Source organism: Canis lupus, chromosome 2, assembly GCF_048164855.1.
Source record: "Canis lupus baileyi chromosome 2, mCanLup2.hap1, whole genome shotgun sequence".
Classification (NCBI taxonomy): Eukaryota; Metazoa; Chordata; class Mammalia; order Carnivora; family Canidae; genus Canis; species Canis lupus.
In genome coordinates this window covers 54126982-54266836 of record NC_132839.1, presented here as the reverse complement: position 1 = coordinate 54266836, position 139855 = coordinate 54126982, and the positions used below count along the sequence as shown (strand labels likewise).

General features: G+C 49.0%; 6 protein-coding genes and 2 long non-coding RNA genes across 19 annotated transcripts; 5 read left to right on the top strand and 3 right to left on the bottom strand.

The window, feature by feature from the left end:
- The first annotated feature begins 10394 nt into the window (after positions 1-10394).
- ANPEP (alanyl aminopeptidase, membrane) lies at positions 10395-32802 on the top strand. The gene is made up of 21 exons (XM_072799935.1): positions 10395-10534; positions 17512-18361; positions 18914-19056; positions 19170-19309; positions 19729-19855; positions 19938-20092; positions 20315-20428; positions 20535-20678; positions 20833-20898; positions 21044-21109; positions 22616-22791; positions 23058-23137; positions 24348-24481; positions 24612-24667; positions 25489-25636; positions 28725-28816; positions 29558-29668; positions 29792-29959; positions 30776-30916; positions 31333-31414; positions 32187-32802. The coding sequence occupies exons 2-21, from the start codon at positions 17742-17744 to the stop codon at positions 32337-32339; spliced, it is 2916 nt and encodes a 971-aa protein (XP_072656036.1). The 5' UTR covers positions 10395-10534; positions 17512-17741; the 3' UTR covers positions 32340-32802.
- Positions 32803-37653: 4851 nt separating this feature from the next.
- MESP2 (mesoderm posterior bHLH transcription factor 2) lies at positions 37654-39979 on the bottom strand. The gene is made up of 2 exons (XM_072799910.1): positions 39092-39979; positions 37654-38236 (listed from the first exon to the last, which is right to left on the bottom strand). Exons 1-2 carry the CDS (start codon positions 39977-39979, stop codon positions 37967-37969), a joined length of 1158 nt encoding a protein of 385 aa, XP_072656011.1. The 3' UTR covers positions 37654-37966.
- Positions 39920-45153, top strand: LOC140618014 (uncharacterized). The gene is made up of 2 exons (XR_012018170.1): positions 39920-40050; positions 44890-45153. It is a non-coding gene; the product is annotated as an uncharacterized lncRNA (long non-coding RNA).
- A 12137-nt stretch (positions 45154-57290) lies between these two features.
- MESP1 (mesoderm posterior bHLH transcription factor 1) lies at positions 57291-58825 on the top strand. Its single transcript, XM_072786174.1, has 2 exons — positions 57291-58125; positions 58459-58825. Exons 1-2 carry the CDS (start codon positions 57406-57408, stop codon positions 58531-58533), a joined length of 795 nt encoding a protein of 264 aa, XP_072642275.1. The 5' UTR covers positions 57291-57405; the 3' UTR covers positions 58534-58825.
- Positions 58826-64191: 5366 nt separating this feature from the next.
- On the bottom strand, positions 64192-112483 carry WDR93 (WD repeat domain 93). 11 transcript variants are annotated; one of them, XM_072799815.1, is made up of 18 exons: positions 112349-112471; positions 110595-110747; positions 103622-103963; positions 102594-102786; positions 100844-100908; positions 94837-94915; positions 92610-92725; positions 90626-90664; positions 85088-85172; positions 81351-81522; positions 79873-79943; positions 79242-79328; positions 78098-78217; positions 76288-76501; positions 74116-74179; positions 73101-73257; positions 72605-72803; positions 64192-64510 (listed from the first exon to the last, which is right to left on the bottom strand). In XM_072799815.1, exons 3-18 carry the CDS (start codon positions 103919-103921, stop codon positions 64414-64416), a joined length of 2058 nt encoding a protein of 685 aa, XP_072655916.1. In that variant the 5' UTR covers positions 103922-103963; positions 110595-110747; positions 112349-112471; the 3' UTR covers positions 64192-64413. The 11 variants fall into 11 exon arrangements, 8 of the variants coding, with proteins under 8 accessions (XP_072655916.1, XP_072655921.1, XP_072655933.1 ...); XM_072799820.1 differs by lacking the exon at positions 112349-112471 and adding an exon at positions 112000-112322; XM_072799832.1 differs by lacking the exon at positions 110595-110747 and having other exon boundaries at positions 112349-112483.
- Positions 112390-122820, top strand: PEX11A (peroxisomal biogenesis factor 11 alpha). Of its 2 annotated transcripts, XM_072799874.1 has the most exons (3): positions 112390-112602; positions 118424-118539; positions 120768-122820. In XM_072799874.1, the coding sequence occupies exons 1-3, from the start codon at positions 112547-112549 to the stop codon at positions 121337-121339; spliced, it is 744 nt and encodes a 247-aa protein (XP_072655975.1). In that variant the 5' UTR covers positions 112390-112546; the 3' UTR covers positions 121340-122820. The 2 variants fall into 2 exon arrangements, with proteins under 2 accessions (XP_072655975.1, XP_072655985.1); XM_072799884.1 differs by lacking the exon at positions 118424-118539 and having other exon boundaries at positions 112413-112602.
- Positions 113982-115287, bottom strand: LOC140618012 (uncharacterized). The gene is made up of 3 exons (XR_012018169.1): positions 115133-115287; positions 114198-114370; positions 113982-114081 (listed from the first exon to the last, which is right to left on the bottom strand). It is a non-coding gene; the product is annotated as an uncharacterized lncRNA (long non-coding RNA).
- Positions 122821-126605: 3785 nt separating the features above from the next.
- On the top strand, positions 126606-138742 carry PLIN1 (perilipin 1). Its single transcript, XM_072799865.1, has 8 exons — positions 126606-126881; positions 129224-129428; positions 131148-131230; positions 132537-132801; positions 133107-133279; positions 135636-135824; positions 136231-136476; positions 137351-138742. Exons 1-8 carry the CDS (start codon positions 126837-126839, stop codon positions 137684-137686), a joined length of 1542 nt encoding a protein of 513 aa, XP_072655966.1. The 5' UTR covers positions 126606-126836; the 3' UTR covers positions 137687-138742.
- Positions 138743-139855: the final 1113 nt, after the last annotated feature.

Sequence of the window (139855 nt, the reverse complement as noted above, 5' to 3'; positions counted from 1 at the left end):
ACCCACGACACATGCAGCATGGACAAGACACAAGCCTTGTTGTAAGACGTAAAGTGTTGGAGCTGTTTATTACTGCAGTGTAGCATGACCTCAGCTGACTGCCTCAGCAGCTTCTGGGTTTGGGGTGCTTCCTCTGTCCTGGGGACTGTGGGGTTAATCCACACACAACTCTGTGAGAGCAGCAGCCAGATACGTGATTGAATTTATGTACAATTCTAGAAACATAAACTAATCCATAATGACAGAAAGCAGGCTAGTAGCTGGTGATGGGGTGGGGAGAAGGTAGAGTGGGGAGGATGTGGGATGGGGAGGAGGTGGGATGGAGAGGAGGTGGGGTGGGAGGGAGGGATCACAAAGGGGCACGAGGAGACTTTGGGTCAACAGATACCTTTGGTATCTTACTTGTAGAGACAGAGTCATGAATATGTACCTGCCAGGACTTGTATACTTTAAGGAGTTTACCATATGTCAAGTGTACTCCACTCTACCCACCTCTGTTAGATCAGAATTCTAATAAAATCCTTATCTCTATCTCACAGATGAGGAAGATGGGGCTCTTTGGGTTTAGATCACGTGCTGATGGTCACACAGCTACTAAAGGATGGATCCAGAATTTGAACCCAGTGTACCTGAATCCAAAACCTGTGCCTTTCAACCTTGAGGGAATCCAAATGGCTGGCAGGATACGGACATGGGCTACATACAGGAACCCCAGAGACAGCCCCTGCTTAAACATGCTCCCTGAGAGTCAGCCTGGGACAGAGGGGAAGTGGGCAGACCCCAGACCCCAGTTTTCAGACCAACTCTACCTCTCCTGGAAGAGTGCATGGCAGCAGTGGGGGGCTGGAGTCAGTGTGTCCCAGCTTGTGAGAATTACACAGTTTGTGAGTCAGTTGTGAGGCACAGCCATTATTAAAAATTAAATTATAATGCTTACAATTAAATAAAGTATAGCAAAAACAAAGGTAATACTCAAAACTCACGGCTTCCTAATTATGTTCCCACATTTGACCAGTATTTATGCCCTTGAGATTCCACATGCTGATCGTGTCCTATGGTGGAGCATTCTACAATGCTGTGCCCCGCCCCCAGCATCTTTTCCCAACTCTGCCTGGAGCTAAACTTAGATGTAGGGGGGTTAATTATACATGGAGATCAGAAAATGCTAACTCAGGGCTACCTCATGCCCGCCACTGGCTGCTTGTTAAACATTTAACCATCCCCATCACCGAGCCCTAGGGTCTGGCTACCAGCAGGGGTGAGGGTGGCAGGGGCGGTAGGGGCAAGCACAGCTGGGCACTGAGGCCCAGGGCTGCCCAATGTATTTCTTCACTTAAAGCCTGATCACACCCCTGGGAGGCAGAGTGCTGTTTCTCTTGGCAGATGAGGAAACTGAGGCACATAGGAGCTACCTGACCAATCACTCAGCTAATAAGTTGTCACAGCCTGATTCTTAACAGTCACTGTCCACACTCTGTCCCCCACAACTCTGACCACTGTTGGTCACAGGGTCTGGCCTCTTTCCTGAAACCTTCACCTTCAGCCACGTGCAGACCCCAGGCCCCCAGAAACCTGGAGTGGGCTTCAGCGATCACCAGGCCCATGGCCTCATCTCTCCTGTGCACAGCTAGGCCTGGGGACCACAGTGCAGGTCTGAGTGCCAGGGAGAGGGCCAACCCATCTCCAGAGACCTAGGCCAAGGGTGGGTGGGCCTCTTTCCCAAAACAGCTTGGTGCCATTCTTGGGAGCCCTGGAGCACTAGGGGTGAAGCTGGATAGGTGGAGGCCCCAGGACCTCCCAAGGGCTCTGAAAAGCAGAACTTCCAGGAATTGCACAGCCTGACAGCCTCTCAGCTGGTCAGTGGAAGGTGTGAGTGGAGAGCTCCCTGGGTTGTAAAAGGGGTCAGACTGTCCAAGGTCTGGGGTTTCAGAGAAGGGAATTCTAGAAAAGGGTTCAGGCTGCCAGAGCAAGAGGACGAGGTCCCAGAGGTGACAAGTTGGAGCAGGTCTCCCTGGTGTGAGGTGGTTGGGGCCCCAAGAGCAGGGAGGAAGGACCCGTCTGATGCTGAAGCAGGGGAGGCTGGGACAGGGGGTGTGGAGTGAGGGGTTGGTGTGCTCTAGGTGAGCCACATGGGGCGTGGGCAGAGGCTGACCTGGAAGAGGCTAAGGATGGGTGGAATGGTGGCTCTCCAGAAAGTATGTCCACCTCCTAATCCCCAGAACCTGTGAATGTGACCTTATTTGGGAAAAGGATATTTGATATAAGTAAGTGAAAATTCTGGAGATGAGGTCATCTTGGATTATTTAGGTAAGCCCCAACTCCAACGACAACTGCCCTTATAAGAGATGCATAGAGGAGAAGGCCATATGATCATAGATGCAAAGATCGGAGGGACACAGTCACAAGCCAAGGACCTCCTGGAACCACCAGAAGCTGGAAGAGCACTGAAGGATCCTCACCTGGAGCCTTGGAGGGAGCATGGCCCTGGTGACACCTGGATTTCAGACATCTGGTCTCTAAACAGTGAGAGAATACATTTTTATGGTTTTGGGCCACCCAGTTTGTGGTCATTTGTTACTGAAGCCCTAGGAAACCAAAACAGTGGAGGTGAAAACCAGCATATTACAGAGTCCTCCACTGCACAGGGCAATGGGAAAGGAGGTTCACAAACTGGCAGGGGGACGAACAGAGGGAGAGCCAGAGAGCGGGGCTGCCCAGTGACCTCGGGTGGGTTCAGGCAGGGAGGGCACAGGAAGGCCTGCAGAGGGCAAAGGATAGACAAGACGCAGGTGGGAGGTGGGCAGAGGATCTGGAGCTCTTAGAGGGATGGGAGAGCTGGGCTCCAGGAGGGGGGCACAGGAAAGGGCACTTTCAGGAGACAGGGGGGTCTGGGAAAGGAGGTAGGAGGGATGGTCACAGGGGCAGATGGGGAACCCCCCCCCCAGAGCTGACCATTGCTGGGGAAAGAGGCCCAGGAAGGTGCATGGCCAGAGGTGCAAGTTTACACCTTGCAGAGCTGGTCAAAGATGGACACTTCCACGGTGGAGTCATCAGGGAGGGTTTCGAATGCTCTGGACACACTGTTTCTCATATAGTTTTCACAACAGCCCCACAAGGGACTGTGCCCATTTCACAGATGAGGAAGGTGAAGGCTCCGGGGTAAGTAACCACTCAAAGTCAGTTAACTCATTTGTATGCGTCAGACCCTGAAAGGAGGCCATGTGTCTGACTGCAAAGCTGGCCTCCTACTGAGCACCCTGCCCTGCCCTGCCCTCTCCTGCCCTGAGGAGACTCCCTGGACTGGGGGGCTGAGAGAGCACTAAAGTGGGAGTCCACCAAGGGGTTCAGGGCTCACTGCCTTCCTACCCTGCATGCCTGTCCTTCTCACCCGGGCTCGGGACCTCTGTCCCTCCCACTGTGCTCTGGGTCCAATCTGTCCCTTCTGAGGTCCAGGACCCTGCTGGGCCCAGCCTCACATCAAAATCCTTTCCTGCTTCCTGCCTGAGCCAAGGCAGTTTGCTCTCAAAGCTGCTCTTTGTCCTCCTTTATTTCCAACAATGTGTTTTTAATCAATTTTATAATAAAACCCAAACTGAATTCTTGAAAACAACAGCAAGGAGGAATAATAATACAAGAATCCCAGCTCCAGCAGCCAACGGGTTCACCTTCCTTCCTTCTTGGAAAATCTACCTCTTCAAGCCTGCAGCTCCTGGTTACCAAGCCTCCTCAATATCCTCAGACTGCCCCCTTGGTGAAGGCAAAGCCCTCCCTCCTCCCTCGTCCACTGAGTTCCTCCACCTCTGGAAAGCCTGGCCCCCTCCCATCAGGTTCCCTGCCTCCCACCTGACTCCCCTCCAAAGGGGACCCAAACTGTCTCCAGGAGCGTGCTCTAAAAGGCAAATCTATCTCCAGTAGGGTCTTTCTCTCAAAATTCATCAGAGACTCAGCATCCCCTAGGAGCAGAGTCTAAAATCCTCAGCATGGCATCCAAGGCTCTAATGTCCCATCCTCACCTGCCCCAGCCTGATGCCCCAGCCTGATGCCCCATCATGCACTTGACCCCCTGCCTTTGCAGATGCTGGTCCCTCTGCTCCAGACAAGCTTCCTCCACCTGTCCACTAGGCTAATTCAACTCCATCCTCAAGACTCAATTCAAATAGCTCCCCCTGTTCACTGACCCTCTCCTGCCCTTCCCAGGCACAGAGCAGACCTCTTGCTGTCGTCACAACAATGACGTGGATCTTGGTTCCTTCATTCATCTGATAAATGTGCCAAGTCTCACGCTAGGCACTGGGGCCCCGTGGAAAACAGTACCGACTGGCCCCTGCACCCTTGGAGTTTATGATCTCTGCTACTGTTGCCTCAGTAGACCATGAGTCCCCCAGGACAGGTGCCACCTGTGTCCACAGAGCCACGCTTGGTGTCCACACGCACGCAGTGTGTGCTCCTTAAATGTCTGTTGATTGACCAACCAAACGAGTGAATGAATAACTGTAACCCTTTCTCTCTTCACTGTTTGAGGCTCCTGGGCAGGAACTGTGTTGGCCTCAGAGTTAAATCACTTGCTCACAATAGGTGTTCAGTTCTAGGCTACATTGTTCCCCCAGGAGAGGGAGGAGTGTGGAGGGAAGGGACCCTGAGAGATGAGGAAACTGAATGCTGCTGGTGTTCGAGGCTGAGGACCCCAGGAGTCCCCACCCCTCTCCTGCCTACTCCCACTCTCTTTATGAACTCATGGGGAGATGGAGACCTTGAAGGGACTCCTTGGTCCTCAAGGGACTCCAGCTTGGAGGAGGGGGCTTGAGAGGGAACCTTCACTGAGCTGCCTTGGGCTGGTCCCTACCCCACCCTGACATTAGGCACTCCCTGCCAGGGCTCTGCACAGCTGCTCCAGAGCTTGCAGCGGGATCAGGAGCACCCAGGTGCCCCACGCAGGGCAGGGGGGGGTGGCTGACTCCCCCCATCTCCCCCTTCCCCAGGGCTTTTTTGTATCCTTTTCTTTTTTAAATAGTATTTTACTGTTTGGGGTGGTGGTTGCTACAAAGATAGTAGGTTTGTTCTATAATTTAAAGAGTACACAGATGTATAAGAAAATAGGGGCAGTCTCTTTGCCCTCCCCCCAGCCCCCTGCAGCAGCAAACTGACCTCACTGAGAACACAGGTTAATCAATGGGCACGTGACTTTCCACTCATCCCAACACTCATGACACCACCCCCAGGAGAGTGCTTACGAAGATAAGAGCTCTTACGAAGAACAATAGTACGCATGTTCCTTTAGCACATGCTTTTTCTTTTTCTTTTTTTTACTTAAAAATATCCATGGACATCTTTCCAAGGTAAATATACAGAATTAACTCATTCTGTCTAACTGCTGTGCTTCCTGGGATGTTTATAATCATTTGTTTAAATGGCATGCTGCGGACCCTTTGGCCTTTTAATTTTTCCTATGACAAGGAATGCTTCAATAAGCCTCCTCCTACACATCCTTGCATTTTTCAAAAGATTTATTAATTTATTTTCAGAGGAGGGGAAGGGTCAGAGGGAGAGAATCTTCAGCAAACTCCCCACTGAGCGTGGAGCCCAACGCAGGGCTCCTTCTCATGACTTTGAGATCATGATCTGAGCTGAAACCAAGAGTCAGATGCTGAATTGACTGAGCCACCCAGGCACCATGTCCTTACATGTTTAACAGTAAAATTGCCATTTTACTTTCTCCAGCACTCAGAACAATTCACAAGTGTTCCAGGAATGCGACCCTCACACCCTGGCCAACTCTAGGTGTGGTCAATTGTCTAAACCTTTGCCAGTATCCTGGGGAAAATCTGACATCTCCTTGCTTTGAAATGGTTTCCTGAATAGGACTAAGATTGAACATTTTTTCATATATCAATTGGCCGTTTTAGTTTCTTCTTCCACAAGTCTTTGAATCTAACCCTTCCACCAGTTTTGAATTGTGAGATCCTTATTTTTAAAAATCACCTTGTAGCAACTTTTTGAATGTTATTGATATTCTTTGTTATATGTGTTGCAAATATTATAGTCCAGGGCAGTTGTCTTTTGCCACGTAGAAGTGCATATATACTTAAATCATTTTTAAATTATCACAGAAATTTGAAAACATACTCAACATAATAAGAACAGTATAATAAGCTCCCAGTGTACCCACCTTTGAGCTCCCAGACAGTGATCAAGATAAGGCTGATGTTCCCCCCAGTATAAAGTTTCCCTTTTGATGTTGCTTGCAGTGGTTTTTGTAATGCAGAGATTTTTGCTTACACGTCAAATTACTTACTTTCCTTTTGTGACTTTTGGGCTTGGCATAATTCTTAGAAAGGTCCTTCCAGTCCATGTTTATTAACAAAACAAAAACAGATTCTTTTACTACTTCCAAAACATGATTTGTTATTTTTAAAATGATGACATAGTATTTTTTTTTTTGTCCACACGGAGGACCTTAATTTATTTAATCAATCCCCAATTACTGAATATTAAGGTTGCTTGTGATTTTCCCCTACTTTAAATCATGCTATATTGAGCAGCCAGCCCTGACATACCCCTGTGCCTGGATTATTTCCAAGCAAACCCCAGACATCAAGTCATTTCATCTGCAAATATAGAAAAGTTAAACAATTTTTATATTGCAAAATCTGTTAATCCTCTGGTCTTTTTGCCTTGCACTTTTATTTATATTTTGAATACACAGCATATTCACGTGGCTCAATGTGCCAAAAAATGAAAGGATACATGGAAAAATCTGCTTTCTGCCTTGTTTGCTAGCTCCCCCATTCCCTTCCTGGAAAACAACCAGTGTTATCAGTGTCTTGTGTAGCTTTAGAATCATTATTTACATATGTGAAAGTGAATTATGTGCTTTCTCCTGCTTAAAATACAATTGATAATCTACTTGGACATTGATCTGTTTATTTCCTTTTTTAAAAAATGTATTTATTGGGGCACCTGGGTGGCTCAGTGGTTGAGCATCTGCCTTGGGCTCAGGTTGTGATCCTGGGGTCCTGCGATCGAGTCCTACATCAGGCTCCCCACAGGGAGCCTGCTTCTTCCTCTGCCTGTGTCTCTGCCTCTCTCTGTGTGTCTCTCATGAATACATAAATAAAATCTTCTTTTTTTAAAAAAGATTTTATTTATTTATTAGAAACAGAGAGAGAGAGAGGCAGAGAGAGAGAGAGAGAGAGGCGCTAAACCACTAAGCCATTGGGGCTTCCCCAAAATAAAATCTTTTTTAAAATTTTATTTATTAGTTTTATTGCTTAACAGCGTGTCTTAGAGATTGTTATAGGTAGCACACTAGTTCTTTTTTTTTCATAGCTACCCACATTCCTTGTTGCACAGACACACAAGAACGTTATCCTGAATGTTTAGGTTCATTCCAACTACAGATGATTTTGCAGTGAAAAGCCTGATGCATTCACCATTTCACTTCTATGTGAGGATATCTGTAGGATAAATCTCCAGAAGTGGAAGTGCTGAGTCAAAGGGGACGTGTGTTTATATGTTTGATAAATATTGCCAAATTCCTTCTGTCAAGGTTAAATCAGTTTACACACCAACCAGCCAGGTGGGAGGGTGTCTGTTCTCTCCCACACTTGCAAACCCAGTATGTTACCAAACCTTGTTGTCTTTGCTGATCTGGTAAGTGAACAACAGTATCATTGGAGATAAAGTTTTCATTTATCCTTTATAAGGGAGTTTTGAGCATCTTTTCACATATTTAAGAAATTGAATTTCCCCTTTTCCTATGAACTGTTTCTTCATATCCTTTGGCTATTTCTACTTCAGTCATTGCTGATTCACTTAAAAATAATTTGTGGAGGGACGCCTGGGTGGCTCAGCAGTTAAGCGTCTGCCTTTGGCTCAGGGCGTGATCCCAGGGTCCCAGGATTGAGTCCCACATCAGGCTTCCTGCATGGAGCCTGCTTGTCTCTCTGCCTCTCTCTCTCTCTCTCTCATGAATAAATAAGTAAAATCTTTTTAAAAAATAATAATTTGTGGATACTCTTCATATACTAGAGAAGTCATCCCTCTGCCTGTGTCATGAGTTGCACAACCATCCCCCCAGCCCCGGCCCTCTACACACTGCTCCTAGTTTAAAGTTTTTCTTTTGACTTTGCTTGCTGTAGTTTTTGTGATGCCGAAATTTTTAGTTGTTTTTGTAATCAAATTTATGAATCTTTTGAGACTTTAGGTTTTGTGTAATACTTAGAAAGGACTTCCCCACTCTGGGATTTGTGCTTTCTGGCTTTTTATTTTGTTTTTGTTTTGTTTTTTTAATTCTCCCATGGGTCCATTTAGTAGTTAGAAAACATGATTTGTTTTTCATGACGGGATATACTTCATCATATGAGAAAACCATAATTTATTTAACCAATCATCTGTAGCTGAACATTTAGGCTATTTCTGATTTTCCTGAATTATAAGTCATACTTCAGTAAAGAGCCTTGTCCATAAATATTCTTTTAAAATTTTTGTTTGTTTGTTTGTTTATTTATTTATTTGAGAGAGAGACAGAGCACAAGCAGGGGGAGGGGCGCAGGGAGAGGGATGAGGAACAAGCAGGCTCCCCACATAGTGAGGAGTCCGACATGGGGCTCGATCCCAATATCATGACCCGAGCTGAAGTCAGAAGCTTAAGCAACTGAGCTGTCCAGGTTCCCCAAATAATCTATTTCATTGGGCTAGATTCCTGAAAGCAGCCTTCATTCCTGTCCCCAAACTGCCCTCCTGAAAGTTGGGCTGCACTTCTGCCACAGAGGCATGTTTACTCCTCTCAAAATGTCCTCAGAGCCTAAGGCAGAGTGGCAGGGACCTAGGGTGGAAGATTCTCTCCTGGCCTGAGTGAACCTTTCCTTGGCTTTATAGCCATAGAGCAGATAATGTGAAATATGCTGGAGGAGGGGGTGAGACAGGATGAGACCTGAGAAAGAGAAGGAAAACCTACAGTAGCTGCTAGGGTCTCACTCAGAGCCTACCTACTCTTACTTTACACACATGTCTATATGCCAATAAACTTTGTGATCTGGCTTTTAAGAGCACGGCAACAAATTAGGAAGCAGAAACAAGACTGCTGCTTAGAGGCACCCTGGTCCACAGTACGGTTTCCAAAGGAAGAGCAAGTGAAAGTATCATAAAATGGAGTTAGAAAGTGAGTCTGGACCATGCAGCACAGTGCTAACTGTCCCACAGACCCCAGCAATGGATAAGGAGGCGTGTATTAGATCAGGTGATCTCTAGATGTGCTCCTCAACCTGAGGTTCTGGCAGACATCCTGAATACTGTGGTAGGCAGAATAATGCCCCTGTCCCCAAAGATGTCCTCCTAGTCCCCAGAATCTGTGACCACGTTACAGCTACGTGACAGAGGAATGAAAGTTGCAGATGGAATTAAAATAGCTAACCAGGTGATGTTAAAATAGGGAGATTATCTTGGCGGACACTGTAATCACAAGGATCTTAAAAGTAGAAGCAGGAGGCCGAAGAAGAGTTAGTGTTGGATTGATACAATGTCAGAAAGATGGGACCATTGCCAGCTTTGAAAAACTGGTGGCAGCCACAAACCAAGGAATGTGGGTGGCCTCTGCAACCTGGAAAAGGCAGAGAAGTAGATGCTCCATAGAACCTCCAGGAGGAGGCCCTGCGGACACCTCTGAGTTTAGCCTAGTTTAACCCATTTTGGATTTGACTAATGGAACTGTAAGGTAATAAATGGACATTGTGAAGTTTGTGCTAATTTGTTACAGCAGCCAGAGGGAAGGAAGAGAGTGTGATCTGGTACTGCCCAGCAGAACAACGCCCCTGGAAGAAGAGTGCCCTGCCCTTGGTTGCACAACGCCTGGAAGCAGAATCTGAAGGAGAAGCACATGCATAGTTCTGGCTCTGGTCTTTTTTTTTTTTTTTTTTAATTTATGTACGTATGTATTTATTTATTTAGCTAAGTCCTGCTGCGTCTCTGCCTTCTTGATGATGAAGGTGTTACCGAAGTTCAATTCTGTGGTGGCATGAATGATTCCGTTATCTGGAACACTCATGTTCAGGGGACGCCAGTCGGCTTTCTGGAGTGGTGCTCTGCCCCCACCCCCACCCTCAACTCCCAGGGCGAAGCGCTGCGCCCCTCCCTCAGGGGCACGTGCTGTCCAGATGTGGAGGGGCGGGGCGCTGGGGCTTTGGGCCCCAGCTGGGCTCGCTGGGCAGCGCGGTGGGGGGTGCGCAAGGGATCGGGGACCCAAGCGCGCTTCCAGGCGGCGCGGCCGGGCCCGGCGGAGCGGCTCCCCACCCGCGGGGGGCTCCGGGGAATGGGAGGGCTGGGGGGGCACGGGTCCCGGCGGAGCTGCGGGCGCGCGGCCTGAAAGGGGTTAACCCTGAGGAGTAGTGGTCGGGTCAGGTTACTTCCCTTTAAAAAGCCGGGGAAAGGAGGAGTCAGGCCCTGGAGGGGCAGTGTCGGTGGCCGCCGGGCGCGCGGCGCGCGGCGTAGTCGGGGAGAAGCTCCCAGCGGCCTGGGTCGGGCGCCTCTGCGGCTGCAGGCAAGTGGGGCGTGGAGGGGCTGCGGGGCGGCTGCGGGGCGGCTGCGGGGCGGCTGCGGGGCCGCGGGGGCGGCAGCCCGAGCGAGCGGGGGACAAGGACGCAAGCGCAAGCAGAGCACCCCACGTCTGCTGCCGGCGCCCCCTTCTCAGACGTGTACACTGAGGCCCAGGGAGAGCGAAAACTTCTCTCTTCTCCTCTCCCGCCTCTCCTCCTCCTCTTCTTTTTACAAAAGTTTATTCCTAAGTGTACAAGGTTCCAAGGCAACACTTCGTTCTAGATGTAGGTGGCAACAGATGTTGTGGTAGGGAACCCAGATGTTTCCCCAGGAATGGAATGAAGCATCGCCCACTGCCCCAGGCACGGGAAGGGCTTCTGATGCCAGAGTTCTTCATTGCACCTATGGGGGGGGGGGGGGCTTCCCCTTCCCCTGGGGGAGCCCGGGGCGGGGCGGGGTGGGGGTGGTAGGAGTTTCTCCTGCTCCTGTTTCTGTTCCTGCCTGAGTGCTTTATCTTGACCCCCCTCCTTGGCCAGCTTCTCGGGCTGCTTCAGGGGCTTCTTTTTGCCGTCTTTGCCGCGGGACCAGGTGCCTGCTGCTCCTTCCGAGGCGTCACCACCAGAAGTGTGAGGAATTCTTTTGGCAGACAGCCCACGGTGATCTTGTGGCCTACTAGCCCACTTTCCTATGGAGTCTTGGAGTCTAAGACTAGACCATCGTGGAAGAAGGTTGAGCTGCTTCCATTTCGCACATGGGGAACAGGCCCAACTGTGTGAGGCCACCCAGCTCCACTCTGGATTCCCACCACCCACCCCAGCCGCTGGGGGCCAGGGGCCCAGCTCCTTACCACTCCCACACCCCTAGTCAGGTCTTCCAGCCCTTCTGCTTGAAGTTTTATTGCTAAGCATTCTGAGGCGATAGCAGGGGTCCCCACATTGGAAGGGGCCAGGGGAGTGGAATTGGGCATAGTTCCTCAGCTTGTGGCTCTGGTGGAAGGTCCAGGACCCCTTGCTGGGTGCTCTTGGACAGTCTGAGAGGGATGGCAGGGACAGTGGGCCAGCTGCTCACACCGAGGCCCCTTGGTGCTGTCATCCATACTGACAGCCATCACCACCTGCCTGGGCCCCACTGCAGGTATCATCAAAGACCCCACAGTGGCCCCAGCTGCAGCCATGGAAGTATAGCTGGGGTCTTCCACAGGCCTGTGCCTGGTAGCAGCCCCCAGCACTGCCCTGCTGCCAAGAAGTTCCACTTCTTGTTCCTAGAGCCACCCCTGGCTTCCAGTCCTGGTCTGGAGGCATGGGGCTCATAGCACACTTGCAGAGCCCCCAAGCTGGCTTGCATCAGATTTTCAGCATCTTGGTCATTCACTACAACAGCTGCTTCAGCTCCATGACCCTTAATGTACCTATAACATTCAGAAAGAGGGGGCACCTGGGTGGCTCAGTCAGTTCAGCGTCTGACTCTTGATTTCAGCTCAGATCATGATCTCATGTGAGATCTCTTAATGTGTGATTAAGCCCCGTGAGCTTTATGCTGAGCTTGAGGCCTGCTTGGGATTCTCTCTCTTTCCCTCTGCCTCTACTTCACCCCTGTAAGGGGTGTGTGTAAGGGCCCCTGTAAGCATGTGCATGCGTGCTCACTCTCACTCTCTCAAAAATAAAATAAAATAAAATAAAATAAAAATTCACAAGGGACATACAGTTCCCCTAAAAGGTGATCAGACCTTTCATCCTGCCCAGATCTGCCTTTGTGACTTACTCTTCTTCTGTTGTGCTAAAAGGTGTTTGTCTCCTCCAACCAGGAGAAGATGCAGGATGGGTTGGGAGAGTGTTTTATGATTTTGGGAAGGTGCATGTATAGTTAAGCCTACAGAAGCTGCCACTAACTAGCTGTGTGACCTTGAGCAAGTCACTTAATCTCCTTTTGCTTTGGTTTCCTCAGCAGCCCATTGGTGGTGATTATCCTGGTGGGGCCCATAATAGATGCTCACTTACACAGATGGGAGCTGTCAGGCAAGATCCACAGCCCAGAATGGTCCCTCCTCAGCTGGTGTACTCCCCACCCTCCACCCCCATCCCACCAGGGCCTCTCTGCTCTTTCCCTCCTGAGTGCTCTTCGTTGGGTTAGAAAATCCACTGCAGGAGCTAACTTCCCATCAGGGCCTTCTGAGTTCTCACAGGACAGACAGTATCTGATGCTCCCAGAGGAAGCACCCTGGGGGCTGGCCCACACCCAGCCTCATGCAGCTGCAGATGGAGGCCTCAGAAGCTTGGGAGTAGGCCAGGGGCTGGAGGGGCCAGGGTGTGCCCTATGCTGGGGCCCTAGCCTCGTCCCTGCCTCCCCCACATGATTCCTTCGGGACAGACATTTGGGCTTCAGACTTTAGGACCCAGCCTGCCTGACCCTACAGGTGACAAGGGGAAACTGAGTGTTAAGTAGCAGCTTACCCAGGGGAGGTAAGCTGGGAGGGAGCCTGGATCACACCCGACTGCTATTCCTGGGCTCTCCCCACCACACTCCCTCCCAGGCTCCTGGTCTTCCCATGTTAGAATAAAAAGTAGTTTGTACCCCCTACCTCTGAGACTTTTCTTGTTCAGCTGATGTCTCCTACATGTGTGGCTATCTATGCCTTTAATATTCTCCAAGTTGTCAACCTTAATTTTTTTTTTTTAATTTAGAAGAACTTTTGTTCTCTAAACCAAAACATAGACAGAAACATATAAACCCATAGAAAGGCTGCTTTGGTTGCAATGAGGCTGGAGATCCGCAGCTTCTCCCTCATCAAGAGATGAACAGTAAAAGGACACACATTTTGCTCACCTGCAGAAGGGTCCCATTCCAAAGACAGCCCATGGGGGGCGCCACCCCCAGAACCAGACAGGGTGGAGCAGTGATTTCCAAAGTGAGTGCAAGATGATTTGAGAGGCCACCTAGATGAATAGTTTTTAAATCAATAATCATTAATTAAGTTGTACCCAGGAAAAAAACGATAGCTTCACACAACTAATCATGAGTTCCTGGTAATTATGGGTCAAGAGAATAAGAAGCGATTGATTTGAAGAAAAATATTGGGGTGCCTGGGGGACTCAGTTGAGAATCTGACTCTTGATTTCGGCTCAGGTCATGATCTCAGGGTTGTGAGATGGAGCCCCATGTTGGGCTCCATGCTCAGTGTGGAGTCTGCTTGAGAATCTCCCTCCCTCTCCTTCCACCTTTGCTTCTCTCTTCTTCCCTTGCTCCTATACATGTGTGCGCTCTCTTTTTCAAACAAACAAATAAATAAAATCTTTAAAAACACAAGAAAAATATTAAGTGAATAATATACAAGAGTATCACAGGTATGGCAAAACTCATGAAGGTGATCCAAGAGCCCAAGGAGTATGAGGTATGTGGGTGGGGTGGGGGGTGGAATCTTCCCCGAGAATCAAGTGTCTGAACTATGGGTGAGTTCCATCTTTCAACCACTGGCTCATTTTCTTTTTGATGCATCCATTTCACAAGCATGTGGTACCTGCCTGCTGTGTACTAGGTGCTTCCCTCGTGTAGGGGATACTATCCCCATGATGCTCAGAGTCTTGGGAGTGCTGGGAGGACTGTCCTGGGACAGCATCACTGCAGTGGGCCTCCAGGGGGATAGGTGAGGGAAACACAGAAGCCTCCCAGAGCTGTTGCAGGTGGGGAGGGGATTGCGATATGCGGCTGGAAGGGGGAGAATGTGGTGAGCTTGAGGAACAGAAAGAGGCCAGTGGGCAGAGCCCAGAGGGTGATAGGGGGAAAAAGCTTGAGATGAGACCAGAGAATCTTGGAGAGCTGTACCATGTCAGACCTAGAAGCCATGGCAAGGATTGTATGCTCATTCATTTAGCCAGTATTTGCTAGACTCCTGCCCTGTGTTGGAAATGGAGGAGGCCTACAAAATTAGGGTCTTCCTTTAAGGTGCTTGGGTCCAGTGTCAGGCTTTTGAACACATAGATGGTCTATCCGTGAATGCTGTGATAGAGATGTGGACCAGAGGCCAGGGAAGCACAGAAAGGCGAGAGGTCCCGGTCCCCATGCACAAGAAGGCAGTGACATTTGAGCTGGGTTTTGAAGGATGAGTAGGAGTTTGACAGGAGGGAGAGGAAAGGCATTCCTAGTAGCAGAAACAGGGTGAGTGAAAAGGCCCAGCAAGTGTAGGGAAATGACTGCAGTTGGAGCCACAATAGGCATTGGAAAGAGGAGAGGCCAGACGGTCAAGTTCACAGAAGGTCTTCAGACTCAAGACTGAGATTTCATTCTACAGGCAGTGAGGAGCCAGAGATTGAGTTTGATCAGGAAAGGAAAATTCTTCAACTGAGGTATGTGGTGAGCTTGGGGACAGCCATCACTGCTCGGGGGGTGTGAAGATGGCCAGGCTTGGGCCATAGCTCCATGGGCTATGGAGCATGCCTCTCCCTGTGCCCCCAGCCTGAGCTGGCATGGTGCCTGGAGCAGGGACCCCTCATTACAAGGCAATAAGCCGCCTGCTGTACCAACTTTGAAAACCAGAGGCTCTTTCCAAAATAGTGAAGATTGTAGCCAGCTGGGCGTGTGGTCCATGTCCAAAACAAACAGGAAGAGATCATAGTGGGCCAGGCAGGGCCTCTTTCTTTGTTTGGAGAAGGGATTAGGCCAAGTGGGCTTGTGGGTCTTTCTGCCTCAGAGGTGGGGGGCTGCAGGCCCAGTCAGGGTCAGATTTAAACTTGGTTTAGGGGGACGTGTAGCACTCGGTGCCAGCCTACAGGGTTACTAGAAAGATGTCCTCCTTAGGCAAATCCTGGCCTCGATAGTAGGAGCCTGGGAGCACATGCCACATCACCCATGGGAGCCACTGTTCCCTCTGTCACCGCGCCCTAGCTGAAGCCTTTTCTTGGGCACTTGGCTTCCTATTAGTGGGTCTTGGCCATCAGCCCAGGCCTGAGGAGGGTGGCTTTTGGCCCCCACAGTGGGAAGTACACACTGTCCAGACCAGGGCTCCAAAGGTAGGTCTCTAGAGAGAAGTAAAGAAATACATGTCAAGGGCTCAGAACACCCCCAATCTGAAAGATGGGCACGAAGGATTCCCCTGAAGATCCCGCACTCAGACCCTCACCTCCGCTGGCTAGATGACAGGTGGCAGTCCTTCATTCTTGTAGTTATGCATGAATAAATCAATGTAGGTGTCCATTCAATTCATGTGAGCTTTCATCTACGAAGCATTCTCTCAGGCTCAGGGGAAGGCTGACCCAAGCCAAGGCAGGGAGTGGTAGATGAATGAGGTTCTTAAGGAGCTTACAAGCTGATGGAACAGGCATATGTGAGCCCTGAGATACATTTGGCCTGAATAAGAGCACTGCTTGTCTGCATGTTTGGAGGAAGGTTCAGAGAAGGGGCAGGAAGGTTCAGGCAGGCATTTCTCTCAGGGCCAGAGTGGGGACAGGGACAGGGATGGAAATGGACTAGAAAGACTTCAAATAAGCAGTGACTCCTGAATCAATTCATGCATGTGTGCGTTCAACAAATATGTATTGAGCACCTGCTATGTGCCAGGCATACCAGGAAGTAGCCAAAGGCCAGCTTTCATGAGGACAGCAGTTGCTGAGAGAGAGACAGGACTCAAGTCTTTACCACACAGACCAAACGGAAAACTAACAACTGAGTTATAGAGCTTTGATGAAGAGGTTTGTGGGACTACTGGAACCAATAGGGACTTGACCTGGTCAGGAAGGTTGAGGTGGCTTCTCTGAGAAAGACTTAAAGGATGAATAGGAAATAACTAGAAAAAGAAGGAGGAGAAGATGATCCAGGCATTGGGCCAGCATGTGCAAAGGGCCTGTAGCAGAAGGGCTGAAGACCAGAGTGGCTGGACCACTGTGAAGGGAATGTGGTGAAGATGAGGCTGGGAAGGGAGCAGGCTGATGTCACCTGAATTTGTGGGACCTTTAGAAGATTTAATCTGGATTTTGTGAGCAAAATGGGAAGTTTTGGAGTTTTTTAAAGATTTTATTTTTAAGTCCTCTCTACCCACAACATGGGGCTTGAACTCATGACCCTGAGATCAAGGGCAGCATGTTCCACTGACTGAGCCAGCCAGGTGCCCCAGCAAGCAAGCTATGATGAAAAGTGATCCAGTTCTTGTGACAAACAGGTTTGAGGGGGCCTGAGTGGAAGTGGCGAGTCCATGAGGGGATAGTATCTGCATAAACAAGGAGAGTGGTTTTGACCAAGGACATGGTGAGATGAGGGGATGGGGGCAGAATTGGACATAGAAGTCAATGTCTGAGACACTGGGCTGCTAGATAAGAAGAGTGATATTGAACATTATTTTATTACGTATGATAAGTAGTAACTTCATTGCTACTAAGGATAGGAAAAGAGGCCGTGCCATGCTCTGAGTAAGGAAGAAGGGAATGGTGTTTGGGTTCTGCTCTGTAGTGTTTAATATATTTTCTTGTTAAATCTGTGCAACAAAGCTGAAAGGTGAGTCCTATTTTCTATTTATGAGGAGAGAGCTCTCAGCAAGGTAAAATTACCTGCCTAAGCTCACAGCTGGGAAGAGGGTAAACCTCCACCAGCCTCCTCTCTTAAAAAAAAAAAAAAAAGGCAAAACATCTTCTTCCTCCTCAATATGCTGGAGAGTTGGGATAGAAGTTTTTGGCAAGAAGCGATGAGAAGGAGAGACCTCCTGCCCTGGAAGATCGCAAGGGAGGCTAGGACCGTGCCACTGAGGAGCCCTGGGTGTCCTGCCAGGATCCAAACCATAGGGGTGACCCGAGACACACCTGACTCAAACCAGAAACTGACTCTCCTCTGCATCTCCCACCTCCCACTCCTGGGAAGTCCTTCCTTGACTCTGACCTCATCTGATCTGCTTCTGTCCCCACTGTCACAGCATGCAGGCTCACTGCTACCCGGCCCCGCTGCTCCTTCTCCCTGCACCCTCTTCCTGCAGCCTATGACCGGACGCCGTTTGCTCCCCAGCAGGCACCCCGGCGCGCTGTGTCTGGATCTCCTCCCTCTCCGGAACCTGAGCACAGGGTGCCCCTGCCCCATCCACTGACCTTTGCCTGTGTGAGCCCTGGTTAATTTTTTGCCCAGTCTGTGGGCTGTGGGGCTCCTCCTTCTCCCTCCCAGGGATATAAGTCTGGCCGAGGCTCGCTTGCTTCTCGCCGTCCTGAACCTCCCCCAGCTTCCCCGCCCCTGCCCTCACCATGGCCAAGGGCTTCTACATTTCCAAGGCTCTGGGCATCCTGGCCATCGTCCTGGGCATTGCGGCCGTGTCCACCATCATCGCTCTGTCTGTGGTGTATGCCCAGGAGAAAAACAAGAACGCTGAGAGCTCCCCAGTGAGCTCCCCGGTGAGCTCCCCGGTGAGCCCCACAAACCCCAGCACCACCGCGGCTACCACCTTGGACCAAAGCAAACCTTGGAACCATTACCGCCTGCCCAAGACTCTGATTCCGAGCTCCTACAACGTGACGCTGAGGCCATACCTCACCCCTAACAGTAATGGCCTGTACACCTTCAAAGGCTCCAGCACAGTTCGCTTCACGTGCAAGGAGTCCACCAGCATGATCATCATCCACAGCAAGAAGCTGAACTACACCAACATCCAGGGGCAGCGGGTGGCCCTGCGGGGCGTGGGGGGTTCCCAGGCTCCTGCCATTGACAGGACCGAGCTGGTGGAGGTCACCGAGTACCTGGTGGTGCACCTGCGGGAGCCACTGCAGGTCAACAGCCAATATGAGATGGACAGTAAGTTTGAGGGGGAGCTGGCCGACGACCTGGCGGGCTTCTACCGCAGCGAGTATACAGAGAATGGTGTCAAAAAGTGAGTTGTGGCTGGGTCTGCACCTGGGGGTAGGGAGGTGGGGGGTGGGCAGGTCCTAGATGCTGAGGCAGAGCTGGATCCTGGGGGCCGAGGGAGGGAGGGCTTGGACTGGCAGGCCTTTGAACTTCCTGGAGGCTTTTGCTGGTTCATGACTGCGTCCACAGGTACTGGTGGAGCGGCTACCTAGAAAGCAGCCCTCTCCTGGGGGCCCCCATTCCCCGCAATAGGGAGTCAGGGGAAAGTGGTAAAAGAGCCTCTGAACAGATAGGAAAACTGGGGCTCACAGGAGAAAAACTTGCCCAAGGTCTCCCGGCTAATACAGGGAGACCTGTATTACCCTGCCAGGACTTTGACTCTGATCTCTCAAAGGAGCGGCCTGTCGGGATCCAGAAGTTGGAAGTTGGGAGGGCAGGGATGAGGCCAGACCGGACTTTCATGCACCCCTTCTCCCACATGCCCAGCAACACACCCTAAATCCCCCACCCCACCTTGCTCACCCTCACGGGTGCAGGCGTTCCACCGGCACCCGCTCTAATATCCTGGTTTGGACAGGGTGCTGGCCACAACACAGATGCAGGCTGCAGATGCCCGGAAATCCTTCCCGTGCTTTGACGAGCCAGCCATGAAGGCCACGTTCAACATCACCCTCATCCACCCCAGCAACCTTGTGGCCCTGTCTAACATGCTGCCCAGAGGTGAGTGGGTCTGTCCCGGAGCCACACACCCTTAGGAAGGAGGCACCTCCAGGGCTAGGAGGCAGGGCAAGGGAGAGGAGGCATCTCTATGTGCTCAAATGCTCCATGCCTAGGTCCCAGTGTCCCTTTTACCGAAGAACCCAACTGGAATGTCACTGAGTTTGAAACCACGCCTATCATGTCTACTTACCTGCTGGCCTACATCGTTAGCGAGTTTAAGAATGTGCAGGAGAACACGCCCAGTAATGTCCTGGTAAGAAGCTGGGCCCACCTGTCCTTCCCCTGGGATTGGTCCTGGCCGGAGAGATAGTCTTGTTTTAATTCATTTTCATCTAAGCCCCAGATTTGTTTGAATCCCAGCTCTGAGTGATCTTGGACAAGTGTCTTAAATGCTAACCCTCAGTCTTTGCATCTGAAAAATGGGTCTCTCCTCATGAGGGGTGTTCCTAACATGTGGGTGCCAGACATATGGTGGCCATGACTGCTATTATTCCCAAAGCCTCCTCCCTAAGACTCAAAGCCCCTCAGAGACCACCAGCCTTTTCCTCTGCTGCCCACAGCTCTCAGTTTAACTCAGTTGATGCCCTCACTAGCCTACTGGGCCCCTGGGGCTCAGCCCATCTGCACCAGAACCCAGGAGGGACCTCTGACCTACCTTCCTTGTCTTTGCAGATCCGGATCTGGGCTCGGCCAAGTGCGATGGACCAAGGCCATGGAAATTATGCCCTGAGGGTGACAGGCCCCATCCTAGACTTCTTTTCCAGACATTATGACACACCCTACCCCCTCAATAAATCTGGTGAGTGAGGGGCCTTGGGGTGGGGGCAGAGGATGGGGCTTCCTCCCCAGAGGCCATCCTGCCAATGGCCTTGCCCTCCCAGACCAGATTGCCTTACCTGACTTCAATGCTGGTGCCATGGAGAACTGGGGGCTGGTGACCTACCGGGAGAGTGCGCTGTTGTATGACCCGCAGTCTTCCTCCATCGGCAACAAGGAGCGCGTGGTCACTGTGATTGCTCATGAGCTGGCCCACCAGGTAGCACCCCCCCATCCCAGAGAGTGCTGGGAAGTGAGCAGGGGGGCTCTGGGAGGAGAGGGCACAAGTCCTCACTCTGTCCTGGGTATCTGGACCCCACCCTGGACTAACAGCAGAGGGGAGTCCTGCCCAGCACCTGGCACATGGGGGACGCTCACTGAAGGGGAGTTCTGGGTCACAGAGCCAGAGTGGCTAACTGGGTTGACCTTCCCTCCCCAACAGTGGTTTGGGAATCTGGTGACCTTGGAATGGTGGAATGACCTGTGGCTGAATGAGGGCTTTGCCTCCTACGTGGAGTACCTGGGCGCTGACTATGCAGAGCCTACCTGGAATCTGGTGAGCCAGCTGCCTAGTGGAGGGGGAAGGGGGGGCCCCTGTGTGCAGGGTCGGTGGTCACCCCCCACCAGGTTGGTCCCTCCTCATGGCCACTGGGGATTTGCAGAAAGACCTCATAGTGCTGAATGAAGTATACCGTGTGATGGCGGTAGATGCGCTGGCCTCTTCCCACCCTCTGTCCTCGCCTGCCAGCGAGGTCAACACCCCGGCCCAGATCAGTGAGGTGTTCGACTCCATCTCCTACAGCAAGGTACTGAGACAATGGGGAGGCAGGCAGAGGGAGCAGGGACTCAGCCCACAGAAGCCACCCCAACCAGGGCTCTGGGAGCACCCGCCCTGGCCAAGGGGGGACACGGGGTCCTGCTGGCACAGCACTGCTTTCTGAGATCCCTGCCCTTCCCCAGGGAGCTTCTGTTCTCAGGATGCTCTCCAGCTTCCTGACTGAGGACCTGTTCAAGAAGGGTGTGGCAGTGAGTACCCTTGGCCAGCCATGGGGGTGTGGGTTGCCCCCGGCCCCTGCCCTGTGTCCCCGAGCCCCGCCCCCCACCACAGGGGCTCAGTGGGAAAGGCTGGGGAGCACCGGTTCTGTGCTCACTGTGGCCTGTCTTTCCACAGTCCTACCTTCATACCTTTGCCTACCAAAACACCATCTACCTGGACCTGTGGAACCACCTGCAGTGGGTCAGTAAAGCCAGCCCCCTAGAGCTGTTTTATTGGGGTCCTGAGATGCTGTAAGTCCCCAGGGGCAGCACATGTGGGAGAGAATGTGTCCAGCTCCACTGGTTACCAGCCCAGACAGGTCATTTGAAGCCTCGGTTGCTCATCTGTAAAATGGGTGCAATGATACAGCTCCATGAAGGAGGTGTTAGGAGACCAAGGGTCAGGATCCCTGGCAGGCAACTCGCCCCCCACTGTAGTGAGCTCCATGATGCGAGCCAAGGATTGCCCTCATCAACCAGCCTGCAAAGTTCCTAAGCCTCTTCTGCCTCGAACTTTGGAGTTAGTCATTCTACTTACTCAGCACTCCTGGCTGCCCTGTGCCCCGATGGGTCCCTCCCAGGCATGACTGTGCACACTCCGGCACCCCCAGCACCAACTTTGACCTTGCCACCCAGCCCTGCTTTGTATTCTTGTCCACTCAGACCCCACGCAGCCCTGTCTGGGCAGACCCTCTGACCTTCCCCACCTCCACTCTCCCCTCCCTGCCTTTCTTAGGGCTGGAGTCTGCATCCTCCCATCTTCCCATCACTTCCCCTTCCTTCCAACAGCCTGATGGACCCCTCCAGAATCCCGAGCCCAGTCCCAGCAGGGAGGGGAGACCCAGGGCCTTGTCATGGGATCACAGATGGCCTCTAGTGCCCCCCACTGGCTGGTCTGCAGCCCAACTTCTATCTGCCAGGAGGCTGGTCCACCCCCACCCCTACATCCCCCCTCCCGGAACCTCCCACAACTTGCTGACAGGGGCACCTACCTCACTGCCTTTGTCCCTTCCCTCCACATCCTGGCTCCACTGTCTTCCTGGCCTGCCTCAGTCTCCCTCTCCTTCCTTCCTGCAAAGCTGAGCCCTCCTCCAAACCACGTGCCCCTCTAGCTCCACCCCTCCCTTCTACCTGCTCTGTCCCTGAGCCCCCTCTCTCTGCAGCAGCCCCCAGCTCCCCTCCCTGCTCAGCTTCTGCCCTTCTGACACTCTTCTTCCTCTTTCCTGTCTTTATTTTCTCAGTTATTAACAGATGTTGTTGGCTTTTTGCTGTTATTATAAAAGCAACGTATGTACATGGGAAAAGATGAAAAAAAGACCTGAGAAGACTATAGCAACCACACTAAGCCTATGCCCAGACCACCCACACTCTCATCCTCTCCCTCACTCTGCACCCTGCCTGTTCCTCTCCCCTCTCCTCCTCCGGGGTTGTTCATGCTGGACGCCCCCCTCCCATACCCACCTCCCGTTAGGCCACAGAAGCAGGGAGTGGGGGGGCTTAGATTTGCTTAACCGAAGTGCAACGCACCAAACACCTGGAAGTTCTCAGCCTACCCAACCATTGGCAGCCAAGGAGAGGCAGAGCCTGGCTGAGGACCACCTCCCTCTTGCCTCCCTGCAGGGTGGTGCCAGGTGTACGGAGGCTGCTGAGGATGGGCGAGGTAGGAGGGGTGGTCCGCTGATGGCCGCTATATCTTGCTCTGCCCCAGGCTTTAGGCAATCAGACAGCCATCAACCTGCCTTACACAGTGAACGCCATCATGGACCGCTGGATCCTGCAGATGGGCTTCCCCGTCGTCACTGTGGACACCACCACAGGCACCCTCTCCCAGAAGCACTTCCTTCTTGACCCTCAGTCCAACGTCACCCGCCCCTCAAAGTTCAAGTGAGCAGACAGGGTCGCTGACCCAGGCGTCCCAGTGAGGGCTCTGAGGGGCAGTTGCCATGGCACCCCTTAACCATTGCAGGTCCTGGCCTGCGGTGGCCCCAGCCCCAGGGGCTGGAGCCAGGCTCTCCCTCTCTGGCTGGGAAGATGGGAGTGTTTTGTGCTGGAGCTGGGCAGAAATGGGGAGCGGGACCTGGGCTGCTCATCACTGACCATGTCCAGGAGCTGCTATCTCTCACCACTTGGTTTGGGGGCTCTTGTTGCAGCTACCTGTGGATTATACCCATCTCTTCTGTCAAAAGTGGCACACAGCAGGCACACTACTGGATGCCAGACAATGCAAAAGGTAATCCAGCCCTGCCCTAGGGGACAGAAGTTCCACCCCATATTCCTGGGCCCACATCTCCTGGCCCACATTCTGAGGGTCAAGACAGGTCTCAGTGATGGCTTCCTTCATCATTTCATTCAATTAATGGAGCCAACTGCTTTGGTCCTAAGTTTTAATCTGCTGTGTGACTCTTGGCAAGTTATTATCCCTCTCTGGTCTCCATTTCCTCATCTATAAAATGGGGCTGAGAACAATATCTAGTTGTGTGAGTTGTGTGAGGACTAAAGAAGAGAATCTACATGAAATGTTTAAAACAGTACCTGGCACAAAGTATGAACAGCCCTGCTCTGCCAGTTACTGAGGACGCCAAGCTCAAGGTAATTCATCCTTGGCCTAGGCCAGAACTGCAGGTGAAGAGAAGGAAGATAAGCAGTTAGAACTTTCCAGAGCCATGTTGAATGCTTTAACCGAGGCATGTACAGCTTCCGGGGCATGGGGCAGGAAGCCAGGAATAAGAAAGATTTGGCTTCATGGAGAGGTGAGAGAAGGCTTCCTGGAGGAGGTGAGCAGAGTCTTAGAGGAAGAGAAGGAGTTGGCCAGGCCCATGGTGGCAGAGATAATAGTAAGTGCAAGGCATAGAGGCAGGAGAGAAGTAAGGCCTGTGACTTGGGCAGAGGTGTGCCCTCAAGGTAAGGCTGGTTCCTGAGGTCCCTGCAGGCTGCAGGACACAGTGGCTGTGTCTTCAGGCCAGGAGAAGCCAGGGAAGGTGGGAAGTGGGCAAGGACCACCTCTATGGAAGGACTTCCTCTGGCTGCCCGGAGAAAGGCTGGAAGGGAGGGAAGAGAGGGGCAACACTGAGGGGTTGACTGGCTGGGAGGCATTGCCTGAGCCTCCTCCTCAGTGACTGGGGGATGATGTTGCTGTTATGAGCTGGGGAGGAGGAGCAGTAGCCTGGGGAGTGCGGATGGAGATATCTGGGTGGCTGTCACTGACCCAGCCATGTGGATCCTATGGGAGGCAGGGTGGGCAGTGAGGGGCAGAGATGGCACTAGGTCCATCTGAAGTCACCGGCAGTCCTGTGCTTCTTCTCCTCCCCACTCCTCGGCATCACCCAGGGCTTCAGGGCCAGACAGTGCCAGAGGCTACATGGGAGGCTGCTCTCACCAAGGCCAAGGGTCAGCCTGTGGCCTTCTGAGCAGCACCATCCAGTGCTGGTCTCTCCCCACAGTCCAGAATGACCTGTTCAAAACCACCGGTGATGAGTGGGTCCTGCTGAACCTCAATGTGACGGGCTACTACCTGGTGAACTATGACCAGAACAACTGGAAGAAGATCCATACTCAGCTGCAGACAGACCTGTCGGTGGGTGTCTGCCCCCCCCCGCCCCCACCCAGTTGTCCTCCTACCAGGCCCGGGCCAAGGATGGTGCACCAGACAGCCGGGCCTGCCCCCACCGCCAACCTGAGGTCACATCCTCTGTTGCCCCTTCTAGGTCATCCCTGTCATCAACCGGGCTCAGGTCATCCATGACACCTTCGACCTGGCCAGGTGAGTACCCTTTCCCTCTTGGGCACAGCCCAACTCAGGCCTGGTGACATTAGCAAGAGGTGCCCCATAACAAGAGCAGCACTCTTCCTGTTGGCCTTACCATCCGGGGCACAGGGCAGCAGGCTCCCTGAGCTGCTGCACACCCCCAGATAAGGCATCTGAGACTTAGTTTGAGTGCTTTACCTAAGGTCACACAGAAGTAGCCCCTGAGGGCCAGACGCAGGCCTGTCTACCTCTAGCACCATGCTGTGCTGCACAGCACCAGGCTTTTTCTGAAGCTTCACAGGGTGCCAGGCAGCCATGCTAAGTGCTAAAAAAAAAAAAAAAATCTGAGCAGGCCAGGACAGGAGATGCTGTACCTACTGCATCCCCAGCAGGTGCTCAGCCCTCTGATTTAAGTGATGTCCCCAGAGACGTGGACATTTATGAACCAAATGTGCACACACAGCCTGAGAAGGAGGGGGAAGGAAGGGACGGAGAGCCAAGAAAATCAGAGAAGAGGTGGGCCGAATAAGGAGCATAGACTTTTTGTACTTAGGAATCTCAGCTCTGTGGCCTTAGGCAAATCACATGACCTCTCTGAGCCTCAGTTTCCTGTTTGTAAAATGGGGATAATACGCAAGGGAACGTGATTGGCAGCGGCTGAGGGCAGGGCCTGAGCTGGCCTTGTTTGTGGTAGTGGCCAGCGTCCATGTCCCCCAGCTCATCCACAGTGAACCCCAGAGCTGGCGCAGCTGGGGCTCCACGACCTCAGGTTCCACGAACGGGTCAGGGTTCCGTTAGTGTGGCTGACTTACTTGAGCCTCTCTGTTTGTCCCCAGTGCCCAAATCGTCCCTGTCACTCTGGCGCTGAACAGCACCCTCTTCCTGAACCAAGAGACAGAGTACATGCCCTGGGAGGCCGCCCTGAGCAGCCTGAGCTACTTCAAGCTCATGTTCGACCGCTCTGAGGTCTACGGCCCCATGAAGGTACAGGAGGTCATGGCAGGATCCAAGGACCACTTGACTCATTGCCTGGAATTGCATCATTAGGGGGTTAACAGAAACATGGTCTGGGGTGGTGGGACCCTTCAGAGAGGCGAGAGGGCTGTGGGATGAAGGGAGCAGGGATTGACAAACTGAACAGGTTGGGGAGGACAAAGAAAGGACCCAGACTTCTAGCGGGGTTTGTTGTTTTGGAAATTAGCACTGTCAGGAGCACAGAAAAAGCCACTGAGCTGGGAGTTGGAGGGCCCCACTTTTACCAGCTGTATGGCTTTGGCCAACTCTCATCAGCCCCAGTGAACCCCTCTGTGAAATGAGGGAGGTGCAGGTGGGAGGTGCAGGTATTAACAGCTGTGAGCTTGGGGTGGCAGCAGGGAGCACATATGTTGAGGCTCCCATGGGGGAGACCAGAGGGAAACTCGGCAGGTTCACCGAAAAAAAAAAAAAAAAAAAAAAAAAAAAAGGCACCTAAGACCTTAAATGTCCAACAGCTGGGGATTGGTTAAGTAAACTACAAGATCCATTTCATGGAATAGTACACAGCCCTTAGATGATACTTGAAGAGATCTTTTTGTTTGTTTTTTGAGAGAGAGAGAGAAAGTGACCTAATGGGTGAGATTGGGTGGGGGGCAGAGGGAGAGGGAGAATCTTAACCAAATCTGGACTCTGCGCCCAGAATGGAGCCTAACGTGGGGCTCAATCTCACCACCCTGAAATCATGACCTGAGCTGAAATCAAACAAGTATCCAAAAAAAAAAAAAAAAAAAAAGAAAGAAAGAAAAGAAAAGAAATAAATAATGAGGCACTTAACAGTCTGAGCCACCCAGGTGCCCCTTGAAGAGATCATTTTTACTTAAAAAATTTTTATTTTCCTTTAAGATTTTATTTATTTATTCATGAGAGACACAGAAAGAGAGGCAGAGACATAGGGAGAGGGAGAAGCAGGCTCCTTGCTGGGAGCCCCATGTGGGACTCGATCCCAGAACCTCGGGATCATGACTTGAGCTGAAGGCGAATGCTCAACTACTGAGCCACTCAGGTGCCCCTGGACCCAGAATTTACCTGGGTTTGGAAGGTTCTAGGTTGGAAATTGTTCCTCAGAGATTTTCAGGCCTTGCTCTACGGACTCCCAGCCTCTTGTGTTGCTATTGAGAAGCTCAGAGTCTTGCTCATTCCTGGTTATTTGAATGTGGCTGTTCTCTCCCTTCTAGAATCCTGTGGGCTCTTTTCTCAATCCTAGTGGGCCTTTGCATGAGTCTTTCTCCTCCTCCTCCCCTTTCCATCTGGACCTTTTAGCATTGCTTCCTAAGACATCCCTCCCCTCCTTGCTGTTGGGTTCTCTCCTTCCCAGGCCCCTGTTAATCCAACTTACTGTTCTTGTGTTGGCCCTCTGATTGTCCTCTGACTTCCAGCTTCCAGCTCGCTGACTTTCTGTTCTGCCCTCTGTGATGCACCACCTCTCCGCCTGGCAGGCCACCTCTCTGCTACAGACTGCTGGCATTTCTTCTGTCACGCGTTTAAACTTCCAAGTCCTGGTCCTGGTTCTAGCATCTTATGCAAATCTTCTCTGGACATTCAGAAGGTATTCGTCTCAGGCTTTTACAAAGCTTTCTTTTTTTTCCATTGACTTGTTTCCTGAGTCTTCTGGTGTTTTTGGTCTTTGGAGAGACCACATCAGAGGCTATGCTGCCCCCTTCGGATTTGAAGGTGAGGCAATAAAAAGCCATTGGAAGTTCCGTGCAAAGGTCACATGTGTCACCTGCAGGTCTCGTTGGGGAGGTGGGATGACTGGGTAGCCAAGTGATTCCTCATGGGGACCCTCAAATATTAGTAGCCACTGGGCACCTGGCTGGCTCAGTTAGAAAACCACACAACTCTTGATCTTGGGGTTGTGAGTTCGAGCCTCACATTGAATATAGAGATTACTAAAAAAAGAAAAAGAAAAAAATTTAGTATCTATGAGTGTATTTCTCTGAGACCAGAGAGTCATCTTCTATCTTATATAACAAAGCTGGTGATGCTCATTCTTTGGGATTGAGGGTCAGGGAAGAAACTGGAGATCTCTGCATTCGGGATATAAACTTTCACCTCTGGGCCTCTCTGCAGTCTGCCAACCCTTCCCCTGTGTCTGGTGACTGCCAGTTCTGAGTCCCCACACATTGGGCCTCACCCATGGTGAGGGTGGGGAGGGCAGGGTGCTGCCTGCTGCCAGAAGAGAAGTGGGAGCTTGGGGGGTTTAATTGCTCCTGCTACAGACTTTGACTCCTTAGCTCTGTGTCCACCCCTGCCTCACCCCTGCCCACTGCAGCCCTGTCCCTCTGACCCTGAGCCCTGTCTTGGCCAATCTCACTTCCAGTTCCATGTACCCCTTGGCAGGTGCTGTGCTGCAGGCCATGCCACTCTGCTCTTCCATCCCTCTCTCTCCACCTTCCAGCTCCTTGTCTGCGCAGGGCCCTCATCCACTCCGGTTTTCCTTCCTATTTCCTTTGTTCTTGGAAGTTTATTCCTTTAACATTTGGACGTGGATGCCGATTGGCACACGTGGCGATCTACACCGTTGCACCAGAGTCTGCAAGGGGTTTTGATCATGTGAAGCAAGGCTTACATTCCAGTGTCAGGGACAAAGAGCAGTGTGCAGACTTATAGAAACACTAGGTAGAAGAAGAAAAATAAGGGGTGAACTCACCAACTTGAAAATCATAGTTTAGGGAAGCTCCTGGGTGGATTTTATTTTCTGCAGAGGCTGCTCCCACAATACACATGTGATATTTAGCATCGGGCAGCAGGGATGGTGGGACCCAACACTGTATGAAAAAGTGGTAACATGAGCACATGGAGTGTTAGACTGGCAGAGGGAGGGAGGGAGAACCTGAGACCGGTCAGCTGACAGCTGGCCCAGCCCCGGACCCTTTGCGCACTGGCCGGTCCCGGGCAATACCCAAGCCTCCAGCCTCTTCACTTCTGTGCCGTTAGCCCTTCTACACCTACCCACCCACGTCAGAGGGTGCATGGGGCTCAGAGCGGTCAGGCATGAGTCTCACCCTTAAAGCTCTTTGTGTTTTCTTCTCCCCAGAACTACCTGAGGAAGCAGGTCACACCTCTCTTTAATCATTTTGAAAAAATCACCCAAAACTGGACCGATCACCCACAGACCCTCACAGAACAGTGAGTATGCAGTTGAGAAGCTCAGGGCCTTGCTCGTTTCCTCATTCCCAGAGGTCATGGGCGGCCCAGCCACCCTGACTGAGGAGTCCAGAGCACAGCCCTGCAGTATCCTCCTTTGGAAGACATCTCTGGACCTGGGCAACCAGCAGGGAAAGAACCCCTCCTAGGAGTAGGAGGTGGCCTGCCCTAAGGCTCTTTGTGGCCTGTGGGGCCATCTGGCCCTTTGTATAAGAGACCAAACTGAAACTCTGAGGTCCCTCACTGGCTTGGTCATTTATTTTATTTTAAAGATTTATTTATATATTTGAGAGCAAGAGAGCAAGAGCACATGAGCTGGGGAGGGACAGAGGGGGAGAGAGAGAGAGAGAGAGAGAGAACCCCCAGCAGATTCCCCACTGAGCACAGAGCCCAATGTGGGGCTCGATCCCAGGACCCCCTGAAATCAGGACCTGAGCTGAAATCAAGAGCTGGCTGTTTAACAGAGCCACCCATGCGCCCCTTGGTCATTTAGATTCTAAATGTTCAAATTGGGGCTGGAGCCTGTGCTGACCCCTCTAGGTCCCTGGGCTGTCCAAGGCACAGAGCAAACAGAGGAACCCAGTGGGTGGGATGGACTGCAGCCTCAGACAGAGCCTGGGCCGTGCCATCCTCTCCAGAGCTGTGCATCAGCAGGGGAATCTTTGCCAGAGTCTAGGCCAGGTGACCCATGGGCCTGCTGACCAAGTGTCACCCCTGGGACAGGTACAACGAGATTAATGCCGTCAGCACCGCCTGCACTTATGGGGTTCCTAAGTGTAAGGACCTGGTCTCAACTCTTTTCGCAGAGTGGAGGAAGAACCCCCAAAATAACCCGTGAGTGTACCCCTTCTCCTCCCCCAACCTCCATCTGTCCCACAAACCCATAGCCACATCCTCATCAGACCTTCGTCCTACCCTCCCTGCTCTTGCTCTCCCCGACACCCCCACCCTCGCCAGGATCTACCCCAACCTGCGGTCTACCGTGTACTGCAACGCCATTGCCCAGGGTGGCGAGGAGGAGTGGAACTTTGTGTGGGAGCAGTTTAGGAACACTTCGCTGGTAAACGAGGCTGACAAACTCCGCTCAGCCCTGGCATGCAGCACCCAGGTCTGGATCCTGAACAGGTGAGGACTGGGCCCGGACGGGGCTGAGCACGTTTCCCTCCCCACTGGGAACCAGGATCTCCACATGGGAGACAATGAACCAGCCGGGCCTCCACACTCTCATTTACGGGGGATCCCCATAAACTTGTACAATGGGGGCAGTATGTTCCCCATTTTACAGATGAGAACACTGAAGCTCAGAGAAGCCAAACAACTTGCCCAAAATCCAGAAGTTTTAGTAAGTGGTGAAGTCAAGATCTGAACCCAGATCTGCATCCATGTCTCATGTTTTTAACTGCTGTGGCTTCTTGGCCTGTAGTTGATAGCAGCTCAGTTTAACTTCACCAGGGACTCTGGTGCAGCTGGACCTGAGTACTTTGGAGGTGCAGCCGGGCATGCCTCACAGTCTGGGATGAGGGCTCCTGGCTCCCGCCGTGTGCCACATATACCATCTCCCAGACTCCAGTGAAGAGCCTCCCTCAATGTCAAGGACAAGAGTAGCCACTCTACCTGGTACAGGGCTCTGGGCTCTGGGAGTCCTTCCTTTACTCAGTCATTCATGGTCAGTCATCAGATATTTATCAGGCACCTGGTCCATGTCAGGCATGACCCTTGGCATTAGCCAATGACCCCACCGAGGAGACTCAGTGTCCCATTAGGCAGAGGGAGGTAGCACTAAGGGGTCTTCAGCCCGTAGTAGGGTAAAGAGATACTAAGAGGCTACAGGAGAGGTGTGGGCGAGGTGAGCATGGGACCCTTTGCTGTCCTGGATCCTCTCTCGAATCATATGACTCTAGCCCTTGGAAGTGTCACTAACACAACATCCTGCCCTCACAGGTACCTGAGTTACACCCTGAACCCTGAATTCATCCGGAAGCAAGATGTCATCTCCACTCTTAGCAGCATCGCCAGCAATGTCATCGGGCAAAGTCTGGCCTGGGACTTCATTCAGAGCAACTGGAAAAAGCTCTTTGAGGAGTGAGTCTGCGAGAGCATGTTAGAAGTGCCCACTGAGGCTGGAGTGTCCTTGGAGGGAGACACGTGTGTCTGTGTGTCTGTGTGCATGGGACACTGCAGGGCTGGAAGTTAGGAGTGCTGACAAATTAACCGAGCTTGAGGTCAGGTGAGGGGCAAATAATGCAAGACAAGACAGGGTCTGGGCTGTCCCTTTTCACCCTCAGGTGGGGGCGGGGGTGAAGAAAATCTAGTTCTCTGCAGAGATAGGAGCAGGGACAGTGCCATCAGACCTGTATTCGCATCCCTAGGGCATGTCATTTCCTCTCATCTATAAGATGAGAACAGTCACAGGGTGGTTGTAAGGATATAGTGTCCCCTGCCAGTCACTGAGCTTAGTTCTCAGTTTCTCATGGCTCTTCTCTCTCCCCGCCTTGTAGCTATGGCACCGGCTCCTTCTCCTTCTCCAACCTCATCCAGGCAGTGACCCGACGATTTTCCACTGAGTTTGAGCTGCAGCAGGTAAGCTGCCCTGGACTCTGGGGCAGCCCGCAGAGGTCCATCCCCTATCTAAAGGGGCAGCTCAACCACTGAGCCACCAGGGTGTCCCTAGTTTTTGTATTTTTCATTGCTAGTGTGTAGAAATGTACTATGATCTTTGTACTATGCTCTTGCATCTTGCAACCTTGCTGAATTAGTTAGTTTTAATAGTTTCTTGGGTAGATTCCTAGGATTTTCTGTATGCAAAATCATGTCATCTGCTAATAGAGTTTTATTTCTTCCTTTCTGGATGCCTTTTATTTCATTTTCTTGCCTAATTATCCTGGCTACACTAGTACTAATATATCTTTTAATCTATGATATTTAAAAAAATAATACCATTTATTTGTTGAAACAACTAGGTAATTTTTAGTATAGAAATGGCCACATTTTGAATTTGCTGATTGCTTCCTTGTGGTATCTTGCTTAATTTGTCCCTCTCCCCTCCCTTGATTGGGCTGAGATTATAATTCAATTAAAAACTGAGGGCCAACTCAATAAAGAACCATGCAATGAAGGTCAGATATATCCAGGAGCCAGATTTAAGCATGAGGCTGTTCGTTTTCACCTCTGCCCTAGATGAAGACTTTCTCCTACAGAGAAAGAAGGACAGCCCTTCCTCTCCTGGAGAACAGGCTGTGGCTCTGTTGCCAAGGGCCCTAATGTGGGTGGGAGGACAGAAGACTGGACAGCCCTCTCCTCAAGGCTGTGTTAGAGACCAGTCTGGGGCTGAGAATTTTCATTTTCCCGGCAGCTGGAGCAATTCAAGGCAAACAACATGGACACGGGCTTCGGCTCAGGCACCCGGGCTCTGGAGCAAGCCCTGGAGAAGACCAAAGCAAACATCAAGTGGGTGAAAGAAAACAAGGAGGCAGTACTCCAGTGGTTCAGAGAAAACAGCCAATAGTCCTTGGTCCTTACCATCACCTGGCCCCCACGGGAGATGCCTGTATGTGCCTGTCCCTGTGGCCCACAGCAGGACCCCATGTCGGACCCTGAGGCAATGGTGTCCTCCCCTCAGGGACAAAGTCTCTGGCCCATGTTTTCTCCACTCTGCCCATGGGGGCCAGTCCAGTTCCCAATGGCCAGACTGTCCAAGCACCTCCCAAGCCGCTGCCCCTCATGCCAACCCCTACCCCAGGACTGGCCTGGTGTCTGTCACCCAGGGCCCTGGGGCTGATCTCAGGGAAGCCCAGCTCTAGGGCCAGATGAGCAGAAGCCCTTGATGGACGATGGATGGCCTTAGGGGAGCAGCCCTGTGCCCTCTCTCACCTTTCCATAGAGATCCTGAACCTGAAGAATCAACAGGGGACAAGATCTATATATTTTTTTTTCTAAGAGAAAATGTAAATAAAGGATTTCTAGATCAATGTCTAGACTCATTGCTAAACTAGAGCAGGAGTGGGTTTGCCCAGCAGCCAGGAAGACTGAGAGGGGAGGTACCTGGGGTGTATGGGACCCCCAGCGGGCAGAGGGCGAGAAGCATCAGCCTGCTGGTCCCTCCTACATAATGCCTGTGTGTCCCTGTGGGGTCTGCCGGCAGTCTTCATTTCATCCATAATCAATGGCAGGCTGGAGACCTGGGTGCTTGGGAACTATGGGGGGAGGGGCCCTAGGCCACTGGACACGATGGTTCTGATGGTGGTGTGGGGAGAGCTGGGGCTTGGTGCCAGGCCCAGAGCAGGTCCTGACAGTGAAGGGAGTGTTTTTTCAGAAAGCAGAAGTTTCCATAGTTCCAGACACTGGGGTCAGCACCTGTCCTAACATGAGGGAAGGGAGCAGGGTGCTGACTGGGCTCCTCTTCTTGTGTCGCAGCCAGCACATGTGGGACAGTGAGAGGGGGCCTTGGAGTGAGGACAGAAAGCTCTGGGACCCAGGTCTGGTCTGACCATTCACTGGCCAAAGGCATGTCCCATCTCCTCTCCAGGATCCATGGTAGCAGGTGGGATATCAGTCTGTAAAGTGGTTGTTTTCACGAGTAGCATGCAGGAAAAGGCAGATGCCCCCCAGATCACTTGGGGCAGCTGGTGGTCAGTGCCTATTCTGAGGAGGAGGTCTGGGACCCCATGGCTCCATGGCCCCCATTAGCCTTGGTGGAAGTTTCGAGGCAATTGGAGCCAGGTTGTTGGAAGCTCACCTTGCCCTCAGCCCCACAGGGCCCAGCTGAGCACCCCAGGCCGGTGGAGAGAACATGGGAGGTAACAGATCACAGTGCTCCTTGGGGGTCTCCTCCAAGTGAGTCACTGGGGCTGGAGTCATAGAGAGCAGGGGGCCTGGTTTCAGATCACAGCTTGGCCAGTTTGTTGGGCAAGTGACGCAAACCTGTGGGCTTTGGTTTCTGCATCTGTACAATAAAAATAATGGATCAGAGGGTTGGGGTGTGGATCTAAGGAGAGTCACATATCGGGCTATCTGGTGCACTGCCCTGCAGGAGGAGGAAATCTGGGTGTTGTTACCCCTAGTCCTGCCTCCTGGCCTCCCCTCTCTCCTCACAGCCTCTGTTCCTTCTTGGGTGAAGTGGGGGTGGGGCTGGGCCAGGAAGGCTCCTCAGCGGCAACTGCAGTCCCTACATCAAAGGCGGGGCGGGCCAAAGAGTGAGACCAGCCCAGGTTATGGGGTGGGATCTCTTCACCAATCAGGAGGCTTCCCTCAGCCTAGCCCCTGTGAGCCAGCCCTTCCTGTCGCCAGTGCCCAGCAGCCATGGCTGGCACTTAACCTTCTGGGGATCAGAGGGCAGGCCCCCTCAGGAGGTCCCGCTGGGGGAGGGGCCGGCGCCCCCAGGGTCCCTGGGAGAGAGCTGACCTCCAAGGAGAAGTGTCTGCAGGGATCCTCGTCTTGGTGCCTGGCACTGGGCCAAGTGTTTATGCGCATTATCTCATTTGGGTCTCAACACACCCGGGAGATAAGGATTGTTTTTATCTCAGGTTTGCAGATAAGGAAACTGAGGCGCAGGGAGTTTAACTCAGTAGAGCTAGAATGAGAAGCAGGCTCTTGAGCTGGGGCAGAGTGGCGGAAGCCCTCCTCCATTTGGAGCTGGGGCGAGGTCTGTGGCATCCACATGTTGTGTGCTCCCCACCACCTGACAGCTTCCGAGGCTGGCATCCCGAATGCCCTGTGTGTCTGGAGGAAATCGGGTCCTGAGAATACAGTGAGGGTGCACAGAGCCAGAGACCCGCCTGCAGAACCATGGTCAAGGTCGCACACAGAGCAGAGGCCTGTGGACTAGAATTCAGGCTGCTTGTCCCTGCCCAGCACTCTGCAGGGGGTTGACCACTCAGGGCCAGCAGGGAAGGAAGACCCTGGGGATGGGCAAGAAGCCGCTGGTGTGGGAATGTCTCCTCCCTCCTCTTCCCCAGGAGGCTCCTCAGGAGGCATGTTCTCTATGACAGGGTCGTGAAAGGATGTCCAATGTCTTACAGATGATGATGGAGGCAGGGGTAGAGGGTGTCCCCAGGAAGGATTGGAAAGATCAGTCACCAGGCAGGGCTCAGGCATCAGCCCCTCTCCCTCTCCTGCCAGGCACTTAGCAGCAGGCAAGCACAGCAGGGGTGAGGCCACGGATGGAGGTGAGGGGCTACTGCTCCTGAGAGGTGGGCCTGAGTCTTCCCTTGCAGAGGCTGAGGACAGGGCTGGGAGATCGGCCCAAGCCCCCTGGGCTCTGTACCCCCATTCCAGCAGCACCTCAGGTGTCTCCCAGGCAACTCTAGCTGGTGGCCTCTCACCTCTGCCTCTTGAGGGGAGCTAGGGGAGCTGGGAAAAGACGGCTGCTGGCTGCCGAATTGCAGACGCTCCAAATGCTGCTGGAGGAGGCCAGTGCTCTGTGGGGCTCCACTCCAGCCCTCACAGGAGGGAGGACCTGGCCTTGGAGCTGGAAGGGCATGGCCATCCGTGCCTGGACCAGGGAGTATCCCCCTCTGTCCCTATGAGGACTAACTCCAGATCTGTGCGAACCAAAGGAAGAGATGGGCAGTTGTTTAATTCTGCCTTTGGTGTAGCTGCTATGAGACCATGGAGCCAAGACCTTGGGTCTTCTAGGGAAGGAGGGAGCACTGGACAGGGAGTCAGGGGCCTGACATCCCTACCTAGCTGGGGGGCTGGGGAAAGTTGCTCCTCTCCCTGGGCTTGTTTCATCAGCTATAAAATGAAGGAGTGAAGACTATCCATTGAAACCAAATCTGGGAAGGATTTTCTTAAAGCCCCAGGTTCCTAAGTCCCAGCTGAATGCACTGAATCATGCTCTCAGGGTGGGCCCCTAGAACCAGGTGTCTCGGCATGCAGTCAGGTTAGGCACCCACCAGACCACACCATCTCCCTCCATTCAGCAATTACTATGTGCCAAGCCCAAGAACCCTGAGATATAGGGCCTGTTACTGTCCCCATTTCATAGCTGAGAAAACTGAGGCTTGGGCAGGTTTCATAGTTTTCCCAGTTATACGGAGAGTTAGAGCTGAGTGGAACGCACACCCAGGTCAGGCCCCTGTAACCATCTCCTCACTGTGTGAGGTCTTCTCATCCTCCCACCTGTGGCTGGCAGGCCCCAGGGACAGGAGCCCCTTTGGTAAGAACCAGAACCCTAGAAGGCTAGGGGAAGAAGCTACCTCAGTGGGCACCTAAACTAGTTCCTCTTTTAGGAGATGGAGTAACTGAGGCACAGAGGAGTGACTTGCTTGATGTCAGCGGGCACATCATCGGGTCGGATGGCTGGCCTGCGTGCAGCTGAGAGCTCAAGCAGCTTGTGCTCTGGTCTTCCTCCCTCCGCTTCTGTCGCCCTGCACTGTGGCCTCCCCACCCAGCTCCATTTCTGCCAAGCAGCCCAAGGGACCACCCGTGCCTCTGACCCAATTCCTTCCACTTTCCCCGCCTTCACTGCCTTCCCAGCACCCAAGAAAGAGGCCAGACAGGATCCCCATAACCTATGAGCTCCTTTTTCGACTCTATTCATCACCTCTGTCAACTCTGGACATGCGGTTTCTTCTGCCGGGGTCACTCCCCACTCGCCCGCTTGGCAAACATCCCTCACTGCCCATCCCCTATATCCTGCGATTCTCCCCTACTTGGGTCAGTATATACAGAACGAGGTTGTTACCACTTTTGGCGCCCAAGCCCACGGTGGCCTTGACTTATGGATCTTGGGTGGCATTCTTTCAAGATTCTGGAGATGCCTCTTATTTTTACTTAAAGCAGCATACATCAGAACAGCAGCAGTAACATGGATCAGGTAACTCAAGAAAGAGGTGTCAACCCTGTCTCCCACCACGCTGTCGCATTCTCTCTGTACTGTATGTAAACTCACATCCTCAACTTGGGCCTTGACCGCTCACTTTCCTCTAATCTGCCCTGCTAGCTGGGGAATGTTGTCTCTCCAGGACCTCACATCAGGTATTATGGGTTGTGTTCCCCCAACATCCATGGTGAAAGTCTAAGCCCCAGGACCTCATAATGTGAATGTATTCAGAGATAGTGCCTGCGAAGAGGTAATTAAGGTAAAATAAAGTCGTATGTGTAGGCCCTAACCCAGTATGACTGGTGGCCTTAACCAGAAGTGATTAAGCCAAGTGCAAAGACCACAGGGTAATTATGTGAGGGCACAGAGAGAAGAAGGTGGCCATCTGCAAGCCAAAGAGAGAGGCTTCAGAGGAAACCAACACTGCTGACACTGACCTTGGGCTTTTAGCCTCCTGAACTGTGAGAAAATTATACTTCTGTTCTTCAAGCCACCTGATGTACGCTCTTCTCTTATGGCAACCCTAGAAATAAATACACTGGCCCTAGCTTATGCAAGCTAACCACCTCATTTCTTTTTTTTTTATTATTTTTTTAAAATCACTTTTATATAACTGTGAAAGAGCCCTCCGGGTCAGCGGGAATGTACTCAAAAGAATGGACAACAGAGTGGTGATGGGTCGGAGGCAAGTGAACAGGCCCAAACGTTAACCCCCTGTGTGACCCTGCCCAGCAGGCCAGGTGGAGCCCCTGGAGATAAAGACTCGTCAAAGTGGCAAGTGAGGGCACACACCGACCTCAGGAGGCCTAGTCCCAGGGTGAGGAAGAGCAGCATGACTGTTCCCTGTGGGCTGGGAACATTCTTCCTTCTCCAGGGCAATAAAAACCCAGGTTGATAGAAGAAAAACAGACCAAATAAAAATTTTTGTTGTTGTTTAAGAAGTACAAAATCTAAGCATACAGGCTTCTCTCCCCGCTCACCCACCCCCTCACCCACTCCCCCCACAATCCCAGCCTGGCCAACTCTGTGGTCAAGCAGCCACCACCTTCCTGAGGCTCAGGCAGTGCCCTGCAGAGCACTGGTCATTCTGGGGGATGTCCAGGATGTGGAGGACACTACCCCAGTCCTGATTCCAGCCAGGGAGGCCACCCACTATGTTTCAAACACTGCCTCTGTGAGAGACATCACTTGGAAAAGAGATCATTGGCTCAAAAAAAAAAAAAGCTTGAAGATCACAGCAAGTAGCAAATGAGGAGGGCACTTCACACCAAAGGCCCGATTCCTGGCTGACAAGGCAACAGGCAAGACCATTAGTAGAAGATGCCCAGGTGGGCCCCTTCCAAATCTTCTTGCCAAAGTTCAGGGCAGCCACTGAGCTGCAGGCCTGAGCTCTGGGAAGGGCTTTCATCACCGAGCTGGAAGGCAGAGCCTGGTCCCTGGTTCTCTGAGCTGGGGAGCACCTCTACGCTGTGGCTCCAGCATCCCCATTGGGTCTGAGGCTGGAGTCTCTGGCATGCTGGGCGGGACAGGAGGGGTGGGGTTTCTGGCAACAGACAGGACTCTGGAGACACTGAGATACCCTGCAAGAGAGACAAAAGGAGCTGATTAGTAGGCCACTGCCTGATGCCCTGAGACCTTGACCCTGGATGCTCCCTGGAACGTGGCTGGCAGCTTCTGGACAGCCCTGGTGCCGTGGATGCAGTGAAGCAAAGTGGTGAAGAACACTGGCTCTGGAGATACACTCCAGGGGTTCAAATCTCACCTCTGCTACTAATTAGGTTTAAGAATTCAATCTCTTTTATTCAGTTTTCTCATCTGTAAAATGGGGGTGATGATAACAATACCTATTCCACAGTTGTAGGGCTGGCTGAGTTAATACATGTACAGCGTCAAGAAGGTGTTGGGCAAACAGCAAGCAGTAAATTTTGGTTATTAATATGCTCTTTTATGGACCATGATTCATTCACTCATGGGCCTCATGAACAAATGAAGCTTGAAGGAAAGAGGAAGGTCAGTCACCAGCTCCAAACCAGTCTACCCTGGAAGTCCCCACCCCTGGGGCCGGCCGGGCTCCCTCTCCCCAAACCTTAATGGAGCACTTGGGAGCGAATCCCCAATGGCTCTTATTACTTTTCATTTTGCCTCTGGAGCAAGTCCAAGGATTCCCTCTTTAACTTGGCTGTCAAGTTTTCTAGGTCCAGGTGGTGGTGGCCTTAACGACCTGGGGCCCGCCACACCTCTTTCCCCATGGAGGTAAGGGTCCTCTCCATACTCTCTTCAGCTTCTCTCTACCTCTCATAGGGTTGTCGGATTAGATAAACTGGGATAGAAAAAGCCTGTGATTCCCTGCAGACTAGAGCCTACCCACCCCTGCCATTTCCAAAGGAACCTGGGGACCACCCCGAGGGAAGTAGCACCCTAACATGCGCGCGTACCTGGTATACTACAGCCAGCTCGGGGGCCGCGGGGGGCGGCGTCCAGGGCGTGGCCTGGTTCCTCGGTTCTGGGGACGTCTGAGTTCCGGAACAGGCCTGGGGCGGTGTCCAAAGGGCAGCGTCGGGGGCTCTCCCTTGGGAGAGTTGCGGGGGCGACTGCATCGCAGGGCAGTAAGGGGGTGTAACCCAGGGATCCACGTCCGGCACCCCGTTCCCCAGGCGCTCGGGCGCCACTAGCGCTCCGGGACGGGCCGGCGGGGACCCCCAGGGCGCCGCGGAGCCCAGGCCCCCCGGGGCGCGCGCCTGCACCTGCACCTGCACCGGCGTCTGCGTCTGCGCCTGCGCGGGGCCGCCGCCGCCGCCGCCGCCGCCGCCGCCGCCGCCGCCGTCGGGGCAGAGCTGGCAGCACGGAGGCGCCGCCGCGTCGCCACGCCGCCGCCGCCGGCGCTGCAGGCTCTCCTCGCTGAGGCCCAGCACGGCCGACAGGTGGCCGATGTAGCGGATGGCCAGGCGCAGCGTCTCGATCTTGGTGAGGCTCTGGCCGGCGGGCGCCACGGACGGCGGCAGAAAGCGGCGCAGCTCGTGCAGGGCGCGGGCGAGCGTGCGCATGCGCAGCTTCTCGCGCTCGCTGGCGCTCTGCCGCGGGCCGCCGGCCGCTGCGCTGCGGGTTCGTGCGGGCGCCGTCGGGGCGGCCTCTGCGGCGCGGCCGCTGCGGGCCGGGGGCGCGGGCTGCGAGGGGCCGCGGGCGCCGTCGCAGGGGCACGAGCCCGACGAATCCGAGGAGGAGGCCGGGGACGTGGAGTCGGGGTGGCCGGCCCAGCCCCAGCCCCGGGGTGAGGCCCAGTGGTCGTGGCCCAGAAGGCCGCGCAGAGGAGGGGACTGGGCCATGGCCGGGCCGCCGAGGGCTCTGGGAGGCTGAGCCGGCCACCTCCAGGCCTGAGCTTTTATCTGGCCCGAAGGTGAGAGGTGGCCCCCTGCCAGGTTACAGAGAGGTGTCAAAACCCACAGAGCCCAGGGAAGGCCTGGGCAGGGGGGCCTTGGGAAAGCGGGCCCATTTGCGGAGGTGTGGATTCTGACTCCTCGGGGGCTCTAATGGAGGCCCCTGCAGCCCGGGAGGTGCGGGAGGGACAATTCGCATCTGGCTGGAGCTGCGAAGCTTCTCACCGAGTTCCCACCCGCCCGGGCTCGTGGCGCGGTGAGTGCCCAGGAGCCCGACAGTGGTGGGCAGTGCCATGGTCTGGGGACGGCCGGGCTGGCCCTCGTGTGACATGTGGACCCGCGCAAAGAGAAGCTGCCCTCTCCCAGGGCTGGGGGTGGTCTCGCCCAGTGACTTCCCCTCACTGTCGGCAGGTGTGCTGGGTAAGAGGTCAAGACAAGCCCCGAGGGATTTGCCCACAATGATTCGGGGTGGGGTGGAAGTAGGGGGACCTACAGGTGGATCCTTCCTGGGTTGCAGCTGGAACCCACACTTGCCGGTTTGCTGAATGGTACAGAGAAAGTCATCTCACTACCCACAGATAGTTTCTGTCCCTGAGAAATAGAACAGGCAGGAGAAGAGGGATAGGGAGCAGTGGGTGATGAAGATGGGAGAAGGTGAGCCCCCAAGCAGGCCTGAATCTGTTTGCTGTGTGACCTTGGGCAAGTCACTTAACTCCTCTGACACTCAAGGTTCCCTCAATCTCTTAGCAGTAATACAAAAACGCACCACCTAGGATGGCTGCTGGTACTGGGTGGAACCATTCAGTATGGGCCTGGCAGGTGAGCTAAATGTTTGCTGTTCCCATTCATGAAGAAGGTTACTTACATTTCAGGATGCTATAGGCATCACATTTCATTCATATTTATTTAGCAACTGGCAAAAGCCAGGCATAGCAGTGTGAGCTAGTTGTGGTTTCTACTCATGACATTTCAGGCTTGTGCTGAGAGACAGGTGAAAAGGCCATTATGCACTTAGTAGCTCCACCACCAACTAGCTGTGTGCTCTTGGGCAGAGCTTGAGTCTGAGCTTGAGCTTCTGCTCTATAAAACAGGAATAATGATTATAGTATCTACTTGTAGGACTGTTGTTACAGTCTCGTATTATAAACTTGGAAGTAGGGATGCTTGGGTGGCTCAGCAGTTGGACATCTGCCTTTGGCTCAGGGCATGATCCTGGAGTTCCAGGATCGGGTCCTGCATCAGGTTCCCGGCATGGAGCCTGTTTCTTTTCCTTCTGCCTGTGTCTCAGCCTCTCTCTGTGTCTCTCATGAATAAATAAATAAAATATTTAAAAATAAAATAAACTTGGAAGTAGTAAAGCTCTCCTCAGCAATGATTACAGTTTAAGGGAGGCATCACTGTCCTTTGTGATCTTCAGAGAAAGTGCTATACTCTGAAGCTGAGGCCCAAATGAGGGTCAGGTTATAGAGCTCTGACCACAGAGCTAGAGAGGTCACCACTGGGCCCTGGGCCATGAGTAGGACTTGGTTAAGGAGAGAGGCGAGTAGAACATTCTGGCTGTGGGAACTGCTTAAACAAAGGGCTGGCAGTGGGACTTGGCAAGGTGCTTCCAGAACATTGTGCAAAGGTGCTGCTGTAGAGAGCTGGAGGACAGCTTGGCTGGGGCCACCCTAAGAAGTTGGATTGCCAGATGGACCTTGGAGCAGAAGTGTGATGTGAAAAAAAAGGGGGGGTGGCGGTCAGTAACTAAAGGTCAACATTATGATGTTTCCAGAATAGGTTGGCCTATATCAACTCGAAGTAATAAATAATGACCTTGGAGTATTTGTGGCTGCTCCTCAAATATTTAACTAATTCTCTTTGTAAGTAGTGGGAACATTCCAGGTAAAGCTGGGATCCCTGTAACCCCTCAGCTATCAGGTTGTCATGTGCCCCTCCAGACCTGGCCCACATGTTCACATGGATGTATGTAAATGAGGCAACATTGCAGCCTGTTGTCTGTAAGTTGCAGTTGTTTTTTAAGATTTTAGTTATTTGAGAGAGAGAATGAGTAAGTGCATGAGTCAGGGGTAGGGGCAGAGGCAGAGGGAGAAGCAGCCTCCCCATTGAGCAAAGAGCCCGACGTGGGGCTCGATCCCAGGATCGTGACCTGAGCCAAAGGCAGACACCTAACCGACTGAGCCTTGTGACTTGTAACTTGCTTTCTTTCATTCAACATTGTGCCTTAGAGCATCCCACATCAGGATATATTTAGCTGACTTGTAGAGGGTAATAGATGATTTCAGTGAACATTTAAACATTGTGTGAACATTAGAGCAGATCATTTTAACTGGAAAAAAAATGGCAGGAGGCTCTGACAAACCTTCAATGACCAGGTGACATCACTTCTGCTCAGGACTTATTTTTTAAAATACCAGAGAAAATATGCCCAAATTACCACTCTGATGTGATGATGAAGTAATGATTGTCATTGAACAATGTTGGTCAGGGCAACACCTGTTTAGTTTATTCTAGCTGCCGTGATTGAAGAGAAGGAATTTCTAATTTGTCCATGGCACAGAGAGAAGATGACTCACTTAACAGTGCTCTGGACTCCAAATAGGCTTTCTCTGGAGAGAAGCTGGCATAATAAATAAATAATTTATGATAGTCACACACAGAGAGAGGCAGAGACACAGGCAGAGGGAGAAGCAGGCTCCATGCACCGGGAGCCCGACGTGGGATTCGATCCCGGGTCTCCAGGATCGCGCCCGGGGCCAAAGGCAGGCGCCAAACCGCTGCGCCACCCAGGGATCCCTTATGTGTTTTTTTTTAATATTTTACTTATTTATTCATGAGTGACACAGAGAGAGGCAGAGACATAGGCAGAGGGAGAAGCAGGTTCTCCGCAGGGATCCCAATGTGGGACCCAATCCCACAGGGAGAAGCAGGTTCTCCGTAGGGATCCCGATGTGGGACCCAACCTTGATCATGCCCTGAGCCAAAGGCAGAAGCTCAATTGCTGAGCCACTCAGGCATCCCTCTTGTGTGTTTCTTAATCTAGATTCTGAAGTTTCAACCTGCTGTTGGTACTAAGTTTTCTGACTCACCCCTTTTAAACTGTTCTATGATATTCTGTAGCATATGTGCACCAGTCAGGCCCTTACTGAGGCATCTTTAGTGTGTGTTTAGTTTTTGCCAAATAGCACTGCCTCATGCATAGGCAGGTAGATCTGCTTGCAATCTCCAGGAAGTTCTGAAAATCCAGAATTATCCCCACCCTTAGAGCCAGCCTGGGAGGATTTCATATGAAAGAATTTGGTGAATAATGGGAATCCACTGTCAGCATAGAGCCCTTCTTACTCTCCTGTCTCTAGGGTAGCCTGGCCTCCTCTCTTGGGCTAGCACCAGCGCCCCGGCTACAGACTGGGCTGTAAGATGTCAGAGTGTAAGTTCTAGAAAGTGGGGCCCTGGCTCTTAGCCAGGCTCTGGAAGCACAGGGACAAACTGTCTTCCAGCCCCATTTACTGGGAGAGTATGCCAAGATGCCAAAGTAGGTCCCCTCATATTGGGCCTGCTTAGCACAGGGAAGCAGTGTCACTTGACAGGAGGCTGGGCTATGGAATCGGACTGACTTAGGTTTAGAGTCCCAGCTCTACCCCTTATAAGCTGTGAGAACTTGGGCAACTTACTGAGCATCTGTTTTCTAATCTGTAAAGTGGGGATTCTGACTGCCAGGGTGATTGTTGGGGTAAATAAAGATAATGCATGTCACAGTGCTTAGCACAGAGCCTACACTTACAAGTCTTGCTTATAGAAAGTTCAAGGGCAGAAGAATGAAGTAGGTAAAGGATGAGGTTGGGTGTAGGTAAGGGGGGTGGTATCTCTTAGTCTTGGCCCTAGAAGAAGCCAATCCTTTCCATCCCTGAGACTCCAGCAGCAGGCCCAGCACATCCTGCTCTATCTCCCTCCTCCATCTGCAGCTCTTTGCCTCTATGGACCTAGCATGGGGGGTCATCTTCAGCAGGGCACTCCAGCTTCTGGCCTGTGGCAGGCGTCACCCCAGCTACAGCGTAGAGGGAACAGGAGAGTTCAGATACCTGGAGCCAAAGCTGGAGCCCACCAGCCCAGCCAAGGCTAGGAAATAGAGGATCTGAGCCTGCTTTTCCTGGTGGGCTGGGTCCTGACCCAGCTGCTTGTCCAGCTTGCCTCTGGGACCCTCAGGCATTCCTCCCTCTATGCAGAAACCTGCCCCAGGTGCTTGGCAAATAAGCTGGGTCTGGGTCCTGCCCCACGGAGGCTTCTAGTTGGGCCAGCTCTGCTTCTCTCTTCCCCATCGACTCTCCTGGTGGAAGGAGGGACATCTAAGGCTGTATGCTCTTAGATAAGGTGATTAATGTCTGGGCCTCAGCGGGCTACTGGCACCGGACCGGGTGCACCCCCTGCTTCCTGTGATAGCAGAAGGTGGTGGTTAGTTCAGAGAAACATGGTCAGTAGAATGTTCACGAGTATGGCAGACACTTCTAGTTGCACACAGCATCCATTACAGCCTCTATTCTTAAACCTTTTTACATAGCAGGACTTGGTGTTATGTGGGTAGCAGTATGCCCAGCTGAAAGACTGCATCTCTCAGCATCTCTTGCTCATGTAACAGCCAACAAGATGTTAACAGAAGTATTGGTTGGGGCTTCTAGGAAAGCTGTTTGTTTATAAAGATTTTGTTTATTAATGAGAGACATGGAGAGAGAGGCAGAGACATAGGGAGAGGGAGAAGCAGGCTCCCTATGGGGAGGCTGATGCAGGACTTGATCCCAGGACCCCAGATCATGACCTGAGCCAAAAGGCAGACACTCAACCACTGAGCCACCCAGTGCCACTAGGAAAGCTCTTTAAAGCAGAGATGTACCCATGTTTCTATCCTCTTATATTTTCTTCCTGGAAAATGTGATGACTGGAGCTTCAGCAACCATTTTGTGACAGTGAAGCAATCCCAAGGACAGAAGTCATACATTAAGGATGACGGAGCAAACAGAATCTTGAGGGCTTGATGACAACATAGAAGCACCATACTGTCCCAGGACTATCTATCCCTGAATTTCTTTAATGTGAGAGAAAATAAATCACCACTTTATCCAAGTCATTGACATTTGGGTATGAGCAGCCATGTACAATTCCTGTCTACATACTAAGTAAGTACCTAGGGTATCCTTGTCAACAAATCCTTGTGAGTTGGATGACAGTTAAGGGAATTCATGACAGATTCAGTGTTCCCACAGATGATGAATGGATGGGTGTTCACCTAGAGGAAGATCTACGGTGATAGGCCACTAGCTCTGTTCCCAGCCTCATCAAAGGCCTCATCATGATCTTGAATAAAGATACAAATTGGTCGAATTTTCGGTAAGCACACAGCGAGGGAGTTGGGTAACAGCCAAAATCTCAACAGATGCTGACAGGCTAGAACAACCTACCAGATCTAATAAGGGGAAGGGAGCAACAGAGCTCCAGGTATCCTCTGCATATCTTAGTTCAAGGTCAGGTGGCATCATGTAACCAGAAGCACGCTTGGAAAGGGCATGGTAGCCCTTGCCTCCTGGGCATCACAGGCATATAAAACAAATGTGATCCCAGTTGCAAGAAACGGGATAATGAGTCTCTTATTCCCTATACAGGATGGGCCATTGCCAGAGTAAGCATTCAAAATGTGGGGGCCACCGTTTATAATGGAAGGAAACAGGCCCTAGCCAAGGAGAGCAAGGTTAGTGACAGGGCTTTAAGCCTGGTCACCAGGGAAATAGTTGAAGGACTCAGGGATGTTTTGTGCCCCAAGAAAAAAACTTAAGGGTATGATGGGTGTCTCTGTGTACCTAGAAGGGAATACCCTAGAGAGACTGAAGAGCTGCTTAAGATTGGAAGTGCTGGGGCAGCCCTGGTGGCTCAGCAGTTTAGCGCCGCCTTCAGTCCAGGGTGTGATCCCGGAGACCCGGGATCGAGTCCCACATCAGGCTCCCTGCATGGAGCCTGCTTCTCCCTCTGCCTGTGTCTCTGCCTGCCTCTCTCTCTCTCTCTCTCTCTCTCTGTCTGTCTGTCTCTATGAATTAAAAAAAAAAAAAAGATTGGAAGTGCTGTTTTGTGAGGGAGTGAGTGGCCTGTTTGTGGAGGTGATCAAGAAGAGACTACAAGTACACAGTAGACACATGCAGAAGCTGGAACGGATGGCTGTTACTGCCTCTGCCAATACTCACAAGCCCCATAAAACAAGGAGGTTGGACCTGAAAACCCCTGAGGTACAAGAATCAGGGAGAGGTTGGGGCTACCTCAGGACTCTGGGCTGTGTGAGGGTGAAGAACCACAGGGGGCCCTTCAGGCTGTCGTGGGCTGGGCTGGGGGGCGCAGAAGGAGGCCTCCCAGGTGCCCCATCACCCTGCCACTCTCACCCCTGTGCTCTGTGCCTGAAGCCCAGGCTCGGCTGGGCCTGCTAGTGCGTGGGCTGGAGCCATAAAGCCCCCGTGACCCTAAGCTATGTCTGCCAGTGTGGCACCAGTCAGGTCGACGCCCCGAAGCAGGGGGTGTCCAAGATCCTTTCACACGGGCGAGGAAACACATCATCCCCTGTGGACTTCCTCGGACTTTGCCCCAGGGCAGCAGTCAGAGCGGAAGGCCAGAGGCCCGGGTGGGGCCCTGAAGGGGCTTCTTCAGCTCTGGGCCTGCTGAGGCTGTGGGAGGGTGGGGACTGTGGCCCAGCCTGCTCTTGGTGGCAGCACGGCCCCCACCTTCTGTTCATGCCCAGCCCTGCTCCTGGAAGCTCTCCACCTGCCCTTTCTCCCCAGGCAGGCAGTGCAGGGCGCCCCAGAGCAGGCCCAAGGACCTGGAGCCGGGTGAAGGCCTGGCCTCTGCCCTGTATGTTGTCTTTGCCTGCCTTCCCCGGGGTTCCCTTCCAGGCCCTGGGGGTGGTCAGCCTGTGGGAACATGGAAGGGAAGGAGAGGCAGGGCACATGGGGGCTGCAGCAGCCGTGTGGTATTCTCATTACCAGGGAGCAGTAAGGCCCAGCCCAGCCTCCCCCTTGGCCACTGGGGCTGCCTTCACACCTCCTCTCTGCCTGTTGACACAAGGCCACCTCCCCCAGGGCAGAAGGTGTCAACTTGGGAACGAGGGTGTTCTGGGGCCTCCAAAACAGTCCGGCAGCAGGTCTTCTCAGAAACCCCAGAAAGCCCTTCTGGGGGTGGGGGCGGGAGGCTGCAGGTCCCCACCCTGGGAGGCCCAGGGAAGGAGTAGGGCCTGTGCCCCTGGGATGGGGAGGGAGAAAGAGGGTGAGTGGGGGAGGACAGGAGCCCCAAGTCTGCCTGCCCAGAGAATGTCCCCTCTCCTGGCTCTGGGGGCTGGTGTGTGCAAGGCCCTGCCAGGTCGAGTGCCATCAGTGTCTCTGGGAGGCCCAGCGATGCAGCTACCAGGGCAAGGTCACCCTGACTGGGCCTCACAACCACCTGGTCTTCTGAGCACTGCCACGCTGCAGAGTGCCCGACACTGCGTCTGCAGTAACCTGCTCACTGCTCAGACCCCGTGACTTTCGGCCTGCGGTTCTCCCCGGACTTAGGTGTGCCAGGCCCAGAGAAAGTGCCTTGACCTTCATTTCCCAGTCAGGATTCTTTTTTTAATTTAAATTCAATTTATCAACACCCAGTGCTCATCTTACCATATTCCCTCCTTAATGCCTGTCACCCAGTTACCCTGTCTCCCCACTCACCTCTCCTTCTGAAACCCTTTGTTTCCCAAAGTTCGGTGTGGAAGACAAACCATCAGAGTCAGGATTCAGACCCACAAAGGCCATGCACCCACCACTGGGAAAGGCTGCCCCAGGCCAAGGGGAGGCTCAAGGGACAGAGGAGCTCTCAAGGGAATCAGAACTTGGGGGAGAGGAAAGATCCCCTCTCAGTCTGCAGTGACCTGGTGTGGGGGTTGTGGAGGGTCAGGGCCACAGAGAGGCCCTACTGGCTAGGTCGAATGAGAGTGATCGAGTGATCAGTGATCAGGGCAGCTCACAGGGGAAGGCAGGAAGCAGTGAGGAGACCACAGTCTCCAGGTGTGGACTGGCCGGAGCCGAAGCCAGGGCAGGGCCTGGGAGTGAGCCGAGGAGTCTATGGGCGGGCAGAGGATGTGGACTATGGCAAGAAGGACATGGCCCCTGTTGGCTGGGAGAAGCACAGGAGTGGCCAGGGCCATGGAGGTGGACCCACAGCTCTTCCTCCAGCAGGAGGCTGGGGCAGGTGGCTGGCAGGGGAGGGCCTCCAGAGGCCCCAGGACTGCCTGGTCCCACTCCCCGGGCAATAAGAGCCAGTGGAGGTGGCTCCGGCCTAGTGCCAGCCATGGCTTGGCTCCATCCCTTGAGCCTTAGTCTTCTCATCTATGAAATGGGTGTCCTTGCTGGAAGGATTAGCTGGAGCAGAATGTGTTCAGCATGTGGGATTCCAGAAGTCTTGCCTGCCTGCCTGCCTACCCTTGCCAGAGAGAAGTGACCACCTGTGGTCCTGCAGCTCTTGGGAAGTACAAAGTGGGAGAGCGAGTGGGAAAGCGAGTGACAGGCACTCCTGTGGCCCAGGCTCTGGGAGGGAAGCCCCAGCCTCCCGGCCCAGGAAGCCAAAAGGGCACTTGGGTCCACCTGTTGGAAGGCAAACAAGTTTGGGTGGTTCTGCAAAGTTTTTTTCCTCAAACCCCCCATCCCTCCCCTTCCTTTTCTTCCTCTTATTTTAATTATCAAAGCAATGCATGCTCATTACAAGGAAGTGAGAAAATGTAGACAGTCAAAAGGAATTTTAAATGCCCCTGGTTCCATCCACCCAGAGAAAACCAGGTTAACACCGGGTTGGCACTGGGTTAGCACATATCCCGGTGTCCTAAGCTTTTCTAGGCATCCCTGCAAATACACAAACATAGAGCTAGAGGCCTTAGGAGAGAGCATGCTGAGGTTTTTTGTTTTTGTTTTTCCATTTTTTGAAGTTTCTGGTATATATGTTGGTTTTTTTTTTTTTTTTTAATGATTTCTTTATTTATTTTAGACAGAGCCCTCAAGAGAGCACATGGTGGGGAGGGGCAGAAGGAGAGGGAATCTCAAGCAGATTCCCCACTGAGCCGGGACACAGGGCTTGATCTCACGACCCTAAAATCACGAACTGAGCTGAAATCAAGAGCCAGACGCTTAACTGAGCCACCTAGGCGTCTCTATGTTTTCTTTTTTATATCAGCTTTATTGAGATATAATTCACACATCATGCATTCACCTATGTAAAGTGTACAATTCAGTAGTTTTGTATATTACATTAAAATAGTTTTAAATGGTGGTAAAATATATATAACATAAAAATTTGCCATCTTAACTGTTTTTAAATGGTGTTAATTACATCCACAGTTTTATGCAGCTGTCACCACTTCTTTCCACATCCTTCCATCACCTTGAGTAGAAGCATGTATCCATTAAACAATCACTCCCTTTACCACCAGCCCCTGGTAGCACCTCAGCCTCGTCCTGTCTCTACATACTGCTCTAGGCACCTCATGGAAGTGGAATCATAGTACATGCTCTTTGTATATGGCTTACTTTATCATGCCCTCAAGGTTTGTCCATGGTGTAGTATGTGCCCGAACTTCGTTCCTTCCTGTGGTTGAAAAATACTCCATCATACATATAGACCACATTCTCTTTATCCACTCATCTGTTGCTGGACATTTGGTTTTTTCCACCTTTTGGCCACTGTGCCTAATGCTTCTACTAAAGTTGGTGTGCAAATCTCTGTTCCAGTCCCTGCTTTCAAGTTCTTTGGATATGAAAAGAGCATGTTGTTTTGTGACCGACTTTTCTCACTAATGTATTAACATTCTCCATATCATAGATGTAATTTTTTTTAGATTATATTTATTGAGGAGAGAGAGCGTGTGTGCATGAGTGGGGTGGGGGGCAGGGCTGGGGAGGGACAGAGAGAAGGAGAAAATCTCAAGCAGACTCCCCACTGGGTGCAGAGCCTGATGCAGGGGCTTAGTCTCATGACCCTGAGATCATGACCTGAGTTGAAATCAAGAGTCAGCTGTTCAATAGACTGAGCCACCCAGACGCCCCATCAGTAGATGTATTTGTGCAATGAGATGTTTAGGGTGCGCCTGGTTCTCCAGGCTGTGGTAGCAGTTTTGGTAACAAGTTCTCTAGTACACACTGAGGTGCCTTATGGATTTCCGCATAGCAACATCCTTGTACCTAGATTTTTAAAATTATTTTTAAGTTGCATGTGTAATAATCAAATGCAAACTTCTTGTAAAAAATTTAAGCGTTTCAGATGAGATTAAAGTCTCCCCTAACTGCCTCCCAGAACCCAGACCTGCACCCAACCCCACCCCTCCACCCCAACACACACACCAAGTAAGTCCTGGGATGTTGTTTTAGGTTGGGTGAGTGTCCTGAGACCGCTTCTGGGTCTACATGCATGCATACAGTCGACCCTCATAACCTGCATGGCATCACTGGATGACTTTCTGGTTAGAGGCAGTTTTTTTTAGATCTGTGTTCTCTCGTTATTGCGTATATCGGGGGTGTCCTACTGAACGGATTTTTCTGCAACTTGGTTCTGCCCCGCAGCAGTACGTCTGCACGCGTGCCTGTAATCTTTTATCTTTTTTCTTTTCTTTTTTTTTTTTTCTGTAATCTTTTTTCAACCAGAATGAATACCCATCAGGGAAACTGCTGGGCAGAAGGCACACTGAGGCTGTTCTGCAGTTGCAGGCCGGCCCTGGGGAGCCCTGGAAGTGGGCTGTTGAGGGAGGCTAACCTGGTTTGGGGCTGTCAGCAGCCGGCACACCTGGGGCGCCCCAGCTATCCTGGCCGCCTGCACCGTGTGTACTCCCAGAGCCTGGGCTTGGGTATGATCTCTAAGGGTAAGGAAACTCGCTCGGTTCAGGCCAGGGGCTGGATCTTGGATTCCTCTAGGCAGGGGCCCCTCCAGAACTGAGGGTGGCATTCATCCTTTCCTTTCACAAACAACCAGTGCTGACCACGTAAGACCCTTCCCCTGAGTGATTTAGCATCTAGTCAGTTTAAGCTGTGTCCCCTCTCCCGAGATGTTTTCCACTCTGTCCAGGGACACCCCTGTCCTCCAGCCCCTGGCAAAGAATTCTCTGCCCGAAGGGTCCTCACTCCCCCAGGTCCCAGTCAAGTGTCCAGTTCAGGCCTTAGAGTCCCCAGCCCGCTTTTTATTGGGCCTGAAGTCAGATACCTCTGGGGGTGCCCTCCCTCCCCTGCTTCCTCTGCCCTTGGAGCCGGCTGAGGGCCTGAGCCACCCACTGACCTGGCAGGGGCCTCATCACTGTCCTGGTGCCTCACCATGTTGTTGTGAGTGGTCAGCAGAGGTAGGGGTGGCGTTACGAGAAGTCCGAAAGCTGTACATCCTGCCTGGCAGCAGCGCCATCGTGTGTTTTCTGGAGGGGCTGTGTTGGACATGTCCTAGGTTGGCGGCTTAGCTGGACCTGCAGATCCTTACCGGGAACTTGGCAAGGGCACAGAGCCCAAGGTGTCCCCTGTCCAGAGCTTCCATCAACTTGTGGTCCTTTTTCAACCTTTGCTCCCAGGAATGTACAGGGCAGGTCTGTAGACCAGGGAGCCCTGCTTGGGCCCTACCCTCCCAAGCCCATTACCCTTCTCCTCATTCCTCTTGGCTCTACCTTGTGCTGCTTCTCAGCACACAGATGGATGTTTTTCCCAGTGGACAGAGGAGCAGACAGGGCTCCAGAGAGGGCGAAGTAGCCCGTCTGGGAGTCACACAGCCCATCACACTGGCCCTGAGCTGGCTTCACCCTCTTTTTCTTCTTCTCCCTCTTCTCTCTCTTCTTCCTCCACTTCCTCCTCCTCCTTTCTCCTTTTTCTTCTTCTTCCCCTTCTTTCTCTTCTTCCTCTTCCTTCTTCTTTCTTCCTGTTTTCTCCTTCTTCTTCTTCTCCTTCCTCTTTTAAAGAAAGGACACTCATTTCACATTTTTTTAGGAGTCAGTGGAGTTCAGTAATGGGCCCCAGGGGCAAATGTCAGCCCAGGGTAAGGCAAGTCCAGGTGGAGGCCCAGCCTGCCCGACAACACCACTGGGGCTCAGAACAGGTGGTGAGCTTAGCATTGTTTGCTGCTGGGCAGCAGGCCAGGCTAATGTGGGAATGTGGAAGAGTGAGTCTGGGCCCCCTCAGCTGTCCCCAGGTTTATGCAGGGAAAGCAGCCCTACAGGGCCAACCCTCTGTGAGTCAGGAATCCTGCCTGCCCAGGGGGAGGGGATGGCCAGGACCTCCCAAGCTAGTAAGCCCTTTGCAGTGGGATAAAGCATGGTGAGGTAGGCCCGGCAAGCTTCCTCCCTCCCCTCCCTAAATGCAAGCCTCTGTGCCACAACCGCACCTGGCTGAGTGGAAGGGAGAGAGGCCAGAACTAATGTTTCCCGCAACCCTCCAACAGGCCAGAATGGGGTGGCTGGGAGCAAGGGCTGGCATTGCGTGGCTTCAGCCACTTCTTAAGCTGGCCCCAGCATCTCTGGTTCCTAGTGCCCACCACCCCACCCCACCCCACCCCACCCTGGCCCCAGAACAAAGGCCCCTGACTCAGATCACCAAATCCCAGGTGGCTGGGCAGTGCCCTCTGCTGGTGGTGGCTGGGAATTTGAGGACACTGGTCCATGCTGCTGGTTGACCCAGGGGTCAACTCTCTGTCCTGAGACTGGAGCCTTCCATCCAAGGCATACAATCTCCCAGAACATCTCAGCAGGCAGTTGGGAGTACTGGGCTCCATTTTACCGTTAGAGAAACCAAGGTGCTATGTGACAGGTTCCCCCCATTCCCAGGTCGGCCTCGTGGCTTTGGGCTGGTTTGGCTCCTTATTCCCTTTATGCCTTGGTTTCCCCACGCTCACTGTAAAGCTTAGATCTTCCTCCACTTACCCAGATGAAGCAAGGCAGCGTACATGTGACTTCCCTAAGAGAGAGGCACTATCACTATCTGCTTCCCCTGCGTTCTCAGCCTGGCTCCCAGCACGGCAGAGACTCTGGCACTTCCTCTCACTGGAGCCTTTCCTGGAATCCGCCAAATCTCTCTCCTTTCTTCCCACCCCCTCCCTCCTCATCACCCCTCTGCCTCCTGTGACTTCCACTGGCTGTGCATCCAGCTGATCCATGACCAAGATAATCAGATTACCTTGGGTCCAGAATAATCTATTCCATATGGCTTGCCAGCTCAGAGGCTCCGGCAGCTAAAGGTGTGAGGAAGGGGGGTGATCTTAGTTGGAAGGGGCTCCCTGGGAGCCTTAGGGGCCTTAGCTGGGAAATCTGCTGGGGAAGGAAGAAGGTGGAGGAGAAGCCTAGGGGGCCTGCCTGCTGAGCCCCCTGACTGCTCTGGGGCTCCAGGTGACTGCAGCCTTATCCATCTGGGACCCATGGGGGCTTAGGATCCATGCTGGGGGAGGCGGGTACTGGGCACTCCCAGTGCTTTCTCCATCTCTGCACTGGGGGCAGGTGGCTGCTATAGGACACCGAGCTTCATCATTCTGGGGCACTTGTACTTTCCATACGAGAATTCTCCACCTCCATTCACCAGGGCTCTAGTGCTGCTGGTCCAGGGTGGGTGTGGAAACCTTCCTCTTTTACATGTCCACTGATCCCTGTGACTTGCGACAAGATGTTGTGGGTGCTTGAGGACTGGGGGAGTCTCGAGGAGGAAAGGAACCCCTCTCGTCTTCCAGAGGAGATAGGAGAAGGTGGTGGGGAGGACAGAACACAGGCTTTGACCCTGACAGAGGCAAACAGGCTGCAGCCCTGCCCCTGTTTGCCATGTGACACAGGACAACCTCTCTACACTCCATTTCCTCATCTGCAAAGGGAGCAGTGACACTCACCTCACCACAGGGTGGTGAGCTGTGACCCAGCCAGGCCCCAGCACAGTAGCAAACATGCACGTGAGTGTTGCCCAATTATCCTGTGGCACAAAAGCAGAAGCTGGGGCTGAGATGGAGAGTGAACTCCCCACCTGATGCAGGTGGTACAGGGCAGGACAGGGATTCTATTCTAACCCACACTGGCCACACTCCAGAAGGGTGTCCTAGGCCGTGTAAAGGTGACAGCTTCCCTCCCCTGAAAGGGGCTGGTGCCAGGGTGTGATGGGAAGATCCTGGCCGCAGGGGACACCTAAATGAGGAGCTTCCCAGGGGATGCGCCTGCTGATGCTAAGCAGGCTGGCAGCAGAAGAGCTGCTTCCTTCTCCTGGGGCCTCTGGCTCCGGCGGGGACCGGGATTAGGGGCTACGAGGGGAGTATTGACATAGCACCTTTGATTAGCACTCCTGTGTCAGGGGGCTGGCCGGGAAATGAGAGCACGGAGGCTGGGGGTGGGAGGGGGGCCGAGTCCAGGACCTCAGGCTTGGCCCGAGGAGCTGGCTGGTTCCTAGCGGGCAGGCTGAGACCCAGGCCCCAGCCCAAGAGGATGCTGCCCTGTGCCTGCCCCCCGACACCCCGGCCAAGGACCCCAACTGAACTTTCACCTCTGCTCAGTGGGGCTACCCCAAGGCCTCATTTCCCAGCCTTACACGTTGGCAGGCGAAGGCAGGCTCGGGCCAGGGGAGCAGGAGCCACTGGCTCCGGCACTTGTCAAAACACAGGCCCCAGAGGTGTGAAGGCCTCACCCCAGCGGGAGGGCATGTGGGCCATGCTGCCCGGAGAACTCATTAACTTGGGCAACTCCCAAACGAGCCCCCAGGAGAGGCTGGCGATAAGGTGATCAAAGGTGAGAGAGGCCCGAAGGGTGGGGTGGGGGGAAGCAGCGACTGGCAGGAGGTGGTAAAGCCCAGGCTCTGGGTTGGGAGTCCCTCCTCTGCCCCAACTTGGCTCCATCGGGCCCACTGGCCATGACTCTTGCACGAACTGAGCCCGGACACCCCAGGGGCAGCAGGAGAGGGAGGGATCCCCAGGTGGCAGCCTTGAGGGCTGAGGTCCCCAAGGTGGGGGGGGGGGGAGCCTGCCATCTACCCTGCCTCTCTGCACTTTCCCTGGGCTCTTTTTTTTAGCTTCCAAGCCTGACACCAGAGATCCTCAGGTCACACTCTGCTCAGGGCACAAGTGCACAAGGGACTTTTTTTTTTTTTTTAGGGACTTTAAATCTTAGGGCCCAGATGTGAGAATCCTCAGGAGCCTGAGCTGTGTTTTTCGGATGAACAGCCTGCCTCCCACACATGCCTGTTGTCCAAAACATGTCTAGTTGATTTTGTACTTAATAAAATAAAAAGTCATTTCTGCAAAAAACCAGTGCTGGCGCTTTCCTCTGGACGGGAAGTGCAGGCCTCAGAGACAGGATGGCAATGGACTTTGTTATACCCTTGGGACTTGTTGAGCTTTGGACTTTTTTTGTGAATAAGGTGCATGTGTTGTATTTTCAAAGAGATGACAATGAAACCAAAGGGCAGCTGACTGCCAAGGTGTTTTGGGGGTCCTTCTGAGTTTCCTCAATTATTAGCTGCAAAGTGGAAATCCGAATCATGTGGGAACTGGAGGGATTTTTTGACATTCAGAAGGTTGGCAGCAGAGTGCCCAGAGCCCTCTCAGATCCCACCCTCCTACCTGATCGTCTTTACTCTGCACCTCCTCCCCTGAGTGCACAATATGCTCTACCAATAATAGTCCTTTTGGGTCCTATGAGATTGAAGGGGCCCAGCCACTGGTTTAGATCTGGAGCCCCAGGAAGGCATCCCTTGACCAGGGTCCAAAAGGAGCAGACCCATTGACAGCCTCAGGCTGAGGAGCACCCTCCTGGAGCAGGCTCTTCTTGGGAATAGGTGGGTCTACAGCACATGCCCAGGGAATGAGCTCCTCCCCTTCTTCCCAAGGGTGGGTTGGCACTGCCTCTCCTGGATGTGACCATAGGCATAAGAATTCTGGGGCTGCTGGGACAGGCTGCAGGGGAAGAGGGTACAGAAGGTGCCAGAAGAGGCCAAGGGCAGTAGAAGATAAAAGAGAGACGGGGAGGGGGTGGTGGTGGGCAGAGATACCAGGGAGAAGGTACTAAGCCACTTGGCCCCCCTTTGCTACAGACCAGCTCACCCAATGGTCTCACTAGGCTGGAAGCCATGGGCGATGTGAAACATTACACCCCTTGCCCTGAGAAAGATGGTATATACCACTTCTCTTGAAGACCTGATGCTAGACATCAGGTACTTCACAGTCTAGTGGAGAATAGATATCTGTGCACAAAGTAGCTATTATGACAAGGTGCAAACTCAAACTCCGAGGGGGTCAGGCAGGCAGCATAGGTTCTCTGAGATTTCCTACACAGTCATATTGTCTATAAATGGAGATAATTTTATTTCTTCCTTTCCAATATGTATGCCTTTTATTTCTCTTCTGCGACTACACAAGCTAGGCCCTCTAGGACAATGTGGAGTAGGCCTGGGTAGGCACAGATATCCTTGCCTTGTTCTCAGTATTAGGGATAAGCATTCAGTGTTTCACTGTTTAGTATGATATTAACTGTGGGTTCTTTGTAGATGCCTCTTATCAGGCTGAGAAAGTTCCCCTCAATTGCTAGTTGGCTGAGAATTTTTATTATGAAGGGGTATGAATTTTGTCAAATGCTTTCTCTGTGTCACATCCACTCACATTTCAACTGCAAAGCCTCTGTACCTGCCCCAAAGTGGCAGGATACCAGCTAGAGGCCAGTGGTGGCAGCTTGTGGCAGCAGGTCAGGCCCTTGGTGCCGCCAGGCTGAGGGTGTCCTGGAGGGCATCAGGCTTCCCCTCTCTCAGCTCAGCTGGTCCAGCAACTTGACCAGATTTGGCCAGCTTGTTGGACTTGCCTCGGATAGTTTCCCTTCCTCCCATGACCACCACCACCAGGTAAGGCCACGTCCAGGACAGCCTGCCTCAGAGGAGACACGGATTACTGTTCCTCTCACCTCTAGGGGGGGATCAGGGCCCCACTTGGAGTCCCCATCCTACAGGTTCTACAGACCTGGATGCAGCATGCCCCACGCACGGCTCCCATTATACCAAGTGGGAACGACTTTGCAAGAAAACGTTAAGGTCCCAACAGGTGAAGGTGGCCCCCAATCCGGGTGCTATCCTTCAGGTCCCTGACCTGGCCACTGGGCGACAGCAAGAGGCCCGAGCGGCCGAGTCAGGTGCCCAGGCGAGGGCCCAGGTGGGGCCGACCCGAGCAGCCGAGCAGCCGAGGGGCCCCGCACCTTCAGCGCCCCCCGTTGGTTCAAAGGGTCGAGCCCCGCCCCCTCCAGGCCCCGAGCCCGCTTTGAAGTGCAGATGCTGCGGCCTGGAAGGGGCCACTTCACACCTCGGGCTCGGGATAAAGGATAAAGCGGCCGCCGGGACGGGGCCCCCAGACGCGCCGCCGCCGCCATGGCCCAGTCCCTGTGTCCGCCGCTCCCCGAGCCCTGGCTCCTCTCCGCCGGCTGGGGCCCGGCTCGGCATCCGGACGGCGGCTGCTCCCCCGCCTCGTCCCCCGACTCCTGGGGCAGCGTCCCGGCCGGCAGCCCCGAGCCGAGCCCCGGGCGGCCCGGCGGCCCCGCGGCCCCGCGAGCCCGCAGCGCGGGGAGGCGCGGAGCCCGCGGCAGCCGCCTGGGGTCCGGACAGCGGCAGAGCGCCAGCGAGCGCGAGAAGCTGCGCATGCGCACGCTCGCCCGCGCCCTGCACGAGCTGCGCCGCTTTCTGCCGCCGTCCGTGGCGCCCGCCGGCCAGAGCCTCACCAAGATCGAGACGCTGCGCCTGGCCATCCGCTACATCGGCCACCTGTCGGCCGTGCTGGGCCTCAGCGAGGAGAGCCTGCAGCGCCGGCGGCGGCGGCGTGGCGACGCGGCGGCGCCTCCGTGCTGCCAGCTCTGCCCCGACGGCGGCGGCGGCGGCGGCGGCCCCGCGCAGGCGCAGACGCAGACGCAGACGCCGGTGCAGGTGCAGGTGCAGGCGCGCGCCCCGGGGGGCCTGGGCTCCGCGGCGCCCTGGGGGTCCCCGCCGGCCCGTCCCGGAGCGCTAGCAGCGCCCGAGCCGCCAGACCCACCGGTGCTTTATGAGGAGGCGGCGTTTTCGGAATCGCAGGCCGTGGAGCCGGGCCCGTCGTCTCCGGTTAGTACTTCTTCCCGCACGGGACGCCCTCCCGGAGCCCTGGGGCGGGGGTGGGGGTGCTACGTGCTGGCCGCGTCCCCGGCGCGCAGCTTACCCTGGGAGGGGGGGCTCGCCCTGCGGCACCCCCACCGGCAGCCTGGGCCGGCCTGCTTGCCGTCCGGAGCAGCGTAGCTGGTGTGCCCGGGGCGCTCAAGCGGCGAGGGGAGGGAGAGGACACGCAAGGGACAGAGTCCTGTGTCCCGCCAAAGGTGCCCTGGGAGTGGAACCCACGAGCGCGACACCCACACCCCGCGGCCAGTGCTGATGGTAACTCCGTTCCCTCTCCCTCCGCAGCTCTTTCCCGGCGACGTGCTGGCCCTGTTGGAGACCTGGATGCCCCTTTCGCCCCTGGAGTGGCCGCCGGCCTGAACAGATGAAGTGACAACATACAACTGGAGCCCTGTCTGTGAGCATCGAGGCATTTTTGTCCTGAGCACCTTCAAAACGCCCCCCACCCCCCCGACAGACTCCCTTTCCTAGGAGGGGGCACTTGTGATACTGGCATGGACATTCCTGAGAGTGAGAACCTGTCCCCACCCAGGACGCCTCTCCCCAGCCCCTCCCGCAATGGACGGACCCATAGGTAGACTCTTGGACCCCGGCAGGGGGTGCCTGCCTCATATGTATTTATTTATTTGTGAATAAACTGTGCTGGTGTCAATTGGCAGTTTCTTCTTCCTCTACATGGACACAAAGCTCCCTCCCCTTCTTCAAAGAACCTAGGAGAATCATGAGAGTTTCTTGCAGTCTTCAGTCCTCAAAATACACAGGCTCAGACCCTTTCCCCCTCGCCCCCAGCCCTGGCTTAGCATCTCCTATTCTAGGAAGGTCAGCCTGGAAAGGGGAGGTGCTGCATATGCGGAGGTGGTAGCAGGTGGAGTCTGTCCATGTTTTCTTTGAACCCGGTGGGAGCTGGGTAAAACCAAAACATCTCTGTAGAAAATACATTTCCGTTAGTACTTACTGTGCACCAGGGCCTTTACACATTTTATACCTGAATAACCATTTTACGGAAGAATCAACTAGGGATCAGCACTCAAGCCCAGATATGAATTCAGAATCTGAGTTTCTTATCCCTGGTAGGATTTTGCCAGGGGACAGGAGCTCCAAGGGGTCATTTCATGCGTCCCAAGCCCCTTCTCCCCTTGTGCTGGAGCATCATGACCTGAACCTTGGGATTTTCTCATCCACCTCCACTCTGGTTTCTCTCCCAGGTGGTTTAGGGACATAAAATAACATCAGTGAGTCAGTCCGGAGAGTTTATGTAACTGTGCCCTCCTAGCGGCCTTGCTAGGATGGAGAGGCTCATGGGGTTGCATCCAAATCCACACACCTGACCTGGAACCACACTCCTGTCTACATTGCTAGGTTCAGGTCAGGGACACACTATAAGGGGAAGAAGAAAGCCTCGACCCAGAAGGAGCCTGGCCTCACTCAAGGGGTCTGGTAAGCAGTCAAGCCTTAATGGGGAGGTGTGGTGGGTCCAGGTCAGCCTCTGCCCAAGGATCCCTCGGCCCTCTGCGGATGGATACCGAGTTTTCCCCTCTCCTTCAAGCATCTTTGAAATACAGGTGTTGGTGTTTGTTTTTTATGAGAGTTTTATTGAGATATAGTGTATGTACCATAAAATTCAACCTTTTAATTCAGTGGTTTTAATGTATTTATAGTTATGCAACTGCCATCACTGTCTTAATGTAGAACATTTTCATCACCCCCAAAAGAAACCCTGTGCCCATTAGCAGTCACTCTGATTATCCCACCCCTCACCCCTCACCCCCAACCCCAGCACACTCATCTACTTTCCATCTCCATAGATTTGCCTGTTAGGGACATTTTGTATGAATGGAATCACACAATATGAGGCCTTTTGTGTCTGGGTTTTTTCATCTGTCATAACATTTTCAGGGTTCATCCGTGTGGTCTCGTGCATCAGTACTTCTTTTACTGCCTGGTGATATTACATTGCATAGATACAACCTGGTTTATCTGTTTGGCCGTTGATACTGATAGGGTTGTTTTGAAACCACCTCAGAGATCATTTCCAGGACTCGCCAGGCCGGGAGGGGCAGTAATTCAGAATAGGCCTGCGGCACTGCTGTGTCATTCAGGCGTTCAGGCGCACCCTGGCCAGCATTTGGCCGCAGAGTGGGATCCAAAAGCAGAGTCCCTGCAGGAGGGCAGACCTCACACCTCCGATGACTACCTCCTTTCCCACACCTCCCCTCCCACCTTGCCTTCCCCTCCCAGGACCCTAACTGGAGCCGAGTGGGAAGGCTTTTCCAGGGGCCTAGCCAATTTAGAAAATCTGTTTGCATGGCAAAGGCCCTGTGGTTTAGGATGGGGAATTAAAGTTATTAGCAAGTCTTTTCACAGATAAGTGGGTCTCATCAGCCAGCGCCCTCCCCTGGGGAGAGCCTCACCCTCCCTCTCGGAGCCCGGGAGCGGCCCAGTGTTTATTAGCACCTGGGTGTGAATTTTCATTAACAGGTCTCTGCTAATAAGATAGGGGATCGGGGATGGAGGGGGGGTCTCCTCGCACTGCTCCTGCGCCCCCTTGCTGGGCCAGCGCCACCCGCCCCAGGAGGAAGGCCGGTGTTCCCGCTCCGAGGCCCTGGGACCGTCCGCGGCATCTAGGTAGGTGAGAGCGTGTGCTCTCTCAGGTCTCAGCCAACCAACCCGTGAAAGCGGTCAGCTGGTGGGGCCGTGTTAAGGATGGAGAAGTTGAGTAGGGAGAGGCGCCCTAATGCGCCCCACGTTTGGTCAGTGGCAGTGTTGGATTGGGACACGGAGGTGAGTGCGTATGTGTGCTTCCCCAGGTCACATGGTGTTTGTCAGAGCTAAACGCCAGCCTGTGTTGGGGACTGGGTGGCGCCCCACCTCACCCGGGTCCCCGCCTGGAGGGAGTGGGCGCGGACCTGCTGCAAGACGGGAGCCAGGGAATGGCATCAGCAGGGGGTGCCCCACCAGGCCGCTGGCCAGCGGTGCTGCCTCCTCCGGGGGAGCTGCTTTCACAGGGGCCCGGGCAGAGCCCATGGGGTACAGGCACACACGGAGCAGCTCCCATCAGCCAGGCTCTGTGTTAAGGGCTTTATTTTTATTATTTTTTTAAAGATTTTATTTTTTGACAGAGAAAGAAAGCACAAGCAGGGGGAGACTCAGAGGGAGAGAGAGAAGCAGACTCCCCGCTGAGCAGGGCGCCTGGCATGGGGCTCCAACCCTGGACCGAGATCAAGACCCCAACCAAAGGCAGATCACTCACCTACTAACCTACTCAGGTGCCCTGTATCAAGGGCTTTAAATTCAACATCTAACCTCAAGCCTGTTTAGCCTCCCAGGCACAGGTGAAGTGGGCAGGTGTGTGTGCTTCTACCCGTTGGACAGATCAGGACGCTGAAGCATGGACAGTGGGGATTTTTTTACAGAGCTAGTACTGAGCGGTTGAGGCAGATGGGCAGATGGTGGGCAGTCGTCGACAAATCAGGTCCTCGGAATAGTGGCGGCAGGCAAGCGTGTGTGTTGGGGGGTGTAGAGTAAAGCTCTTGATGCACCTTGACCACCAGTGCCACCGATCGCCAGCAGGGAAGCTGCTTCTGCTCGCCGAGGAGGCCGGGCTGTGGGTGCTGATGCTGGCTGGGCCGCGTCCTAAGGAGGCAGCTAAGCTGATGGTTCTGTACTCAAGACATTGATTCAAGGACATGTTACGTGGGTCACCATATGAACCTCGAGGACAAGAAGGGGGTGGTGGTCATGGGCTGGCTGTCTTCCCTCTAGCCACTTGTAGCTACATAAACGAGGCCATCTGAGGGGCATACTGAGACACCCTGTATCTGGAGAACTGGGGCTGGTCCTGACTGCAAAGCCCCTGCTTATCCCAGGGCCAGGCCACTTTGGCCACCCCAGCTCCCCTGCCCCCAGATGTTGTCCCTGCATTTGCACAACCCTGAGCCTGATGCCTTCTAAGTTTGGCACCGTGGGCACTCCTCTGACTCACATTAATTCCAACAGTCTCCTGAGGAAGACCCAAGGTTCTCCTTTTTTTTTTTTTTGAGAGAGCGAGCGAGCACACTTGGCATGAGCAGGGTGGGGGAGGGGGAGCATCTCAGGCAGACTCCCCACTGAGCGTGGAGGAGATAGGGTTCCATCTCAGGACCCTGAGATCATGACCAGAGCTGAAATCAAGAGTTGGACATTTAACTGACTGAGTGCCCCCAGGTGCCCCAAGAACACCCTAAGTTCTTGGTGCTTTGGAGGCATTCTCCCCAATGGGCCAGGACCTCCTTGGGGCCCCCTGGCACAGCCCACTCAGCCCCCCGGTGCACCAGTCCTGAGTGGGGCTAGAGCTGTGGGGCCCCTGCTCAGCGCTGCTAAGGCCTCTTCTGCCCATATCCCTGCACATGGCCAGGCCCTGGGTCCTCCGGTCTCCCCCTCTCCCCTCTCCTCCCTCCTGTGGACCAGGCATAGGAGGTGCCTTGTGAATGCCCCAACTCCCCTCCTGCTCCCCATTCTCCCCATACTAGGAAACGAGGTAGCAGCGGGGTGTGGGCAGCACATGACTCTGGAGAAGGCAGACAGGGCACCTCTGGGGTCTTGGCCAGCTCAGCACCCCTCCTGCCTTCTCCCCTTGTGCCTGGCACTTTCCTTGCTTCACATGGCTGCCCCTCCTTAGCTGGGGCGGGCATGACCTCCATGTCCCTCCAGGGCTGGCACAGGCCACAGGCCCACCCAGTCAGCACACGAGTGGTTCGAGGATGTGACCAGGCTCAGGGCGGGGAGAAGCAGGCTTCAGATGTTCCCAGAACTATCAAGAAAGAGACACTTGCTGTGGGTGCTATTGGTAGCCGTGTTGCCACCCACGCAGAGGGCCTCCCTGCAAAGGGAATCAGAATAGAGGTGGAGAGAGGTTCCTGAAATTATCTAACACCTGGACCCAGCTACACGGGGAGCATGATGCTCCTGGGTGTTCACTTGACATGAGCCAGTCCAAAAGCTAATTTGAGTCGAGTCTCTGCCACTTGATGTTGAAAAAGTCCTTTAGGGCTTGATAGAGGCTGTTCTAGGCCGTGTAACTGAGCCTCAACTTCCTGTCTGTAAAATGTGGGTAATGATGATATGGACATTTCACAAGATCACTTGAGGCACACACGGCAAGCACACATCATAGTAGGTGCCCCATAAATGTTAGTGTCCCGTCCCATTCAGGTGGTGGGTAAGGCCAAGGCCATCATCCAAGTTCTCCCCCCTCATCTTGAGAGAGAGTGGCCTCAGGGCAAGCTGCATGGAGGAAGAGGGTGGTTGTGGGAGTCGTTGCTGCTCCAGGTGGGAAGGCAAGGGGCAGGCACCTCAGGGGGGGGACCTCTCCATCCAGGGACCTTCTGCGGTCTGCACTAGCACCGTGGAGGAGGTGTCGTGGCAGTGGGGAGCATGTGTGACCCAAAGGAGGAGATAGGTGGGAAAGGTCACTGCGGGTCACAGCCCCCACCTGCAGTTGGTGGGGGAGGCTGATGAGCCACCTGCCTGCAGTTCTCAGAGGCACCACACGATGTCCTCAGAGAGGCAGGCACAGGGCTGGAGCTGGGGGACCCCCTGCGGGGTGGAGGGGGTGCTCTGCATCCCGTATTCTGGGTCCAGGGGCTGCTCCTTCCAGTCCTCCAGCCCCGCCCCCGGGGATCCTCCAGGGTCCAGGCCAGCAGGCAAGGGGCAGTAGTGCCACAGTCCCTGCCTGCCACCCTGCCTCTCAGGCCCCTGTGACCTCAGGTAGGTGCCCAGCCACTCAGAACCTCATCCTCTCCAAGTGATTCCAGAAAGGTCATGAGCCAGCACAGGGAAGGAAAGGAAATGGGTGGGGAGAAAGAGGTGGCCTGAGGTCTTGCTCATTTGAGCGAAGTGACTCTCCTTCTCTTTCTCTAGAAGATGAATGGGCCTCACAAGGACCGGGACTCTGCCTGAAATCGCTGCCTGGGCCCTGCTGGGGTCTGCACTGGGTGGGAAGAGAGGGTTACACAGCACAGCAACTTTGGAGTCTGGAAACGGTATCATTGTTTATTGAGGTGGCACCTCTGCCCACCAAGGGCTCTGACAAGTGGCTTAGGGGCATAGGTTCCCAGGGCCTACCTCCCCCTTGCTGAGGTCCCAGCCTGCCAGTCCAGGTCCCTGGGGCCTACTGAGCTGCTGTCCTCTGTCATTGTGTCTCTGGACCTCAGGGCATCCTGGGGTGAAGGCTGTGCACTGCAAAGCTTTTTGGCAGCCCAGTCACTTCCTGAAGTTCTCTCTTTGGAGCATCAAGGAATACCTGTGAAGCCGGGTCCAGTGCTCCTCCTCTTTCACCTTCTTCTCCAGCTTCTGGAAACTGTGGGCCGCATAGGTGGAGATGAGAGGAAACTGCTTCACTCCGTGTGCCCCCACTCCTCCTCCTCCTAGGTCCCCAGGCAGACCCTGCCTGCCCTGTGCTAATCTAAGAAACTCTCCAAATGGATAAAGAAGGTGTGGTGTCTATAAACAATGGAATATTACTCAGCCATCAAAAAATATTAAATCTTGCCATTTGCAATGATGTGGATGGAACTAGAAGGTATTATGCTAAATGAAATAAGTAAAAAAACATTAAAAAAAAAAGAAATAAGTCAATCGGAGAAAGATAATTATTATAGGATTTCACTCATATATGGAATTTAAGAAACAAAACAGGATCATAGGAGAAGAGAGGGAGAAATAAAACAAGATAAAATCAGAGAGGGAGACAAACCATAAGAGACTCTTAACCATAGGAAACAAACTGGGGATCACTGAAGGGGAGGAAATTGGGGGAACAGGGTAACTGGGTGATGGACATGAAGGAGGGCATGTGATGTAATGAGCACTGGGTGTTATATGCAACCGATGAATCACTGAACTCTACCTCTGAAACTAATAAAAAAAAAAGACAAAAAAAGAGAAGAATTCTCCAAATGGCACATCTGCTGCACGTCTGTGTCCTCAGGACTCAGCCTGGTGCACAGCCCACCCTCAGAACACCCTTACTGCCTGACAACAGGGTGGGCATCTTAAACCAGGAGATGCCCCCCACCCCTGATAGAAAGCACGGTGTGCTGGGGGAGTCATGGTCTGTGTGCGTGGACCCCCATTAGCCACATCAGAATGCCAGCATGTCCGGTGAGTAAACACTTCCTGAACATCTATCAGTGTCACCAGCTGGACCCCAAGACCTGACCTTGACTGATCACCTGTTTGTACCCGCTGACTTTTGTTTCACATTTTTCTTTAAGCTCTTCTTTCCAGCGTATCTCTTAACTCAAGCAAAAGAACTGAGGGACACAGCATCCTGTGATTAAACCCGAACCTACCCCTCAAGTAATAACAACTGCCCAGATAGACTTTCAGAGGCTCAGACAACCCAGACCAGTTTGAACTTAACACCCAACTCACACCTGCACACATGGACCATGGAGTGACCCACGGAGGGACCGACAGATTCTTTTACCTCATTATAATACTAGAATTTTGGGGTGCCTGGGTGGCTCGGTGGATGAGCATCTGCCTTCAGCTCAGGGTGTGATCCCAGGATCAAGTCCCACATCGGGGTCCCTTCATGGAGCCTGCTTCTCCCTCTGCCTGTGTCTCTGCTTCTCTCTCTCTGTCTCTCATGAACAAATAAAATCTTTAAAAAATATATACAATACTAGAATCTCTGCCAAGGAGGAGCATAAGCCTCACTGGCATAACATACACTATGTATGGGCAGCCCTGGGGGCCCAGCGGTTTGGCGCCGCCTTCTGCCCAGGGTGTGATCCTGGAGACCTGGGATCGAGTCTCACATTGGGCTCCCTGCATGGAGCCTGCTTCTCCCTCTGCCTGTGTCTCTGTGTCTCTGCCTCTCTCTCTCTCTCTCTCTCTCTCTGTCTCTCTGTCTCATGAATAAATAAATAAAATCTTAAAAAATAAATACACTATGTATGCACAGGCATGTGTCCTTACAGCACAGCATGACCCTATGGACAACGACAAGCCTTCCTATCTAAATATTCATCCTAACCCTACAATAAAAGGAACCCATTCACCCTGACTCAGGCCATCTCTTCATTTGCTGCAAATCAAGTTTACTTGTGCGACAGTTCATCTGGTGTCATTTCTCTGTGAGCTCACGCTCTTCTGGTTACACTGGTGACAGGCATGGGTGCGAGTGTGGGAAGGACCAGAGTCACTATAACAGCCCCGGATCCCCCAGTGTACTAAGAGGGACAGGAGAGAAAGAACATTTGTAATACAAGGCATTTAAATGTCATTTGATGAGTTCAAATGTCAGAAGGGGGAAGGGTCTACCCTTCCCTGGGGTGGGAGTGGAGGTTGCTCCTGGAAGAGAAGGCCTTTGAGTTGGGTCTTTTACAAAATAAGAGGTTTTTTTGTTTTTTTAAATAACAAATACACATGAAAGGGTACAGGAGAGTCAGAGAAGCTCAAGGTTCATCCCTCATTCTGCACGCAGATGGGGCTGCTGTAAGCAGGGCAGAGGAAGCCTTAGTTCTGGGGAAGGGGTGCGGGCTGCGGGCCAGGTTTCTGCTGGGGGGTGCTTGAGCGCACAGAGGCTGTTACAATGCTTCAGGCAAGCAGGAGGAGGGCCACTTCTGGGCAGCTCTGGATCTGTTTTAAGGCTTTGCCTGCTAAGGAATATCCTCACGGAGACCTATTTGGTTCTCAATGCACTAGAATTTTTTTTAACTTGAAAAAGTAATGTACACTTTGCTTAAAAAAAACAAAAACAAAAACAAAGAATCCAAGTGTGTATACAACTACAAGCAATCTCTCCCTCTCACCTCAGATCCTGGTTTTCTGTTCCCAAAGCAACTGTAATTAACAGCGCACTGTAAATCCTTGGAAATTGTTTTCATGCGTACAAGCATAGACATGCATAAAATCTGCCACCCTCCCCCCACTTGGGCTCCCTGGTGTTTGTCCTGGAAATGTATCCTAGAAACTGCCTCCAGGTGGCACTCACACACCTGCCACCTTCTTTTCCCAAATGCGTACACTTGGGGTTGGCAATCTTGACACTCAGGCAATCTTTTGTGAACGCTCCATCCAGGCTGCAATGAACCAACCGTGCCTGCATGTGGGAGCGAAGGGCAGGGAGGAGGCAGTGTGTGTGCACGTTACACACTCAGGCTTTTTTTGTTTTTTTAAAGATTTTATTTATTTATTCAAGAGAGACAGAGAGAGGCAGAGACATAGGCAGAAGGAGAAGCGGGCTCCTCGCAGGGGGCCTGATGTGGGACTCAATCCCAGGACCCCAGGATCACGACCTGAGCCAAAGGCATATGCTCAACCACTGAACCACCCAGGGGTCTCCACCCTCAGACTTTGAACTCAGAGTGCTTGAGTTCACCCACAAGCTGGTAACCCTGGGTGGGCAGTTTGACCTCTGTCAGCCTCAGCTTTCTCATTGTGCAGTGGGGGTAGTGATAACAGTAAGAAAAATAAGATTATGCCTACAGAGCACTTAGCATATAGTACCTGGCACACAGTACATGCTCAGTAAAGGTTAATTATAATCATACTTCTGCCAATGATAAATTAGTGGAAGTGAAATTTCTGGGTCAGGAGGTCATAACAACATGGATTCAATAAGCGACCATCCAAGGGCGCCCAGCCAGTTCAGTCACTGGAGCACATGACTCTTAATCTCGGGGTTGAAAGTTTGAGCCTCATAGGAGGTATAGTGATTACTTAAAAATAAAATCTTAAAAAAAAAAAAAAAGCAACCATCCACAAGGCTGTTGAATAGACAAAACTAGGGCAAGTTTTAAAAGGAAGCCCAACATTAAGGAGGGCACGTGATGTGATGAACACTGGGTGTTACACTATATGTTGACAAATTGAATTTAAATTTAAAAAATAAGATAAAAGGAAGCCTGAAAATAAAGCCATTCATGTGTTCAAGACAACATGGATGATTTTCAAAACATAATGTTGGTGCGGAGAAGGACTTTCTCTATGATCTAATGATAAGTCATGGCTAGCCTTTACTGCAAACGCCATAATGTTCTATGCGGAGATACAGCTGTCACTGGTTTTATGCACAAAGACACTGCCGCCTGTCCCATCACACAGCTAGAGGCCCCTAGTCTGTGACCCAGTTATACTGCAGAGCTTGCACCCCAAATTTGAGGCTCTTTACACCCGCCTCTCAGTGAAGCCTAAGGGAGAAGAAGATGGAAGACTCCAGCCATCTGACACTTGAAACTTCTCTTTGGCTAGATGAGCAACCAAATTTTCTCCTACCTCAAAACAAACCAGGACAAAATGATTCACAACACATTGATGAAGAATTCTTAAAATCAAAAGAAAATGAACTCATGCTTGGGGAGAAAATCCAAAGCAAGTCAAGGAAGGAGAGAGAAAAACATAGGGGCGCCTGGGTGGCTAAGTCAGTTAAGCATCTGCCTTTGGCTCAGGTCATGATCCCAGGGACCTGGGCTCGGTGGGGGAGTCTGCTTCTCCCTCTGCCCGTCCCCCTGCTTGTGCTCTGTCTCAATCAATCAATCAATCAATCAATCAATAAAAAATGTAATGAGCCATCAATTCTTGCCTGCCCTGGCCAAGGAAGCCAGGGGCCTGTGGACCTGGCCTGTTGGGCTACCCCAGAAGCCCACCTTCTGGCAGAAAGCTGGCTATGTAGAACCTGAATCTTGCTGGGCTTTGTATTTCAAAGGGAATAGAGAGAGCAGGGGGGGGGGGAGGGGCACTCTGTTTCTGTTTCCTGGAGTCCAGAAATTTCTGTCTTGTGATCCAGTTAGACCCAGGCAGAGATGGCAGACCAGGAAATGGTGCCTGGGGACTGGGGCTGGATGGGAACAGAAGCCAGGCCTTGGGGAAGGGGTGGCGGGGTGGGAGGTGGAGACACATATTTGATGCTAACCGGCCTCCTTTTAAAGCCCCAAAGGCAGGCTCCCTTTCACACTGGCTGTTTATAAAAGTCCCAAGTGCGGTTTTGTGAAAACAATTTGGACAGATTATTGCAAGTCTGAAACTTTGAGTCAATTGCCACATAAACCCATTGCCTTGAAATTTCACCTAGTTTTAGAGCCAACAGAAGCTGTTTCAGACATGAGGAATAAAAAGATGGAAAAAAGAGATGAAAACCTTTGGGACATATAATGGATATGCGTGATAAACAGTAGGAAAACATTAAGGACAGAGTCTAAGTTATGGGTTTGTGGATGGTCAGTGACTTTTTCTTCCAAAGCTGCTGTAGGTGTGAAAATTCTGAAAATAACAGGTGCCTGGATGGCTCGGTCGGTTGAGTCCAACTCTTAATTTTGGCTCAGGTCATGACCTCAGGGTCATGAGATTGAGCCTCACGGAGCCTGCTTAAGATTATCTCTCCCTCTCCCTCTGTCTCCCCCCTTCACCCCACGTACACACACGCTCTCTCTCTCTCTAATACAAAACAAAACAAAAAAATTCAAACTAAAATATTGGGGCAGAGGCTCCTCATTGGGAAAGCCCTAGATATCAGATCTCCAAGCAGCAGAACAGGAAAAGCCTTCTTTAAATCAACATTTCCCAGTTTATTGCTGGCATCCAATCTGGAAAATAGGTTGCCACAAGGGATATAATTCGAACACTGCCATCAGGCCCAAACTGCTGTGGCTCAAGCTGGCACCAACCACAGTGTGACCCCTCCTAGCTCCTGCTGGGGCCCCGAGCCCAGTGAGCACTTCCGTAAGCTTTTCTGTTCCCAAGCTCCCAAGCCCTGCCCCTGGCCCCCTGATGCCCACCTGGTCAGCCCCTGCAGCCCTCTCCTCTGCAGAAGTCTCCTGGGAGGCAGTCCTTTCCACCCTCTCAGCGGCCGTGGGGCCTTCCCAGGGAGGGATTGGGGTATGGGACCTAAGGGCTAAGCTGTGTTGACAGAGAGGAAAGATATTTGGACAAAGGGAATGCAGAAGAGTCCCGTTCCCACAGGAACACAGACTGAAGGAGGGCAGGGCAGAAGGGCCTTGTCATTACGAGAGCAGCCCAACCGTAGGGGAGTGGAGAGACAGATTGTAGACACAACTCTTTCATGGAAATTCCAGAGGCATTAAAAACCGTATTTACAAGGAAGTTTTTCTTCTTTTTTTTTACAAGGAAGTTTTTCTTAAAAAATAATTAACTTATATTCTGGAGTGACACCAAACCAGACTGAAAAACTCAACATGAAACAGAATCTCAGCTTAATAAAAACACTGAAGGAAATGCACTAACATATTAACAGCAGTGTTAGGGGGTTTGTGATGTTATTTAAAAAAATTTTTTTTTGCATTGTCCTGTTTTCCAAATTTCTACAAGTGCACATATAACTTCCATTAGAAATAACGAATAATTTTTTTCTCCCCAGTGGGGAAGTGCTCCGTTAGAAGTAGTTCTGCTTGAAGCAAATTTCAGGGGCTAAGTAGGGCTCCTTTGATGGGCGTCCAAGTCCTAATCTCCACTTATACCGTGGCTGAGGATGGGACTTGTCAACCAGGGACTTGAGCAGCCTGAGTTGGCAGGACCCTCTGCTGCCAGGCAGGAGGTGAGCCTCCCAAGGGTTGGAAATGTGGGCCTGGGATCCGTTCCCCCCATTGGCTTCTGGATCAAGTGGGAAGGCTCACCCTTTTTAGGCCAACAAAAGTGAGGCCAGACTGAAATGCAGAAACAGAGATCACTCCTTAAACAAAGAGTTCTCTGGGCCTCATCAAAAAAGAGCTCTAGAACGTTCCATGCTGGGACCTCCTGTGAGAACAGTCTCACTACAGCCATGACCTAAATTCAATCCAGAGAAAAGTTCCTTCTTCGCTGTCCTCCTCAAGATCCACAGGCTATCCCCCTCTCCTGATGAATGGGCCTACTTCCCTCCAGGAGATACCGAAAGCCATCAGGCAGTCCACCACAGCCAGGAAGGAACCAAAGGCCACAGGTAAATGCTGCTGTGGGGGCCATGGCGCCACTTGGCGGTGGTGTATAGAGTTTCCCTGGGGGAACCAACTGGGATTAACCCATCATCATTCTTGGACCTACCATTTATTGAGTGACCACCCTGTGCCCAGCACTTGACATGTATCCTCTTTCGAATTCCTACAACACCTGGCGGCCAGCCATTGTTGAAGAGTCCACAGCACAGCCTGGTGCACTGTGGGTGTTCGGCAAATCTTTTTTTGGATTAACAAAGAAATTGAAGCTCTTGGAGTTTATGGGACTCAACAAAATCTTAAGGTAAGTGGTGGCATCTGATTTCAGACCTGAGTATCCTAGCTGGCCCACTTGGTTCCTCTAGAGCCAAAAAGGGAAGTGATCATAAAGCGATGTTATGTGGACTGGAGAGATCACAGAGTCCCAGAGTGGACACTATAGAAGGCCCTGGAAGGGAAGGGGCCAGGAGAGTCAGCTCTGTAGTGGCAGGCTCAGGATGAGAATCCAGGACTCCACTGGTGACCCCTTCCCGCCCAAAGTGTATGGTCAATTACAACACAAATCATCAACATGAATTTTCAAGCTGCTGAAAATTTGAGGTGGATGGACTAGAGGAGGCACCTGCTTCTCCAGAGCTGAGAGAGCACAGCTCTTTATGCTTCTGCAGCAGAAGGGGCTGTGAGCAGAGTCCTAACAGGACTAGGTTAGCAGAAAGGAGAGAGATGCATGGCCTAACCATTTGTCCAGCTGCTGGATACAGCAGAGGGGGCTTGGACCAGGGGCTGGCAAACAGTTTCTATAAAGGGCCAGATGGCCAATGAGGCAGCTTTATGAGTCATATGGTGTCTGCTGGCACTGTTCAGCTCTGCTGTTGTAGCCCACGAGCAGCCTTGGTAAGACGTAACAAACAGGTGTGACTGTTCCAGTAACACCTTAGTCACAAAAGTGGGCATGGGCCACACTTGCCCTCAGCATGATGTTGGCTGGCCTCTGCCTTAGATGACTGTGTCTGAAAATCCAAATATGATTTTAAAAAAAGCAAAGGACTGAGAAAGCAGACAGAAAAGACAGTCTGGACATGGGGAAAACAGCAACTGCCAGTCCTCCTTTATCAGTCTGAACCCACTGCTCCTTTTCTACCAAGCTGAATGGGAATGAGTGTGGCTCCTGGACTCTGATATAGTGGGGTCCCCGCTGACGGGGGGATCGAAATGCTAGATGGATCTTACCACCAAACAAACTCCACTAGTCCTCCATCCAGAGACAAACCCAAGGCAGCCTGGGTGGCTCAGCGGTTTAGTGCTGCCTTCGGCCCAGGGTGTGATCCTGGAGACCCGGGATCGAGGCCCACATTGGACTCCCTGCATGGAGCCTGCTTCTCCCTCTGTCTGTGTCTCTGTCTCTCTCTCTGTGTGTGTCTCTCATGAATAAATAAATAAAATCTTAAAAAAAAAAAAAAAAAAGAAAACAGAGACAAACCCAGGTGCAGGGGTGGGAAGCAGACCCAAGACTCTACCTTCTCTCGAGGAAATCCTCACATCTTTTCTCCAAGGGCAACACCTGAGTGAAAGCCATGTTCTCGGTTATGTCCGTTTTAGGAATGGTGTGATTTCTTGAGATGTTTTCCAGGAGTGGGTAGGCCTCGAGATTAAAGTAGAAGATGGAGTTCTGGATGTCCTTGGTGTCGTCAGATTCAATTTCATCTGGATGGTCTCCTGAGATGAAACAAGAGTGCACGTTCTGTGGAGTGATGACCTTCTCTGTGGGCTGGGAGGGTACAGGGTGGCTGCCGTCTGCTTGTAAAGGCCTGGTCACTGGGGCTAAGCTGTGAGGGGCTCACTTGATCTGGAGCAGCAGGATTCCAGAGAGAAGACCTTGCCTGTTAGCTATGTGTCTAAAGAAGGGGTAAGAGATTGGGGGCATCCCTCTGTGCTTTGGGAGGGGACAGAAGGTGTCAGGGAACTAGCAGGCCACAGATCTGGGCAGCAGCCCCCAGGGTCCCCCTCCTGTACCTCGGAGCAGGAAACATGGATGTTGCAAAGACACGACAAATACAGGCTTCCAGGGGACCGCCAGATTGTAAGTTCTGGGTGGAGCAAAGGCACAGATGATCTGAGGCTTGGCCACATCCATGAGCTGTACAGAGCCATTCCTGCAAAAGATCAGCACCTGGGAAGCAAAGAGATGGTGATGGGGATTTCTTGGTCACCTCCATTTGGATTAAGAGAAGCAGCTGGACATAAAAACTGGCAATAGAACTGCTTTGCTTTCAGGCACCAAGAGCTGCCCAGGGAGCAGAGGTGTGTGTGTGTGTGTGTGTGTGTGTGTGTGTATGTGTGTGTACACATATTTGGGTGTGTACACATGTGTGTACTTCTCTGGTGACCCCAGCAACAACAGGCCCTCCAGGTGCTGCGTCTGATCCTGAGCAGTGCTTCCTCCTTCTGCCCTGGCTTCTCTTCGAGTGCACTAGCAGCCCCCTGCTGAGGAGCTGGCTCTTCTCCTGCCTGTCCTTGGGACCCCTGCTCAATCCAACATCCCCTCTTGGCCTGAGATCCAAGATAGGTCTCTCTCCTGCCTGGGCCCCTTCCTCCCTGCAGATGAGCATGCTAGGTGTGCCTCAATCTCATCCTCTCCCAGCCACCACACCATTTCCCTTCCCTTGCACTCAAATATGGGGGAGTCTGTCCTTGACCTCTCCACCTCATCTGTCCTGTCACCACCTCCCGAAAGCAGCCACCCCCACCAAATTCCACAGGCTGTCAGTGACCCCTCTCTCTGCTCTGTGGCATCCAGTGTGGGATGCCAGGATGCTGCATGGCCTCTCTCATCTCCCAGGGCAGCTGCTTGGTGATTCGTCTGTCTTTCCAGCTGAACCATGTGCCCCACCAGGGCAGTGGCTTACTCTTATCCTGCATACCCCAGGGGTAGTGTGGTGCCTAGCACTTGACAGACCTTCGACAGATAATTTTTGAAGGAAAAGTGAACAGATTTACTGAAGAGGAGTGAGGGCCATGAGGAACCTACTGTGCCGGGGAAGGCTTGAACCGGGGCCACTGCACAGATGGCCTCCTCTGGATGTTTCACGGGCCTGCAAGAAACGAGACACATAGACATTCATGCTGGAAAAGTCCAGGCTGTGCTAGCCTCTCCTGGGCATACATCCCAGAGACACTCTGGTACACTGTTCTGAGTAGCAGACACTGGGGACAATCTGATCATCCACTGTTAGGAGAGTGCCTTTTGTGGTCTGTTATATGGCAGGCTGCGGTACAGCAGGGAAAATAAACGTAGCTGCATTCGCCAACATGTGCAACTCTTGTGAACAAGGTCGCAGAGCAAGTTCTAGAAGCAACAGCGCTGAGAAATAATCTGGAGAATACACAGAGCATGATTCCATTTACAAATCCCCCAAATATGCACTGCTAAAGGACATGTTACTTGGAGATACATGTGATTAATTCTTGCAGAAAAGCGAATGATGAATTTTGGAAGATGACGTGTAGGTTGAAAAAGAAACTGGCCATGGTATTTGGCAGCAACTCCCATCAAAAAGTGGAGTCAAGGGGCGGGCGCTGCCTCTCGGTTTCAGCTCAGGTCATGATCAGGTCCTGGGATCCAGCCCGCATTGGGCTCCCTGCTCAGCAGAGAGTCTGCTTGAAAGATTCTCTCCTTCTGCCCCTCCCCCTGCTCATGCTCTCTCTCAAAAATAAATAAATCTTTAAAATAAATAAAAAGGTGGAGTCAGTTTTCCTACTGCTTGACTGCAGGTGTGGCCACATAATGTGCTCTGTCCAGGATGACTGGAGCAGAGGCCTGGAAAGCGTTTGTGCATCGTGGCTGCCCCTGCTTGCTGGGAGGACCCTGTAGGCTGCCAGGTGATGGAGGCTGAGACAGCCCACAGGACTAGCCATAAGGAGGAGAACCAAGGGTCCCAGCCACCTGCTGTCTATGTGAGCAAGGTCATCTCAGACCATCCAGGCCCCAGCTGAGCTGCCAGATGCTGCTTAAGGCACACGTGAGAGCCTGAGCAAGACTCGTGGAAGGGCAGCCCATCGGAGCCTGGCCCAAGTTGCTGACCTACAGTATTAGGGGCTAACCAATGACTGTCTTCTTTTCTTTCTTTTTTTTTTTAAAACCCACCTCAGATTCTAGGCTTTTTTTTTTCTTTTTTTTTTTAATTTTTTTTTAATTTTTTATTTATTTATGATAGTCACAGAGAGAGAGAGAGAGAGAGAGAGAGAGAGAGAGAGGCAGAGACACAGGCAGAGGGAGAAGCAGGCTCCATGCACCGGGAGCCCGACGTGGGATTCGATCCCGGGTCTCCAGGATCGTGCCCTGGGCCAAAGGCAGGCGCCAAACCGCTGCGCCACCCAGGGATCCCTTTTTTTTTCTTTTTTTAAAAGATTTTATTTATTTATTCATGAGAGACACAAAGAGAGAGAGAGAGGCAGAGACACAGACAGAGGGAGAAGCAGGCTCCATGCAGGGAGCCCGACGTGGGACTTGATCCTGGGCCTCCAGGATCACACCCTGGGCTCAAGCTGGTGCTTCACCCAGGCGTCCCAACAATGACTGTTTTCTCAAGTCATTAAGTTGTAGAGTGGTTTGTTATACACAGCAGTAGATAAGGGGTGTGACCGGGGACAAAGCACACAGAGAGCCTTAACTGAATCAAAGATTATCTATTTCTTACATGGGAGTTTCTCTCTCTCTTGCTCTGTGTCTCTCTCTCTCTCTCTCTCTCTCTACACACACACACACACACACACAAACTATAGAGAATATGTATATAGTGTGTATATATGTGTGTATATAATGTGTACTCCTAGGTGGTATAGATACACCCTAAATATACACACATATATATTATATACATCATTTGCATACATAAAGTGTTTCACAATTTAAAAAAGAAAGACGCTTGAGGAAATTGATAAAAGGTTATTTTGGTAGACACAACACTGTTCTTGGTCACGTGGGACACAAAGGTGTCATTTACACCATCATACAAGTTTGTGACACATGTTTTGCATAGATACCCACACATGAAAGAGAGCGGGGATCCTGAGGTTCTCAGGGAGTGTGGTGACTACAGAGCAAGTGGACTCCTGCTGGGGAGGGGGTTGGTTTCTCCTTATTGAATGGCGTCATCTGTCTGGCAGATCATCTACCCTGTCCTGCACTCAAATTACCAACCTCTCAACAAGCTCGCTGATGGTGGGCACTTGGGTCCCCTTGGCTGTCAGAAGATGGAGGGAAGAATCTGTGCATAGTACCACACATTGCATTTGGGATTTCAAGGGACCCTCAGGATACACGTTCTGTCCTTTGTAGACTAAGAAGTATTTTAGGAAGTGAATGCTCTGGCAGAAACATCCCTCGGGAAGAGCAACGACCCCAAGTGGGAAACCTGGAGAAAAAAATGTTACAGGCAGGTCAGATAAGTAGGTAGAGGATGATGCAGCCATGCGCGCAGGGTCTGTGATCAGCAGGTATATGAGGGAGAGCCCTCTGAGAGTGAAACCAGAGAACCCCAATGCCCAGTGGGAGAGAAGAGCCTTCCTCCTAAGGATGGAGAGGCACAGGGAATGAAGAGGACCAGCCTCATGGAGGAGGAGTGGTAGGGCAAGGTAGATCCGAGGGGTTAGGTGATGGGGTGGTTCTCGGAGAATGAGAGGGAAGTGTGTCTGTAGCCAAGCAATATCCAGAATGTATCAATACCCAGAAAAATGAAAGCAAGCTATTGGGCAAGTGAATGTGAAATTAGGATCATTCTTCTGCCCATGATGTATCTTCAGCTATTTTAAGACCACTGTCGGGGGCAGCCTAGGTGGCTCAGGGGTTTAGCACCGCCTTTGGCCCAGGGGCTGATCCTGGAGACCCAGGATCGAGTCCCACGTCGGGCTCCCTGCAGGGAGACTGCTTCTCCCTCTGCCTGTGTCTCTGCCTCTCTCTCTGTGTCTCTCATGAATAAATAAATAAAATCTTAAAAAAAAAATAAAAAGAACACTGTGGGTGCTGTAACTCTTGCTCAAGTTCAAGAGGGCCTATAGCCATGTTTATCTTTCTACCATGTGGGCGGAGTGCCCGCTATTGGAAACAACCATGGAATTTTTCAGGTGGAAGTAGCTCAGGTGAGGAAGGCACTTAACTGATCTGACATAAGCCTCCCTGAGGCCACCAATAAACAGGGCACTGTCCCGGACTCTCACCAATGTGCTGCCTTAGGAAGGCCGCCAGGGAAGACAACCCCCCTCTACTTTCAAAAATGACAAACCAGGGATTCAGTCATTACTTCTAAAAACATTTGGTAAGAAGGAGACACTCCCAGGGTACCTGGGTGGCTCAGGCAGTTAAGCATCTGCCTCTTGGTTTCGACTCAGGTCATGATCTCAGGGTCCTAGGATCTAGGTCCTGTTGGGCTCTTCATTCAATGAGGAGTCTGCTTCTCCATCTCCCTCTGCCCCTTCATCTACTCTCTCCCTGGGGACCCTGGGACCCCAGGACTCCAGCAAGGTGCCACCCACCCAGAATAGCTGCTGATCTTGCCCTGCCCACGCTGTAGGTCTCTTAGCTTGCACACCAGTGAGGTTCCCGCTGACCAGGCTCAGGGTAGAATAGCAGCAAGGAAGACATGTTTATTTTGAGAGCCTGGGGTATAGAGGGAGGAGGGCTGAGACTGCCAGGATCTCACACCCTGAGCTGGAAGACACCTCCTCACTGGAGTGTGATAATGAGGTAATGGACAGACTTCCAGGCCTTGGTCTGGTGCCAGGTATGGAGCAAGCGCTCAATAAATACACAGAGAATGGAAACCATCAGAACATATTAAGTTCAGGAAGTGTCTATTGAATGGCTGAATGAAGGGAAAGCAAGACCACCTCCCCAAGCTGACAAAAGAAGGCAGTAACTAACAGAAGGCCCAGCGCCTGCAGACATCCCTGCGCTCCCGGACTCTCATTACCCAGAGACCCATCCAGGGCTTAGGCAGAGGTGGGGGGCTCACCTTCGGCCAGGTCCCACAGTGTGAGCACACCATCCTCGCAGGCAATCAACAGGTAGGAGCAGGTATAGCTGAGCTGAGAGACAGCAATGGGCGCAGCACAGGGCCACACACCCTCTGGGTCTGCAGGGAGGACACTATGCACGAGGCTGCCCCCCCAGCCCCTGCACCTACACATCACCTCTACGTGTGCAGCCCAAGACCCACACTAGTCTGCCTGTCCAGGCTCACCATCCCTCTCACCTCTCTGCAATGCTGTCTCCTTCCTCAGGATAAAACAATGGGTCATGCTGCTATTCGACTGCAGCTAACATGGAATGAGTGCTTACTAGGTGCTAAGCACTGTGCTAAGCACTTTACATGCCTCCTTCCGGTGAATTCTCACAAGGGTCCCCTGAGGGGGGCCCATTATACCCCCATGTCATTGATTAGGAGACTGAGGCAGGATGTAAGGGACCTGCCCAGGGTCCCAGCCAGTCAGTACAGAGGTTGAGGTTGGAAGCTATGCTGCCTGGGAGACAGAGGGATGATAGGAGAGAGAGTCTTCCTTTCCCTATTTTTAAATGTTACTTTTAAAGGACAATTCTAAAGTTTGACCTACGTGTACAACTCACGGAATTACCACAGGGTGAGTGTGCTCATGCAACTGCTTCCATGAGCCTGTATAAACCAAACAACCACCATATTTCCAAAGTGCCTTTCAATTTCCAAGAGTTGCCTATGTTGAGAACCTCGGGATTCTCCTATTTATGACAAGTGTGAGCAAGGGGCAGGGGTGGTGTCCTGAATTAGCTCTGTTTCAGATGAGAAGACAGGACTAGGGCAGGGGTGACTGGCCTGACAGCACGCAGCTTGCAGGCTGTTGGGCCAGGGCTGGATCTGGCCTCTGATGCCACGTCTTTTTTTACCTCGCTGCCACAGGAGCTCTGTGGACCTGACTGGGCTTTGTCCCTATTGACCTGTTCTCTTTAAGAAACGGGACTGTTCAGAGACAGAGCCTCACAGTGACACCACAGCCACTGAGCCACCTGCTTCTGCTGGCATGTCTCTGGTCCTCTGAAGTGACATGTCAGTCACATGCCCTCAACTAAGCTGGAGGAGGACATGTTCTGAGAGCCCCGCTTAGGCAACTCCCATCCCAAAGTACCGACTTTATCCTTCAGAGTTCGGTTAAGCGAATAGAGGAAGAAGTTGTGACTTCCAGTCCAATGTATGCCAAGGGCACAGGCTACTCCTGGGAAAGAAAAAGAGGAAAGGGGTGTCATGTAAAGAATCTGAGTCCCCTCTGGTTTGTACAGAAAGTGTTGACTCAAGAGGAATTCAGTTTGAAATCAAAAGTAGCCTGTTCTAATGGGCAGCACCCAACAGAAGGGGTGGACACCCCTGGAAGGGTGGTTCCTAGGGACAATTCGCCTTCTCGGGTGGGGAGGACAGTCACACTGCCCCTCAGCTGCTCTCACATCTTCTAGATAATTAGCGTCCTTTTGGCTGTCAGTGCTTTAAATAACATTTTCCACAAAATGAATTCCTGTCCAGAAGCAGCCTGGCAGGATATGTGCTCATACCCTCCTCTGTGGCAAGTCTCTCCCTGAAAACAATGCCCAACTCCATTATCAAGGAATCTGGATGCCTAATGTCCAACCAGAAACTGTTAAGCTCCAACTGCAAAGCAGGTGACGCACATTTTGCCTCATTCCCTCCCACCATGCATGGTTTGCTGAGGCATTCCCTTGAGTGGATCATTGCCCAGGATAACCACCTGCTTCGTGCTCATTTACCTGAGGGGCTCTTGACTTCTGCTGGCATTGCAATTATGCTGCTAGGAAGGAGGAAATGGAATGAGGCCATGCTGAGAAAAAAAGAGACACTAGTCAGAGCCACGGCAGACTCCTTGGCCAGGAGAGATGCTGGCAGAGGCTTGGCACTAAAATCAGAAATGGGTTTATGAAGGGAATGTTAGGATGGACCTTTCCAGGAGCATAGGGCCATAAGGTAAATCAGATTCTATGTGCTGGGTCTGGTGGCTGCAGACTTTGGAATTTGGTGAGGGCAGGGCAGGCAGGGCTGCAGGAGTCACTCCCAGACTGGCAACAGTACCCAGCACTGAGTAGAACTTTCTCTGTAGTGACCAGATTTGGCTGACATGAATAATAGTCACTTATGCTGGGGACAATCCAAAGAGTGGTGTGCTAAGTTTGCTCTAAAAAAACCCAAAAAAACGAAAAAAAAAAAAAAAAAGATTTCCTGATTTATAGTTTCTTGTGGTTTAAAGACTCTCACTACAGACACTACCAGCAGTTTAACAGCTAGCCTGCAAAACTCCCAACTACCCTGCAAGGCAGTGCACCCCTGAACCTCACTGGGTCCTAGTTCAGGTATCAAGCAGCTGCGATGAGGGTGCAGCCCTAGGAGTCTGTGTTCTGAAGTGAGAATATTGGAGGTGCACTTCACAGCAAGATGAGAGGCTCCGCTTCCTGTGTGAAGCAAGAACATCCCTGAGGTCCAGCTTAGCTGTGGGGAGAGCTAGTTCCTAAAACCAGCTCCACTGCACTCTTTAAAACTTGGGCTCGGTTTTTTACAATCACAGCAGGGGGTTCATGAGCCATACCTGCTGCTAGAAGGTATTTCAGGAATTATACATGAATATATTATGTTTAAAAAGCTTGGATAGGGAATCCCTGGGTGGTTCAGCGGTTTAGCGCCTGCCTTCAGCCCAGGGTGTGATCCTGGAGACCCGGGATCGAGTCCCATGTCAGGCTCCCTACATGGAGCCTGTTACTCCCTCTGCCTGTGTCTCTGTCTCTGTCTTTCTCTCTCTCTCTCTCTCTGTGTGTCTTTCACGAATAAATAAATAAAATCTTTTATAAGTAAATAAATAAATAAATAGCCTGGATAGAAATGGAGAAAATCTGAATAGTAGTGACTTTCATTTCTGTCTTTAGGGTCTTCTGTGTTGTCTAGATAATCAGGGGAAAAAAATTTAAGAGATGAGGGCTGGGCATAAAATACTAAAATAAACTCTACTCCTTATCTCCATACATGCCTACCCCCTCTTTGAAATCCACAATGTGATCCACCTTTGTTCTAACTATATTTGAACAATCTCCACACACCTTTTCAAAAGATCTGCTGAAACTCTTGGAAAAATTTCCCAAATCAAGAGGAGCCTTTACACCTCAGACGAGTTCAAGGGCTTGGGTTGATTCCTGCACGTGCCCCAGGGCTCCCTGGGAGCAGAGTGCTCCTTCCCACTCACCTGAGTGGCTCCTCCTCCCCTTTCTCATCCAGGTACTTCTTGTAGGAGGCGTGGAAGATGGCTGCTTGCTGCTCCCACTGACTTTCCTTGATGAAGTGGTTCTGCCCCGAGCCCAACCCATAGCAGTCCTCTATCTTTGCAAAGACTTCCAGGGGGCTTTTAAATGTGGTCCCTAAGGTGAAAAGATGCCAAAATTAGTCAAACCATGGGACTTCCCTCTGTCTAATTTTCCCCCCTTCCTCCATGCTCCCCAGTTTCCTGCAGAATCCCTCATCCTCAGAAGTCCATGTGGGAGCCCAGGGTTTCTCTCCACCTCTTTCCTACCCACTCGCTCAGGGAGCACAGGCAAAGGACAGCTGCCTCCTCCTCTAGCTCCTCCAGCTCCATCCCCCTATCACTTTCTGTTTCCGAATTACTAGATCCCCAGAGAAAGCCAAGGAAACGTCCACGAGGGCATTAGAGGCCTCAGACCCCTGTTGGTGTCTCCTCAGGTTGGTAAGGCCCCAAACCTGCCAGCTGGTCACTACTGAGCCACTGCTGAAGGCTAACATAAGCATACACTCCCACCCCTACCTGTGTTTACATCTATCCAACTAACTTCCTTCAAAAACCTCCTGTCTGCCAATCACTTTTCTTACCACTCTACTCCCTCCTCCCACCCTGAAACCTTTCATTTCCTTCTTTTTCAACTGTTCCTAAATCCACAGTAAAACTGGGTGATCGATTTTCTGGGTTCCCATCCCAGCTTTCAGGGTACCCTGAAAGGCCCGATGGTGCCCCAGCTCCCCTTCCCCAGTGGCCACCATTGTTGCTGGTTCCTTGCATACGTTGCTACAAAGAGACCCCTTTTGTTTAAACAAATGGTAGCTAGCATATAAGATACTAGTAGTTTCCCAAGTGTGGTCCCAGATCAGCAGGGATCTGACAGGCTCTACGGGAACTTGTTAGAAATGCAGATTCTCGGGCTCAACCCCAGGCTGAAACAGAAACTCTGTAGGTGGGGCCCAGCAAATTGGGTTCTAACAAGTTCTCCAGGTGAGTCTGATCCAGCTAAAGTTTGAGAATTGCTCTTATACACTAGCACCCTTGCATTTTTTCACTCATAATAGCTTGGAGATCTCTTTATATCAGTACTATAGACCTTCCTCATTGTTGCTTATTTTCATTCATTAAAACTTTGTCTTCTTGGGAAATAGAACACATCCAGCAAAGAGCATAAAATATATATATCTTAATAAATTACCATAAGGCAAACATCTGTCTCTACTCAGATCCAAGGACAGGACATTGCCTGTTCCCTAGAAGCTTTGCAAGGGCCCGTCTCCAGTCACAGCCTTCTGGGAAGGGCAGCAATTGTTCCCTTGGCTATTATGTAAGCACTGCATTACATTTATTTTACTTTTGCTGTCTAAATGTGCATCTAAACATGACAGCTTTGTTTTGCCTGATTTTGAACTATATACACAAATGGAATTACATATAGTGTTAACTCTATGTCTGCCCTCTTTGGCTTAATACTGTTTGTGAGCCACTTTGTTGTGATAGCTGTAGTTTGTTCCTTTTTATTGATAGTATTCCACCGAGTGAAGACATTATAGTTGATCTGTTTGTTGTTGATGGACATTTTGGTTATTCCATGTTTGGGGCTATTGAATATCACATCACTGTTACGATTCTTGTACATGACTCCAGGTACGCATTTACTTTTAAACCTATCAGATGTATACCTAGAAGGAGAGAGGCCACTTCACCCTGGTTTGTTTTGCACTGAAAGCCCCACATCCCTGGAAACCCTCAGTCCCAGGCAAACTAGTATAGTTGGTCACACTGCCTAGGAGTGTAAATGTATAAATGCTGGCTCTCAGGGTATAAATTATCATCAACATTACTAGATCATTCCAAAGTGATTGTTATCAATTTTCATTCCTAACTACAGTGTATGAGAAGTCTAGTTATGGTTATTCCATATCCTTACCAACTTGGTACAGTCAGTGTCTTTTCATTGTTGCCATCCTGGTGGGTATAGAGTGGTAAGCTCATTATGGTCTTAATCTGCATTTCCCTGATAAACTAATGATGTTGAATATATATACTCATATGTTTATTGGCCATTTGAATAATTTCTTGCTGTTTTATACTAGATTATCTCTTTTCCTTAATAAGTTGTGGGAATTCTTTATATACTCTTGATATGAAATTCATAAGTTTTATGTGTTTTGCAAATGTCTTCTCTATGTGGCTTGCTCTTTCATGCTTTTAATGATGTCTTAGGGTGACTCGAAGTCCTTAATTTTAGTAGCCAAATTTATAAATTTTTTCTTTTATTATAAGTGCTTTTTGTATTTGTTTTGTGTGTCTTGTTTACAAAGTCTTTCCCTACCCAGAAATCAAGATATTGTCTTATACATTTTCTAAAAGCGTTATTGTTTTCTCTTATTTATTTCTATGGTTCATCTAGAATTAATTTTTGTGGATGGTGTGAGGCAGGAGTCAAGTCTCACTTTTGTTTCCATATGGACAACCAGTACCATTTATTGAAATGACTATCCTTTCTCCACTGCTCTGGAGTGCCACCCCTCAGGTATCCAGTGGCCATTAATGCCTGGCTCTGTTCTGGCCTCTGATATTTCATTCATTGATTTTTCTATCTATCTATATTTCTATATCTTATATATATTGCAATCTACTATACACTCCTTTGTTTTTCTATCTGTCTTAATCACCGTAGCTTTACAATAAATGTTGATGGAGCATGTTGTATCATCATGTTCATTTATAAGAGTGAATTGGATATTCTTGGCCTTTTGAATTTCCTTCTTTGTTTTTTTTTTTTTTTATTTTTAAAGATTTTATTTAGTTATTCATGAGAGACACACACACACACAGAGAGGCAGAGATACAGGCAGAGGGAAAAGCAGGCTCCATGCAAGGAGCCCAATGTGGGACTCAATCCTGGGACTCCAGGATCATGCCCTGGGCTGAAGGCAGGCACTAAAACTGCTAAGCCACCCAGGGATCCCTTCCTTTGTTTTTTTATGGTTGCGAAGTATTCCTCTGGAGAAGTGTATGAGATTTTGCTTCTATAAATACTGCAGCAGTGAACATTCTTATAGATATATCTTTGATGCCATATGCAGGTATTGAAAGGATATACTCTGTCCTCTGCCTACAATTGACTTCTCTTTTCCTCATGACATATTCCCACTTATCCTTCAAAACCTTCCCAAGTGCCCCTTCCTTTGATAAAGCCTTTGCCTGCTCTGTGGACAGAGTTAGTCACTCTTTTTTCTATGTTTTCATGGATCCAGGTGTTCCCCAGTGCTGCACTTATCATATCCTATAATGCCGGATTCCTCTTCTTCTCCCTTGGTGGAACAGCAGCTTTTAGGGCACAAGATGATGTGTCTTACTCACCTGTGTGCTTACTGCATTACTGGCACTTAGCAAACACTGATGAATGAACTAACACAGGAATATCAAAATGGATGAACTCCAGCTAGATGTGTCTTGCCTGATTTCCCAATTCTGTTAGCTGTATTCTTGTAACATTTATATGTTTTGTCTTTTGATCCCAGAGCTTATGACTTTTAAAAAATTTTCCTCTTCAGAACTATACTTATAATTTACATATTGCCCCTAATAAATAGAAAAGACAGGACATGTGGAGAAAGACAAAGAAAGAAAAAAACAGAAATTAAAGGCAGAAGAGAAGAAAGTGTTAGTTGAATTTTACTAACCTGTAACTGGTTTGGGTGGTTTGATCTTCATTATGTGAACTGGATGACTCAACTTAATGTCTCCTCTAAAACAAATGTTTGTATCCTACGATAAGGAAAAGGCACAGCTAATAAGCCAAACAAAGAAGATATAACAGAATCATTAAAAACACATCCCAAAAGAAGACAGAAAAAGAGGGAAAAGAAAAAAAAACTGGTGGGACAAAAGACAGTAATTAGCAAAGTGACAGATTTAAATCCAAACACATCATCAATCATATTAAATATAAGTGGTCTAACTGCCCCAATTAAAAGGTAGAGATTGTTAGATTATATAAAAGGTAAGACCCAACTATTCATTGTCAAAAAGAAACTTATTTTAAATACAAAAACACCAAAATATTAGAAGTATAGAAAAAGATACATCTTGTAAAACTAATATAAAGAAACCTGGGGTGGTTATATTAATATCTGACATAACAGATTTCATAGCAAAGAATATTACCAGGGATCAAAGATTCACCAAATAATGATAAAATGGTCAATTCATTAAGGAGATATAACATTCCAAATGTTTATGCACATAATAACAGTGCTTCAAAATACAAGAAGCAAAGACTCAGAGAAGTGAAAGCAGAAATAGATAAATCTGTAATCTTAGAGATTTGAACACTCTTCTCCCAATAACTGATAGAATAGACAGAAAATCAGTAAGGATATAGTACAGATACAGAAGGAAAAGCAGTAAATATGTAGGAGATTTAAATAACTTGACCAACAATAGATAAATACACATTCTTTTCAAGTGCACTTAGAACACTTATCAAGATAAGCCATATTCTGAGCACAAAAGAAATCTTAATAAATTTAAAAGGCTTCAAATTATATGAAGTATGTTCTCTGATCACAATGGAATTAAATTAGAAACCACAAAAAGAAAGATATCTGGAACATCTCCAGTATTTAGATCCTACAAATGTTGCCAAGTTAAAATTGGTGAGTCGGATCTACAAACAGTTTCTTTAAAAAATAAAAAGGAGGCACACATAAATAACATTAAAAACAAGAAAAAGGAATAACTTAAAAGATAGATTTTCACTTTTATACTATAGGAGAAATTTATTTACATGTATCTATAGTTCTATATCTATACTGATAAATTATATGAATTGTGACTTAAATTGCCTCAAAATTTTTTACAATGGACTAATAATCATAGAAGAAATTGAAAAGATAATATAGGATTTACTTAGACCTAGAGGGTTAAAAAAAGACATCCAACTTTCTTTACAAATCTTGCATAACACTCATACCAAAGGCTGATAAGAAAACCACAAGAAAAAGGAAATAAAACCACAATAGGCCAATCTCATATTTGAACATAGATACTATCCATGAACACAAAGCTATCGGTTTGCTTTGCTAATATCTTGTTTAGGACTTTAATGTTAGCAAAGCAAACTGACATTATAATTAAATGAATTATTACCAAGTATGGATTACCTAAGAATGGAAGGAAGAATGTTTTAACTTTAGAAAATGTTTTCACTGCCTACCCTCCCTTGTTTCCTTCCAATTTTCTGAAACTTGATATCCTTCCAATTTCTTTGCTGCAACTAAGGCCCTGATGAATACTGATAAAACCACAGACCAGCAATAACTAGCTGGAAAATACAGACGTTGGTGTGAACATTTAACATGTAACACCTTTCCTTCCTGAAACCCCATTAAAATGACAGAAAGTTGCTTTTTAAAAAAGGAATAAACTTATAAGGAACAAGATAATGAAAAGGGAACAAAAGCAAGAACATTTTGAGGTTGGAAAGCAGGTGGCTAATGATTTAGCAGACCCAAGAAAGTCAGATCTGAACCAGTAGGGGAGAAAGCCTAGCAGCCATCTGATTTATAAATATACCACAATACCACAAATGCCCTATGACTCAAGAAAATGCCAGCACTGGGTATGTCTGGAGTGGAAGCGCCAGTGAGGCAGCAACAGGATTGACTGGAAATCTTTTTAAGAAGCATTTAAACTCTGGGGTGCCTGAGTGGCTCAGTGGTTGAGCATCTGCATCAGGGCATGTTCCTGGGGTCCTTAAATCGAGTCCCACATTAGGCTCCCAGCAGAGTCTGCTTCTCCCTCTGCCTATGTCTCTGCCTCTCCCTCTGTGTATCTCATGAATGAATAAATAAAATATTTTTTTAAAAAAGCATTTAAACTCAGACTCTTAAGCTCCCAGCAGCCAACATAATGAAGTTAAAGTTTACATACTGAATGTTGAAGTTACCCTTGACCCCCAAGGTGTCTTCCCCACAAGCCTCTGCAACTCAGGTGAGAGCTGTGATTAGAGCTGAGCACTGAGCACCCACTTAGAGGCCCCGCCCATATCCTTCCTGAGGAGCTACACCTAGCCTGTCAGCATCATGTGCCATGTGCCAGAGCTTTACTGTGTCAGTGAGCATCTGTGCTTCATATTGGTTTATTTTGTATATACATTAGCAAGATGTGTTCTAAGGTATCAGAAAAGCCTCAGAGAGGTTGTATTTTGGGTCTAGGAACCTAAAAAATTTTCCATATAAATTAATGGTAATTGCTTTTTATACCATTTTGACTTAGGAAAGGTTTTATAGGAACGGTCTCCTTTTGGATAGCAGGAGAAATTTGTATTCTCCAAGACACTGACATGCGTGTTTTCCAACACAAAAGCCCAGTTGGGGCACTCTTTAGCAAAACCACAATCAACAAGACCCACCTATGCCCACAGGCCTGGCGTCCTGTTTATTTCCCCATGACCCCTATTCTAGTTTATGGCAGAGATCCAAGTACCACCAGACAAGTGAAGACAGCATCTCTTTGGAAAGACAGAGACCAAAACAATTAGAAAGAAAAAAGCAACTTGGGGGAAAATAGGCCATATATGGAGAAGAAATATCAGTAATTATTATAAATGTTTTTAGGGAAGGCATAGTATTTATCAAGTAAACAAACAATCAGAGAAAAAAGAAGGGCCCTTGTAAATGAAAAGATGATAGCAAAAATGAAAAACTCAGTGAGAGGGTAGAGACTGAGCCACTGAGCTCTCTCAAATGTAGAACAACAAAAATACAGAAAATAGAACAGAAAATAAACAGGGGCATTGACGAGATTAGAACCCTGGTAGTTTTTGCTCCAAAGTTCATTAAGGTCTTGGTGTAGGCAGATGAATATTTTAATGGCACAGGATAAAGAGCATAGAAGTATATATATATAGGAATGATAAAAGATCACATTTCAAAACAAATGGGAAAGGATGAATTACTCAAAGATATTTGTGTGATGGTTGGCTATTTGAAAAAAAAAAAAAAAGATAAAAGTTTGATCCCTTCCTCACTTCATTTACAAAAGACACTCACTTCCCTATGAATTAGAGTGAAATGTTAGAAGCAAAACTCTTGAAATTATTAGAAGAAACCACAGGAGAAGTTACTTATAACCTTGAGGTTGGGAAAGCCTTCTTCAGGCTGCAATGAATATTAAAAAAGAGAGAGAGAGAGAGAGAAAATTCTGACTATATCCAAACCAAAAACTTCTTTTCTCTCTCTCTCTCTCTTTTCAGAGAGAGAGAATGAGAGAGCACATGCAAACATGTAGGCAGCTGGAAGGGACAGGAGGGGAGAGACAGAATCCAAAGCAGTTTCCACGCTCAGCACAGAGCCCCAGGTGGGGCTTGATCTCACGACCCTAAGATCATGACCTGAGCTGAAATCAAGAGTTGAACACCCCACTGACTGAGCCACCCAGGCATTGCAAACCTAAAACTTCTTTACAACAGAAAAGCACATAAACAGAGGAAAAAGGGAAACAACAAATTGGAAGCAAATATATAACAAGCAAAAGATATAGGCAGGCATTTCAAAGAAAATCTCGTCGCCAACAGAAGATATAGAGATCAGTAAAAATTACATGGGATGCTATTTTGTTCCATCAGTTTGGGAAAAAAAGGATAATATCAAGGTCAGGGAGGCTGTGGAGAAATATTAATTAAATGTAAATTGTCATGCTACTTTGGCGGGGGCAATTTAACAGTATCTGTATTAACACTAAAAATGCATGCACCCAAATGCTCAGAAGCACTCAGATATACTAAGAATTTACAAAAATTTTCACTGTGTTATAAAAGCCATAAACTGGGGATATCATCAGTATCATCAGTAGACTCACAATCAAAAAAACTGTGGTATGTGCATAACATGGAACAGAATTCAAGAGGTCAAAAGAACAAGGTAGGCTTATCGGACACTGAAAAATGTTGCCAATAAGTTGATGAGTAAGAAAAACACAAGTTTGTAGGAAAATATAAATAGTATAGGAAATTCTCATAAAACAAAATAGAAAAAAATTTCCACAGAAAAAGCATTTCCATAAAACAAAACTATATTTTTCAAAATAAACATATCAGAATTTAAATGTACACTGAAGATCGAGAAAACATACATCGAGCTAATAATGGTGAGGACCTGTGGAGATGGCTGCTCTCTCTGAATTACCTGGCTTTTCCCAGAGTGATATGTTCACATATTGTTTGTATAATTTAAAATATAACTTAAAAATATATATATAACTTTATTTATTTATTCATTCATTCATTCATTCATGAGAGATACAGAGAGAGGCAGAAACATAGGCAGAGGGAGAAACAGACTCCCTGCAAGAAGCCTGATGAGGGACTCCATCCCAGGATCCCAGGATCATGACCTGAACCAAAGGCAGACATTCAAACACTGAGCCACCCAGGCACCCCAAAATATAACGTAATTTAAAAGGAGGAAAAAGAGAGGGCTCTAGAGAGACTTTTATTTGGAGGTCACCGCTACGCTACTGGTAAGCCTGAGTCCTCCCTAAGCTGAGCTTCTCAAAAGCCTGGTGTGCTCTACGCCTCAAAGGGAGAGCTAGGAAGCTCCAGAGAAGCTCTCCATTCTCTAAGGTATCCCAATATAAAGATGAAATCCCTCAAGACACTTGGCTTGGCAGATTTGGCTATTACTTTGGAAGGGTGACCTGGGTTTCATAGGGCCTGAGTATGTATAATTTGGGGGCCACTGTAAAAAAGGGAACAAAAAAGTTTGAACACAAAATGCCCATGACCATCCTAATACCATCCGATATGGGGTAAGTTATGACAGGAGAAGTTTGAGTGAAAAGAGACAATGGTCTTAAGTGACTGTGGTTAACATGTTACTTTTGCTAATTTTACAAAACCATGTGGCCCTGTGAAAACATGGCGAGGGCCCCTCACGGGCAGGCTTGGAAGAGGCCCTACAAGTGACAGGTCCTGAAATTTGACCTCACTTATCTTCATGGAAACCCATCTCTGGACAAACGACTCAATTATCCTCAAGGATAGGGGGCCATCTTCTGTGGATGTGGGGCTCGAGATTAAGTCACAGAGAGTCTGAAAATAGTGCCCTGGTGGAACATTTTACTAGTATACTTGATATTTAAAGTAAATTTCAAGTCAAAATAAAAAACTGTTGCATGCAACTTAAATCTCTTTAAAGAATTTCTTTAAAGGTCCTTACCATTTCTAAAGTCTCTGAAGTCACGGGTTCAAGAGTGCTCTGAGGAGAAAAGTGAGAAATTAATTCACAATAGGGTTGATGTATGTTCCCCCTCCCCTTTCATCTCTTTCTCCCCGTTACTGTTGTCAGGAATCAACTCATCCTGGAGACATGGAGGACTGATATTTGTGTAATCCTCTGGCCTGCAGGATTTTAACATATGATCCCTACTGTCCAGAATCTTAAAATGTAGGAGGGGAAACTGGAAATAGTGATAGGAAGAAATATTAATGAACAGAGAGGTAAGATCAGTTAGGAGCTCATTCCAGAAAAATCTAAGTTGAAGCAAATATTTCTGATTGGCAAAATATATTGGCAATGTTGACAATTTTATTTAACCAACTCTAAATGTAATTCACAGCTACCAGGACTACCCCTGTAACTGGTGTTAATTGACTACTTCTTAGTGTATGGACACTGAGTGAATTATGGTGAGAAACATCCCCATTCCAAGGTGGTTTTCCCAGTTGGATAATGAATTAAGCCCTCAAAAATGTATCTGTTGGGTACTGAGTATGATACCATGAGGTTGGTTAATGAGAAGAAGAAGGTATGTTCTTAACAATCCAGAAATATCTAGTTAATAAAAAAAAAAGTTCATGCACAAAAGGATAACTAAAATCAAGGTAGTATATGGGAAGTACCCAAAAAGAGGTATAAGAAATAAATTCCAGGGATGCCTGGGTGGCTCAGTGGTTGAGTGCCTGCCTTTGGCTCAGGGCGTGATCCCAGTTCGGGGATCGAGTCCCACATCAGGCTCCCTGTGAGAAGCCTGCTTCTCCCTCTGCCTATATCTCTTCCTCTGTGTGTGTGTGTGTCTTTCATGAATAATAAATAAAATCTTAAAAAAAAAAGAAAGAAATTCCGTAAGAGTTTAGAGGAGGAAGATCTCTGGGCTGGTGACTCTTCCAGTAATCAGGACTACACTTTGATTTGAAGACATAGACTGGGGAGAAAAGGCATTTGTTTAAAGCCACTCAATGAGCTCAGTAGTGAATGTGAGTTTCATAGCTTTTTAGCACCTGATACAGTGTGTTTTAAGAGCACACTCAATAATTCTTGGCTAAAAAAGTAAGTGCACATTGGATAGATAAGCAAATTAAGTTTCCTTTTTTAAAAGATTTTATTTATTCATTCACGAGGGACACAGAGAGAGAGAGAGAAAGAGAGAGAGAGAGAGAGAGAGAGGCAGAGACACAGGCAGAGGGAGAAGCAGGCTCCATACTGGGAGCCTGACGTGGGACTCGATCCTGGGTCTCCAGGAACTCACCCTGGGCTGAAGGCGGCGCTAAACCGCTGAGCCACCCAGGCTGCCCAGCAAATTAAGTTTCAAAATAATATTTACCGAGGAACTATTCTAAAGACACAGTTCAAGGCCCAGGGATCACATATAACTAAACTGAAACAGCAGTGCCTGGCTGTTCAGTTGGTGGAATGTGCAACCCTTGATCTTGGGAGTCATGAATTTGAGCCTTATGTTGGCCATAGAGATTACTTTAAAAAATTAAAAATAAATTAAAAAAAAAAAACGGAAATTGTAGAGCTCCTACTTTCCTACTTCCTAAGAATGATATGAAGCATATATGTTTTCCTATATATTGAGAACTGGTTTATACCATAATCTGGGAAATTCAGTGGAATGTGAGGCATGAGTCAGGATGAAAGACCCTCCTCCCAGAGAAATGCCTGGGAGTGGTTTTGGTGCAGAGGCAACCCTCAGACAAGAAAAAGAGTGAGACTCCCACTACTGAGGACACCTCTACTTTTTAATATCTTATTTTAACCAAAGCAAATTGATTTTAGAGTCATGGGCCAGTATGCCTGCTGTCCTCTCTGACAGCCTCCATAAGGCCTCGTTCGTGTTGACACTGCAAGGAGGATTTAGGCTAGATGTGGGTCAAGGGTAGGGAGAAACAGATCAGTGGAAAAGAGGGATGTTTCCTACCAGTTGTGGCTGTCTGCCTTTTTTCTTAGGATTTATAGCAAGTTGGGGGTGCTCCACTTCCTTGAGCCAAGACTCCTTGGGCAATTTATACACATCCAGCCAAACATCTCCGGCTCCTGCATTGGGAAACCAGGGAGCCATTGAGCAACAGCAAGCAGGCAACAAGTGTCCCATGAGGAATGGCCTGTCTTCTCAGAACCCCTGGCGCAGGGACCAGCAGGCACGATTGGAGCAGTGACTTGGGCAAAGGGATGTTGTCCTGCTATGGGTCTCTTCGGGTCCTCACTCATGAACAGCTGTACAGCCTGTCCCTCTCAGGCCACTACCATCTCAAGGCAACAGGCCTCCTCACTGACATTACAGCCTTTGACCATGCTGTCTTCTTGCCCCAGTCCCCATGCTTTCTAGGTTCCACATAGGAGATTCCACTGACATTTTGTCGTATAACTTTTCTTGTCTGGGGAGGAAGGTGGTATTACACAGAATCCATAACTGAGAGGGGTATGGCTAGAATTGGGAGAGATCCCTCAAGAGCATTCTTCTGATATTTGAGGAAATGACAACTGATGGAAGTGGTTGTGGGGCTTTAATTTGTCACAGAAACACACACAGCTTCTATACCGAATACCTGTCAACCTGGGAGGGGTCACTTTCCCTTAGTATGGGGGTTCTGGCTAAGTATTTCCTTGAAAAAGTCATCATCTGGACACCTAGATTTCAGGCTTCTGGCCTCCAGTCCTGGGAAAGAATAAATATCTTTTGTTTTAAGCCACCCAGTTTGCAGTGTTTTGTTGGGGCAGCCCTAGGAACCACCACAGAGATAAAAGCTTCCTTTGATGCATAAAGCATAATAAAGTGTATGCTTTCTTCAAGCCCTTAACATTTGAGGGGCCTGGGGGATCCCTGGGTGGCTCAGCGGTTTGGTGCCTGCCGTTGGCCCGGGGCACCATCCTGGAGTCCTGGGATCGACTCCCACGTTGGGCTCCCAGCGTGGAGCCTGCTTCTCCCTCTGCCTGTGTCTCTGCCTCTCTCTCTCTCTATGTCTATCAGGAATAAATAAATAAAATCTAAAAAAAAAATTTGAGGGGCGTGGGGTAAGAATATAGAGGCCCATATACCATGTGTCTAAATATTTAAAAGTTAAAAATCAAGCGAACAGTCACTTGAATAAAATATGTTCTATCACCAGTAATAATTACAGCACATAAGATCCAAGGATGAATGCTAGAATTGGTAGGCTATCCTTTAAGGGGAAACAGGATATCTGCAGTCTCAAAGTATCTCCCCACAAATGTTTATCCACTACTGTGGTGGTTTCAGCATATGCCCCCAAATTCTTTGATTCTCCTACCTCCAGGAAGAGATGCTAAAATCCTCTGCCCTTGAATGTGGCCTGGACATACTGACTTGTTTCTAACAGAGTATGGGGAGGGAAAAGCAGTACCTTAACCATGGAGGAACCTGGCAAATGCCAGTTAATTAGGTGATGTTGCTAGCACATACCCCCTGATATATAATGACAAGAGCACTTCACCTCTGTGGCATCTCCCCCAAATCCTTAACCCTGGTTGAATCATGAGAAGCATATCAGGCAAATTAAAATTGGGGGACATTGAACCAAATATCTGACTGGTATTCTTCAAAAGTGTCAAGGTCATGAAAAACACAGAAAGACTGAGAAATTGTCACAGATTGGGGTGTCTAGGTGGCTCAGTTAGTTAAGCAGCTGCCTTCAGTTTAGGTCATAATCTCAGAGTTCTGGGATGGAGCCCCACATTAGGCTCCCTGCTCAGTGTCCCCACTTCTCCCTCTCCCTCTGCTGCTTCCCTGCTTGTGCTCTCTCTCTCTCTAACAAATAAATAAGATCTTAAAAAAAAAAAAAAGAAAGAAATTGTCACAGATTGGAGTAGGCTAAGAAGATACGATAACTAAATATAATATCCTGGAATGAGCCTTAGAACAAAAATATTAGTGGAAAATGGGCAAAACCTGAAAAAAAAAAACCCACCTTAACAGTATTATACCTGTGTCATTGCTTAATTTTGACAAATGTACAGTGATCATGTTATTTGTTGGTATTGGAAAATCTGGGTGAAGAGTTCCAGGGGAACTCTGTACCCATCTTTACAATTCTTCTGTAAATTATTTCTAATTAAAAAGGTTTGAAAAAAGGGGGTTATCTGAAAGCTCTATCTGAACTTTCTTATCAGCCTGCGGGTAATCTTGCCTTGTAGGAGGAAGGCTGCAAAGTCCCCTCCTTGACAGATCTCCATCTTTATACAGGTGGTTTGCTTGCTGGCATCATCCTGAAAAGAAGAGAGGGGCTGATGGAGTAAGCTCAGCCTGATGATAGAGAAGAATGTGTTTCAGGGTCTTTTGTGGTTCACAAAATCCTCTTAAACTAGAGACATGAAAAGTTGCCTCAAACTGCTTCATACTCCCCATTTTTGTACAGCAGTTGGACAAGATCATATACAAAGAAGTGGAACTTTAGTGGAACTAAAGATTTTGAACTTACTTCCTGGTTTCTTAAGTACTCCTGATGATTGTGGTGACTGCATATTATCTGTTCTCCTGGTCATATCTGCAAACTACCTACGTTAGAACTCAGTTATTCAAAATGAGTTGAAATAAGTTCTTTTTTTTTATAAATCTTTTTTTAATGTTTATTTATTTATGATAGTCAGAGAGAGAGAGAGAGAGAGAGAGAGAGAGAGAGAGAGAGGAGAAGCAGGCTCCATGCACCAGGAGCCCGACGTGGGATTCGATCCCAGGTCTCCAGGATCGTGCCCTGGGCCAAAGGCAGGCACTAAACCACTGCGCCACCCAGGGGTCCCTGAAATAAGTTCTATATGACACTGAAAACTCTGGTCAGGTGCTTGAAGAAAGGCTCTATCTGGACCACAGCAGTGCCTTCATCTGTTCAGGCTGCTATAACAAAATACCATAGACTGCATGGCTCATAAACAATAAACCTTTATCGCTCACAATCCTGGAGGCAGGAAAGCCAATTTCCAAAGACTTCAAGAATCTGGCAGATTCAGTGTCTAGTGAGTCCCAAGCAGCCCATTTGCTGCTTCCTAGACTTCCTGCCTGCCACCTTCTCAGTATGCCCTCACGTGGTGGAGGGGTTGAGGGCGTTCTCTTGGGCCTCATATAAGGGCACTAATCCCATTTATGAAGGTTCTGTCTTCATGACCCAATAAACACCTCTCAAAGACCCCACCTCCTAATACTATCACACTGGGAATTAGGATTTCAACCTGAATTTTGTGGGGACACAAATATTCAGTCCATAGCAAGTAGAGACTGACTGTAACCCTAGTATGAAATCTGCTCAAATTTCAGGCCAGGTGAGAGACTCCATACTTATGGTTGTCTGTGGCTTGCTTTTACACTTTCTTAATTGTACCTTTATAATAATGAATAATTGTTCTCATTAAGACCTTTATTAATAGGTGCTTGCATTTTGTTGAGCTTTTTTGAAAAAAGTCAAGTTGCAATGTTTTATTACAAATTTAAAATGAGGTACTTAAAAACCTCAACTTGGCAAGGGGTTCCTGGGTGGCTCAGTTGGTTGAGTGTCCAACTCTTGATTTTGGCTCAGGTCATGAGATCAAGCCCTGTGTCCAGCTCCGGACTGGGCATGGAGCCTGCTTGGGATTCTCTCCCTCTCCCTTTGCCTCTCTCCTACCACCCCTGGCTCACTTTCTCTCTCTTTTTCCAAAAAATAAAAATAAACTTGGCTAGATACAAAACACTTTAAAAACCTTTAAAGGTGTATTTTAAAAACCCATACTTTAAAAAAAAACCATTTGGTATTACCAAAGAGACATCCTTAAGAAAAAATAAAAGCCAGATGCTGCATAGATAATGCCACTAGTTCTAGTTGTGTGGTCAACATAGAAAAACAAGGACTTAAGGTCTTCAGCTCCACTCTTTCATTTGCCTCTTACTGCTGAAATGTCATAATTTCACCCATCTTCCCATGTCCACATCCTACCTTGCCCCTCTGACAACCACCAATTTGTTCTCTGTGTTTAAGAATCTATTTGTCTCTTTTTTTCTCTGCCCATTTGTTTTATTTCTTAAATTCCACATAAAAGTAAAATCATGGTATTTGTCTTTATCTATTTCATTTAGAATTATACCCTCTAGGTCCATCCATGTTGCAAATGGCAAGATCTCATTCTCTTTTATGGCTAATATTCATTGTGACTGTATATACCACATCTTCTGTATCCATTCTATCAGTGGACACTTGGGTCCTTCCATAATTTGGCTATTGTAAGTTATGCTGCAGTAAACACAGAGGTGCACATATCCTTTCAAATTAGTTTTTCATTTTCTTTGGGTAAATTCCCATTAGTACAATTATTGGATCATGTGGTATTTCTATTTTTAATTTTTTGAACAATTTCCAGACTATTTTTCACAATGACTGCACCGATTTACATTCCCACCAACGGTTCCTTTTCTCTACACCTTCACCAACTCTTGTTATTTCTTGTCTTTTTCATTCTAGTCATTCTGACAGGTGTGAGGTGATATCCCACTGTGGTTTTGATTTGCATTTCCCCGATGATGAGTGATGCTGAGCATCTCTTCATGTGTCTGTTGGCCATCTGCATGTCTTCTTCTCTGTCTTCTGTCCATTTTTAAATTGGATTGTTTAGGTTTTGGGTGTTGAGTTGTAGAAGTTCTTGCCCTTTATCTGATGTGTCATTTGCAAACATCTTCTCCCATTTGGTAGGTTGCTTTGTCATTTTGGTGATGGTTTCCTTTACTGTGCAAATACATTTTGGTGTAGTCCGGAGAGTTTTTTGTGATCACTCCTAGTTGGCTGACTGAAGTGCATGATGGTACAGGTGATGAGCCTGCATTTACTCAGCTCTGTCCTATTTAGCCTCAGAAGCCACAAAGTCTCACTTGGATTCTCAGCTACTTTTGTCCCTTTGCCATCTCATGGCTTAGGTGGTCCAGGCATTTGCATCAGTAATAGAAGTGGTGGGGTTGAGATGGCTGCTGACCTTGGTCTCATCTGCTTGATTTTCCTTCTCCTCTTTATTGCTGTCCTCTCTAGGCTATCTGTTGAGGCGGGCCACCCCGATACAGATTCTCTCACTGGTCTATATGCTTCTGTGCCCTGCTTGACAACCCCCTCCATCCCCTCTGCACAGGAAGTTGGCATGGTGTGATGAGCTCCTTCAGGGTGTCTGCCCATATGCAGGTGGAGAGTGTTGCTGGCACCAGGGCCAATGCTGTGGGGCCTGACCTTCAGGGGCACTCTGACCCCTTATTCCTTTTACTGCTCCCACAAGTCTGTAATTCTGCTGGTAATTGCATGGAGGCCTAGCCCTAGACATGGCAGCGTTCACAGTGATTCTGTTTGGCTGCAGATTTACTGCCTTGCACTGAACTCCACCAGGGCCTTTAATGTCTGCTACCTCTGCACACTTTCTCCTCCGACAATGTCAAACTCCTCCATCTCTCCATATCCTATACCAAAAAGTCCCTTCCTGGGGTTACTCTTTATGGCAGTCTGCTGTCCAAATACATCTTCCTTGGTGTCCTTGCGGCTGATGAAACCATGTCTGTTCTGCACATAGAACCATCTGACTGTTCGCTAAACCTCTGTTGCCGTGACCTTCTTGTCCCCACCAGCAGGTGCCACTGCTCCTTGCAAGGCGGCAAGTGGTGTGGGCAGGGGCATTGTGGAGGTCCCCGCTGGGTCTCCACCTCACTGCTCAGGACTGTGGTTACTCTAATGGGGGCCAGGTGTGATAGCTGTGGCTCCTCCTGAGGTGTGCGGGTCACTGGGCCGGCACTGGTGGGGCCACTCAAGGCTCTCAGGGTTCCAGTCAGCTCCTGCTAGAGTGAACTCTAATAACATCTTTTGATGAGTTTTATTAAACAGCGTTAGAGGGATAACATATACCAATTACACGTTTAAAGTGTACAATTTGATGTCTTGATATATGTATATTCCTTGAAACTATCACTCCAAGACTGTGAACATATCTATTACCCCCCCAAAATTTCCTCCTGCCCTTGGTAATCATCCCCTTCATCCTCCTCCCACCTTACCCAGGTAAAAACTGATATTCTCCATCACTACATTAGTTTGTATTCTCTAGAATTTTCTTTAAATGGAATCATATAATTTGCCTCTGACTTCACTCAGCATATTTTAAGATGCATCCATGTTGTTATGTGCATTACTAGTTCTGGTATATCCAGAACTATTGTGTGGGTATATCACAATTTTCTTATCTATTCACCTGCTGATGGACATTTGGGTGGTTTCCAGCTTTTGGCTATTACACATCTAGCAGCTTATAAACACTCACATGTGTTTGGATGGAGATATGCTCTCTTTTCTCCTGTGTAAATATCAAGAAGTGGAATGCCTGGTAGATGTATGTTTAACTTTCTTAAAAACTGCCTGGATGGCTCGGTTGGATGAGCATGCAACTCTTGATCTCAGGGTTGTGAGTTTGAGCCCCACTTTGGGTATAGACATTACTTAAATAAATAAAAAACTTAAAAAAAAAAACACTGCAAAAATGATTGTACCATTGTACTTTACCATCAGCGTGTATGACAGTTCCAGCTGTTCTGTAACTCTGCCAACACTTGGTATGGTCACTCTTTAATTTTAGGCATTCTAAGACATGTGTAATGGTAGCTCGCTGTGATTTTGACTTGCATTTCCCCAGTGACTAAGGATGCTGAGCATCTAATTTACTTTCCACATATCTTCTTTGGTGAAGACTATCTTTTCAAATCCTTGCCCATTTTGAAAACTGGGTTACTTAATGCCTAATTTTTTAGTTTGCATTTTGAGAGTTCATCCTATGTTCTGGATACAAGTCATTTATCAGATAGGTGATTTACAATTATTTTCTGCCAGTCTACTGCTTGTCTTTTTATTCGTTTACCAGTGTCACCTATAGAAGTTTTTAATTTTGATGAAGTCCAACTTATCAATTTTTTCTTGTATGGATGGTACTTTTGATGTTACAGCTAGAAACTCTTTGCCAATCCCATGGTCATGAGACTTCCTCCAGTGTTTTCTTCTAGAAGTTTTATGATTTTACAAATAGACATATGACCCATTTTCAAGTGAATTTTTGTGTATGGTGTGAGAATAAGAAGTGTTTAACATTGATGAAGCCCAATATCAATTTTTTTCTTTTGTATTTAGTGCTTTCCATGTCTAAGGAATCTTTGCCTTCCCCAAAGTGGCTAAAATATTTCCCTGTGTTTTCTTCAAAAAAGGATAATGTTTTTAGCCTTTACATGTAGACCTGTAATCCATCTCAAATTAATTCTTTTTTTTTTTTTTTTTTTTGGGTTCAAATTAATTCTTATATACAGTGTGAAGTAGGGTGGAGGTTCATTCCCCCCCCCCCTTTACTGGTTAATCTAGCATTCTAGCACCATTTGTTGAAAACACTTTCTTTTCCCCACTGACTTGCTTTGATGACCATCAACAGTATTTTTACAAGACAAGCTACAATTAAAAATCTACTCTGAACATTCCTCTCTCTCTCTCTCTTTCTCTCTTTGAACTCATTGACTCACTAAACATTTTTTGAGACCCATGGCATATAGACAGTATGCGAGGAACAAGGGCTACACGGGTAAGTAAGACATGTCCCCTGCCCTCAGGATGGTTACATCCAAGAGAAGAAGCAGTCATACAAACAAATAAGTGTGGAGAGTGGAGAAAACACACACTGTGATAGAGATTCTGCTCTGTATGGGGCCAGGCAGAGGAGGGAGAGATTGGGTCCTTTTTGAGTATATAAGGGAAAGTATCTCAGAGAAGGAGATAATCTGAGCTGGTCTTAAATGAAATATAAGGGAACGAGGGATATTTAAGAGGCACTCATAGCAGGTAGGGAGGCAAGGAGAACAGAACGTGAGCAGAAGGAACAGCACGTGAAGCAGCCTGGAACATTTAGGGACTTATAAATAGTGGCTGAATATATTGGTCTGATGCTCAGTCTGGACTGGAGTTCCTTAGGAACTTCTCTGAATAAATCCAGGGCATCCAGCATGTACCCTCAGCTGGTGGGGGATCTAAGTTGGATATTTTGGAGGAGGCTCTCTGTCCAGAGAGTCTCTTCCTTTCTACCCTAGGACAGCTGTCATCACCTCCACAGTAAAAGTGAACTTTGTTTGCTACAGCTTTTGGCCCAGCTATAAGGGAAAGAACATGAACTTACCGCTTCATTGATGGCTTTGATTAGGAAAAGACTATCCTTATAAAAGTAAAACAGTCTAGCAATACCTGAAACAGAGAATGTAAAATAAACAAGTCAAAGAAAAACTGGGATTTTTATATCTGACTTTTTGAATTATCATCTTGTGCTCATGGGTTATTAGGCCTCCCCCTGCCCTACTGGCTCCTGCCGATCTGTTTCCCTAGCTTCCTCTCCCGCTGACTCGACATGTTCAGGCTGTTCTCCTTCCTGGGTCCTCTCTGCCTACTGCTACCCATTCTCTTATCCTGGGAGCCTCGGTGAGACACTCAGAACTTGCCCTGACACCCATAATCCAGAAAGGCAAAGGCAAAGAGCCCACCGTGGGTGCAGGCCTAACTCAACCCAATAAATATCCAAGGGATATCTGCTGCACGACAGATGTGCTACGGACAACCAAGGCAGTTGCTGCATTCAAATGCATTACATTGAGGGTCACACAGATAGGATTCCAAGTAGATATAATGCAGAGTGATAAATGCAATCCCATCTTTAGACCAAACTCCTCTTAAGTATCAACATTCCCATTCTAGCTGCCTCAAGGCTGCACATGCTCAAACTTATAGAAAAGTTTTGGAAGTAGTACAGAGTTCCCATATATCCCTCACCTCGTTTCCTCAATGATTGCATCTTACATAACAATACTATGATTTTTTCCTCTCGTTTTAATAGCCTGTGCCTTGGTTCAGACCTTCAGAATTTCTCTCCCTGATGAAAGCAATAGTTCTTGGCCTCCTTCTCTCTTTCTTTCTCTTTCTTTCTTTCTTTTCTTTCTTTCTTTTCTTTCTTTCTTTCTTTCTTTCTTTCCTTTCTTTCTTTCCTTTCTTTCTTTCTTCCTTCTTTCCTTCCTTTCTTTTCTCTTTCTTTCTTTCTTTTTCTTTCTTTCTTCTTTCTTTCTTTCTCCTTCCTTCCTTCCTTCCTTCCTTCCTTCCTTCCTTCCTTCTTTCCTTTCCTTCCTTCCTTCCTTCCTTCCTTCCTTCCTCCCTCCCTCCCTCCCTCCCTCCCTCCCTCCCTCCCTCCCTTCCTTCCTTCCTTCCTTCCTTCCTTCCTTCCTTCCTTCCTTCCTTCCTTCCTTCCTTCTTTCCTCTTCCTCTCCCTCCCTCCCCCAACAGAAGATAGGTTTATTTGGGGATACTAGAGAACTGCATCACCAGACAAGCAAACTACTACAAAACCAAACATTTCTGCCTCTCATTTTGACTTACTCCTACCATGGTGTCCTTCCTAAAACACCGATTGAGTCAGGTCACTCTCCTACATAAACAGTGTCCTCTATTACACTGTCTAAGGTTCTTGTGTACTGTAGGCCCTGTGAAGGCCTGGTTCGCCCTCAGGCTGAAGGGAAAGAAACAATCCCTGGTTTATATGAGCAGCAGGACTTCTGAGTGCCCAAAGGGTATGAAGTCTGGGTTCATACTGGCTGGTTGGCATCCTGCCTGTGCCACTCACCTTCTACATTTCCTCAAGTGAGTTATTTAACCTCAATGCCTCAGATGCATTTTCTGAAAAAACAGGGATAATGAATTGTACTTACTTCCTAGGGCTGTTGTGAGGGTTAAATGGGCCAACCTACAGACTAGTGCTTAGAACACCATCCTGTTCTGTAGATGTAAGTCAATATTACATGGCCCCACCCATACCTGGAAAGGAGATTAAATTAAATAGTCTACAGATAACTATAAATGAGGCTACAAATAAGAGGGAGAATCTGTACCCATTTCATCCACAGGAGCAATAAGTATTTCATTCCCTAAATCTGTGGTCCAGATGGAAGTGACATCGACCTTAAGTTTCTCCCAAATACATATTTGTTTAGCACTGTACAGATTATAGATGGAGAATCCTTTGGCTCCTCCAATGAAGACATAGTCTTGGGAAACTGCCATACAATTTGGCATCTTGCTGAGCTGGGAAAATAAAAACAAAGAAAAAAAAAGGAGTGATTTTCATCTGCCCCATCTATAAGAATATGAGCTAGCTTTTCAAAGAGGCATATGGGCCCTTCCTAGATATAATATTACCCCCAAACAGTGCTTATCTAATTATCTTGCCCAAGCATCAAGAAAGTCATAGCATTCTATTTTTAGGAGAAAGGGGCCAGAGAACACAAATAAGTTAAGAATAAGTACACATTTACAATGTTAACCATGACCACAGGTCCTGTGATGAATGGACAGGCGGCCCCATTCCCTGTACTCTTTTCATTGAGAACACTATGGAAAGGGCTATAGCTGAGACACTGGCAGATTCTCAACTATCAAGCAAGAGGGTGATTAATACATTCAGAAATATATTTTTTAAGATTTTGTTTATTCATGAGACACACACACATACACACACACAGAGAGAGAGAGAGAGAGAGAGAGAGAGAGAGAGAGGCAGAGGTAGAAGCAATCTCCATGCAGGGAACCCGACATGGGACTTGATCCTAGGTCTCCAAGATCATGCCCCAGGCTGAAGGCAGTGCCAAAGCACTGAGCCACCAGGGCTCCCCCCCAGAAATATTATTAAATAGCAATAGAATATAAAAGATTTTCTGTGTAATCTTCAACTAATTAGAACACCCATTTCCCAGGCAATTACTAGATCCATTTTAATCACCATGAGCATGCCTATAATCTTTCAAAATTGCATCTGTCTTGTGAATGAAGGTTCCTTGGAGCAGTTCCTTCCCTGAATCAGGTATTTTCATTTATTAACACTCAACTGGGAAACAGGGACTCCTGGTCAGCTGCTCTATACCTTGTTTTCTACATGTGGAGGGTAGGTGACAGGCTGGATCCGGCTGAGCTCAGCTTCCCTCAATGCATCCCTCTCCTGGATAACTTTCCAAGACTGGTCAAATAGAAGGTTCACCATCTTGTTGATCATTCGATAAGGCTGAGGCAGGGAATCCATCTCCTGACCTGAATCTTTGAAGACATAATCACCTTCATCATCCTTTGGCCAGTCCTTCTCTGTTGGGGATGGCACTTCCAGGAGCCCCTTTCCTGTAAAACTGGAGAACCTCTTCTTCTCAACTTGACTTCTGGGGATTGACATCACAGAAGCTGGCACGGGGAACTCTTATGAAACTCTGAATAACTGATAAAGGAAGCAAGCAGAGGTACTCTGAGAAAAAGGGGAAGTTACCAGAAAACAGCACATTATTACCCTTTCTAGTGTAAAATCCCATGGGGACTATTTCTTCTAGAGACTGCCACTCTCCTGATTTATCACAGGATTGTTACCGCATTGCTAAGGTATGCTCTTCATGTTATAAGGATATCGGCAGAAATGGGTATTGATGAGTCACATCTTCCAGGCCAGCCCAAGATAATGTGTGGTATAGTGCAGGGAGAAGAATCTGGCATTCTTGCTGCTTTCTCCATCTCCTGCTCAGAGACGGTCTGTCTCGGTCCCAATGAGAATTCAACCTCTCTCCTACCACTTAGGTTTTCTCTTGCTTCTTCCATGTCTGCAAATGGTTGTGCCCAGGCCAGCTGAGTAGTGAACCAGGATTGCTCTCTTTCCTTTCCCTCACTTCCAACCAGATGCCAGATGCCGTTCAAGCACTTGCAATCCTAGCTGTCTCTTTTGTTCCTTTCTCTCTAGGCTCACTGCTACCAATCAGGAGTTCTGTAGGCAGAGTGTATTTTTGTAGGCCTGTGAAATTTTTTTCTAGAGCTTACAAAAATATTGGAGACTCAAAAAAATTGGACTAAAACAAAACAGAATCCCCACAAAATCAAAATAATTAAACACTCACAAAATATTACAATTTATCAGTTCCAATCCGTGTGTATGCGTAACATGTCAGACCATAGAAAAGAACAAGTAATCTGTACTTCATAAAACACAAAGCTATACAAATTATAAAAAGGCTTTCAAAATTACAGTTAAATAAAGGCATTTAATGTGGCACCTGTGGTCCATTTTAAGATGCTTAACATGTAGCAGAGTGGGGTCTTATACTGTCAAAGTGCTAGGGGCCGTGGAACTCTTATAAAAACCTGCTGCCATCATCTTTCCTCGTCTGCTAGAATACATCTGTGATGTTTCCAGTGCATGAGTAGAGGAGATAGCTGAGTCTCAATATGAGAGAAAAGAACCACCTGAATTAACTGGTAGAAACAGTAAGCTGAGCTCACACAGGGCCAGGAATAATACCAGTTTCCACCAGGGAAACTGGAAAGCCTCATAATTCACAAACACTGGATGGGGTACTCAGAAGAGTCTTGCCAACTAGTGGAAAAAAATTAGCCCTAGAATAAATGCTTCTCTGGTATTGCCAAATCTTAGAAGATCAAAAAATTGCTAAGTAACTTAACTGCATACCAGAACAAAGCCCAAGAATATTTACAAGAATACAGAAATATCCAGCATTCAATGAAATAAATGTCTGGGATCCAATAAAAAAAATTACCTGGCCTGCAGAGGCAAGAAAACATAGCCATAATAAATAGAAAAGTCACTCAATTGAAGCTGACTCATCATCAACACAGCTAATAGAATTAGCAGACAAAACAGTTATATTTCACATGTTCAAAAACCAAGAGGAAATGTTAGCTAGAGATGTGGAAGATACAAAGAAACCCAAACAAACTTTTAGAGATGAAAATTACCATGTTGAGACAAAGAATACATTTGACTAGATTTAAATTTTTTTAAATTTATTTATTTAAGAGAGAGAGTATGAGAGAGTACATGCTTGTGCTCATCAGCGGGGGAGGAGCAGATGGAGAGAGAGAAGCAGACTTGCCTCTGAGCAGGGAGTCTGATACGGGGCTCTATCTCAGGACTCTGGGATCATGACCCAAGCCGAAGGCAGATACTTAACCAGCTGAGCCACTCTGGCACCCCTACATTTGATTAGATTAATCACAAGCTCTCAAAACAAAACGAATTACATGGACAGAAGATAAATAAATTTTAAGATACAGAAAAAGATACAGAAACAAAAATGAAACAAAAGAGAGAAAAAAATGAAGAAAGTGAGGTGTGGGAGAACCTGAAGTAGCCTAACATAAGTGTGGTTGAACTCCCTAAAGGGGGAAGAGACAGAAAAATCTGTAGAAATAGACAAAATGTTTCTAAATTTGATGAAAACTATAAACTCACAGATACAAGAAAAAAATAAGTCCTAAGCAAATGAAACACGAAGAAATCTATACCAAGGCACTTCATGAATAAAACTAGTGATAAATGGGATACATGGGTGGCTCAGTGATGGAGTGTCTGCCTTCGGCTAAGGGCGTGATCCCAAGGTCCTGGGATCAAGTCCCACATCAGGCTCCCCTCATGAAGTCTGCTTCTCCCTCTGCCTATGTCTCTGCCTCTCTGTCTCTGTGTCTCTTATGAATAAATAAATAAAATCTTTTTAAAAAACTGGTGATAAAGACAAGATTTCAAAAGCAGCCATAGAAAAAGAAGACATGAATAAAGGAACAAAATAGAGGATGACAGCAGATTTCCTAAGGAGGTAAAGAACAGTGGAGCAGTGTTCTAGAACACCCTACCCAACAACAGCAGCAGACAGCTTCTTTGTTAAGTACACATGAAACATTTTTCAAGACAAATCATATTCTGGGACATAAGCCAATTCTTAAATTTAAGAATACTCAAGAAATACAAAGTATTTTCTGACCACACAGAATTATTTCAGAAATCAATGACACAAAGATATTTAGAAATACACAAGAGCTCAAGAATAACACACTTCTCACTAACTTATGGATCACTACTAAATACCTATTAGAATGGCAAAAATAAAAAAATACTGACAATACAATACAAAAAAATGACACACTGACAGTACTAATGTAGATGTGGGGCAACTGGAATACGAAATGATACCACCACTCTAGGAAAGGATTTGGCAGTTTCTTATGAAGGTAAACATATATTTACCATATAACCCAGCAATTGCACTCCTAGGTATCTATCTACTCCAAGACTATGAAAACTTACATTCACACAAAAGCCTGTACACAAATGTCTATAGCAGCTCTATTTTTAATTGCCCCAAATAAAAAAACAATCCAAATACGTTTTACCACATAAATGGATAAACCAACTGTGGGATAGCCACATAAGGAATACTACACGGTAATAAAAAGTGAAAAACTACTGATACAGACAAAAACATGGGTGAATTTCAAAGGCATTATGCACAGTGAAAGAAGCCAGTCTCAAAATCTATGTGCAGTGATTTCATTTATATGGCATTCTAGAAAACACAAACAAGTAATGCAGAACAGATCAGTAGTTGCCAGGAGCTATGTGTGGAGGGAGGATGTTATTTTTCTTAATCTTATTTATTTATTCATGGGAGACACACAGAGAGAGGCAGAGATATAGGGAGAGAGAGAAGCAGACTCCCTCTGGGGAGCTTGATGCAGGACTCCATCCCAGAACCCCAGGATCATGACCTGAGCCGAAGGCAGACGCTCAACAACTGAGCCACCCAGGTGTCCCAGGAGGATGCTATTTAAAAAGGATAGCATGAGGGAGATTTTTGGGGTGATGAAGCTGTTGTATCCAGATTGGAAAAGATGTTAAGCTGTCTTTATTCCCACACAATATGATTATTTATATAGTAAATCTGATGAAATCTACCAAAAAAATCTACTAACACTAATAAAATGAGGTTAGCAGGGTTGCTGGATAGAATTTCAATATAAAAAACCTACTGTATTTCTATAAACTGGCAACAAGAAACAAAAATTGACATAAAAATACTATTTATAATAGTATCAAAATATGAAATAGGGATAAGTCTGGCAAAAGATGTATAAGACCTGTATGCTGAAACTGTAAAATATTGCTGAGATAAATTAAAGAAGACCTCAATAAATGGACAGAATACCTTGCTTATAGGTTGGAAGGCTCAATTTTGTTAAGATGTCAATTCTCCCCAAATTCATCTATGAATTCAACACAATCCCTATGATAGTCCCAGCTGTCCTTTAAAAAAAAATTTAGGAAATTAAGAAGCTGGTTTTATAATTCATATGGAAATGCCAAGTACCTATAATAGCCAAAATAACTTAGAAAAAGAAGGACAGAATTGGAGGATTAACATTACCTATTTCAAGACTTATTATAAAGCCACAGGAATCAAGACAGTGTGGTACTGGCATCAAAATACACAAATAGAGGGATCCCTGGGTGGCGCTGCGGTTTAGCGCCTGCCTTTGGCCCAGGGCGCGATCCTGGAGACCCGGGATCGAATCCCACATCGGGCTCCCGGTGCATGGAGCCTGCTTCTCCCTCTGCCTGTGTCTCTGCCTCTCTCTCTCTCTCTGTGTGACTATCATAAATAAATAAAAATTAAAAAAAAATCTATTAAAAAAATACACAAATAGATCAGTGAAATCAAATAAAGAGCCCAGAATTAGACTCACATATGTATGGACAGCTTATTTTTGACACAGTAAAGATTATCCAATGGAAAAGAGGATAGTTTTTTTTTTTTTCAATAAGTAATGCTGCAGCAATTAGATATACAAATGGAAAAGAAAATGAACTCTGGGGGCACCTGGCTGGCTCATTCGGTAGAGCACATGACTCTTGGGGTTATGAGTTCAAATCCCATGTTGGGTGTAGAGATTACTTAAAAACAAAATCTTAAGGGGTGTCTGAGTGGCACAGTTGGTTAAGTATCTACCTTCAACTCAGGTCATGATCCCGCGGTCCCAGGATTGAGCCCTGTGTCAGGCTTCCTGTTCAGCAGAGAGTCTGCTTCTCTCTCTCTCCCTCTGCCCCTACCCCCACTCATGTACTTGTTCTCTCTCCCTCTCTCTCTCCCTCTCTCTCAAATGAATAAAATCTTTAAAATAAAATCTTAAAAAAAATGAACTCTGATCTATACCCTGCAGCATATACAAAAATTAACTCAAAAAGTAAATCATAGACCTAAATGTAAAATTTTAAACTGTAAGACTTCTAGAAAAAAATATAGGAGAAAACTTTTGCAGTCTTTAGTTAGACAAAGATTTCTTAAATATGACACTGAAGTACAACCTATACAAGAAGAAATGAGTAATTTAAACCTTCCAAAAATAAATTTATCCTTTTCAGAAAACACTGTCCAGAAAATAAAAGGTAGTCCACAGACTGGGAGAAAATAGTTGCAGGTCATATATATGATAAAGTACTTGTGTTCAGAATGTTTTGCACATTCTTAAAACTCCATTATAAGAAATGACCCAATTTTTTCAAATGGGCGAAAGATTTGCACACTTAACCAAAGAAGGAAGATAGACCGGATGGCATATTGGCACATGAAAATATGTCCAACATCATTAGTTAGTGAAATGCAAATAAAATCACAGTGAGATGCCACAACAGGTGTACTGGAATGCCTATTTATTTATTTATTTTTTTTTATGATAGTCACATAGAGGAGAGAGAGAGAGAGAGAGAGAGAGAGAGAGGCAGAGACATAGGCAGAGGGAGAAGCAGGCTCCATGCACCGGGAGCCTGACGTGGGATTCGATCCTGGGTCTCCAGGATCGCACCCTGGGCCAAAGGCAGGCGCCAAACCGCTGCGCCACCCAGGGATCCCTGGAATGCCTAAAGCTAGAAGACCACACCAAGTGTTGTCAAGGATGTGGAGGATACGGAACTCCTCCAAATACTGTTGGGAAGATAAAATGGTACAATCAGTTTGGAAAACAGTTTAGCAATTTCTTAAAAAGTTAAACCTACTACCTACCACAATAGCCAGTCATTCCACATTCCACACCTAGGTATAAGGAATGAAAACATATGTCCCCATGTAGTCTTATATATGAATGTTCATTATGGCTTGGCTGCTCCAAACTGGAAACGACCCAAATGTTTATCAACGGGCGACCAGATAAAATAGCATAGTCACTGGGACGCCTGGGTGGCTCAGTGGTTGAGCACCTGTCTTTGGCTCAGGTCATGATCCCGGAGTCCCGGGATCCCAGGATTGAGTCCCACATCGGGCTCAAGGAGCCTGCAAGGAGCCTGCTTCTCCCTCTGCCTGTGTCTCTGCCTCTCTCTCTGTGTCTCTCATGAATAAATAAATAAAATCTTAAAAACAATAGCATAGCCACTTTGGAAAACAGTCCAGCAATCTCTCACAAAGTTGAATATACACTTGTCATATGATTCAGGAATCCCATTCCTACATATTACACAAGAAAAGTTTGTTTCATATGAAAATCTGTACTTAAATATTTACAGTAGCTTTATTTATAATTGCCCCAAACTAGAAACAACACAAATGTACGTCAGTGGGTGAAGAGATAATGAACTATGGTACATCCATACAATGGACTTTGTTTTTTTAACAATAAAAAGCCAAAAACTACAGATAGGATATATACAACATGGAACAAACTCAAATGCATGATGCTAAGTGAAAGAAATCAGATAGAAAAAGCTATATACTACATGATTCAATTTGTATAATATTGTGGAAAAGGAAGAATTATAGGTGTAGGAAACAATATAAATCTGTCTTTAAAAGCAAAAGTGCTCATCTTTATCATCATATCACTGTGTTGTATTTACTATTTACTTATGTCACTCATTAACCTAGGCCTTAGCACAGTGATTGGTACATGGCCAGCATCAACAAACCATTTGCTTGCAGTATCGCCCTGACCTGGGACATCAAATTAGAGAATACTAAATGCCTCTCTTACAAGCACTTACCTCTGACAAGGATGAGCAATTTATGGGGCCAAGAGATTATACGTACCCAGAGCCTAGATGCATTCTTCTGGAGTCTAGACCACATTCAGGTAACTATAACCTGAAATTCACTGCCCAGATGATGCCAAGGCCGACACAAGCCTCTTTCCCAGCTTTCTCTTGAGGGCAGGCCCAGATGCTAATATGTGCACTCCTAGACCTGAAAGGTAGCCAGAACGTGGCTGTTTGCAGGAGTATGGGCAGAACTTGGATATGGCTTGGAATATCCACACATTGTATGCAAGGCCCCCTCAAGTGATGTGGATGGGAGCCAGGAATGAGAAGAGAAGTGGCGGGTGGGAAAGGACTGGGGGCCAGCTCTCCCCACAGTCCCACATTCCAGCTGTGTTTCCAGGTATTTCAAGGAGCCCAAGAATTCTGAATGTGAAACTGAACTTGTAGGTCATTATGAAAATATATATGACAAGGTAGGAGAACAGAACATATCTGATGTGACAATTGGTTACCTAGACTTAAAACTTTAAAATATTTAGGGGTACCTGGGTGGCTCAGTCAGTTGAGCATCTGCTTTCTGCTCTGAGTGTGATTCCCAGGGTCCTGGGATTGAGTCCTGCATCGGGCTCCCTGCTCAGTGAGGAGCCTGCTTTTCTCTCTCTCTCTCTCTCTTTCTCTCTCTTATTCTCTCTCCTATCCTTCCCCACCCCTACATGTCTCTCTCTCTTGCTCCTGCTCTATCTTAAATAAATATTTTTTTAAAAAACCTTTCAAATATTTAAACATATGAAATGTGGGAGAGGTGCCTAGCTGGTTCAGCCCTTGGAGCTCAGGACTCTTGATTTCAGGGTTATGGGTTCGATCCCCAGGATGGGTGTAGAGGTTACTTAAAATCTTTTGGGGCATCTGGGTGGCTCAGTCTTTAAGCCTCTGACTCTTGGTTTCAGCTCAGGTTATGATTTCAGGGTCCTGAGATGGAGCCCCACACAGTGCTCAGCACCAGTCCCCTGGGGATCCTCTCCTGCTGCCCTAGCCCCCACTCACTGCATGCCTCTGGGGTACTCTCTCTCTCAAATAAAGAAATAAAAATATTTAAAATATACAAAATCTCTTTAAAAAAATAATAAAATAAAAAACATATGGTTTGTGGGTCTGTATTTGCAATCCTACCCCGAGGCCTGCACATTTTAAGGGCAGGAATGACCAAGGCAATAACGATTACAAAAATAGGTGACCTCGCTTTTTGATTAGAGGGGATATATTTCGTAAAATTACTGCTATGGAACAGGTGGGATTTCCATGTTTTCAAGCCCCAAAGAACCAACGTTCAGTGGTGCAATTTCCTCGAAATCAGTTTCTGCCTCCACTTTGTTCATATTAGCCCTTCTAGGATATCCTCAGGCAGCAATCTTCTTTGAGGACTCAATGATCCAAACAGAAAATTCTCTCATATTTACCGGGTTTTCCATGCTAGAAGTACATGCCACGCACTGGCTGATTTCTGCGCTAAGCATTTCTTCCCCAGACCCGCAGCTGGTGGTGCTCAAGAGGCATAGCGGTGGGAAATGATTAAGCCCTAAAGTCCCCAAGCAAAACCTCGGGGGAATCTCCATTCGGGATGCCGCAGGGAGTTCCCAGGATCTCCGGGGACACCCGAGGCTGGGGAGATGGGTCCTCCCCTTCCTCAGAGCCCGGGTACCCCCCCCCCAGCAGAGCCCCTCTCTAGGAGACTCTAGATATCGAGGGGTGTCCAGGGACACGCGGGGAATCGCTGAACACGCGCCGGGAGGCCGAAGTTCCGCTCACCTGGGCCGGCGGCGGTGCGTCTCCTTAGTAACCGCCACTTCCGGTCCCCGCCGGAAGCCCGTGAAGTCGCTCTTCCGAAGGCGCGTCCGCCCGCCCGGGTGGAGGCGGGGAGATTCAGCCTCTCCCGCAGGGACCCAGTGACACCTTTGAGGACTCGGGACCGAACGCGGAGCGACACGTGGCCTCGGGCCGGGCGCCATGGACGCCTTCACGCGCTTCACCAACCAGACCCAGGGCCGGGACCGACTCTTCAGGTGAGTCAGGCGCCGGCGGCCTGCACCCCTTCCTGGCGCTGCGACCCGAGCTGGTCCCTGACCCCTGGCTCCCCGAGGAGGGACTCGCGCAGTGGACGGCGGCGGGACGGAATTGGCTTCCGAAGCCCTTCTCGCCGGCACTCTGCCGGACCGGGCCTCGCGGCCGCCCTGACCCCAACCACGGCCCACCAACCCACCAGCGCTCTCCTAACCCGGGGAACACCGGGTCTTCTCCACTCGGCATTCCTCCCGGGAGTTATTTTTAAGAATTTAATTTTTGGGGGGACGCCTGGGTGGCTCAGCGGTTGAGCGTCAGCCACCCAGGCTCGGGGCGTGATCCTAGAATCCAGGATCGAGTCCCGCATCGGGCTCCCTGTAAGGAGTCTGCTTCTCCCTCTGCCTGTGTCTCTGCCTCTCTCTGTGTCTCTCATGAATAAACAAACAAAATCTTTTAAAATTTTTAATTTTTCAAAGTAATCGCTACACCACAGTGGGACTCGAACTGGCAACCCCGAGATCCAGAGTCCACCGCTCCACCGACTGAGCCAACTAGGCGTGCCCCGCTCCCCACCCCCCCCCCCACCCCCCTGTTTGTTTCTTTCTTTATTTTTAAGATGAACTTTGGGCTGACATTTGTGGCCCGGGAAGCCAGCCACTTGGTTGTGGCTTCAAATACCCCCATGAAATGCTTATGGAGAGACAGAATTTGTATTTCTCTTCTATTATTGCCCTTCTATCTCACTGAGATTGTAGGAAAGTAAAGATTCTCCCTCTATCCTTAAGGTCTTTCAACTAGACTAAGAAATAAATGTACACGAAACAGGGAAAAAAAAAAAAAAGGTGTGTGCACAGAGTCCCAGTATTGAAATTAAGACATAAAGAAATGACCCAGGGAGGCAGTTTGTCTACATTTTAGACAAACAGACAATATATTTGTGAAGAATTGGCAGGATAAAGAAAACAGGTGTTTTGGAGCTTCCTTTAGGAGCAAATCCTAAACAGGATTTAGGCTGAAATAGTAAGATGAGAAGAAGAGGAAAAAAAAGTAACGAGGTTTGTTTCTATAGATTTCTCTGTTTTAAAGCCCTTCTTTGGTGATAAGGAAGTCTTTTTACTTAGTACAAGGAGGGTATTTTTTTCTCATGGGAGATGGATTTCCTACTTTCTGGGGGATGGAGAAGAGTCTGAGTGTCCTTGCACTGCTGTTTCTTAAATAACTTTTATTTAGAATAATCTATATGCCAGAGTGGCACCTTTTGGGTTGGCCTACCCTTGGCCCCTACAGTTTCCCTTTCCGAAACTTCCCTGGAAGTTTCTTACATTAAAAGTTGAGCTGGTAGATTGTCCCATGTCCTTGAACCAGTGTCTGTCCTTGAACCAGTTCCGACGATAGGTCATTTTAGTTAAACTCAGGAGGTGGTGACGCAGTGTGTTCTAAGTTTGGCCAGGGTTCAAATTATCAGATTATAAATAAGGCATCTTTAGGGAAACAAAAGAAAAACAATTAATGATTAGATCAAATTATGAACCAGCTTCTGAGTTCTGAATGTAGCCAGTCAAAGATTTCTAGTTGTTAAGGTTTAAAGCATCTTTACATAAAGTGAGGGCAGGCAGTGGCAACCTGACAGAGTTTCTTGGTTTGTAGTTGAGTGTTTCTGGAGATCATCTTGAATGGCTTGTAGAGCACCAGGCATGAAGATTGTTCATGTGTGAGCTGTTGTGACTTTTCTGAAGTTCACATCAAGTTGTTCATACTCAATTTGCAGGGCTTTAAGAAAAAAGGCAATCCTAGTTATCAAATGATTTCACGTCAAAAGGATAGGAAATACCAAAAATACTAGTTTGGAGAATTGTAACCAGGCTTCGGAAGAAGGTAGAAGAAATTAGGATCTAGCCCAGTTTATAAAGAATTGTATTTGAATCTAATTTCCACAAAGGTGTATTATTGAAACATAATTTTTTTCATATACTCACTCTCATTTTACCAAAGAGAGCCAAATCAAGACTAATTTCTTACAAAATAAATCTAGTTGGGATAAACTTGGCCTGGTTATTTACATAAGTGCAGCAAAAAGCAAAAATGGTGATTAAACATATAGGCTCTTTTAAATCGGCTTTGCTGGAACTTTTTTATTAGGAATCTCCATACTGAACTTTAAACAACCTCTTGAAGCCAGAAGCCAAGTCAAATATTGCCATCAGACTTCACCTGTAATACCGAGAGATTAAGGTTAATTCTTCTAGGGACGCTTGGGTGGCTCAGCAGTTGAGCGCCTGCCTTTGGCCCAGGGTGTGATCCTGGAGTCCCAGGATCGAGTCCCACGTCGGGCGGGATTGAGTCCCACGTCAGGCTCCCTGCGTGGAGCCTGCTCCTCCCTCTGCCTGCCCCTGCCCCCCACCCCTCTCTGTCTCAAGAATAAATAAATAAAATCTTAAAAAAAAAAAAAAAAAAGTTAATTCTTCTCTTCTTGAGGTCCCCAAAATACCCTGAGGTTCTTGGATCTGTCAGGAAGTGGCCTCCTTTACTCACCTGGTAAGGCTGCTGGGAGCCCTGTAAGCAAGCTCTCAGGCTCTTTTTCCAAAGGCCCTTACTGGCTCCTTAGAGTCACCCTTACTGCCTTAAAACTGTCCAGTCATATCTTAGTCAATGCCTGTCTCCCAAGTGTGACATTCCAGTCAAAGCCTTGGTAATGTAACCCATGTTTCCACTTGTGTCCTGTTACAAGGAGAACTAATTCTTACTGAACTTACCTAAATATTGTCCAAAAAAAAAAAAAAATAGAATAATTCAATGAGAGTTTTTGAATTCTGGAGGGATCAGATAAGGAGAGAAAGTGTTGTAAATCATAGGTTAAGAGAAAAACTTTTCTTAAATCTGTAAAACAAAGCATTAAAAAATTAGCAATGTTTCGAGCAAAATTGTCAATTATAATTATTCTCCAAAGTTCATTTAGTCGTTATTCTTGATCTGCTTAAATTCTTTTCTTCCATTAGTTACAAAATTCCTTACCCAGTTCAGTATTATAATCTTAAGGTTATCGAAACCTATATTTGTAAAAATTCGTTTTTAGGAATCTCTTAAGATAAAACATATTTGCAGGAAGCTTTTGTAAAAGAATCTGAGTAAAGTATTAACTGTCTATAAATGATAAAAATGTTAAAAATGGCCATGATTAAAGATCTGACTAAAGTTTGTTAGGAAGCAAAATTTCCTGTTCCTACATTTCCTACATAGAACATTTCAAAATATTTGATCATTTTACTTCTTAGTACAGGGAGGGTATTTTTCATGTGGGAGATATGTTTCCTGCTTTCTGGGGGATGAAGGAGAGTCTGAGTGTCCTTGTACCAGCTGTTTCTTCAGTAACTTTTATTTAAAATAATTAGTGTACAGATTTTGGGGCAGCCTGCTCTTGGCCCCTTCAAGATTCTATGTGGAATCGTTTTTTGTTTGTTTTTTTTTAAGATTTTATTTATTCATGAGAGACACACAGAGAGAGAGAAAGAGAGGCAGAGACACAGGCAGAGGGAGAAGCAGGTTCCATGCAGGGAGCCCAACGTGGGACTCAATCCCGGGTCTCCAGGATCATGCCCTGGGCCAAAGGCAGGCGCTAAACCGCTGAGCCACCCGGGCTGCCCAGTGTGTGGAATAGTTTTGTGAACCATAAAACAAAGTACAATATGGAGAGCACCAGAGTACAATATGGAGAGACAGAACTAACTGTACCTCTAAGGTGCATGCTATGCTGCTGGAAATACTAGACAGAGATTGTGCTTTTTTTTTTTTTTTTAAGATTTTATTTATTCACTTGAGAAAGAGAGAGCATGAGTGGGAGGAAGAGGAAGAAACAGACTCCCTGCTTAGCAGGGAGCCTGACATGGGGCTCTATCCCAGGACCCCAAGATCATGACCTGAGCCGAAGGCAGATGCTCAACCACAGAACCACCCAGGTGCCCTGAGATTGTGGTTTAACACTAATTAGTTTCCAATTAGTAACACTAATGATATTTCTTTTAGAAATTTGGTTGGAAAAAAAAATTTGGTTGATTCTTAATAAAGAAAGAATAGTTAGGGTTGTGATTTCATTTAACATCTTTCCCTTCCCTTCTCTCCTGGATATGGAAGGGCTAAGACAGTCCATGAATGCCCCCAGTCATGAGACTTTTGGAAACCGATTTTATCCAGATTTTGTTCTCAGTGTGTTACAACTGTTCATTCGTTTAACCCTCATCACAACCCTAAGAGGTAGATACTCTAAATTATTCCCATTTTACAGATTGGGAAACTGAGGCAGAAGGTTAATAGGAACTAAGTGGCAGATCTGAGATTGAAATCCACATGGTTGACTCCAGTGCCCACATAGTAATAACCAACCCATACTACTGTTGTAATTAATTTGATGGATTTTTTTAAATGGTTGCATTATATACAAGCTTCATTAAAATAGAAGCCTTCTAATGCACTGGTCTCGGAATGTACCCTGCAAGGTTTATCAGTGAGGTTGGTTAATAAACAAATTGTTTATGATATACTTTTCAGTAAGATCTGAGATCTCTAGTATTTATTTCCCAACACCCATGGTGATCTATAGCTTCCGTAAACTAACTGGCATTCATAAAATAATACCTTGGTTTGGGACACATTCCTGTTATTAGACCAAATCTGAAAAAGGGGGACTTATTGGTGTGACCAGCTTGAGCTCTATGGCCATGAAGCTACTTTATTTTTTTTTTTCATGAAGCTACTTTAAAAGAGAGAGAGATTGATTCTTTTTAGTTCACCTCCAGTACCAAATTCACCATTTTGGAAAATGTGCCACATTTTATTGAGCATAATATTGGTAGCTGACAGTGGTTCCAGTGCAGTTACAGGACTGTGGGAAACAGGCACCCACTTTGTTAAATATTAATGTGTTTAGATGTTTGATTCTGTGATATAAAATTTCTCATGTGTTAATGCTTTTAGTAAGGATTGTTATTTATAGTCCTAGCAAAAATCACTTTACTGAATATTTAGTATTTTTAGGGAAAAAAACAAAACAAAACTAGTTAGGGTTTTATATAAATACAGGCTCGGGATCCCTGGGTGGCACAGCGGTTTGGTGCCTGCCTTTGGCCCGGGGCGCGATCCTGGAAACCCGGGATCGAATCCCACGTCGGGCTCCCGGTGCATGGAGCCTGCTTCTCCCTCTGCCTGTGTCTCTGCCTCTCTCTCTCTCTCTCTGTGTGACTATCATAAATAAATAAAAATTAAAAAAAAATACAGGCTCCTGCTTAATATTGAAAGACAAATATAAAAACACATCTATATGTATTTATGTTGGCATGTATTTGATCTTTTTACAAAAAATTAAGCAATGTGCCAACTAAACTTTTCATTTGGTTCTGGTCTGAGTGTATGTCCAATCATATCAGTAGTTGGTAGTAGGTAAAAAGTTCATTTTAGAAATCTGAAAAATCATTCTATATAGGAGAAAATAAGGAATATGGATCACAGGAAACTTACCATGAGGGAGATATTTGTACATTTTATTGCTTTGACTACCCATTTCTCTGTGCCAGCAACAGGCCTCTTTAGGGGCTGTTCACTATTCCTGCAGAGTTCTGTTGCATTACCTTTGTGTCATATTTCCATCACATGTTCTACCCTTTGGCCCTTGGAGTGACTGTTGCAAAATTATGCTCTTGTAAGAGCCACTTCCATGAGAAATTGTCTTGGAAATTTTGCTTTTAGCAACACACTTTTCTGCTTTCCTTACTGCATGAATCAAATTTTGTTTGGTTTGTAAATCATTCTCCTCATTTTTTTTTTCCATTTCAGAGCCACTCAGTACACATGCATGTTGCTTAGATATTTGTTAGAGCCTAAAGCTGGCAAAGAGAAGGTGGTAATGAAGCTCAAGAAACTGGAGTCCAGTGTGAGCACTGGCCGTAAATGTAAGTACCTGGTCTCTTGAGGGACAGTGGCTCCTGGTTTCAAATCATCAGACCCTGTAATTCACAAAATGCTTTCTAGATCATTGATTTCTAATCCATCATGTTTTTTGATGAAGTTGACCAGTAAGGCTGCCCTCATGAAATGACAGGCCCAGAAAATTGGATGTTTTGCTACCGACCATTTGCAAACACCCTCCTATGTGCACACATGGTGCTGTACCGTATCTTTTTGCTTAATCATAACCAGTGGACATATGGCATTTTGCTCGTCTTTCATTCTTAGAATTGTACAACGTTTTGGCAGTCCCTAACATGAGCTTCTGGCTCCTGAAAGGCCTTTGTATTTTCTAGAAGAGCAGAATAGCTTACCTTTTCTCCTTCTCTTGAGGGATTGCTAGAGAAAATCAATGGGGTGGTTCTCAGCCTGTTTGTGGGGTGGTTTCATGTTCAAGGCAAAAATGAAGTTAGTGTTTTACACTCTATTAATTCAATTTAATAATAAAGCATACCGGGAAAACCTCGTACTTCTAATAACAATTTCATACCCAAATCTTAGTTGTTTGGTAAGAATCAGATGTTGTCACAGCAGGAAGGTGGAGATGTTAGAGTGGAATATAGAAATTAGATGTTGAACAATTATTTTTGCATACCTACCTTAGGTATGGTGCTGAGCTTTATGAGACAAATAAGATTACATGGTGTAAATAATAAGATTTAGTGCCAAATATATTAGCTAGGATAGAGGGAAAGAAAGGTTTAGGAGGAAGTGGAACTTGAGCTGTAGCTAGAGAATAAGGGAAGGAGAGCCTTTCTGAAGGATGATTTCCTCTGTGAAAGCTCAGAACTGTTATGAGCAGACCATTGTATTGGACGATCAATGAGGAAACTAGTTTGACAGAAGACTTAAATTTTCTTTTTTTTTTTTGAAAAGATTTTATTTATTTATTCATGAGAGACACAGAGAGAGAGAGAGGCAGAGACATAGGCAGAGGGAGAAGCAGGCTCCATTCAGGGAGCCCGACGTGGGACTCGATCCCTGGCCTCCAGGATCAGGCCCTGGGCTGAAGGCAGCGCTAAACTGCTGAGCCACCGGAGTGCCCAGAAGACTTAAATTTTCAAGTGGAGGCATGTTGGGGGTAGGGTGAGCTTTGGGGGATGGCTTTGAAGGATAGGATTAGAAGTTCTCAGATTCTTTAGTATGTTAGAACTCACAGGTCCTTTAGAGGTTACTAGTCTCTGAAGTTGAGGAAGGAATTACCCAGGGTCATTCAGCCATTTTGATGTAAGAGTCCGAACTGGAACCCAGGATTATTCATTACATACTCTGTTTTGTGTTATTTTTGATATAATACCAGACATTCTCTTGAGATTATAAGTCTATTGAGGATATTAAGTGTTTGCTGAGTCAAAAATATGGTCCTTAATGGAAAATACTTCTTTTGTATTCTCCATAATGTTTAGGACTATAACTCATTTTGAGTAGACACTCAGTAAATATTTGTTGATTAATACATCCCCGATTAATTGAATTACATGCTCAGATATGGCTATGCCTTATAGTGGTTGATTGAATTCAACTAGGAGTCACATATGACAATATTAATAGTTTTCCTATCCTCTAAATCCTACCATCTCTACGGAGCTGAAGGGGCTTTGGGACACAGAGATGGCAAAATGATAATGGTGTTTTATTTAAAAACAAAAAAAAACAAACAAAAAAGCAGTCTTTTGTCTGGAAAGTCAATAAAATCTAAGGTATCGGACTCTCCAAAAGGATATTGGCATCTGGGTCGGGAGGAATGGCCACAGTGAATCAAACCTTAATATGTGCAAAAATAAACAAGGAAGTAAATAAAGTTGCATCTAGACTTCATGTTATCATAGTACTACTTCTAAAGATGTAGAGCTGATAAGCTGATAATAGTAAAATGTCACAATCCACACTCATGATTGACCTTGCCTGAAGGATGTTGTAAGCCAGTGTTAAGGTATTCACTTGAATAGAAGTGATAAATTTAAAGAGTTGCTGTGTTTTATGCCTTCCAGGATCATTTTGGGTGTCCTTAATATGCTGTAAAGTCCTTCCTTATTCCTGAGTGAAGACTGAGCCTCAAATGACAGTTAGTTGTCAGAACACCAGCACTGGTCTCTCATCCTGATATAGGGATCCTGCCTTCATATCCCATAGTAACTAAATATTTGTTAACTGTTGTGGGTTCTTCTTGCAGGGTTCAGACTAGGCAATGTAGTACATGCTGTGCAGGCGACTCAGCAGAGCATTCATGCCACTGACCTGGTGCCCCGTGTATGCCTAACGTTAGCCAACGTGAACCGTGTGATTTATTTCATCTGTGATACCATCCTCTGGGTGAGGAGCGTAGGGCTTGCCTCTGGCATTAACAAAGAGAAATGGCGAATGTGGGCGGCCCGCCATTACTACTATTCTCTCCTGCTGAGCCTGGCCAGGGATCTGTATGAAATTTCCCTGCAGATGGAAAAGATTGCACACAACAGAGCAAAGAGGGAGAAGTCACTGTCTCAGGATCCTCTTGAGTACAACGTGGCTGATGAGGAAACAGAGTGGCTCCAGTCCTTTCTCCTTCTCTTATTCCGCTCTCTGAAGAAGCATCCTCCCTTGTTCCTGGACACAGTGAAGAACTTCTGTGATATCTTGAACCCCTTGGACCAGTTGGGGATCTATAAGTCCAATCCTGGCCTTATTGGACTTGGAGGTCTTGTGTCTTCCATAGCAGGCATCATCATTGTGGCATATCCTCAGATGAGGCTGAAGATGCACTGAAGTGGTTTCAGACTGAAGAGACAGCATCCTTAGGATGGACATTTTTGTGAGCCACAGACCATGCTATACTGAGCATAGAGACTCGTTCATGGGAGCATTTCATGACCAGCGATGTGAGCAGAGGTGGGGCCAAGAATGGAGAACAGGAGTGCCTGGAAATTTGTGTTTTTTAGAGAGATGGAGTGACTTCTGCATTTCTGAGTATTTTCTTTTCATCTAATACTTAATCGAGCATCTGATATGCTCATAGTGGGAGCTTACTATTTGCTGAGTAGGTAAAAATTGAAAAAGGCCCAAACAATTGAACATTAATATACAGTGACCTTTTGGTTGTGTGCCTCACTACTGTAGGTCTGATACCCAGCCCTCTCTCAGACCTAGTAGAGGCCTCTCATTCCTCTGACCAGATACCAACCCCAGCTCTTGCCTCCCCCCCCCCCCCCCCCCCCCACTTCTCCATAGAGGCCCATGCCAAGACACAGGGGAGCTAGGCTTACGTCCTTTTATCCTGTCATTTCCTTGTCCGGAAGTAGAATCAGAAATGCATCAGGTCCCTTCATGGTGTAAATGATGACTGGGTAGTACAGTGAGTAAGCAGAAATCAGAAGCACATGGAAAGGACTAGAGTACCTGTAATATGGGAGGTTACAACAGGTGCTTGTGGGTAGCCTGTGACAGATGGACAAAACAGGTTAAAAAAACAGGCCAGCACCTCATTCCTCTCACTCCCAATCCAGTGTTCTTTCCAAAATAGTTTGTTGCCTTCCTGATTGAGTGGAAGTGTGAGACTCCAGAATCCTGTGTGAAAAGCCTTTTTTTAGAACTTTGTTAGTGGTTTATGTAAAAAAAACTATCTAGATTTATCAACCAGATTTTTTATTTAAAGCCATATAACAGTTTGGGTACTTGTACATTAATTTTCATCAAAATTCATGCAGTTAAGAAATTTCATGAATACTCTGAATGGAGGAGCATCACAATTTTCTGTGATAAATCAGGCTTCATATGTGTGGGGTGGTTGGGGGAGTGGAAAGAGCAATTAGGGGCTACTGAGAAGACCGTTTATTCATGGTCCTCCTTCCCATCTTGGGTGTTGAGTTCTTATTTGTGATTGCAGATCCTCCAATTGGAGGGCGGTGATATAGAAAAATAGGATGCTGTCAGGTAGGAAGCCAATGTCAGTCCTATCAGTAAAGCCATTTCACTTACCTGAAGGGAAATGAGAAGAGAAATGCCACTAAATAAATTTCCCGTAAATGTGAATGAGATTCTTAAGAAGTAGACTCAGGTCCTTGGCTCTCTTATTTTTAAAGTGATTAGTCAAGATAACGAGATTTGAGAAAACACTTGGGGAATTTTAAGAGGAATGAAAGCTGCTAGGTCAGGGCAAATAAAACGTTTTAAGCAATTAAATATTACTTTGTCCAGATCCTCTACTATCAAAGGTTAATTATGTCTAATAAATTTCTAGACAAAAGACACTCTTGTATCTGTGAATATATTCTGGGAATGAAGAAGGGCGATCCAGAGATGATCAGAGTATACACAGTTGGTAGAGAGAGCTCCAGGAAAAATAAGCTCTCGCCTGGAGGACCCAAGCTGAGGAAGATGATCAAGAAAGCTTTAGATTGGAACATCTGCGTTGAAAGAGACCTCTGGGATGATCTCATCCAGGAGAGGGTCTTCTGTATTAACTCTCAGATGGTGCTTTGGCTTCTGTCTGGAGAAGTTGGCCTCAAATCTGTGGTGGCATGTTATGGTGGTGTCCATCTTGGTACTTTTGTCCTCTAATTTAGGGTGGGTGATGAGTTTGGATAATAACCACCCCTTCTGGAATTTGTGAAAACCTTAATGGTACATCCTTCCCTGTGCATCTTTCTCGTTTCTAACTACCTCCCCACTCCGAGCCTCCGCATTCATGAGGGGTTCTAAAAACCAAAGACATTCCTAATAGATGTACAGGCCAGTACATTCACAACTGAATATTGTTCCCTGAGAATTTATCCAACAACAGATGTTTGAATGCCATGCTTAGCTCTGGGATCTACTTTATACAGGAGGACCAAGGTCTCTATGCTCATGTGGAAAGGTAAAGGGGTGAGAGGGGTGCGGCGGGGTGGGGAGGAGGAGGAAAGAAGATAACTATCCTTCAAGCTGAGGCTGGAAGACAGACTGCACCCAGGGGACCGCCCTAGGCCCTTTCACCACTCCTCACCTCTCACCCACATTCCAGACTCCCAGCCGAAGCTGCCAAAGGGTCAGCTTTGTCAACAGAGCTTTCCGGCACAGAGCCCTATACACTCTCTGGCCCAGAGCTGTTACTCCAAAGGCTTGGAACCGCCCTCTGGCCCAATTCTCCAGACACAGCCTCATGGATAATTTGTCCTGAATCCTGAAGTGAGGGCAGAGTCTCCTTTTTCAGATGCTGCCTTTCCTCTCCATTACTGTCTTGTATTTTATTTTTTTAATTTTATTTTTTAAGTGGATGATTTTTTTAAAAAGATTTTATTTATTTGCGAGCATGAGAGAGAGAGAGCATAAGCACGGAGCGGGAGAGGGAGAAGCAGACTCCCCACTGAGCAGGGAGCCCCTTGTGGGGCTTGATCCCAGGACTGTAGGATCAGGACCTGAGCTGGAGGCAGACGCTTAACCAGCCGAGCCACCCAGGTGCCCCACTGTCTTGTATTTTAAAAAGTCTGAGTTGGATCAGTATTAAATATATCATATATTTAGAACTCCTTTTGGAGGCTCCCTGCTTAACTCTCCTCCCTTTTTCTGACCTCTCATTCCCTGCCTTATTCTATCACAGATACAGACTTGATTACCAAGGATCTATGAGAAATCTTCCCACCTTCTGCCTCTTTCTCTTATTGCCCACAGCATACAATTTAGAGAGTCAGCAATAGAGGTTATTCTACCAACAACAAGGAAAATAAGTTTTGTCCCCTCATTATCCATTTTATTGTTAATAAAGCCCCAGCATGGAGCTTGAGCCCTCGACCCTGAGATCAAGAATTGCATGCTCTACAACTGAGCCAGCCTGGCACGCCCTATCCCCATTATCCATTTTATTTCTAATTTTTATTCACCTTTAAGATTTTATTTATTTATTTGCGAGATAGAGATATCAAGAGAGAGCATGAGCTGGGGAGGTGAGGGGAGGAGCAGAGAGGGAGAAGCAGACTTCCCATTGAGCAGGGAGCCCCATGTGGGGCTCCATCCCAGGACCCTGGGATCATAACCAAACCCTTAGCTGACTGAGTCATCAGGTGCCCCATTATCCATTTTAAAAAGCCCTTCTCAGATAATCTGAAAACTATGGCTTATACCACAGTCCTCTATCATCTTTGAAGCCAGGAACTGGAACTCAGGCTCTTGCCTGATTTGTTGCTAAGGAAGGGATGAGAAGTAATACTTCTTGGTTGTCTAGATGCTATTGATCAGTAAGAGGATCCTGGTCAACACTAACACTTTTCCAGACTCAGCAAAATCCAGTTGGCTCTCCACAGCATATTCTGGTGGCACCTTAGACCAGGTAGAGTTCAATAAACTTCCTTGAAATCTAGTAATTCTAGAGGTTGAAATTCCCTGCTCAAAGGCTAGATTGTCAAGGAGTCAACCCTTAGCTCTTGTCCTTTTCTTCACTGAGAGCAATTTATCTCTCTCCTTTTAAGATTTTATTTATTTGAGGGAGCATGCATGAGAGAGCATGCATGTGCACACACACACAAGTGGAAAAGGAGCAAAGGGAGGAGGAGAGGGAGAAGCAATCTCCTTGCTGAGCAGGGAGCCCAATGTGGGGCTTGATCCCAGGACCCTGAGATCATGACCTGAGCCAAAGACAGCTGCTTAACCAACTGAGCCACCCAGACACCCCGAGAGTAATTTATCTTAGTAACCAAAGAGTAGTAAGTACATTCAAGTGAACTTCCTGTGTGGGTTTAAATCTTACTGTTCAAAATTTGCTCTTAATAGTAAATAGTAAGGGATGAGGAAAATGGGTTGAAAACTCTTACAGGAGACTCTGTGAAAAAGGAGCCAAGGATTATAGAACTTTAGAATTTATGAGTTTAATGACCTATAATCCCAACACCTTCCTTCTGGAAGGCACTTTTTTGAGAACCGGGGCCTGAAACATGTTACAGAAGGGATATTTCAGGAACCTGGGTGGCTCAGTTGTTGAGCATCTGCCTTCAGCTCAGATCATGATCCCAGGGTCCTGGGATCGAGTCCCACATCGGGCTCCCCACAGGGAGCCTGCTTCTCCCTCTGCCTAGGTCTCTGCCTCTCTGTGTGTGTCTCTCATGAATAAATAAATAAAATATTAGAAAAAAACCCACAGATATTTCATGGCTCTGGAATAAGAACCCTCCTGGAGCTGCATCTCCATCAACTCCGCGATCCTCCTCCTCCTAGTTGGCTAAATCTCCTTACAGAGGTTGGGATATATGTTCAGGGGACCCTGGCTCAAAAAAAAACCATGACAACTGGCTGACCCCATGTCCTCTTCCTCCCTGCCCTCCTCTAGCTGGAAGGTGTTAGTAGCATTGCCCAAGGCTTCCCTGGATCAGCTAGAATTGTCTCTGCTGGGGGAGATGCTCAGCAACCCGGGCTCTGAGACAGCATCAGCTAGTGTGAGTGCAGGGATCCAGAAACATCTGCCTTCCCTGGTTTGTTTCTAAGAGGTAAAGGGAAGAAGCTGGTGGTGGGGGTCTCCTGAGAATGTCCCTGAAGATGAAGAGGCCTACAAGGAATCCACTGAGATCATTCAAGGTGAATGACCAAGAGTGTAGGGTAGATATGCTGGGGCACTAGCTTTTCCAGATCACAGCTGAAATAGCTGGTTTTCAGTGACTAGTTGCTTCCTCACTGAGCATTCAGGGAATGGTGGCAGATAGGGTTGCTTAAAAAGAGAGGAGTTGGGATCCCTGGGTGGCGCAGCGGTTTGGCGCCTGTCTTTGGCCCAGGGCACTATCCTGGAGACCCGGGATCGAATCCCACATCGGGCTCCCGGTGCATGGAGCCTGCTTCTCCCTCTGCCTGTGTGTGTCTCTGCCTCTCTCTCTCTCACTGTGTGCCTATCATAAATAAATTTTAAAAAAAATATTAAAAAAAAAAGGAGTTAATGCAGAACTTTTTCATCAGAAAAGACTAAACTTGAAACTTACTCTTTTAGTCTCTTGGATCTTCTTCTGGGAGCCCCTTACCTCCATATAAAACCTCTTCTCTCTTACCCTTATTTGTCATTTCTTACCCCAAACCCTTATAAGAAACATCAATCTTGACAAGTAGGCTGTGGGGCAGCTCCTCCCAGTGGGGCCCTAGGGAGTGGCCGCCTGTCTGTGACACTTACCCTCCAACCTGATGTCTTCTGTTGAGGGAGCTGGAGCTCCCAGCAGCCTGAGCCCAGTTGGAGCTAGGGGACTGATCCTACAGGCCTCCAGCTGAGGGCTTTCTGATGGACCTGCAACTCTGCCTTGCAGCTTGAAGAGCTACGATGGCAGTCAACAAGGGCCCCACCTTGCCGGATGGAGACCTCCCTGTAAGTAGCTTGGGCCTATATGAGAAGTGGGGGGACCACTGAGCAGGGGAGGAAGGAGCCGGAGAAGAGGTTCAGGGGACTCAGAACAAATTCTGTCTAGATTGTGTCCCTCTTTTCTTGACCATCATGTCTTCATTACTCTTGCCCTCAGTACCTTTGGTAGGGGGGCTCTTAGAGGATCAGGGGGAGTGCCTACGGAAAACTGAGCTCCTCAGAGGAAAAGAACAGAAATATTGGCTGAGAGGGTAAGGAGAAGAAGGGAGCTACTGCGTTCTGAGCGCTGATGCAAAGGCCCGTGCTTTGCTCACCCAGGCGGGATATAGATTCAAATGCCGAGCCACTGCCTTCTGTAATTCCAGGGTGTCGTGCATGTTCTAGAATACATGAATGGCACCTCTATGAGTTATGCAGTTCGCGGCCTGAGCTGTATGTTGGAGGAGCATTGCTTCCGGGGTTTTGTGTGCTGCCTGGCTTTCACTGTGACTTGGAGCAGTCTGAGACTTTGAAGTGTACCTGATGCCTCCCGGCCAGGCCTCGGATTTAGGCACAGTTCAGGTAGTTGGTGAAACTTTAAAAACTGTGAACCTATATAACACCCATCTTGTCCCAAGTTAGGCTTTAGCTAGCGTTTGCACTCAGAATCACCATTAGGCTTTATATTAAATCATAGAGCAGGGATGCCTGGGTGGCTCAGTGGTTGGGCGTCTGCCTTTGGCTCAGGGCATGATCTCAGGGTCCCAGGATCGAGTCCCACATCAGGCCCCTTGCAGGGAACCTGCTTCTCTCTCTGCCTGTGTCTCTCTGTGTGTCTCTCATGAATAAATGATTGAAATCAATCAATCAATCATAGAGCACAGAAGCATAAAATGAACCAGTGCATAGTTAATCCAGCCTAACAGTGGGTGGTTTATTCCCTTCCCAGGACCTCTCTCTATCCCTCTTTGGCTTTGCCTACAACAACCCCAGAAGGCTCCGTCCAAATGTTAAAATATACTCTTATTTACAGTCATAATCTTTTTCTAGTTCAAATTTCAAACTTGGCTGCAAAATGAGAGTGAAAATATTGTAACCTGTTGTTACAAGTCTCCTTCATGGGTCTCTGAACTCAACCTACAAATAGAAGAGGCTAGGTCCTTGACCCCAGAGGACCTTTCGAACTGCAGAGAGAGCTCCAGCGTCTGAGTCAGGACCCGGGGCACTTCCTCCTTTTTACTTTTCATGTGGAGAATCCTTAGCACTCTTAAGTGGACAGAAGACTATTAACACCCTACACTAGCTTCAACAGCCATTAATCCCATGGCCAATTTTTTGGCCCTTGAAGCACTTGAAGCACTTGAAACATAGTCTGAGCGCTCCATGTTTAAGAAAGGCAGCACTAAGCTATAGCATATCCAGAGGGGACTACCAGACCAGGGCAGTAAGCAAAGTTAGGATCTTAAGCTAGTTAGCACCCGAGAGGGATCACTGAAGGAAGACATACTGCCTTCAAATATGTGGAAGGCCAGCCCATGCATGGTGAAATAGATTTGCCCATGAATGATGAAATCGATTTGCTCAGTGTTGCCCCAGAGGGCAGAGGGGAGAGTGCAGAGCAGCGGGTGAGGGCGCTTTGCGCTCAGTGGTGCAGTCCAACAAGGGCCACAGGCCACTCTATGAGGTCCATCTAAGGAGGCATCTAAATACAAGCCTGCCCAAGAGACTATGGGAAGCCCTTTTGCTACAGAGGCTCCTGGAGGCCCAAACATCTGTGATTCTGTGCTGTTGGGCAGATCTAAACTTACCCCACCACCACCACCCCGGGTGCAGTCCTGATTGACTTATTCAGCCAGAGTCACTGTACAGGCTCTAGGCTAGACAGTGGGGACCCAGTGATGACAGTCCCCTGGGAGAGAGATGAGTACAACACAATCCTAGCACAGCACCATGTGAGGAATGTAGAGACGAGCCAGGGAAGGAGTGATGGCTGCTGATGTGAGCGTGGAGGGGTGGGAGGCTTCAGAGCAGCAGAGGCTCCAGCTGTGTCTTGAGGGAGTGGCATTCTGCCAGATAGAAAGGAGTATGGGAGGGAAGGGGGAGCACGCACGGGCAGGCGAACAGCATCCGCAGGCCGAGAGGCCGTGTTCCAGCAGCTCCCCAGAGCCTGGACCAAGCCAGGAGAGTGGCAGGCTGGCTCTGGTTTTTCCTGTTGGCCATCCAGAAACCTCGGTGGCCTGCCCCACCCCCCCAGGTCACTGGGACACAGGCTTGCCTCATCAGTGGGCTGCATGACCCAGGGCCACCTCCCCAAGAGGCAGGAGTGTGCAGGGGAGCACCATGATTGTCTTCCTTCCTTCTGGCACTAGGAGCAGGAAAACGTGTTGCAGCGGGTCCTGCAGCTGCCAGTGGTGAGCGGCACCTGTGAGTGCTTCCAGAAGACCTACACCAGCACCAAGGAAGCCTACCCACTAGTGGCCTCTGTATGCAATGCCTACGAGAAGGGCGTGCAGGGTGCCAGCAGCCTGGCGGCCTGGAGCATGGAGCCGGTGGTCCGCAGGCTGTCCACCCAGTGTGAGTCCTCGTGGCACTTGCAGGCCACCATCCATCATTCTCTCACTGTCTGATAGCTTGCTTGTCTGTCTGCCAATATTTCTGTGCACCTTTTTGCCTGTCTGACTGCCTTTCTAACCACCTACATCCCGTTACATGATCTTATCTACAGATACAGGTGATACAGTTACAGATGGCTGTAGGTATAGGTACGGAAGTAGACATACATCTCTCCTCATCTGTAGATCTGGCCATCTACAGCCCAGTCGTCATTTTCCTGGGATGACAGTGACAGGCCAAAGAATTGGCAGGGGAAGGGATGGGCAGAGCTGTGTGGGCAGTGGTGGGAGTGGGGCTCATGGTAGAGCAGATATGCACTTTGGCCCCAAATTGGGCAGCAGCAGTAGGAACTAGCAGAGTCTGACACAGAAGCAGGGGCAGCAGACACTAGGTCTGGCCCAGCAGAGCCTTGGGGTGGCAGAGTGGCTGGGGGATGGCTCAGAGGGGGATGGGAAGACCTCTGGGCCCAGCAGCAGAGAGGTAGCAGCCAGGGTCCTGTCCATGCAAGCCCTACTACCTGACCCAGCCCAATTCAAATTGTTCTGCCCCATTTGAAAATATGGTCTCCAAAGAAAGGCTCTTTTATTATTATTTTTTTTAATTCCAGTACAGTTAATATATGGTGTTATGCTAATTTCAGGCATGCAATATAGTGATTCAGCAATTCATCATGCAGTGCTCATCATGACAAGTGCCTCCCTCTTGACAGGGCTGAGGGAAATTCCAGCAGCACCAGGAAATCTAGAACCTTCTATCATCCTGATTAGAGAACTATGGGTATCTGAGGATTCCACCCTGGGCTAGCCTCCCTGCCTACAAACTCGTTAAATAATTTTTCTGGGTCTCATTTTGTCCAATCAGAAGATGGCCCATCTCATCTGGGCTCTTCTTTTGCTTGAGAATTTTGGGAAGAAAGGTAAGCTATCTGGAGAGAGAATATATGAAAAAAAATAGAGAACTAATCTCCATGTTCATGACTGCAAAGCTCTGTCTTCAGCAGCCCTTGGGCAGTAGCTCCTAGAAGCATCTGCATCCTCTCACACTTGCTCCCCTCTCTGGGGGAGCTCCTTTCTCTTCCCTGTGACCCTGTTCCCATTTTTGATCATCTTACTCCTTGAGGGTAGAAGGAAGGATGTGGATAGTCTGGGGCCTGGGGCCGGCTGCAGCTCAGACCTGGTGACCCCTAGGACTAAGCAGTGCCGGCCCTACTCCCACAAAGCCCACCCAAGGGCCCTGCGGCCCCTCCTCTCACACCTTCACTCCCCTTGTCCTTCATGCCTACCCAGACCTTACCCAGAGAGGGGAGGGACTATTATGTGCTGGTGAGTCACAGAGTCCCTGCTGCTTCCTCCTCACCCCAACTCTGCGAGGTAGGCACCACTAGTCAACATTTAACAAATGGGGAGCAGGTTGACACTTGCCCAGATCTGCAGTCTGCGGGTGCATGCTCAGGGCTCTGAGATCTGCCTGACTCCAGAGCTACACAGAGGGAAGACATGGGCTCAACCTCTAGGAGTCACAGAGGATGGGGGCTAAAGGTGCCGGGAGAGGGGGGTGGAGCTCAGGTTCCAAGATGCTTTGGAGGCAGCAGGGCTGGGGGGTTTTGAGGGCTCCGAGATGCCTTCTTTGGCACACTGGCAGGTCCTCACGGCTCACCCCACTGTGGCCCTTCACTTCTAGTCACAGCTGCCAATGAGCTGGCCTGCCGCGGCCTAGACCACCTGGAGGAAAAGATCCCAGCCCTCCAGTACCCTCCTGAGAAGGTGAGCCCCTTCCCCGTCTCTAGTGTCTCTAGTGTCTCTAGTGTGCCGGTACTCTGGGAGGGGAGGGCACAGGCCGACGACTACCAGCCTTTCATTTCAATCCAAGTGCCATCCAAGTTTGTGGGTGGCTGCCTGCCCTTAAGGCCACACAGTGGGCTTGTTCCTCTCCCTGTGGTGCCAAATGAGGGCAGGCTTTCTGGAAAGCAGGAACAGCCTAGGGGCAAAGTCAAACAGGGACTTGGGGTGGGTCCCACTGCTTCTGATGCCACCATTCCCCCTCCCCCATCCCAGGATACCCAGTGGGTCTGCCCTGGGCCACTTGGTAACTACAGTCACCTAAGATTGTGAGCTGTACTCATCAGATCTTGTGCAGTCCCGCGTCCTCAAAATCAACCCTTTATGGACCATGAGACTGAAAAAAATCACTTTACTTAGCTATATATTCATTGGGCATCTAGTAACTAAGGGCCATATCAGATGCTTTTGGGGAATTACTGACCAACTATCTACTCACCCCACAAACATTTACTGAGCCCTACCCTGTGCCAGGGGCCATGATGCGATTTATGGGGCCTTCCCAATTTAATCTTCTCTTGTCAACCCTCTGGGACAGAGTGAGTATCCTCATTTTACAGATGAGAAAACCAGTGATTTCTCCCTGGCCACACAGCCTTAAGCAGAGGCCACATGAGAGCAGGTGTGTTGGCTCAGAGGCCTGTGCTCTTCACATGTTTCCAGATGAAGGGCATCTTTGTCACAAAAGAGCTTCCAGATGAATAGGAGGGAAAGAGAAATTATTCCAATATGGAGCTGGTAGGAAGATCAGCCACATCTTTGAATCAGTCTAAACGAAGATGGGGATGTGTGTTCTGAGGGATGGACAGACAAGACATTCAAGGAATTTGAGAGCGAAGTTGCCTTATGTGCATGAGAATATCAAGGCTGGTGTCACCAAGGAGTTGGCCTTTGGAGGGTCAGTTAGCTAGGATCTTGACAGGCCGAAGTGGAGCGTGAAGAAGCCGGAGATTCATGCCCAGGGACGAATGGAGCCCTTTCCCTTTAAAGCCCAGCTTAACCAAGGAGCCTGGATATTGGTGCCACTCCACTGGGCCTGTATTTTATTTTTTAAGTAAGCTCTATGCCCAATGTAGGGCTTGAACTCACGACTCCGAGATCAAGGTTACATGCTCTTACCAACTAAGTCAGCCAGATACTCCCCACCTCGGCCTTTAGGTGAGACCTTCCTGGAAGCTGGGCTCAGGGCTACCAGACCCACAGGCCTGACTCCCCTCCCCATTTCCCCCAGATTGCCTCTGAGCTGAAGGACACCATCTCTACTCGCCTTCGCAGTGCCAGGAATAGCATCAGTGTGCCCATCGCCAGCACTTCGGACAAGGTCCTAGGGGCCGCTCTGGCCAGCTGTGAGCTCGCCTGGGGGGTAGCCAAAGACACTGCTGAGTATGCTGCCAACACCCGGGCGGGCCGGCTGGCCTCTGGAGGGGCCGACTTGGCCCTGGGTGGTGTTGAGAAGGTGGTAGAGTTCCTCCTCCCTTCAGCCAAGGAAGACTCAGGTATCTACTGCTAGGGGGCTGGCAGACCTGCCCTGGGAAGGGAATTGACTGCCCACGCTGCCTGGGAATTAGCAAGAGGCAGCCAGGGCGCACCTGGCCACTACTCTGGAACAGGGAAGGCCCAGCAAGATTTCCAGATGGATCTATCCTAAGTTAGCCTCCTCTCTCCATTTGTAAGTGGGGAAAGTGAGTGACCCAAGTGGTGGACCTAGGGTGACCTCTTTCCAACCCTAGACACAGCCCAGCTCCTCCAGCCCCTCTCTCTCTGATCAGCTTTCCTTTCTTTCCCCCTAAATCTCACCCAGCCCCTGCTCCAGGACACCAGCAGACCCAGAAGCCCCCCAAAGCCAAGCCGAGCCTTGTGCACAGGGTTGGGGCCCTGGCCAACATCCTCTCTCGACACACCTTCCAGACCACAGCCCGGGCACTGAAGCAGGGCCAGGCCCTGGCCATGTGGATCCCAGGCGTGGCACCCCTGGTGAGTGTCTGTCCTGAGTTCTGGCTGACCCCCCAGTCTGTGTCTCTCCCATCCCTCCTCCAGCTTGGGCTGGGGCTTTTGGTCTAAGGACAAGAGGCCTTATGGGGACTGAAGGCCAGTCTTCTGGGCTTTAGGAGAGAGAAAGGACAGGACGTGAGCCAAGGGCAAGCCACCCACTTCTGTCTCTCTCCCTCTCCCTCTGAGTCCCACCCCCCAGCATTCATCCTGGCAAAGGGGCTTCTTGCTGTGGGCTCTCTCCCACCTATGAGGGAGCAGAGACCCTCAGCTGCTATCCAGGCACTGGGGATTGTCACCTGTAAATAGGCAAGGCCTCAAACCCCTTCTCTTGGGGAGAGAGTGCTGGCGGGACTGCATCCCTGACTGACCTCAGGTTTTAAAAATTTCTCTTCTAGAAGTGTCTAATTTGCATCCTACTTGCACCTAAAGTAAAGCTGCCTTTTCTAGACCTGGGCAGGGCTAACCCTCCACCGTATCCCACTCTCCACTGTGTATTTTAGCAGATATAGACTGGATTTTTTTTTTCATAAGGACCTTTAAGTAAGAAACTAAGGCCAAAATAAAGGAAATAAAAATTGAAAATTAAAGCATAAAGGTCAGCAAACAAAACAACCACTTCTCAGCCATCATTTGGGTGACACTTTTATTTATTTTTAAGATTTTATTTATTTGACTGAGAGAGAGCACAAGTGGGGTGTGTGGCAGGCAGACAGAGAGGGAGAAGCAGGCTCCCCACTGAGCAGAGAGCCCTATGTGGGGCTCCATCCCAGGACCCCAGGATCATGAGCTGAAGGCAGACACTTAACCAACTGAGCCACCGAGGCGCCCCTGGGTGACACTTTAAAAAGCATCATCAGGACTGACTCATTCACTCAAATGCTTGCTGAAAACCTACTAGGAGTCAGGTTCTGTGGCTCCAGTAGGGATACAGGAGTATCACTGTCCCCTGTGTTGGGGATCAGTTACCTACCAGTGGGGGCTGCAACTAACCCTTGTCTCAGCCTTATGTGTAGTCAGGAGGGGCTTCTGTACCATGCAACCTCAGGCACCCTATTCACATAGAACATAATGTTGTCCCCTGAAGTTCTATGGTGAAGACGCCCTGTTTGTAGAGCTCCCTGGGGTGAGGAATGAGCCAAGCTCTGCCTCAAGGGGACACTAGCCCACTTGCCCAGGTCTGTTTTCGCCCATGGGATACTGGAGTCCTCTTGATTTTTTTTTTTCACTCTTTAAAGATCTCCAATGAGTATCTACTAAAGTTTTTTTTTTTTCTACTAAAGTTTAACACACCTACCCTCCAAGACTCAGCAATTCAACCCAACAGAAATGAGAGCTTCTGTCCCCCAAAAGACAGGTCAATATGTTCCTATCAGTCTTTATCCTTGACCAAGAACTGAAAACAACACAGATGTCCACCAACAGCAGAGTGGGTAAATTGTGGTAGATATACATGATATATGGCCCAGAAGTGAAAAAGAAGGGGCTATTTAGAGGCACAATATCACAGATGAGTCTCACAACATCATGTTGAACAAAAGAAGCGTCTCATGAAAGGAGACACATCGCAATAGTCCATTTATATGGATTTCAGAAACAGGCAAAACAGTGCATGGTGGCAGAGGACAACATGTGGTTCCTCTTGGAGGGGGTTACTGACTGGGAGGGGGGCAACCACATGGCAGATTTTGGGGGTGTTGAAAATCACCTATATCTTGTCCTGTGGTAGTTACAGAAGTGTGTGCTTCTAAAAGTTCACAGAGCTACCCACTAATGATGTGTGTGCTCTAGGTATGCAAGTTATCACTTGAGGACAGGTTTTATTATTTTTTAAATATATTTTTTAAGGATTTTATTTATCCATGAGAGACAGAAAGGCAGAGACACAAGCAGAGAGAGAAGCAGGCTCCATGCAGGGAGCCTGATGTGGGACTTGATCTTGGGACTCCAGGATCACACCCTGGGCCAAAGGCAGGCGCTAAACCGCTGAGCCACCCAGGCATCCCTCGATAGGTTTTATTTTATTTTTTTAATTTTTATTTATTTATGGTAGTCACACACACAGAGAGAGAGAGAGAGGCAGAGACATAGGCAGAGGGAGAAGCAGGCTCCATGCACCGGGAGCCCGACGTGGGACTCGATCCCGGGTCTCCAGGATCGCGCCCTGGGCCAAAGGCAGGCGCCAAACTGCTGCGCCTGGGATCCCCCTCGATAGGTTTTAGACACAGCCTGCTGGGGCCAGGCCCTGGGGGTGAGGGAATTTGCCCTCTGGAGCTGCTAATCCCCCCGGCAGGCGCCGTGAAGCCAACAGCCTGTCTGGCCTTCTCCCCACCACCCCCAGAGCAGTCTGGCCCAGTGGGGCGCATCGGTAGCCATGCAGGTGGTGCCCCGGCGGCAGAGTGAGGTGCGGGTGCCCTGGCTGCACAACCTCACTGCCTCCCAGGAGGAGGATCACAATGACCAGACGGACACCGAGGGAGAGGAGACAGAGGAGGAGGAATCAGACACCGAGGAGAACAAGCTCAGTGAGGTAAGGGAGCAAGTAGAAGCCCAGTGGGGAGGTGGCCACCTCGAGGTCCCACAGGCCACTGAGGGGATGTGAAGCAGAGGCAATGGATGAAACAAGTCTATGCCCCCAGGCCCAGAGACATCATGCAGGCCTGCTGTGCTGTTCACTGTTCTCTCGGCAGACCCTCCCAGCAGCCTCACAAAGTAGGCAGGGCAGAGACTGTCTTTCCCATTTTGCAGATGAAGAAGCAGGTCCAGAGAGGGGAAGTGACCTGCCCAAGGCCACAGAGCTGGAAGAAATTGGCAGACAGTTTTTTTTTGATTAGGTGTCCAAGTTCTTTCCCTCCACTCCGGGAGGTGGGGGGAGGTGGAGGGATCAGGGCCATGGGTGGGGCTGCAGGAGGTGCTGACCTAGCTCTGGCCCCCAGGTAGCAGCCCTGCCCAGCCCACAAGGCCTCCTGGGCAGTGTGGCCCACACGCTGCAGAAGGCCGTCCAGAGCACCATCTCAGCCGTGACATGGGCACCTGCGGCCGTGCTGGGCTCAGCAGCGAGGATGCTACACCTCGCCCCAGCCCGTGCTGTCTCCTCCACCAAAGGGAGGGCCATGTCCCTGTCAGACGCCCTGAAGGGCGTCACTGACAACGTGGTGGACACAGTCGTGCACTATGTCCCGGTGAGTCCCACCCCAGGGTCCGGGGAAGGACAGGTAAAGCAGATTTGACTGAAGGGGCTGCAGCAGTCCTGCCTTCCCCAAACTCCTTGGCGGGCTCCGGTCCTCAGAGCTCCAGAAACATTTTGACAAACTGCACCCTTGATGAAGGGGGCCCTTTGCTAGCCCGGCAGAGAGTGTAGAGACCCTGGCCCGGGCCTGCGACCTTTCCCCCACATCCTCCCTTCTGACCCTCAGTCTGGGAGTTTCCAGGGGCCCAGCCATCCCCCCCAGGGGGTTTGCATGCTGCTCCCTGCTGCCCGTCTCGATAGTATCACCTATAACCAACAGGAAAAACCCAAGAGACACCAATACTGTCTCTTTTGGGGGTCCCCAGGCCCCTTCCCAGAGCAAGTTTTGGGTTGTGCAGGCTCCAGGGGGGCCAGGGACACACCAGACCCCTCAGAGCAAGGGTTGGGGGCAGAAATTACTCAACACTTCCAGAAGCATGCAGGGGTCTCGGCTGCCAGCCTGTTCACCTTGGGCTCCCAACGGCCCGGCATGGGCCCCCGACCCAGACAGGGGCAGGGTGTGGGCTGTGCTTGGGCCCAAGGGGGGGGCTGTGTGGGAAAGCCGCTGACCTTCCAGGAGGGAGACCCGAGGGGTCCAGACAGTCTGGGAGGGGGGCTGCCGGCCTCCCTTAGGGGTCGGACCGGGAGACCGCCGGAGAGGGCACGCCGTCCGGGTCTCCCCTGCCCGCGCCCAGTCCCACCCCAGGCGGTGCGCTCCGGAGGGCCGCTCCCGGGAGGCGCGCGCGCGACGGTCCCTGAGAAAGGCGGGCGGGAGGCGCGGGGACGGGGTGCAGGCCGGGGACCCTGACGCGCCGCCGCGCCCTCAGCTCCCCAGGCTGTCGCTGATGGAGCCCGAGAGCGAATTCCGGGACATCGAGGAGGCCGGGCGCCGGGAGGCGGAGCGCAGGGCGTCTGGGGCGCCGGAGCCCACGCCGCGCCCCCCGCAGCCCCGCGGCGGCCCGCGGCCCGCGCGCGGCCCCGGGGCGCCCCCCGGCCCGGGACCCGAGGACAGGCTGGACGCGCCCGCCGCGCCGCGCCCCGCCTTCCCGGCGGCGGCCCGCGAGAAGCCCACGCGCAGGGTCAGCGACAGCTTCTTCCGGCCGAGCGTCATGGAGCCCATCCTGGGCCGCGCGCAGTACAGCCAGCTGCGCAAGAAGAGCTGAGCCCCGCGCCCCGGGGCCCCGGGGCCCCGGAGCCCGAGCCTCGGTCCCGCCGCGCTGCCGAGGCGCGCGTCGTCCTGGCCCCGCTTTCGGGCGTCGCGGCCACAACCTGTTTTTAAGAAGCATCCGAGCAGCAGCTTGCTTTGACTCTACGCTTGGCGGCTTTTTGTTTTGTTTTGCTCTGTCTTTTAAACGAAGGGATTACTTGTCTGACTTGATCTCTCACCTCTTTAACCAAAGTTGTGGCCAAATGACATTTGACAGTTTCCAAAATTAAGCAGGAGTCTCTGACGTGTGTTTAAAGGCCTGAGTCGGGGATTCCTCTGAGTACCCAGGCTCCTACTTCGAAGGGAGCGTCAATCAGGTGCGAAAGCGGTTGTACGTTTATATTAAATACGCCCCCCCCCCCCTTACTGAGTACGCGGGACTCCGCAGGGCGAGCCCCGGCCTGTGCTCTGTAGCGCCACCTCCTGGCTCACGGCCACACTGCCACTTGCATCCCGCCCGCCTTGCATCCACCGCCCTTTGAAGGCGGGCGCCCCCCGCTGCCGGGGGACGGCCAACGGCGACTGCGTAGACCATACGTGTGGACGCTAGTAGCCACGATTCATTCCAAGCCCTATTTTTGAAAATGTCAATATTTGGTAAATCTAGGGAATGCGTATATACATTTTAATTCAAATATTGCAAAAGGGCGTGTGTCCTCTCTGACCCATTCCCCTTCACAAAAACCACCGCGCTGCCAGTCTCTGGTGTATCCTGCAGGTCCAGGCGGTGCATGTGAAACCCATGTGCGGAGCCCCGTCCCCCCCGCCCCCCGTTTTGCCCACACAGCTGTGGGATGATATCCTGCTTTCTTGATTGAACAATACATCTTAGAGATCTTTTTGTTTCAGCACCATAAATCCTCCTTGCTCTGTTTAATGGCCATGTAGTAAGTGTTTCATGATGTACATGTGCTATCCGTGGTTTCCTATTGATGGATTTTTAGGTTGTTTCCTTTTTTTTTTTTTCTTTTGGTCCTGCAAACAGTGCTACAATAAATGTCTGCATATAAAATGTTTTGTGTAGATATATCTATAGGAGAAATTTATAACTTGGAACCATGGCATGCTGGGTGAAAGAGTATGTGCATTTTAACTATTATCAGATAATAGCAAGTAGCCTTAAACCAAATTCAGTTTTCCTTGTTACTGTCATCTGCAGCTACACAGATAATTCCTACCTCTCCGTCAGACCCGTGAGCACCCTCTTGGCCCCCACTCTGTTGCACACCTGAAAGCCCAGCTTTTTGAAACTGAGTCTGGGTCCTGGCAGATCTTTGGTGTAATGAGTCCTTGGCCTTGATGCTTGGTTTTGGAATCTGAAGATGCCCAGGATGGGGAGATGGAAGTGCCGGTGGACATGCACCTGTGGACACGACCAGGACTCTGAGCTAGCCTTGGGCACTCCACCCCCACCTCTACAATCCACACCACTACCAGCAGTTCCCTGAGGAGGGAGTATAATCTGGCAAGAGGGGCCCTTATAAGCCAATATGGCAGGGGCTATAAAGATCGAGTCCAGCCTAGCCCTGACAGTGCTCCTGTGGGTAGCTGCTGGTGCAGTGACCTCAGGCCTCAGTGTGCAGAGAGGAACACCCAGCTGTTCTGGACTCACCTGTCCATGCTGCTTTCTTCCTGGAGCTTCAGAAACCACACTCCTGACTGTCCACTCTTCCATTGTCCTGTGGCTCTTCCTTCTAGACCATACTCCAGTTGGCACAAAAACTGCCCTCTCAGCAGCCCAGAAGAACTGGGGCCTTGACAGGACAATAGCAATCAACATACCTGCTGGCCAGGCCCGTACCCCCCACCCCCACCCCTCAGGTGTTGGGGGCCAGTGTATGGGATAGGACAGCTCAGGAAACAGTTTAAGTTGTAAAAGATTCTTTTTACCGTTAGAAACCTCTTGATTAGGTAGCAAAGTGCTCTGAGCCTGGACCTTGGGGCTTCTGAATACTTTTTGGAGAGAAATGAGAGCAAAATACCTCCTCTAAATGATACAAATGTACTTCATTGTCTGGTGTGAGACTCTTCACTGTTCCTAGACACATCACTTTGGCAAGTCTCCTTGCTCATGTGAATGTGAAGGCTCATCCACACTCATCTTTGTTGCTCATGACCTCAGGAA

Bases quoted from the DNA above. Each gene is read 5' to 3' on its own strand.
- ANPEP (XM_072799935.1), top strand. From the start codon at position 17,742: ATGGCCAAGGGCTTCTACATTTCCAAGGCTCTGGGCATCCTGGCCATC. The intron at 20,899-21,043 runs GTGAGTACCCTT...GTCTTTCCACAG, and splicing joins TGTTCAAGAAGGGTGTGGCA to TCCTACCTTCATACCTTTGC. The intron at 28,817-29,557 runs GTGAGTATGCAG...CCCCTGGGACAG, and splicing joins CCACAGACCCTCACAGAACA to GTACAACGAGATTAATGCCG.
- MESP2 (XM_072799910.1), bottom strand. From the start codon at position 39,979: ATGGCCCAGTCCCCTCCTCTGCGCGGCCTTCTGGGCCACGACCACTGG. The intron at 38,237-39,091 runs GTACGCGCGCAT...TCTCTCTTGCAG, and splicing joins AGCTGGCTGTAGTATACCAG to GGTATCTCAGTGTCTCCAGA.
- MESP1 (XM_072786174.1), top strand. From the start codon at position 57,406: ATGGCCCAGTCCCTGTGTCCGCCGCTCCCCGAGCCCTGGCTCCTCTCC. The intron at 58,126-58,458 runs GTTAGTACTTCT...CTCCCTCCGCAG, and splicing joins AGCCGGGCCCGTCGTCTCCG to CTCTTTCCCGGCGACGTGCT.
- WDR93 (XM_072799832.1), bottom strand. From the start codon at position 103,921: ATGTCAATCCCCAGAAGTCAAGTTGAGAAGAAGAGGTTCTCCAGTTTT. The intron at 94,916-100,843 runs GTAAGTTCATGT...TCTTCTTTTCAG, and splicing joins TCAAAGCCATCAATGAAGCG to GATGATGCCAGCAAGCAAAC. The intron at 81,523-85,087 runs GTTAGTAAAATT...TTTTCACCTTAG, and splicing joins ACCACCCAAACCAGTTACAG to GGACCACATTTAAAAGCCCC.
- PEX11A (XM_072799874.1), top strand. From the start codon at position 112,547: ATGGACGCCTTCACGCGCTTCACCAACCAGACCCAGGGCCGGGACCGA. The intron at 112,603-118,423 runs GTGAGTCAGGCG...TTTCCATTTCAG, and splicing joins GGCCGGGACCGACTCTTCAG to AGCCACTCAGTACACATGCA. The intron at 118,540-120,767 runs GTAAGTACCTGG...TTCTTCTTGCAG, and splicing joins TGTGAGCACTGGCCGTAAAT to GGTTCAGACTAGGCAATGTA.
- PLIN1 (XM_072799865.1), top strand. From the start codon at position 126,837: ATGGCAGTCAACAAGGGCCCCACCTTGCCGGATGGAGACCTCCCT. The intron at 132,802-133,106 runs GTATCTACTGCT...AATCTCACCCAG, and splicing joins TTCAGCCAAGGAAGACTCAG to CCCCTGCTCCAGGACACCAG. The intron at 133,280-135,635 runs GTGAGTGTCTGT...CACCACCCCCAG, and splicing joins TCCCAGGCGTGGCACCCCTG to AGCAGTCTGGCCCAGTGGGG.